Genomic DNA, 144,179 nt, shown 5'->3' with positions numbered 1-144,179 from the left:
GCATCTTAAAACTAGATAGGCCACATAAAACTGGTGGTGGGGTTGCAATTATTTATAAAGATCCAGTAATAGCGACATTATTAGACCAATATTGTAGTGACAACATAGAGATTCTTATATTCAGAATCGATCTTCACTCACAATTAAGCTGGAAGGGAGCTCTTGTTTATCGACCCCTGGCCCTCTTGCTAATTCTATCTCACTTCTTCAGGACCTCATTGCCCCCTATGTGATATCAACAAATAAGTTCTTATTTTTAGGCGATTTTAATGTTCATAGTGAAAACCCTGATGATTCGTATGCCACCACGTTCCAGAGGGAAATGTCTGCTCTTGGACTCACATAAAGGAACAATACCCCGACACATATTGCTGGCCATGTTTTAGACCAAATCCTCTCCAATTCATCCAATATCTCGTATAAAGCCACTACTCCTCAAACATGGTCGGATCACTCGTGCATATCTTTTGATCTGACTGGCACCTGTGAACATGTATATAAAAAGGCTCCAATAACGCGCACATACAGACAGTGGCACAAACTATCTCCTAGTAAATTTCGTGCTGCACACCCCTGAATATTTACCCATTTCGAACACAGTCGACAATCATTTTTCGTCCTTTTATAATACAATTAAGCTCACTCTAGATATCTTAATTCCTGAGAAAAAATCCTGCGTGGCCTCCACTCGTACACAGACACCTTGATACACAGCGAATCTGCGCCTAGAGAAAAGCAAATGTAAAAGGTTAGAACGACAATGGCGCAGAAATAAAAATTATACAAGTAAGGAACAGTATAAAGTGGCTCTAGACTTCTACCACAAAAATGTAAAACTCGCACCGAAAAATCATATAGCCAGCCAGCTGGAGCAAGCAGGCAACACCCCCAAAACCCACTTCCACATCCTCAACTCTCTCATTAATCCTAAAACTTGAAATTCAGAAGAGGAAGCAACTCAACCACTGTGCGATAATATAGCTAATCATTTCTCACAAAATATAGAGAACATCTACAATAAGATATTACCTTCCCCTCCTAACACCAACTATGTTTCTCCAACTGGCCACGACCCGGCTCTTAAAAATCAGCTTACCTTAAAAAGAATTTCCCTTGCTCACTATTCAGGATACGGAATCATTACTAAAATCCGCCAAATCGGGCTCTCCCAGAGATTTATTGCCCACCAAAGAAGCACAAAAACTTGCAGCCGAATTAGCTGAGCCTATCTGCTCCATCCTCAATTGCTCCATTAAACAGGGCCGTCTCCCTAAAGAATGGAAGGATGCGCAGATCATGCCCATTAGGAAAAATCTTAAACTATCTCCTAGTGAGGTGTCCAACTACCGCCCTATCTCTTTACTTCCCCTGTATAGCAAACTATTGGAAAAGCATATTAACGTCCATCTCTCCACTTTTATAGAAGCTTCCTACTGCCTTGATCATTCCCAGTCAGGTTTCCGTCCCATGCATAGCACTGAACTTGCATTGGTGAATGTAACTGGCGATATTCGTATGCTGGCGGACGATGGTCAAGCAGTGATTCTTATACTGCTTGACCTGTCCGCCGCTTTTGATACCATTTCTCATCAAATCCTGCTGGACAGATTCAGCTCTAAAGGCGTCCAGAATTCTGCTTTGGCCTGGCTTCAGGACGCAAACAGTCAAACTTGGACCTTTTTTTTCTAAGACCACCCAAGTCACCAAAGGGGTACCGCAGGGGTCCTGCCTGAGCCCATCCGTGTTTAATGTATATATTGCTCCGCTCTCAGTCCTGCTTAGGAAGATTGGGTTTATCCCAATCTCCTACGCGGATGACACTCAACTCATCCTATCTTACAAGAAAGATATTCCTGACATCCAAAACATGTTCAGAGAAAGGATGAGAGCCACAACTTCTTGGATGAGCAGTAACTTCCTGCAGCTTAATGCAGGAAAGACGGAAGTCATACTCTTCAAAGACGCGATCACCAGTAGGTCCCCTAGTTGGTGGCCTGATGACTTGGGACCATCGCCTCTGCCAAAGAAAGTTGTCAAAAACTTAGGGGTGTTAATGGACAAAGATCTTAACATGGATGAAAACATAGCTGCAATAAAAAAAGCTTGTTTCTATGCACTTAGCCTCCTCCGTAAGGTTTTTTATTTTTTACCCGTATCCACAAGTAAAACCCTTGTTCATGCTCTGGTACTCAGCCGTCTGGACTTCAGCAATGCTTTGCCTATTGCCGCTAAGGAATCAGCATTGCAAGGTCTTCAGGTGGTCCAGAATACTGCTGCTCGCCTGGTAACTGGCGCCCCCAACCGTGCCCCTTCACTTCCCCTGTTGCGTAAGCTTCACTGGCTGCCGGTTCGCAAAAGAATACATTTTAAAATCTGTTGCATCGTTTTTAAAGGCATAAACCAGATGGGCCCTGCCTATCTTGCACATAAGCTAGTGGAATATTTACCGCCCCGCTCCCTTCGTTCTGAAGGGAAGGACCTGCTCACGGTCCCGCGCATAAGGCTAACCAGGTTGGGAGGAAAATCTTTCTTCTACCTCGCTCCTAAACTCTGGAATCAACTACCTCTTGAGATTCGTCTCACCACCAATTACTTACACTTCAGAAAGAAGCTCAAAACGATACTCTTCTAATTTTGTTACCCAGCGCATCAGCTGTCCTTAGCGCTGAGATACCCCATTCGGGGTGATTCAGGCGCTTTATAAATGACGTAAATAAAAATAAATAAAAGTAGAGGTGCAGGAGGGTTTTTTGATGAAAAAACCGCATCTCGGTATAAGAAAACTGATTACCTAACCAACGGTAAACTTGGTGGAAGTTACAGCCAACTCGGGCCGGGCTAGGACTGGGCAGCGGCTGTACAGATGGTGAGAGCAAAAGCACCATAGTAGCTTAATCATTGGACCCTGGGGAAAAAAAACCCCAGTAAATTCACTGCTCCCATGACAACAAATACCAGAATGCCCTTTTATTCTGGTTGCCAGACCTAGCCAGATCCATTTGCGAGGTCTGCAAGACGGATGACTGCCAGTCATTGAAAGAGGGAGGAAAGGGATCCTTCCATTTCTTGCAGATCTCCCTTCTGGCCAAAAGCACAGCGTAGAACACCAGATTTTTCACTGAACTCTGAACGCCATCTAGGATCCCAAAGATCGCAAGAGGGAGCTCCATGGTTACCTGAAAACCCAGCGATGCTGTGAGAGTGTTGCTGATTGCTTCCCAAAATGTATCCAAACGGGGGCATTCGAAGAACATATGGGCATCCGAGGCTGCCACTAGCCCGCACTTGGCACACGCTACCGAGTTGCCCTCTGTGAATTTAGAAAGTCTAAGGGGGGAATAATACGCCCTATGGAGGGTGTAGAGATGATTTCTACGTAGCCATGAAGGCTTCACAATGTTCCATAAAAGCCCAAATGAAGCAGTCCAGAGCTCTTGCAGGTTGTGGCCAGTAAGTGAAGATCCCCACAACAAGTCCGGTAAGCTAAAGTTACCGTTCATTTCTTCAAGTATAAGTTTATACCACTGGGAGATCTCTTTTTTTGCCGGTGCGCTGTCCACTAGGTCAGCAATTAGTAGGCTGTAGCCTCCAAGTGGAAACCTATTCCCCCAAGGGGAAAAAAGCTGTAGGAGTGGGCCCAGCTGGCCATTTGCAAATATTTAAACCTTGAGAAGTTGGGGCCAATTTTGTTTTGGAGATGTTCCCATGAAAGCAGTTCCCCTTCGAAAAAAAGGTTGCCCCAGACTTCAAGACCGGCTTCTCTTAGTGGGACCGCTAAGCTATCACCTAGCCAGGCGGGATTTTCAGGTAAACCCCATAGCGGTGTTCTGTTACAGAAATACCCCAGCTTTATAGATTTTGTTACTTCAGACCACTTTTTTGCCAATCCTTGTCGGACCTTCAATTACAATTTTTTTTTTTATTTCGGGTTGCCAAATTTGAATAAAAAGCCCGACTGACTAACACCTTCCCCATCCAGCATAGCTGAAAACATAGAGCCGACCCCGTAAGCCGTGGGCATTTTCAGCAACATTCGGGTGTGTGATAGCTGTAAAGCCCATGCATATAACTTTAGGTCAGGGGCGACCAAACCCCCCTTATCCCTACTCCGTCTAAGCTTCTTCCAAGCAATTCTTGGCAGATGCTTGTTCCAAATAAAAGATGTGATTTCTGATTGTAATTTAGCTAACATTGATTGGTCAAAATGTAGGGGGATGGTATTAAATAAAAAAGAAATTTTGGGTAAAATTGACATTTTTATCAAATTAACCCTCCCAATTGATGAGAGCGGAAGATGGGACCATACTTGCAGAAGCTTACGACACTCTTTTGCTACTTTTGAAAAATTGACTGCAGCAAGTCTATTGATATCTTTTCCGATCCAGATACCGCATTGAGGAGCTAGCCTGTGGTGCTCCCATTGTCCCATTGTCCTTCCAGACAAGCATCTCAGTCTTTGCATCGTTAATCTCGTAACCAGATACTTGGCCAAATTCGTGGGCAATTTTTAAAATTGCAGGGAGTGCAGTGCTGACCTCTGATGTAAGAATGAGCGCATCATCGGCATATAGGGCTACCTTCCTCTCCCATCCTCCGGAAGAAAAAGGTTTGATATTAACCTCAGTTGTTGCGCAAGGGTTCGATATAAAAATCGAATAGGAGAGCGGAGAGAGAGGGCAGCCCTGCCGCGTCCCCCTTGAGATGGTAAAGGGGTCCGACAGGTCTCCATTCACCAGCAGGCATGCAGTTGGGTTGCGATATAGGAGACCAACAGCCCGGCAGAAACCCGCACCCACGCCAAACTTGGCCAAAGCCCCCAACAGATATAACCAATTGACCCTGTCGAAGGCCTTGGTTGCGTCCAACGTAAGGGCGGCCAATGGAAGGGTCTCGGCCGATGCCATGTCAATGGCACCTATCAGATCATAAGTTAGCTCATATAGTTGGCGCCCCTTCACAAATCCCTTTTGATCTTGATGGAGGACCAAGGGCGCAACCGAGGCCATCCTAGATGCAACAACTGTGGTAAAGATCTTATAGTCCACATTCAAGATTGATATTGGCCTATATGATCCGCACGCATCCATTGGTTTAACAGGTTAATAAGGGTAATAGAAGCATTATCCCAAGATGCTGGGGGCAGCTGACCTTCGAGTAAGATTTGATTAAACAAACTAGTAAGATAGGGGACTATTTCTATTTCCAGAGCTCTATAGATTTCAGCTGGCAGCCTATCAGGTCCGGCAGCCTTCCCTTTCTTGCTCTTTTTAATGGCTGACCTTACCTCTTCCTCGGTAATAGTGCTGTCCAAAAATTTAAATTGCTCAGTGGAAAGTGAAGGTAGAACAATACCCCTCAGCCAGCCGTTAATAAACTCTAAGTCAATCTTGTTTTCCTCCTTATAGATAGTTTGAAAAAACTCTCTAAAGGCCCTCCTTATATCGTCATCCGTTGAAAAAGTGTTATTGTCCACTGTGATAACAGCTATGTTATTGCGGACCAGGTCTAGTTCGGTCTTCCACGCCAATAGTTTCCCCGCCCCTTCACCATATTCAAAATGGGCTAATTTACTGGCCTCCCATTTCTGTTGGATTCTAAGATTTAAAACGGAGCCCAGGTTGCCTTTCAGGACCAACAATTGGTTTCGAAGCTGGTTTAGAACAGACTCGGGAGATGTATAATTAGTGTCTATGTCATGTTGTATTTTGACTATATTAGCTTCAATAGAAGTAATTTCCTCCCTATGTTGCTTCCTACGGTAGGAAACTTTACCAGTAATAAGTCCTCTCAAGAAGGCCTTAAACAAGTCCCAGATAATCCTACTGGCCGCCGAGCCACTGTTGGATATCATAAAATTATGGGCCTCAGTTTTAAAATCAGCCGTGTCCTCTGGATGAGAGAGAAGAGAACGATCAAAAGACCACATATTAAAAGATTTCTTAATGGGCCAAACCAGTTCCATTGCTACCGCAGAATGATCCGATAGATGCAGAGGGAGGTAATTAATACTCCTGACAGAATCTACCAGTCTCTGGCTATTTAAAATAAAATCTATCCTAGACTGGTGATGATATTTGTAGTCCCGAAAGGAAACTCCTTGTTGTTGTCCTGACCTCGCTCTCCAGATGTCAACAAACCCATATTGCTTCATTGAGCTATGTAACAAAGACCTAGACTTAGAAAGAACCAGGGGGCGACTATTAGCAGATTTATCCAGCAGGGGATCCAATACAACATTAAAGTCACCTGCAAAGATAATAGGTTCGGGAATAGACAGCAAGTGCGAAAAAATCGACTCTAAAGTAACCCTGGGCGTAGTTGCTTGCTAGACCCGTTCGCGCACCGTTTTTCATCTTCGGGAGCGCGGTGCGCGTGTTCGGGGCGCTGCCTGCATGCTCGGGATGGCTAGCGCGCTAAGTTACCCAAGAGGTTTGTCCCGCCCGCTTGCGTTCCCTTATTTCCTGTCCCGGGTCACAAGTCACGTGTTCGGGTTGTGCAAGACATGTTCGGGAACTCATCTACTCGTTCGCACTACAAAAGTGCGTGATCGCGCTAAATATCGTGCGAACCTACCCACGCGGTCGCGACAGGCGCAGCCATCTTGGATTGCACACTCTGGCTATGGTTTTGGGCCTACTTTAGCATCTAGCTCATATCTCTTAAATCCTGGTCTTTTTACCCACTTTTTCAAACTTTCTTTAGTTATTACCTATCTCTCTCTGTGCCTAGGTTTATATTTTTCATTTTATTTCTACTTTTACAACTTTTTTTCAACTTTTCTATTGTTTTATTTTACTTCCTTCTTTTACCTTGCTTCTTCTTTCCCCTACCTTTTTGTCTTGAACTTTTCTTCTCCCCTCCACCCAGAACCATGGTGAAGGGCGCCAGCAGCATCGGCGGCTCAAAGGGCAAGGCGCCTGTGCCCAAAAAAAACCGGCTGCCTTGCGGCAGAATGCGCCCCTCAGGGGTGACGGCCCGCCAACTTTTTGGGGAGGAGGAGGTGGCTGCCCTGGTCTTTTTTCTCCAGCGCCACCTCCCCTTGACCTTGGCAGCAGGCGGCAGGCCCGGCTCCGGCTACCAGATTGAAGAGCATCTCCGGCGGTGGGCGAAGGTGCGCCGGGCAGTCTTCCGCTGCTCCGGTATCCAGCGTACCCACCATCAGCTGTCCCACCGCTGGGCAGACATTTTGGACCGGGAGCAGGACCTGTTGGACCTGCTTGGTGTCGAGGTCGTGGGTCTTGGTGAGTGGCTACCCAAAAAAAATAAGTGTATATATATATATATATATATATATATATATATATATATATATATATATATATATATATATATATATATATATATATATATATATATAGTAGTATAAGTATTGTTATTGTATCTTTCTAAATCTTGGCTGAATAAGTAACGCGATGACTGGTGCTCCTAGTTTACATTTCCGATGTATTCCGTTATATCTACTGTAATTGTATGATACTGGTCTGTGCTGCTCTTCTTCACTGACTCTTGCGTGTTGCTTTTCCTGTTTATTGATGTGAGATTTTCTTTATTGTAGAGAACTGAAGTTAGTTAATGCTATTAATAGAGTCTTGTCCTTCCTTTGTCCGTCAGTGAAATAGCGGTGGATGGATAATTGTACGTAGTTTGCATATTGTATCATTTTTTTCACGGCCTTCTCTTCTGCATGAATCCTCCTCTGGCAATGAATGCTAAAGTTACTTTGTTCTTCTTACCTCAGCCAGGGCCGGCTTTCGCATGTGCAAGCCATCACACCAATATATATCCTTAATTTAATAATCCTCTGAGGATGGATACATATTTGCGTGGAGGCCCCTGGCAGGGATTTGGTGCATCCGGCTCTGTTCCACTTCCAAACACCCTGACTCCCCCCACTTCACTGGCCTCCGTGCTCCGCCCCGACCTCCTCTTCCGGGGCCCCCTACCTACGCTCCCTGCCCAGGACCACCATGAGCCTAGAGCCGTCCCTGCCTCAGCCCTCCATAGAACTGATGTAGTTTGTTTAGTGAGTGGGTAGGCTTAGCAGCAGTAGCATTCAGTCAGTAGCAGAACAAAATATGATGCAACGAACGTACAATTTCGTGTATGCACAAAGTTAAGCATGTCTCCTCCTTGTGATCTATGCATTTTGCTGGCAAAAATAAAAAAGAAATGCCTACTTACAGATAATTGCTTATCCCATTCTTGAATCGGTGGTGTTGTTCAGGTGTTACTGCCTCTGTGTTACTTAGTAATCTGCAATCAGAATGTTTATGGAACATTTGATTTGTTTTCTCCAAGTATACAGTCAGTGAATCCTGCAAGGCAGTAGTCATTTGGTAGATCAATGTTTGTTTTTTAATGTTCTAGCAGTGGTTTTTGAAATGATGTCTATGTTTCACAGCACTCAATGTTTTTCTCTTTCTTTATTATTTCTTACATGAACCACAGAACCCAGGGGCAAGCAGAAGGCTGGGACCGAGTCTGCGGGTGAACCACGGACACAGAGCTCCTCTACTGAGGATCCTGCTGCTGTCCCCAGTAAGTCCAACAGTGCTTTCTTTTGGAACAATGATATTTCCCTAACTTTCTAACGGAGCTTTTTTTTCCAACCGATTAATGACATTTCCTTCCTAAATAAATTTTGACAAATGCTTTTTTGATTTTCATTATGTTTTCAAAATTTTGGGTATCTGATTCTGTCCCTGCCTTTCTGTTCCTTCAAAGAGCCTCTGCTATGACTCTCTGTGCTACTACTAGTATTAGACTGTCTGTAGGTAAGCTTGCCCTGTTGCCCACTCTTTAGTTAAGATATTAATCTTTTCAAAAAATCTGTGATAGAATAGCTGTAGGCACAGGGTCCACTCCTGTCTTATGCTTTTTCCTCTGTAATGTCTCTGCTTTGCCAATTGACACCAACCAAGTATGCATCCAGATGTTAGTCTAGTATTTTGTAAACGTTAGTATACCACTACTACTCTTGTGGGTATTCTTCTATGCAGTCACATACATAACTATGTATGCACCAGAAAATTGGATGTTGGTGATAGGCAGGTTGGACCTTACTTACACCTCAGTCACAGAACTCTGAGGAACCCACAATTCACTGAACGACAACCTATATGGGCTCAGTCATTGGTCAATTATTCAATTATCCCACTCCTGAACCCCAATACCAAGATGCCCAATGCTTTTATTACACAATCCATAACCTAAGTAACCCCCTTTTGCTCACTCACTCGTGTAAGTCTACAAGACAACAGACACTGAAAATATACTTCAGAGTCAATGTGGTACTTCAAAAGCTTTATTTTGTTAGAAGTAAGTAAGTAACATCAATGTTTTAAGTTGTTCCGTGAAATACGTCAAGGGGCCCACCAGAAAAAATCCAGAGTTAAAAAAGGCTGAATAAAGTAATCTACATTTGTACAGCTACTAGTGCACGATAGGGAAATGTGGGAAATGTCAGAGACCCCTCACCATTGAACGTATACTGGTTACATATGCCTCTTTCACAATCGTGGAGATAAAGGCACAACTTACACGCCGAGGACTTCAAGGGCAGATTCGGCTACACATCTCGCCGCTCCCGCTCCGCGGGAGCCGCGTCGCACAGGAGTGCGTTACCCTGCAAACCAACGGCACCTGGTCACTTTAGGCGGAGGTAAGGGCGTGAGGCTAGGCGTGGGCTGCGACTGTGCAGGGACTCCAACAACCAGGAGTCCCTGCGAGACCACGGACATACCATCCGGTCCGCTCTCCCCGCCGGCCCGCCCCCCGCCCGCCTGAGGCAGAAAAAGGCGTCTTTCCTCACTACCTTTGAGACTCACAATCGTGGAGATAAAGGCACAACTTACACGCCGAGGACTTCAAGGGCAGATTCGGCTACACATCTCGCCGCTCCCGCTCCGCGGGAGCCGCGTCGCACAGGAGTGCGTTACCCTGCAAACCAACGGCACCTGGTCACTTTAGGCGGAGGTAAGGGCGTGAGGCTAGGCGTGGGCTGCGACTGTGCAGGGACTCCAACAACCAGGAGTCCCTGCGAGACCACGGACATACCATCCGGTCCGCTCTCCCCGCCGGCCCGCCCCCCGCCCGCCTGAGGCAGAAAAAGGCGTCTTTCCTCACTACCTTTGAGACTCACAATCGTGGAGATAAAGGCACAACTTACACGCCGAGGACTTCAAGGGCAGATTCGGCTACACATCTCGCCGCTCCCGCTCCGCGGGAGCCGCGTCGCACAGGAGTGCGTTACCCTGCAAACCAACGGCACCTGGTCACTTTAGGCGGAGGTAAGGGCGTGAGGCTAGGCGTGGGCTGCGAGTGTGCAGGGACTCCAACAACCAGGAGTCCCTGCGAGACCACGGACATACCATCCGGTCCGCTCTCCCCGCCGGCCCGCCCCCCGCCCATCACGCCCACTATATCATCGCACCACACTCCCGCAGCGCGGGACGCAGCACGGGGCGAAGACCGGGCTAAGAGCGGGCCGTTTGAGGCCGTTCGAGGACTAAGAGGACTGGCCTGGCCCACCTCCCTTGGTTCTTGCTACTGTCATCGTGCCTGGACTTTCAGATTAGTGAGTACACTATAGAAATCATAACTGTCACACATTATGTGCACGCGGGGGAGTCGCAGTAAAACTGCACTGGGCTTAACTAAGTCAAATGGTACCTTGGACGATTTCCTTGTAAAAACCAACTTGGCATTAGATGCCGAAATCACAAAAATGCAGAAGAGGGTTTCAATCGAGTTAGACGCTGCGCGCAGACTCTCCCAAACATTTGCTAATTCTAAAAAATCTTCCCTGGGAAACATTGCGTCTGCTGTATCCCCCCAACAGGCTTTATGCCCCCCCCCTTGTTGATTGTCGCTGACGTTCATCACTCCCCCCCTTCCTCCTCTCCACTACCATTAGACTCTTCCTTTATCTTCTCACCCATGACCTCCAAACCTAGTGAGGGCCAATCGCTTACTGAACAGGGAAACCCTACCACTTTGCGGGATATTCCCGCCCCTTTCTTTTCTGTAGCAAAAAGTAAAAACCGAGATCGCCAAGGTTTGAAATTGAAAAAGAAAAACCATGCTAAACTTGCTTTTGCTCGCAAGAAAGCAAAAGTTGCAAGGCAACAGTTTTTCAATCATAGAAGAACTCTGCCTAACACAGGGGAGCTTAAACAAACATCACCTCCAGCTACTCAGTTAACAGGGGGTGATAGCAATCTTACCTATTTCAACTCTATTACTGCCCCTGTTTTAGAGAATCCTGCCGTCCTTGGCGATAATTTAACAAGGGGAGGGCAAAATGAGCTAGGGAGGGACATTGATAAAGCGGGTGATGATGAAGACTTCCTCAAATCAGTCTGGGCTACTTTAAAACAACTATTGACACCTTTTGAACTCAGACTGTCACGTATTGAGAACCACCTTCTTGAAATGGATAAAACCTTAGTATCCCTGGCCACGCTTAGCCTAAAACAGCTAGAAGCAACATATCCTCATATTACTGAGGGTGTCCCCCAGGTTAATAATGAGGGCATCAAACCTGTACCAGCCTCTAACACTGGCATCCAAATGGCTCCAGTCTCTAAGGAGGCCCCCCTTGTTCCTCCAATTTTGCCCTCACCTTTACCCCCCCCATTACCCAAAGCTATTCCAATTCCTAAACCCCGGACAATTGCAAAAACCGTTGACCCTACATCATCCAATCTACCAAAACCAGAGAAAGAACCTTCCAAAAAACAGGTGCAGCCCAAATCTTTTTCTAGAGCTGACCAGAAGGTGAGCAACCGTATCACTCCTCTTTTAGAGTGTATACCTAACCCACACCATAATCGTCAGAATTTTCGCGGAGGCTATATTGATCTCCCCCCTGAGGCCGGGCCTTATGTTGTTATCCTGGCTGGGGTACCTCCGCTTGACCCTGACACTGTGGAAACCCAGTGGTCCTTAAAGAACAAAGTGATCTACTGGCTAAATGCCAACAGGCAGCTCCCTCACACCAACATGATTAGGGTCTTAATGGCCAGGAGAGTCCCATGGGTGGGTCGCACTTACAAATCGATACCAGGAGACTGCATCGTGGTGTCATTTGCAGACCCCCATACAGCCCAACTCATCACCACATGGGATCCATATGCGACTAAACAAGCCATTGTCACTAAACCCCTTACCTTTTTTTACCCTCCAAAACAGGTAGTAGAGTGTCCTGGGGCCTGGACCATAGCCCACAATCAGAGAGGGAAGGGGCATGGGCGGGGATGGCAACCCACTAACAACTGGTGGGAAGGAGCACCCACTATGAACAGGTTTGATTGCCTAGATCAGGTGGATTGACTGGGAATCGTCGATCTCCCACCCCGGACGAGTGACCAAAATCACTCAATGAATGCCAGTAGTAGTGATAAATCACCACTCATTGTTAACAATCCGCCTCATGTGGTGGTGGAACAACCCTGCCCTGTCCAGCGCCCCCCCTCAGTGCGGGCCACACAACATCTAGATAGGGTACATTCCCAAGTCCAGGTAGACGTAACGGGGAACGTGGGCCAAACACATCAAGAAGTTAGCGAATTAAAGCACTCGCTGTTATCCTGGAATGTAGCAGGTCTGGGCAATAAAATCATGCACACACCGTGGTTGGAGACCGTGCAGAAGCATGGCATACTTTGCCTGCAAGAAACTTGGCTTGCAGAGGAAAGGCACATTATGGGGTATCGAACATTCCATTCACCCGCTGCGCCCTCTCCACAGGGTCGCAATAAAGGGGGTCTGTGCATATACACCTCGAATGTAGGGGATATAAAGGTATATAACTTCCACTCTGACCAATATTTCCAAATCCTTTCATTTAAATGGGGCACCACACAAAAGGTCATACTGGTGAATTTTTATAACAACATGCCAGTAAATGAAATGGAATTGATTTTGAATAAAATGTCAAACCACATCCATAAAGTGAGAGATCAAAACATGGGAGACCATACAGTTCTTTGGGTGGGAGACTTTAATTGTGCCATCTGCCCATTTTCCGAGTTAGGTTTGTGCGGCCTTACGGATCATGAGGAGGATGGCCTTTTCCACTTCTCACACACCAACCTGGGGTCTCTCCTTAACAGTATTATATTCACGTTTGATCTTACCTTCATTAATCAGGCATGCTCCCCCCCAGTTCCCTTTGCCCCAACATATAATGGAAGAGGCTGTGAAACTACAATCGATTTTGCACTGATATCCCCCACTAAACCCAATTTTATAACTTTTTGGGAGATAGGGGACGACCCAATGAGCGATCATTACCCTATTACCTTTGGGGTTAGGCTCTCAGAGGAGAAAGCAAAGGAACCTAGCGGTCCACTTTATCCACTTGAGGTCACCTTAACAAAGATAAATGGCTATGTGATAAAGTGGGAGAAATTGAACCCCACAATCTTTTTTCACAACCTCATATCATCTTGCTTTGCAGACATATTTGTCTGTTTAGAAGAAGATATTGATCCTAAGGCGATTATGGCAGCTTTCGCTAATATCCAGCTGTACATAAAAAATATTTTAACCAAGAGCCACAAAAAGAATGGGAAACACGCATGCGGGTGGTTTGACTCTAGGTGTACAGCTGCCCTAAAGAATTTGAAGAAAGCTTTAAACACCATTCCGAAAAACAGGGTTCAAATCTCCCAGGCCAGACGAGAGTACAAGAGGGAAATTAATCATCGGAAAGCAACTATGAAAAGGGAGGCCTGGGAAGCCTTGGGGGAAGCTGCCAGGAATAAGGACACTAACCTCTTCTGGAAAGTTATAAGATCAGTATACAACACAAAAGATACTGACAATTGCATAGATGTAGCAATCACGGCAGAGCTCTGGGTAGAACACTATGGCAAACTTTACACCAACAGCCAGGGGGACACCCAGAACCAACATAAGGTAATCTCATCCTTGAATAAATCAACTCAGGATTATCAGTTAAGTGATCCCCCAGTATCCCCTTACCCAATTGATCTGGTCTTTACCACCTTAGAAGTTGAAAATGCAATCAGGGAAAGCCCCCCAGGGAAAGCCCCTGGCCCCGACCATACACCAGTGGATCTTTATAAAACAAATCTGGAATTCTGGGCTCCCCTGTTAACTAACGTTTTAAATATGGGAAACAAATGCGGCTTAATTAACACCTGGTCAGACGCAATTGTAGTGCCCATTTTTAAAAAGGGAAACCGGGACGATCCTGCATGCTACCGTCCTATATCGTTACTGGACGGCCTCATGAAAATTGCAGGAAGGATCGTCCTTAAGAGAATTCAGCACTGGGAGACAGAAAAAAAGGTCATTTCGGAATTCCAATATGGCTTCCGAAAGGGATTGGGTACCCAGGAACAATGTTTAAACCTGTCCTTATTGATTTCCAAATATACGGAGGCCAAAAAAGGGGACCTGTTTGTCACATTTGTTGACCTTAGCTCAGCATTTGATTGTGTGGATCATCTGCAGCTCTGGTCAACATTGGAACTTATTGGGGTGGATCCTACCATCGTCGTATTCATAAAAGAACTGTATAGAGATGCCGGTGCCAGAGTGAGGTTCGGGACCAAGGGGCAATGCACTCAGAAATTTGCCATAAATAGAGGGGTTAGGCAAGGCTGCATACTTGCGCCCCTTCTATTTAGTTTTTATATTAACTCCATTGTAGAACATTTAATAAATCTGCCAAGTGACTACCCAGCCGTCAATGGTAGGCCTGTACCCATCCTATTATATGCCGACGATGCGGCAATTATGTCTAGGACTAAGGTAGGGTTGCAGGGAGCGGTTAGCGAATTCTCATCCTACATGGGGAAAAGAAATCTGAAAGTGAACATCTCTAAAACTTTCTCCATGTCATGCACCCAAAAAAACAAAAAGCCACCTTGTTCGATTTATCTTGACGAGCAAAGAATTGAGAGTACAGATACTTTTTGCTATTTGGGTGTTGTTTTTGAGAGGAAAGGAGCTTGGAAACATGCAGTATCTGCTAGGAGGCTTGCCTTTACCCGTGCCATTGGGGCCCTGAGAACTTTTGCAGCTAAAATTGGGGGCAAACCAACTGCCGAGATGTTACAGATCTACCAAGCCAAGTGTGTAGCGACAGTCACTTATGGAGCAGGCCTATGGGGCTTTGAAAATGTGTCCTCACTCCAAATCTGTGAGAATCTTTTTATTCGTTATTTACTAGGTGTGAGTAAATCTACTTCAACTTTTATTACTCACATTGAGACTGGCCTCAAATACCTTAGCGACACTATAAAGCTATCACCGCGTCTGCTTTGGCATAAAATCTGGACCACTATGGAATGCCAATTTAATAGAGAACTCATCACGGATTGTATGTACCTGGATGCTGCATCCAAAATCAAATGGCTACGACACGTCCGGCTGATGTTCTCTAAAATTGGACATCCTGAATATTATGATGACCCAGAGTCCCTAGAACATTTGTCCAGGCCAGCTCTCAAAAAACTCTTAATCACACACCTAGAAAGCGTTAGATGGGACACTGAGAAACTCAAAATTACCACCCTGAGTTACCAAAAAATTACCCCCAACGAAGGCGTACAATTGTATCTCAGGGCTGAAACTGCACCGTATCCTCGTATGCTTCTTACCAGGCTGCGTTTAGGCACTTTCTTCCGTATGGTCACTTTTCCAAAACAAAACGATTGGACTTCGCCGAATCTAATTTGCCCATGCGATGATCATTCATCACAAAGTAATATTCATATTATGTTTTTCTGTAATCTGTATTCTGCCCCAAGGAAAGTGTTCCTTTTACCTCTGCTTAAACGCTGGGGCATAAGAACATGTAAAAATGCTTATTTGAAGTTACTCTTGCTAGATGAGGTGTATGTCATCTTTGTTGTCTCTCGCTTTTTAATGTCAGTGATGAAATACAGAAATTCTATGATGTAAGTTTTACATGTTTAAATATTACTAGACGCTTTAATATGAGGCCCTGGCCCTATCCTCATCATTGACTTTTTATATATGGAAAACTTTTATAGATTTTTTATAAATTTCTCGATGGGGAAAACTTTTTAAATTTATTGTATAAAATGTATTCGTATGCTTTTATGATTTCTGCAGATAAATCGAATAAAGCTAAATTTGAAATTTGAAATTTGATATGCCTCTTTTTGGTAAGCTCTGGAAATCTCTGCTTCGTAGAAGGAAATCTTCTCATCTGCTGAAAAATAATGACAAAAGTGGTGCACGTTAGACAGTATGAAATACATTTATGCAAGTTTGTTGCAGTCATGCTAAAAAAAGGTGTAACCTGTAAGCAAACTCGATTCCACAATCCACATACAAAAAGTAAATACGGGCCTTTTTATTTTCCAACCTCTTCAGGTGTATGCATTGAACAATCATGTGGCCTCAAAGGCGTCTTCTCGTACTGCGCAACAAGCTGCGAGGTAGCATGTGCAAAACTGTATACATTGATGTACAAAGGTTACATGGTTCAGTTCAAATTTCCAAGGACTAGAGTAGCAGTAGAGATGAGATGAGCTTGGGTACCATACCATAACAAATGAATGCTAATATGTGTAGTGACTCTGCTGTACTATGCAATGTGGACTACTACTGATTACGTTGTACTTAACTGTTTTGCAGAACTCCATTCTTGGTGAACAAGTACAATGGGGGCTGTGCATCCATCTAAAAAGGTGTACTTATTTTTATAGGTGCAGAACCCGTACCATCCACCAGTGCCGACGGGGACAGCGGCGCAGCGTCAGTAGAGGTGATCCCGGAGGGGACAGTACCAGAGGCACCTACACCAGCACCAGCAGCAGTGGGGGGGGAGCCAACAGCGGTGGGCGATGGTAAGTTACATTCAATAGTGATCTGCATTACTTGGTGGGAGGGGAAAACTTCCTCACTGTACTCTGAGATTTATAATGAACTTGAAGTTCTACTGGACAATATATGGCGCCACCTTTATTTGTCATTACCATGCTTAGCATTACCACCGGCGAGAATTGATAAAATAACAGGCCTCTTCTATCTGACTACAACTCAGCTGTGAAAGGTTGGTGGCAGACTAAAAGTCTTATCCACAACATGACTGCGATGGATTAACACTAAGGAGATCGATTTTAAGTATGATGAAAGGAGCAAGGAAAAAGCACCAATCATCTAATATAGAAGGATACTTTGGAATCAGCAATGCAGGTGGCTGATAGCAGTCGGATGCATGGGTTGTTGTGGAAGCATGGAAAGGGGAAAACACAGCTGCCTGCGTGGTTGGGAGACACACCCAATATTGGTGGGTAGTGGATAGTCTCAGCAGCGGTGTTTTGGTCAAACCCAAAGGCAAGGGAAGGAGGGGACGACTGGATGCATGGGTCGTTGCTGGTGAAACACAAACCACCTAAGGTTTGGTGCGCGATATAAAGAATGATAGTCTCTACTAGACATTTACTACTAGCTGGCCCCTGTTAATTAATGTTAGTTTGAGACTGTTCCCGGAAGCAGAGTATATGATATAAAACGAGATATGAAAAAGACAGGTGTTCGTATGTGTGTGACCGTTGAAGTACACCCATGCTACTAGGGCAGGCATAATGCCGTGCCAAAAAGTCCAACAAATTAATTATATAGGCCGTAGAATGTTCAAGATAGATGCCACACAATTTTTTGTACTCAGCTTGCTTGCTAGTGCTACTGTGCCACTATGTGTTGAATACATTTTGTGTTCTTGATTTGCTGGGATTTTGGATTACAACAATTCTGTCTCTTTCTTTATAGTTACTCCTTCAAAACCAACAAGAAAGGAGTTGGCAGTCGGGGCCCGGCAGCGGAAACTGCAGGCCATCGTTGAGGCCTACCGCCGGCTGGTGGCTCAGGCCGAGGAGGAGGAGGAGGATGCGGCGGCAGCAGCTGCTGCCTCTTCCAATGCCCCGGCCCCCAAGCCTGCAGGAGTACGTCGCCGTGGTCAGGCAGCCGCCCGCCGCCGGATTTTTTCATCATCGGCCGCCCCCCCACAACATGCATGCCAATGTAGGTGCCGTCAATTTCAAAAAAAGATTCTCCTCCGGGTAGCGAGGCTCGAGGATGAAATAGAGGAGCGGGTGAAGCTCATTGTGGACAAACACTTGAAAGCCCGCCGGCTTTCGGCTGCACCAGTGCTGCTTCGGCTGCACTGGTGCAGCTTCTCAGACTTGAGGCGTTGCACCAGTGCAGCATAGAAAAGAAACTTTTTAATAAAAGGATTTAAAACTAATTCAAGATATACATTATCTAAGGAATGTTATAAAAACTCAGATATGGAGAATATTTTTCATTTTCGTCCATTTTTGACCGTTTTGGAGCACTTTGAAGCACTGATGCAGCTTTGGGATTTTTATGGTTATTTTGATCAGAGATGCTCCTAATGTGTTTAAAATTCATGTGGGATGTATCCAAGACACTGCCATCACACCTATATAGTTTTTAAATGATTTTGATGTATTAAAATTTTGACCTCCATAAGGGGGGAAAGGTTGAACTTTTACCCCGCTCGGAGTTCCATGACTTTCGTGACCTTGTCCCCCTGAAATTTAAAATTGCATTTTCAAAGTAATGTGTACAACTATTCATTCTGTGTCATTCATTGTGTGTTTAGCATGCTATTGGGCCACTGTAGCACTTGTTTTTTTTCGTTTTTATGCATTTTTGACCGTTTTTGAACACTTTGATGCTCCAAATGTTCTTTGGACTTAGTCACTTTTTGCTTCATGGAGACTTCAAAAGTGTTAGAAAGTCACTTTGGAGGCACACAGGACAGTGTAAATGCACCTATATAGCAATCAGGACACTCCAATCACACCTATATAGTTTTTAAATGATTTTGATGAATTAAAAATTTTGACCTCCATGAGGGGTGGAAAGTTTGAACTTTTACCACGCTCGGAGTTCCATGACTTCTGTGACCTCGTCCCCCTGAAATTTAAAATAGCATTTTCCAAGTAATTTGTAAATATATTCATTCTGGGTCATTCATTGTGTGTTTAGCTTGCTATTGGGCCAGTGTAGCACTTTGTTTTTTTCATTTTTATGCATTTGTGATCGTTTTTAAACACTTTCATGCACCAATGATGTCTTTGTACTTCGTCATTTTTCACTTCATGGGGACTTCAAAAGTGTTAGAAATTCATTTTGGAGGCACACAGAACAGTGCAAATGCAGTTACATAGCATTCAGGACACTGCAATTACACCTATATAGTTTTTAAAAGATTTTGATGTAATAAAATTTTTGACCTCCATGGGGAGGGCCCTTAAGCTGAACTTTTACCCAGCTCGGAGTTCCATGACTTCCATGACCTTGTCCCCCTGAAATTGAAAATCGAATTTTCAAAGTGTTTACTAAAACTGTTCATTCTGTGTCATTCATTATGTCTTTAGCCTGCTATTGGACCACTGCAGCACTATGTTTTGTTAATTTTAACCCAATGTTGACCTTTTTTGACCACTTTGATGCACCAGTGAAGTTTTTGGACTTAGTCATTTTTCACTTCATGGAGACTTCAAAAGTGTTAGAAATTCATTTTGTAAATACCTAGAACGGTGCAAATGCAGCCATATAGCATTCAGGGCACTACAATTACACCTATATAGTTTTTAAATGATTTTGATGCAATAACATTTTTGACCTCCATGGGGAGGGCACTCAAGCTAAACTTTTACCCAGCTCCGAGTTCCACGACCTCGGGTGGAAAAAGTGACTTTGCCCCCTTAAACCCAAAAACTTCAAAAAGTCACCCCTGGAGGCCAGAAATGGGTCTTAGACACTCTTGGTATGTCATCTGAGGTATACTATGGTGTTCTTGGGTCCAGAACTAGAAATGTGATGTGACTCTGAGCTCAATGTGATGTGACTCTGAGCTCTATGGCCTATATTGGGAAAAATGAGTTTGATCCCAAACACCTCGAAATGTCACAAATAGGAGTCAGACATGTACCTGGAGGCTGGAAATGAGCCCTAGCCACTCTTGTTATATCATCTGAGATATATTATGGGGTCCTGGTGGCTACAGGGACCTGAAAACAGTCATACAAAGCAATTTGAATCCATACGAGGGAATTTTTAATTTGCGGCCATCTGGTCACCCTTTGAAATGGATAGGATATACTACAGAGGATGTAGTGCACTATATTTCTTGAAGCATATGATGTACTGACTTAATTTCAATTGCAGTATGTAGCTAAGACATTTACAATTCATAGTGGTAACTCTCATGGTTGTGGCGTATAGGGACAAGGTACAAATCAAGTGTAACCTTCAGGTAAGTTTTTATTTTTCACTTTCATGTGTGTTGTAGAACACTTTATACTTTTGGCTATAATTCATAGTCTGTACATTATAGAGACATAATTTAAACAGCACTTTGTTCCTAGTGATGTGCATCTTACCCATGTGAATTATTATGTGTGTGGCGTATTGTAAAGTTGTCAAAATTTGAGGTTGAATGTATGACGTTTTTCAATACCGTCGCATGTACGAAAAAGTATGCCTTACATTTTGTCCCATACTTCTAAAACCATACAATCTGGATCCATAATTGGAAGTGCAGCATTAAGCTAACATGATGCCACTGTCCTGTGTTCATTTTCATGCATATGGAAAGCTTCAAAGTAGTGTGAATCTTTCAGCGATTAAACACATATTTTTAAAAAAATTCCTCCAGCTTTTGCAAAATGTGTCACGTATGTTATGTCATCAGTCAAGATCCATATTAGATAGAGCTTGATTTCCAACTGCAACACATTCTATAACATAGCCTACTACAGTGTGCCATTTTATATGCATGTGGCTCACACACAAGGTGCATACAAAGCAATTTGAATCCATATGAGGCGATTTTTAATTTGCGGCCATCTGGTCACCCATTGAAATGGATAGGATATATTACATAGTATGTGGTGCACTATAAATCTTGAACCATATGAGGTACTGACCTAATTTCAATCACAGTATGTAGCTAAGACATCTACACTTTATAGTGGTAACTCTCATATTTGTGGCTTATAGGGACAAGGTACAAATCAAGTGTAATCTTCAGGAAAAGTTTTTATTTTTCACTTTCATGTGTGTTGAAGAACACTTTATGCTTTTGGCTACAAAATGTGAAGTTGAATGTATGATGTTTTTCAATAACGTCACATGTGTGAAAAAATATGCCTTACGTTGTGGTCCATAATTCTAAAACCATACAATCTGGATCCATAATTCTGAGTGCAGCATACAGTTACCATCATGCCACTGCCCTGTGGTCATTGTCATGCCTGTGCCATGCTTAGAAGTGGTAAGAATCATTCAGTGATTAAACGCATGTTTTATCAAATTTGCCTCCATTTTTTGCAAAATGAGTCACGTATATTGTGTCATCAGTCATGATCCATACTAGATAGAGCTTGATTTCCAACTGCAACACATTCTATAGCATACCCTACTACATTGTGTCATTTTAAATGCATGTGGCTTACACGTAAGGTACATACAACGCAATATGAATCCATACGACGCGATTTTCAATTTGCGGCCATCTGGTCGTCCCATTGAAATGGATAGGATATTATACATAGCAGAATGTGCCGTATAATTCTTGAAGCATATAAGTTAAAGACTTAATTTCAATTGCAGATTCTAGCTAAGATTCGTATGCATTATTGTACCAATTCTTATGCATGTGGCCCACATAGAAAGTGCACGAAATGGAAGTTGAATCCATACGAGGCGATTTTCGATTTCCGGCCATCTGGTCACCCAAATCTCGAAGATTATTGTTAATAATTCAGTGTGTTTTTATGCTATTTAGCTAATAATGCATGAACCTGTTTATTAACATGTGCATTATGAGATACCAAAGAGAAAATAATGAAAATGTATTGGTAAACCGTATTTTGGTAGACTTTAAAAAACCCCATTGAAAAACACATGCATCACCAATGCTGCTTTTTGCTTGTGCCTAAAACGAAAATGTGTTATTAAAAAGTGAATATAACACATAGAGATGTTTTTTCTTTTGTTTATGAAGCCTAATGTGAAGGCAGGTCACACCTATGTTTTACTTTGAAAAAATCTCTTTTCTAAAATTTACGGCGTTACCTTGTTTTTTAATATAGCTAAAAAAACAATTGTTAAAGTCGCTTATAAAAAGTGATCGTAAATGCTATTTTGTTTTTTTTTTTCAGCTTGAGGTTCAGTTTAATATGAGTCTTAATTTGATGTATCACTTGCCCTAGTAAACAATCCCCAAAGTCTATTTTTTTTCATTTTTCCAAAGCTCAATGTTAAACACATGCATCACCAATGATGCAAAAAGTCAAGTCAGAAATTTCAAACAGCAATAAAAAAGTGAGAAAAACAGATATTAGAAAAATTCCTTTTGTTTATGCGGCCTTATGTCCAAAGCCATCCAACAAGAGCATTTTTTTTTTAATTCGGTCGATTTAAAAAAAATCTGCGAACTATTTTATTTCTCTCAAAAAAGTGCCAAAAAGTGACTTTTTGTGCAAAAAAGTGCCCGTACAATATTTTTTCATCTAATAAACTTTTTATGACTCAGAATACACTTAGGCTTCAGGTCAATGTGTTTTCGTTTAGGGGAGGGGCCCAGGGAAAAAAACACATTTTTTTTCTCGGATTGGTCACCAGTGCTGCTTCGGCTGCACCAGTGCTGCTTCGGCTGCACTGGTGCAGCTTCTCAGACTTGAGGCGTTGCACCAGTGCAGCATAGAAAAGAAACTTTTTAATAAAAGGATTTAAAACTAATTCAAGATATACATTATCTAAGGAATGTTATAAAAACTCAGATATGGAGAATATTTTTCATTTTCGTCCATTTTTGACCGTTTTGGAGCACTTTGAAGCACTGATGCAGCTTTGGGATTTTTATGGTTATTTTGATCAGAGATGCTCCTAATGTGTTTAAAATTCATGTGGGATGTATCCAAGACACTGCCATCACACCTATATAGTTTTTAAATGATTTTGATGTATTACAATTTTGACCTCCATAAGGGGGGAAAGGTTGAACTTTTACCCCGCCCAAAAACAGTAAGGTGGGTTGATACTGAAAATTAGCAAAAATCGTCCAAAAATGTTTTTTGACAAGATTTGCTAATTTTCCAAATAGCTCAGAATGGATATCAGAGACACTGTTTGAGTGTGCAAGATATGAATACACTTGTTAGAAAGGTCAGCTCAGAGTCGAGGGTGCCTCGGGTGCTGCGCAGTCAGCGTCTCGGGGGTCTTTCAAGATGTCCGCTCCCACGTCTCTCGGTGCCTCCAAGGGTCCCTTCTTTGCAGGGACTGTGGATCGGGCTGGGAGAAGTCTGGGAAGCTGGGTCTTGTCAGGCTCTGCACTCGGGCTCCGGCGGGAGGCGGCGGCAAAGCAGACGTCGAGGTGCTGGGTGGTGCCTGTGTTCACAGGGTGGCCCCTCCTAGGCCACAAGGGAGAAGCTCTTCAGTCTTCTGTTCATCAGAATGTCGAAGTCCAGTCGTCTTCTTAGTTTAAAGGTGATTTCAGGATGATCTAAAGTGCATTGGCACTGCTCCCACTCTTATTCGAATCTTGGGGGCTGGATTACCTGCTAGGTCCCCTCCTATGGGTGGGACCCAGGAAGTGGGTGGATACACCCCCTTCCTTTGATCCAGGCCGCCCTGGCACGAGGGCTGGAGTGCCCCAGAACCGGTTTGGCCGGATTATGCAAGGGGCAGCCTTGTGCGCCCCAGGCAGTGTCTGGTTTCTTTCAGACCTCCCCGCTACAATCCACTATCTCCTGTCTGGAGGGTGGTGACACCCTCCTGTGACAGGAAACCCTTTGTCCAGGCCCTATTTGGCTGAGTTTCGGTCAGCTGCAGGGGTCCAGACTCTTGTCTGTGGCAGAGGCATCCATTTTGTGGATCTAAGGCCCTTTTAGAAATTAACCGCATTTAAGTAAAGTAACATGTCTTACCCCTCTAGAGGGGTGGAATGCTATCCCCGTCGCCAGAACTGGCGAGGGGATAGTATTCCAAATCGTATGACACCTTACACGACATGTTTTGATAAAGCCAAACCAGAGTTGCTATATAACCGCGAGGATTATAAGGCACTTAAGAGTATATGGTATGGCATTATCCTGAAACAGCTTAGGGAGTTGTTCCCGACAGCTGCAGACAGGCTCAGCTCATGCTAGAGCTCCATCTCACATGAAACCACGCACTCTGCCTCCAGGATTGATGAGTGTGAGAAGTTGGCCTGATAGGTGATGTTTCCAATTCTGGAACCACCTGTTATCAGACCAAACAATCCCTTATGGTGTCTGGTTGTAAGTCAACCTTATTAGACAAGCTATCCTAGGGGTAGCATGGACTAAGCAGCCTAAAGGCTTAACTTAAGAGGTCGTGTTAAGCGAGCTGTTTTACCACATACAATCCTGTAGTACCAAATGAAAGGACACCACACAAGTATATATTATAAAAATATATGTATTTATTACTAAAAACAATCCCCAGTATTCTTTATGAATAAAGGGGCACAAGCGTTAAATCAAAAGCACTGTTTAAACATACAAAGTTGCACAATTATGGATGAGGGCAGGGGGCCACTCAAACCATATACTAAACAAGTGGTATAAGAGATGCCACTCGAGCAGTGGTTAGGCCTAGGGCCTAGGGAATCGCTGGGAGCAGTCAGGACAAGCAATGCTGAAGTCGGGAATGGCCCTCGGGATTCGGGAGCAGTGCGGAAAGCGCACGCATGCACCAATGTTAACCAATGGTGCGTAAAAGTTGTAAAGTTAAAGTTTAAGGACACTTCCGCTGAACCTAGAGGAACAAACCTTAACACACAGACCCTAGAGATGTGCACCAGTGTGGGAACACCGGCGGAGCAAAGTTACCTCACCCACAGGAAGTGGGTGCACAGGGTCGAAGAGGCGTCGGGTTTTGACACGCAGGCTCTTGGTGCTTGAAGCTGAAAGGGCTGCAGGCGGGTTAAAGATGAAGTGTCCGGTGGAGTCCAAGGGTGGACTCAAGTCGAAGGGTACCTGAAAGCAGAGGGGACAGAGTCTGGGTCACTCAGCAGTGACCAGGGTGGAACCAGGACGGAACCAGGCAAAGTCGGGCGCAATCAGGTGGTCTTTGAGGAGCTTCTCTCCGCTGTCACGTGGGCTCTGGGGCATCTGTGACGTCCTGGAGCAGGTCACGATCTGTCCCAAGCAGGCTCTCACCGTCGGCGCTGTCGGCTTCCAGTTTGGAGCAAACAACACTTGGCAAGAGCAATCCACGCGGAACCGGGAGATTGCTTCTCACTCGAACCAGGAAGGTCAGAGTGGGGGCTCCTTTTCAGGGGAGCTGGGGTGGATCTGGAGCAACCAGATTCACGAGTCTTCTTTGTAGTTTCGTTGGCACAGGGACCACTAGCCGGCTGGCAAGTGACCGGGCCAATGCGTTGAGCCAAATGGAGCAGAAGGGCCCCACGCAGCACTCGTCGAGTGTGGAGGGCTGAACTTCGGCTCAAGAGTAGCTCAGGGTGAGGGCTTCTCAAACCCCAGTGCACAGCTTCGAGGGTCACTCGTGGGCTGCACGGTCAGCGTCTCTTGGTCAATTCAAGATGGCATGCCCCACGCTTCCGGTCGCCTCCACGGGTCTCAGCTCTGCAGGGACTGTGGATCGGGCTGTTGGAAGGCAGGCAAGCTTGATCTCGTCGATCTCAGTCGCTCGAGTTCCGGCGGGAACTGCAACTAAGTAGACGTCGAGGGCTGGATGCTGCTGCAGGGTGGTCACTCCTTGACCACAAGGGAGATTCTTCGGGCTTCCACGTTGAGATGGAGGTCCAAGGGTCCAGAGTTTCGTTTCTAGTGTTTCTTCCAGGAAATCTGATGTGCATTGGCACTGCTCCCACTCTTATTCCAATCTGGGGGGCGTGATTACCTGCTAGGTCCCCCCCTATGGGTGGGACCCAGGAAGTGGGTGGATACACCCCCTTCCTTTGATCCAGGCCACCCTGGCACGAGGGCTGGAGTGCCCCAGAACCGGTTTGGCCGGATTATGCAAGGGGCAGCCTTGTGCGCCCCAAGCAGTGTCTGGTTTCTTTCAAACCTCCCTGCTACAATCCACTATCTCCTGTCTGGAGGGAGGTGACACCCTCCTGTGACAGGAAACCCTTTGTCCAGGACCCATTTGGCCGAGTTTCGGTCAGCTGCAGGGGTCCAGACATTTGTCTGTGGCAGAGGCATCCATTTTGTGGATCTAAGGTCTTTGGAGAAATTAACCGCATTTAAGTAAAGCAACATGTCCTACCCCTCTAGAGGGGTGGAATGCTATCCCCGTCGCCAGAACTGGCGAGGGGATAGTATTCCAAATCGTATGACACCTTACACAACATGTTTTGATAAAGCCAAACCAAAGTTGCTATTTAACCGCGAGGATTATAAGGCACTTAAGAGTATATGGTATGGCATTATCCTGAAACAGCTTAGGGAGTTGTTCCCGACAGCTGCAGACAGGCTCAGCTCATGCTAGAGCTCCATCTCACATAAAACCACGCACTCTGCCTCCAGGATTGATGAGGCCTTCCATAGGAGTGGCTCACAGGTTTACATGTGTCCAGATATAGGTTTAGATATAGGTATACTATATCTAAGCAAGGGGTGATTACACCACCTTACCCCAGCTGAGTGATCAGCCAGTTGTGTCAATTTAAGAACCAGCCAGGGGTGGCAAAAGATATGCTGCAGCCCCTGGTAGGCCTTGGTGGCCCCTATGCCCTGGGCACCTATAGTGCATTATACAGGGGCTGACAAGGAGTCCATTTCCAATTGTGGTATGTGCCTATAGCACATGGAATCCATTTTACAGAGAGAGCAGATGGCCTGGGGCCCTGATTAGCAGGGAACCAGGTCAACTAAGTCAAAAAAACCAGCTAAACACAGGCAAAAAATCCGGGGTAACCATAGTCAGGTAGCCACCTTCCTACAATGAGGCCTTCCATAGGAGTGGCTCACAGGTTTACATGTGTCCAGATATAGGTTTAGATATAGGTATACTATATCTAAGCAAGGGGTGATTACACCACCTTACCCCAGCTGAGTGATCAGCCAGTTGTGTCAATTTAAGAACCAGCCAGGGGTGGCAAAAGATATGCTGCAGCCCCTGGTAGGCCTTGGTGGCCCCTATGCCCTGGGCACCTATAGTGCATTATACAGGGGCTGACAAGGAGTCCATTTCCAATTGTGGTATGTACCTAGGGTACATGGAATCCATTTTACAGAGAGAGCAGATGGCCTGGGGCCCTGATTAGCAGGGAACCAGGTCAACTAAGTCAAAAAACCAGCTAAACACTGGCAAAAAATCTGGGGTAACCATAGTCAGGTAGCCACCTTCCTACAGTGAGTAGTCGTGCTTTAACAAACCCCTGATTGATTGATTGATCTCAGCAGGGCCTGAGGTGTCTCGCACAGCCAAGTCGCTCCCGCAAGATGGCAGACCTTGATAAACCCACCAGCTTCCAGGATCCGCGATCACCCTTGGGGGATCCCCTCTCGTCTGGCCCACAGAGCTGCCCCGCCTATGGGGGTGTCCAGGAAGATGGGGAGCTGCACAAACAAGCAGGTCCCGGTGCTTCAACACTGCATGAAAGGCCCACGGGGATCCAGAGCAGAGACAAAACATGTCACACTCCATTTCCGTCTTCGCCACGGCCCCTGGGAGGCTTCTTTTAGTGGTTGTCTCAGGACTCGGTGTGAATTGTTACCACCACCAATGCCACTATCATTTGTACTACAACCACAACCATTACTTCTCCTGTTACCATCTCCACCAACATCACCATTACCAACCACGATTACAATCATCAAAATATTAACCACTTGAAAGCCAGGCCTATTCTCTTTGCATTGATTGTTGGGTTTCTATTCAAAATATTTGGTAACTGTATTGATTGTTCTTCTTTATTGTTGCCTTTTTTCAACATGTTCTCTCTTGTTTGACTCCAGTCTACCCCTATGCATCTTTTCAGTCTTTGTGCTTTTGTCTTCGCCCCCAGGAAGATCCCCATTTTTTGTTGATTTCTACAGTTTTTCTCTGAGTTCCTTCATGTAAGTTTCCATTCTATACTCCTGCAAATCTTCTTATTAGCAGGATTATTGCCCTCTGTGAGAACCTATCATGGGCATATGGATTTTCTTCAAAAAATCCTTAGGGTTTCAACAAATAGAGGAGCAGGGATTCAGATTACACCCTACTGCACAGGGTAATTGGGGTGTTTGACGACTCTGTACCTCTTTCCAAAGTTGTGCCTCAGGGGGGCAAACTGATTGTACCTCACCTAATGTGTGTTGTCCTATCACTGCACCTACCAATGGCTTATCTGTCCTTGCTCCCACCTTTGTAATATCCCTGGGAGTACATGCAATAGGTTCCTTCAATTTCATGGGTCACATGCAGTTCAAATGAGGGGATACCTGCTAGTGACGGCACCAGCAGAAGACACGCACCAGCACAATTCATATTAAAGGGGCTACACAAGAGTCTCTGGCTCCTTCTGTAATACCATATTTCGCTCCGCACAAAGGCGTGCAGCATCATAAAGCACTATCTAAAACAAGACCACTGGATGAATAAAAAATGCTAGGAAAGGACTAGTCATTCTACAGAGACAGATTTCTCTTTTATCATTGTAAATGTAAATGTAGTTGAGCTTATATAGCGCACAGCTACCCGCAGTGGGTTTCCCGGCGCTTGCTTAGGGAACCCGTCCTGGTATTTCCCTGTGAGATAGCAGGGTATCCACAAGGTGAAAGTCAGGCATCCCGCCGCGAGGGGCCGTTGTGGAGATTAAGCAAGCTGTTGCCCAGAGTCGCAGAGTGTGAACCCGTGAGTCGAGGAGGCACCGGGGCGAGAATTGTCGAGTCCGTGGAATTTTTAGCCCAAGACCCGCCGAGGCGGGGAATTGAACCCTGGTCCAGGACCGATCTCAGCTTCCGGGTCTGCCGCCTCTAACCCCTGAGCCACACTTCTCCACGTTCACATTACTTTGCCAGTTATACCCCTTCTCTAGAAATGACATTTCCATTTTGATAAATGCCAATTCTCCAAACCTAAAGCCTGAACCAACTTACTTGCACTTTGGAAAAAATCTGATAATTGTGGGAAATGTTGCAATTTTTCTCAAGTGAAGAGCGCTCTGCGATGGTTGCTGTGATGAATAAGAGAATTGGGTCTGCCCGAAGATTACTCTAAGTTGCGCCTCCATCATGTGTTGGTTTTCTGGTCCAGCCTTCTACAACTCTAATTTCTACTCTGATAATTAGCAAACTTTCATTTCCTTTACATTCTTTTCTCAAATACTTCAGTCTGAAACAACAGTTCTTAACCTGTCGTCTACAACCCCTACTCATGGGAATTGTGACTATTTTGAAAATTAAATTAAAATACCAGATTAATAAAGTGCGTTAACATAAAAAAGAAACATGTAAAATCGTTTTCTTTAAATGGTATATACATGTGAAGAAATTTGAAAAAGAGGGCTAATATTTGAGATGGTACCCACAGTCCCTATATCATTCTGTCCCCCAAGTAGCATCCCATTCTCCCTTGCCCCTCCTATGGATCAGTTAATGGTCCTGGATCTGTCCATCCTCTTCTTGGGTGGAGCAGTTGACTGGGAGAACATTGTGATTGTGTGCTGGTTCATTGACTGGCTAATGCTATAATGTGCACGAACACTCATGTGACAGCCGTGCTCTCGCACCATGTCGCTGATCTCATAATGACCAGTGCTGTGCCGATACCGCATCAGAAATTTCATAACTTCAATCGATGATACTGTAGTGTTTAAACATTCTATGATGCAGAATATTGCACTGCTAGGCACTTTCCTCTCAGCACGGGAGAATTATAGCTGATGTCCACCTTTCTGCCCAAACAGAGCTGTTTTCCATGGACAAGTTCCATAAAGTTTTACCTGACCAAATGTGTCCATGAGAAACCCACAAAGTGCAGTACTGTTACTCTTTTTGCAACACCCCTTAGATCAGAAACTCCAGTTTCTGCGCAAAATCGAATTTACAAACTTGTAATGAAGGTGTTTTTGGTGTCACAATGAAGGCATGATGTAATGTCAAGGCTTTCTGCTCAAATAACATTTGAGTTCTAAGATTGACAGTTCTATTTTGTAAAGGATGTTCTAAGTTTGGAATGAGAGTTCTAATTTGGAATTGAAAGAATTCCTTTAGAATGTAGATTGGAACAACGCTTCTAATTTGGAACGTTCGAACTATGTATGGAATGCAAATTCTACATTTGGAATGCTTCTTGCACAAAACATTCATTTTTTTTAAGGTTGAAGCAGCCAGCAGCTTTGTGTGGTATCTTGATTTTGGGAGTAGAAAACAGTACATCCCAAGACTACATATTCCTTGTGCACCTTGACCCCCCAGGGTATCCAGAACTACCTTCTATTGAATGCATGTGTGTGTGCAATGCTCTTGAAGCCGTGCATAGTTACACAAGAAGGAGTCTATGGGAGGCCAGGCCAGCAGAAAGGCTAACACAGACGAAGACTCAGAGCCCGGCCATAAGACCGCTGCCAGGCTCTGCTAGTCAGTGCAGAAGACTGATGTAAGGTGTCTTCTAACCCTTAGATGCCACCCTGCCATTTGAATACCTGAATCACACCTGTGAAATGGGCAGAGCAGATAGGAAGAAACAGAATGACAAGCTGTGCATTCCTGTGCAGTACACTAGGCCCATCTCACCATCGCCTTTACAGATTCTGTTAACATGTATGCAATAAAGAGAAAACAGGAAACCTTAATAATAAGATTATTGTAACTGACTTCCTTCGCTCAATCTTCTGCTTCCGTGATGTTATGCGAAAGATGGACCTATATCTACCAACATAATGTATCACTGGTCCCCAAAGGCAGCCTTGAGTGTTATCAGCATTTCCCATCAATCGGTTGTGATGTCATCTCCTACACCACACCCCTGACCCTGGCAGGTTTGTGACATCATGTACTACATCACACCCCTGGGTCTGGCAGGCTTTATGACATCATTCACCTCTTTGCTATATATAGAGTTAATGAAGGTGTTTTTGGTGTCACAATGAAGGCATGATGTAATGTCAAGGCTTTTTGCTCAAATAACATTTGAGTTCTAAGATTGACAGTTCTATTTTGTAAAGGATGTTCTAAGTTTGGAATGAGAGTTCTAATTTGGAATTGGTAAGAATTCCTTTAGAATGTAGATTGGAACAACGCTTCTAATTTGGAACGTTCGAACTATGTATGGAATGCAAATTCTACATTTGGAATGCCTCTTGCACAAAACATTCATTTTTTTAAGGTTGAAGCAGCCAGCAGCTTTGTGTGGTATCTTGATTTTGGGAGTAGAAAACAGTACATCCCAAGACTACATATTCCTTGTGCACCTTGACCCCCCAGGGTATCCAGAACTACCTTCTATTGAATGCATGTGTGCAATGCTCTTGAAGCCGTGCATAGTTACACAAGAAGGAGTCTATGGGAGCCCAGGCCAGCAGACAGGCTAACACAGACGAAGACTCAGAGCCCAGCCATAAGACCGCTGCCAGGCTCTGCTAGTCAGTGCAGAAGACTGATGTAAGGTGTCTTCTAACCCTTAGATCCCACCCTGCCATTTGAATACCTGAATCACACCTGTGAAATGGGCAGAGCAGATAGGAAGAAACAGAATGACAAGCTGTGCATTCCTGTGCAGTACACTAGGCCCATCTCACCATCGCCTTTACAGATTCTGTTAACATGTATGCAATAAAGAGAAAACAGGAAACCGTAATAATAAGATTATTGTAACTGACTTCCTTCGCTCAATCTTCTGCTTCCGTGATGTTATGCGAAAGATGGACCTATATCTACCAACATAATGTATCACTGGTCCCCAAAGGCAGCCTTGAGTGTTATCAGCATTTCCCATCAATCGGTTGTGATGTCATCTCCTACATCATACCACTGACCCTGGCAGGTTTGTGACATCATGTACTACATCACACCCCTGGGTCTCGCAGGCTTTATGACATCATTCACTTCTTTGCTATATATAGAGGCATAGTCGGGGATGCCTGCAGTGTGTGTGCAGTCTGTGGACTGGGCTATGAATGGTGTGAAAGAGGGGTGAATGGGGGACTTGGGGGCACCGAGCTAACATCAGACTCACAGGATGGCCGCGGCAGTTCTGCTTCTCGTGGCCTCTGCCATGTGTTGTTTGGTCGTTCAGTGGGAGAAAACAGGCAGCACCTCGCAGACCGCCAGAGAGATGCACTTTGAGGTGGGGGCGGAGCCTTCCATAAGGTGTGGTAAGGGCTTATGAGGTTCCTTGTCGTTGCAGTAAACAGCTTTTATTAGCAATTCCTGGGGTTCTCTTTGCAGGTGAATTGAATTTTGCCTTGAGCGCCAGGAACTTTGGCACCGCCCCTATCTGGAGCTGGGTGCGGAATGTCTGTGGGTCTAATGGGAAGCACGGTAGTATGAATGAAGGTGTGAATGGGGGACTTGGGGGCACTGAGCTAACATCAGACTCACAGGATGGCCGCGGCAGTTCTGCCTCTCAAGGCCTCTGCCATGTGTTGTTTGGTTGTTCAGTGGGAGAAAACAGGCAGCACCTCGCAGACCACCAGAGAGATGCACTTTGAGGTGGGGGGGACGGAGCTTTCCATAAGGTGTGGGAAGGCCTTATGAGGTTCCGTGTAGTTGCAGTAAACAACTTTTAATAGCAATTCCTGGGGTTCTCTTTGCAGGCAAATTGAATTTTGCCTTTCGCTCCAAGAACTCTGGCACCGCCCCTATCTGGAGCGGGGTGCGGAATGTCTGTGAGTCTAATGGGAAGCACGGTAGTATGAATGAAGGTGTGAATGGGGGACTTGACCAGATCAGATGCAATTTGTTTCCCTGACATAATTTTAGATTGAGTACAAAGAAATCAAATATTTCCCAAAAAACAATCATCCATGTTGTGTTTCATTATTTCATGATCACCAGGACCTCCCAGGGGCAAGGCGACGGCGACAGAGACTCCGGTGGCAGAAGGTGAACAGGAGCAGTCCCTTGCAGGCTCTTCTGCTGGCCCCAGTAAGTTGTTCTATTGTTATATTAATACTTATACTTCCCTAACTTTTACAGCTCCTATTCATTACAAACTGGTTCCTAATAATTCTATGTTTTACAAAATAGTCTTTGATCTTCTTCTAATGTGGACTACTTTCTACATTCTTATCCTGCCTCTACCATCACTCTCTGTGCTACTACTATTTACAATTATGAGTCGGTCTGTGTAGGTAGCTAAGCTTGTCCATTCGGCAAACGGTGTGAAACAAAACTCTGATACAGCAATAGCTCTCGGCACTGAGTGCAGTCCTCTGGGTTGCCCTTGCTGTCTATTCCAGTCTTCTTAATGTAAGTGCTTTGACAATTTCCAACAACAAAATGTCATTGTTTACACCAAGTAAAAGGTAGCAGTTGCCTTTTTGATTTGAGAGGAGCACATCCCATACCGCTACTGTTTCAGGGACTATTCTTCACACAAAGAAGTATGAACAAGATAAATAGGACATTGTTGATGATAGGTGCAGTTCGACTTTCGACATACCTCAGTCCGAACAGAAGTTGAACCCCCATTCCCCTGACCGACTATCTAGAATGTCTGACCAATGATTTTACGACCCAGAAGAACAGAAGAAGAGAGACTACCTCCGAGTCCTGGCCTATCTGAGTTACGGAAACATGACTGCCAAGTGCAGTAGTTCAAACCATTCCGCTCACTCACTCGTGAACAAAAACCACACAGCGTTTGTTAGTTTTTAATTTTTATTTTCAATTGAGAAATGAAAACATTATTTCTTTATTTTTAATAGCGTAGTATTCTTATGGATGAAGATGACGTTAAAGTTTACTTTAAACAACATTCCCATGAATGAAATTAGTATGACTCAAACTTAAAAATAGTTAACACTAACAGACACAAGAAATTAGTAGAATAACTGTGTGTGAGCCCCCACCTTCTTTAAAGTACTTAAGTACTGCTGGTGGTGACTCAGTAGTAGTTGGTGAATCGTCTGGCTGAAGGGCAATGGAATCTTCTTTCTGTAATGAGAAAAATGGTGCACGTTAAGCAAGCATTAATCAGTTGTCAAAAGAAGAAGTGTAGCATTTAATGGAATAAGCATCTAAAAGGTTAACACCCTCCCCAAAACCGTAACATTTTTTCAATCCCAGTAATACAAAATGTGTTATGTAACATTTCCTTCCATTACGAGACAAAATAGGGGGTTGTGTATGGCATCTGAAAATATGACATGTTTTTCCTAGACGTCACAACATCTGATGCGGCACAGATGACCATCCGTGCTGGGGCCAGCAGTGCGGAGGGGTCCACTCTGGATGCGGCGGTGCCAACAGGAGGAGCTGGGGGGGAAGGCTCAGCGGCGGCGGATGGTGGTAAGTTATTATACTACTTACTTATTATATTTTTTTTGAGTAGGCTCGTAAAGGAGTGTATGATGTACTGTACAGTAGTACACAGTACACTAGTATAAGTACACTGTACTGTCAAGAACATTTACTAATTTATAACTACTTTTTGGGCTATCACGGAGAAGACAGTCAACCTTGACTTGTAATAGCATTAGTGGCTGTACTTCTCTGGTAACCAATGGTCCCCTCTATTTCACTTGAACTCAGCTGGCCAATTTTTATTTTAAAGCCAAGTCATATCAGATCAGATGTAGTTTAGGGATGTGAAGAACGAAAAGCTAAAGAAGAGTGAAACGAAGGACGAGCGAGTCTTAATATTTATTTATGACTGTAAAAAATGGTTTTGTTGAATGCAATTCAACATAAGAAAGAAGACAGCGGTTTCCAAAATATAATGAAAAGGGTGTAAGTTGGTTGTTAACAAAAAGAAATTTTGGTACATTTGAGACATTAAGAAGAATCATAGACGTACTTTGTAAGCCTGGATGTTATCTTCTTTATCCTCCTCGTCGATAGCAGAGGTGTATGATGTAGTAGCGCAGACGCTGAGTGGATGAAGTATGGCCAGTGGCAGTGCCACCCCTATAGAAAAGTAAGACATTCCTATTCCCACCTGCATGTACTGCTTAAAGTACTGCGAGTCTGCATCATCATGGCCTGTGTCTGTATTTCTTGGGTTAAAGCTGAGTGAGCTGCCATTATGGCGGCTACCACAAGTTCACGTACCAGTAATTTCTTTTGCAAAACAAGAGAAAAAAGTAAAAAGGCATTTTTTAGTACTATCTGACTATGTATGTACTAGTAGTGAGTCCACCTATAGTGCTGCTAGTGGAATTCCTGAAACTCACAGTGTCACAGGCTTACAAAGACGGCGGAAAGATACAGGCCAAAATGTTTTACTGTGTTTGCTACTTGCTGGTGTTACTGAGTGTCACAGGCTCTGTAGAAATGACTGTCCCCTTTTTGGAGCCTCGCTGGGCTCTGAATAAACAAATGGCCCCTGAGAATCACTGGGCTCTCAAAGATAGTTGTGGCGCCTGAGCCCCTCGTGGGCTCTCAGTAAATCAAAATGCCCCCTTGAGCCTTTCAGGCTCATACACAAAATACGGCCGTTGGAGTCCCTCCGGGACTCAAGAGAACAAATGGCTCTGGGCGTTGGAGTCCCTCTTCGGGGGACTCGAAAGGAAATGATGCCACCCAGAGCCTCTCGCGGCCCTGAAGAAATGCCCCAGTAACGTAGGAGCCCGCCCGGGCTCAAATCTGCAGGGAGGCCCCCCCGGGGCCTCTCAGGCTCTTTGACAACAAAGCCCTGGTACTGGAGGGGAGGGCGGGCGCCGGCAATGTGCCCCGATGCCCTCCTCCCTAGACGGGAACACCGAGCCCCACTTACCCGGTTTCTGGTGGGCGCTCCCAGGGTCTCAAGGCTCCTTCTCTTCCTCGGCAGCTGCGGGGCTCTCCCCACACCACGGTTGCCCCGCTGCTGGACAGAAGGCTTCTCTCTCTCCTGGGTGAGTGCACCGGATCCCAGGGTCGGCTCCCGGTAGCTTCCGGCTCCCTCCTTCCTGTCCCGGGCTGGCAGCCAATCAGAGCGCGGCCTGGGGAATGAGGTCACGGCCTGCCTGACTTCCTGTACGGCCGGGCGGCGACGGGGAAAACTTCACAGGGCAATGCCGGGTGGGCACCGGCCTTAAGCTCAATAAAGCGCTCCCAAAGCGCTCGTGACAGGGTAAAGCACAAGGTCCTTGGCAGGGTGGGCACCTGCCAGGGGACTGTCAAATCGGCAAAAAGCGGCGTGGGCAGCCACGAAAAGGGAAAGTAAAGCGCTCCCAGCGCTCAAAGACGATTCGCAGCGCTCTCAGCGCTAGGGGTGCAGGCACAGCGCTCCCAAGCGCTAGGGGCACAGCAAAGTTCCTTAAAGCAGGCAGGGGGCAAGGCTGGGCCCAGAGCCAGCTCACTGGGTCTCCAGGCAGGGAGATAATCCAAGTGGCGGTCTTCCTGGCCCCAGCAACAGCAGCAGCCCCCTCAGGCAGGATCCTGGCAGAGAACAGTTTGTGTGGCGACACAGCCCCATTTTTATGCACCACATTCCTTTGTCTGTAGGTGCAGGGTGGGGGAGAAAACAGTCACAGCTGGTTTTGGAGCACCCTTGATGTGCTCATCACCTCACTCTATTCACTGGCAGGGCTAGGGTCGTTAGACGCACCACAGGGGGCGGGGCCAGCATTGTGTGGGGAAAGCCCAGCCCCATCAGGAACCAGGTGCAGCCCTCCCCTCACATCAGCATGCTGATCTGAGCACTCACCACTGGGCAGACCCATCCAGACATCCTGGATCCTGGTATCCCAGCCAACTCCAGCCAATCACACACCAGCACCCTCACAACCATCTACCACTTCGCCGCGCTGGCGCTGCTACTAGCGCTGCTACTAGCGCCGAGTACTTTCTAAAACTTCCTGTTTTGCATTTGGGTTCGTTTTTCTGTTTCATTCTTCCCTGATTTTAGCCTGCCTGCTTGCTGCCAGCGCCCCCTTCTCCCCTTACCTGCACCTTAAAAACGGCATTTTCTGCCTGCCAAGCACCACCACTTTGGTGGGTCCGGGTCCTGGGGGTCATTTTGGGCGCCATCTTTGTTTGGGCTACTTCAGCCAGCGGCGGCCGCCATCTTGGAGCGGACTCGCACGCTCAGGCTTGATTGGAGCGCCTACTGAAGGCGGGCTCTAGCGTGGTGCTGGTTAGACCATCTACCACTTCGCCGCGCTCGCGCTGCTACTAGCGCCGAGTACTTTTTAAAACTTCCTGTTTTGCATTTGGGTTCGTTTTTCTGTTTCATTCTTCCCTGATTTTAGCCTGCCCTGCTTGCTGCCAGCGCCCCCTTCTCCCCTTACCTGCACCTTAAAAACGGCATTTTCTGCCTGCCAAGCACCACCACTTTGGTGGGTCCGGGTCCTGGGGGTCATTTTGGGCGCCATATTTGTTTGGGCTACTTCAGCCAGCGGCGGCCGCCATCTTGGAGCGGACTCGCACGCTCAGGCTTGATTGGAGCGCCTACTTAAGGCGGGCTCTAGCGTGGTGCTGGTTAGACCATCTACCACTTCGCCGCGCTCGCGCTGCTACTAGCGCCGAGTACTTTTTAAAACTTCCTGTTTTGCATTTGGGTTCGTTTTTCTGTTTCATTCTTCCCTGATTTTAGCCTGCCTGCTTGCTGCCAGCGCCCCCTTCTCCCCTTACCTGCACCTTAAAAACGGCATTTTCTGCCTGCCAAGCACCACCACTTTGGTGGGTCCGGGTCCTGGGGGTCATTTTGGGCGCCATCTTTGTTTGGGCTACTTCAGCCAGCGGCGGCTGCCATCTTGGAGCGGACTCGCACGCTCAGGCTTGATTGGAGCGCCTACTTAAGGCAGGCTCTAGCATGGTGCTGGTTAGACCATCTACCACTTCGCCGCGCTCGCGCTGCTACTAGCGCCGAGTACTTTTTAAAACATCCTGTTTTGCATTTGGGTTCGTTTTTCTGTTTCATTCTTCCCTGATTTTAGCCTGCCTGCTTGCTGCCAGCGCCCCCTTCTCCCCTTACCTGCACCTTAAAAACGGCATTTTCTGCCTGCCAAGCACCACCACTTTGGTGGGTCCGGGTCCTGGGGGTCATTTTGGGCGCCATCTTTGTTTGGGCTACTTCAGCCAGCGGCGGCCGCCATCTTGGAGCGGACTCGCACGCTCAGGCTTGATTGGAGCGCCTACTTAAAGTCGCTCCCTCACGCGCAGCGTGACGCGCAGGTGGACGCCCTCGCTTAGCCTGAGTCGTGCCGGAGTCCTGCCCGTCTGCGCCCGTCAGCGTCCCGGAGGCGTCGGGGCGGCGGGGGACCCCGGTCCGGCAATACTCTGGCTGAGATGATTTGCTATTCCTCTGCGTCATTGCGGGACATGCGGGGCCATTCTAGCTCTTGCCGCTCCGTTTTCCCGGGGCGGTTTAGGGGCAAACGACGCTGTCCGGGCTGTGGTTGGACGCCTTCCTGGATTTGTGCTACGGTTCCTCACCCGGCAACAGCTGGCGTGAAGCATCTTTGCCTGCTGCTGAACACGAGGTCGGTAGGGCGCCACGCCCTGCACATTTACGATCTTCTGGTCAGGGAAAATCCCCTGTGCTTGCTACTGACCGAAACTTGGCTGGGAGAGGCTTCCAATCCGGACGTCTTCTCAGCCATTCCTCCTGCGTACAATATCTTCCGGCAGGACAGAGTTAAGGGCAGGGGAGGGGGAGTGGCGGTTGTGGTGAAAAAGAGCGTCTCCTGCTCGGTGCTTCCCCTGAACTCCATTGGGAATGCCGAGTCGCTCGCCTTCACGCTCAGACTGTCCCCAGGTCAGGCCTTGAAGGGGTTGTTGGTTTATAGACCACCAGGCCCGGTGGGTTCCTTTTTGGAGGATCTGAAGACAGCCGTCTCTGAGCTGGCGCTGACCACACAGCATTGTGTTGTGGCCGGTGATTTCAACTTCCACCTTGACACGGCGGACGACCCTGTTGCGGCCAAATTGCTGGATGTAGCCGTACGCTATATAAAAGCTACTTAACATAACAACATAACATAACATAACAGCACACGTACAGCCATGTCTAGAAGTGGTACTTCCCCACTAGACACTGTAGGAAGGTGGCTACCTGACTATGGTTACCCCAGATTTGTTGCCTGTGTTTAGCTGGTTTTTTGACTTAGTTGACCTGGTTCCCTGCTAATCAGGGCCCCAGGCCATCTGCTCTCTCTGTAAAAGGGATTCCATGTACCCTAGGTACATACCACAATTGAAAATGGACTCCTTGTCAGCCCCTGTATAATGCACTATAGGTGCCCAGGGCATAGGAGCCACCAAGGCCTACCAGGGGCTGCAGCATATCTTTTGCCACCCCTGGCTGGTTCTTAAATTTACACAACTGGCTGATCACTCAGCTGGGGTAAGGTGGTGTAATCACCCCTTACTTAGATATAGTATACCTATATCTAAACCTATATCTGGACACATATAAACCTGTGAGCCACTCCTATGGAAGGCCTCATCAATCCTGGAGGCAGAGTGCGTGGTTTAATGTGAGATGGAGCTCTAGCATGAGCTGAGCCTGTCTGCAGCTGTCGGGAACAACTCCCTAAGCTGTTTCAGGATAATGCCATACCATATACTCTTAAGTGCCTTATAATCCTCGCGGTTATATAGCAACTCTGGTTTGGCTTTATCAAAACATGTCGTGTAAGGTGTTCTGGCGACGGGGATAGCATTCCACCCCTCTAGAGGGGTAAGACATGTTACTTTACTTAAATGCGGTTAATTTCTAAAAGGACCTTAGATCCACAAAATGGATGCCTCTGCCACAGACAAGAGTCTGACCCCCTGCAGCTGACCGAAACTCAGCCAAATGGGGCCTGGACAAAGGGTTTCCTGTCGCAGGGGGGTGTTACCACCCTCCAGACAGGAGATAGTGGATTGTAGCAGGGAGGTTTGAAAGAAACCAGACACTGCTTGGGGCGCACAAGGCTGCCCCTTGCATAATCCGGTCAAACCAGTTCTGGGGCACTCCAGCCCTCGTGCCAGGGCGGCCTGGATCAAAGGAAGGGGGTGTATCCACCCACTTCCTGGGTCCCACCCATAGGAGGGGACCTAGCAGGTAATCCAGCCCCCCAAATTAGTATAAGACGGGAGCAGTGCCAATGCACTTTAGATTTCCTGAGGAAACATAAGAAACGAAACTCTGGACCCTTCGACATCCTACTCAACGTAGAAGACTGAAGAATCTCCCTTGTGGTCAAGGAGTGACCACCCTGTGCAAACAGGCACCATCCAGCCATCGACATCTGCTTTGTCGCAGTTCCCGCCGGAACCCGAGCGACAGAGATCGACGAGATCAAGCTTGCCTGCCTTCCTACAGCCCGATCCACAGTCCCTGCAGAGCAGAGACCCGTGGAGGCGACCGGAAGCGTGGGGCACGCCATCTTGAATTGACCACGAGACGCTGACCGTGCAGCCCACGAGTGACCCTCGAAGCTGTACACCGGGGTTTAAGAAGCCCCAACCCTGAGCCACTCTTGCACTGAAGTTCAGCCCTCCACACTCGACGAGTGCTGCGTGGGGCCCTTCTGCTCCATTTGGCTCAATGCGTTGGCCCGGTCACTTGCCAGCCGGCTAGTGGCCCCTGTACCGACGAACTTTGAAATTCGACCTGCAAATCTGGTTGCTCCAGATCTGCACCAGCTCCCCTGAAAAGGAGCCCCCACTCTGACCCTCCTGGTTCGAGTGAGAAGCAATCTCCCGGTTCCGCATGGATTGCTCTTGCCAAGTGTTGTTTGCTCCAAACTTGAAGCCGACTGCGCCGACAGTGAGAGCCCTTGTGGGACAGATCGTGACCCGCTCCTGGACATCGCAGATGCCCCAGAGCCCACGTGACAGCGGAGAGAAGCTCCTCGACGACCACCTGATTGCGCCCGACATTGCCTGGTTCCGTCCTGGTTCCACCCTGGTCACTGCTGAGTGACCCAGACTCTGTCCCCTCTGCTTTCAGGTACTTTTCGACTCGAGTCCACCCTTGGACTCCACCGGACACTTCTCTTTCACCCCGCCTGCAGCCCTTTCAGCTCCAAGCACCAAGAGCCTGCGTGACGAAACCCGACTCAACTTCGACCCTGTGCACCCGCTTCCTGTGGGTGAGGTAACTTTGCTCCGCCGGTGTTCCCACACTGGTACACATCTCTAGGGTCTGTGTCTTAAGTTTTGTTCCTCTAGGTTCAGCGGAAGTGTCCTTAAACTTTAACTTTACAACTTTTACGCACCATTGGTTAACATTGGTGCACGCGTGCGCTTTCCGCACTGCTCCCGAATACCGTGGGCCTCTCCCGACTTCAGCATTGCTTGTCTCGACTGCTCCCAGCGATTCCCTAGGCCCTAGGCCTAACCACTGTTCGATTGGTATCTCTTATACCACTTGTTTAGTATATGGTTAGAGTGGCCCCCCGCCCTCATCCATAATTGTGCAACTTTGTATGTTTAAACTGTGCTTTTGATTTAACGCTTGTGCCCCTTTATTCATAAAGAATACTGGGGATTGTTTTTAGTAATAAATACATATATTTTTATAATATATACTTGTGTGGTGTCCTTTCATTTGATATTACAGGATTGTATGTGGTAAAACAGCTCGCTTAACACGACCTCTTAAGTTAAGCCTTTAGGCTGCTTAGTCCATGCTACCCCCAGGATAGCTTGTCTAACAAGGTTGACTTACAACCAGACACCATAAGGGATTGTTTGGTCTGATAACCGGTGGTTCCAGAATTGGAAACATCACCTATCAGGCCAACTTCTCACATTGGTGGCAGCGGTGGGATTTGAGCTTGCTGTTGTTTTACCATTGCAATCTTTTATCAAATTGAAAGATCACATCAAGTACCTCAAGGTACATATAAATCAAAAGCTTAGCATATTTAAGTTCTACTGAACTTAGTAGTTGTAGATTAAAGGGATTAGCACACCCTGACTACAACTCACTAGCAAGGTACAGTAGGGAAACACCTAGTGTAGGTAGGTGCATCACTTACACCACACTAGAGTCATGTCTGACACAGGAAAAGCCTAAGGGTCTGCTCCTGTGACAGTTGACCTTACCAAGGCAACTTCCAGCTATGACAAATTAACCCGAAAGGACTTGATTGCCTTGTGCATATCAAGAGGGTTAAAAAGGGGCAGAAGTCCCACATGTCCTATCCTGATAGCCATTCTAGAACAGGATGACTTAGAGAAGGCGAATGAAGTTCCCTTATGTGAGAAGTTGGCCTGGTAGGGGATGTTTCCAATTCTGGAACCACCTACTACCTGACCAAACAATCCCTTATGGTGTCTGGTTGTAAGTCAACCTTATTAGACAAGCTATCCTAGGGGTAGCATGGACTAAGCAGCCTAAAGGCTTAACTTAAGAGGTCGTGTTAAGCGAGCTGTTTTACCACATACAATCCTGTAATACCAAATGAAAGGACACCACACAAGTATATATTATAAAAATATATGTGTTTATTACTAAAAACAATCCCCAGTATTCTTTATGAATAAATGGGCACAAGCGTTAAATCAAAAGCACTGTTTAAACATACAAGTTGCACAATTATGGATGAGGGCGGGTGGCCACTCAAACCATATACTAAACAAGTGGTATAAGAGAGGCCACTCGAACAGTGGTTAGGCCTAGGGCCTAGGGAATCGCTGGGAGCAGTCAGGACAAGCAATGCTGAAGTCGGGAATGGCCCTCGGGATTCGGGAGATGTGCGGAAAGCGCACGCATGCACCAATGTTAACCAATGGTGCGTAAAAGTCATAGAGTTAAAGTTAAAGGACACTTCCGCTGAACCTAGAGGAACAAAACTTAACACACAGACCCTAGAGGTGTGCACCAGTGTGGGAACACCGGCGGAGCAAAGTTACCTCACCCACAGGAAGTGGGTGCACAGGGTCGAAGTGGCGTCGGGTTTTGACACGCAGGCTCTTGGTGCTTGAAGCTGAAAGGGCTGCAGGCGGGTTAAAGATGAAGTGTCCGGTGGAGTCCAAGGGTGGACTCAAGTTGTAGAGTACCTGAAAGCAGAGGGGACAGAGTCTGGGTCACTCAGCAGTGACCAGGGTGGAACCAGGATGGAACCAGGCAATGTCGGGCGCAATCAGGTGGTCGTCGAGGAGCTTCTCTCCGCTGTCACGTGGGCTCTGGGGCATCTGCGACGTCCAGGAGCAGGTCACGATCTGTCCCACGCAGGCTCTCACCGTCGGTGCAGTCGGCTTCAAGTTTGGAGCAAACAAGCCTTGGTAAGAGCAATCCACGCAGGATCGGAAGATTGCTTCTCACTCGGACCAGGAGGGTCAGAGTCGGGGGGCTCCTTTTCAGGGGAGCTGGTGTGGATCTGGAGCAACCAGATTCACGAGTCTTCTTAGGTAGTTCGTCGGCACAGGGACCACTAGCCAGCTGGCAAGTGACCGGGCCAACGCGTTGAGCCAAATAGTGCCAAAGGGCCCCACGCGGCACTCGTCGAGCGTGGAGGGCTGAACTTCGGCTCAGGAGTAGCTCAGGGTGGGGGCTTCTCAAACACCGGTGCACAACTTCGAGGATCACTCGTGGGCTGCACGGTCAGCGTCTCGTGGTCAATTCAAGATGGCGTGCCCCACGCTTCCGGTCGCCTCCACGGGTCTCAGCTCTGCAGGGACTGTGGATCGGGCTGTTGGAAGGCAGGCAAGCTTGATCTCGTCGATCTCAGTCACTCGAGTTCCGGCGGGAACTGCAACTAAGTAGACGTCGAGGGCTGGATGGTGCCTGCTGCTGCAGGGTGGTCACTCCTTGACCACAAGGGAGATTCTTCGGGCTTCCACGTTGAGATGGAGGTCCAAGGGTCCAGAGTTTTGTTTCTAATGTTTCTTCCAGGAAATCTGATGTGCATTGGCACTGCTCCCACTCTTATTCCAATCTGGGGGGCGTGATTACCTGCTAGGTCCCCTCCTATGGGTGGGACCCAGGAAGTGGGTGGATACACCCCCTTCCTTTGATCCAGGCCGCCCTGGCATGGGGGCTGGAGTGCCCCAGAACCGGTTTGGCCGGATTATGCAAGGGGCAGCCTTGTGCGCCCCAGGCAGTGTCTGGTTTCTTTCAAACCTCCCTGCTACAATCCACTATCTCCTGTCTGGAGGGTGGTGACACCCTCCTGTGACAGGAAACCCTTTGTCCAGGCCCCATCTGCTGAGTTTCGGTCAACTGCAGGGGTCCAGACATTTGTCTGTGGCAGAGGCATCCATTTTGTGGATCTTAAGGTCTTTGGAGAAATTAACCGCATTTAGTAAAGGAACATGTCTTACCCCTCTAGAGGGGTGGAATGCCATCCCCATCAACAGAACTGGCGAGGGGATGGTATTCCAAAGCGTATGACACCTTACACGACATGTTTTGATAAAGCCAAACCAAAGTTGCTAAATAACCGTGAGGCAGGTGCATTCTTCAAACCAAAGGGCATTACCACAAACTGATAATGTCCACTAGGGGTAGAGAATGCTGTTTTGGCTTTTGACTCCTCAGCTAGTCTGATTTGCCAGTAGCCAGCTGTCAGATCAAATGTGCTCAGAAACTTGGCAGAAGCCAATCTGTCAATGAGCTCATCTGCTCTTGGAATGGGGTGAGCATCTGTCCTAGTGACAGCATTGAGACCCCTGTAATCCACGCAAAACCTCATTTCTCTCTTTCCATCTTGGGTATGAGGTTTTGGCACCAGGACTACTGGGCTGGCCCATGGGCTCTCTGATGGCTCAATCACTCCAAGCTCCAACATCTTTTGCACCTCAGCCTTGATGCAATCCCTGACATGATCAGGTTGCCTGTAGATCTTATTCTTGACAGGCAGACTGTCACCAGTGTCCACAACATGGGTACACCAGTCAGTCTGGCTGGGTGTGAGTGAAAACATTTGCCTGTGAGCCTGCAAAACTTGTCTGCAGTCCATCTGTTGCTGGTCAGTGAGGCTGCCTGCCAAGGCTACTCCATCAACTGAACCATCATCAGGGTTCTGAGAAAGCAGGTCTGGGAGAGGGTCACTCTCTTCCTCCTGTTCCCCATCTGTGGCCATGAGCAAGCTCATGTCCTCCCTGTCCACAAATGCTTTCAAGCGATTCACATGGATTACCCTGTGAGGGCTCCTGGGTGTTCCAAAGTCTACCAAGTAGGTGACTTCCCCCTTCTTCTCAATAATAGGATAGGGTCCACTCCATTTGTCTTGGAGTGCTGCTGGAGCCACTGGCTCCAGTACCCATACCTTCTGTCCTGGTTGGAACTCTACCAGCACAGCCTTTTGGTCATGCCAAGCTTTCTGTAATTCTTGGCTGGCCTCCAGGTTTTTGGATGCTCTTTCCATTTACTCAGCCATCCTGGAGCGGAGACCAAGTACATAGTCCACTATGTCTAGTTTGGGCTTTTTGAGAGGTAACTCCCATCCTTCCTTCACCAAACACAATGGACCTCTCACAGGGTGGCCAAACAAAAGTTCAAAAGGGCTGTAGCCAACCCCCTTCTGTGGGACCTCTCTGTAAGCAAAGAGCAGGCAGGGTAAAAGAATGTCCCATTTCCGCCTGAGCTTCTCTGGTAATCCTTTTATCATGCCTTTAAGGGTCTTGTTAAATCTCTCCACAAGCCCATTGCATTGTGGATGATATGGGGTGGTAAACTTATAGTTTACTCCACATTCCTTCCACATTGCTTTCAGATAGCTGGACATAAAATTCGTCCCTCTATCTGATAGTACCTCCTTAGGAAAGCCCACTCTTGAGAAAACTGCAATGAGGGCTTTTGCCACCACAGGTGCTGTGGTGGTCCTTAGGGGAATAGCCTCTGGATACCTGGTGGCATGATCCACTACCACCAGTATGAATCTGTTCCCAGATGCTGTTTGGGGGTCCATTGGACCCACAATATCAATTCCAACTCTCTCAAAGGGGACCCCCACCACAGGTAGTGGTATTAGGGGGGCCTTTGTTGTGCCACCTGACTTACCACTGGCTTGGCAAGTGACACAGGAGCGACAAAACTCCTTGACATCCTCTGACATGTGAGGCCAGTGAAAGTGTGGAACAAGCCTGTCCCACGTCTTGTTCTGGCCTAAGTGTCCTGCAAGGGGAATATCATGGGCCAAGGTAAGAAGGAACCCCCTAAACTGCAGAGGTATGACCAACCTCCTGGTCATGCCAGGCTTGGGGTCTCTAGCCTCTGAGTAAAGGAGTCCCTCATCCCAATACACAGTATGGGTACCTTTGGCATCCCCAGCAGCCTCAGCAGCAGCCTGCTGTCTGAGGGGTTCAAGGGAAGGGCAATCTAATTGAGCCTGCCTCAGGTCTGCCCTTGAGGGTCCCCCTGTCCCCAGAAACTCAACCTGGTCAGGTTCAAGCTCCTCTGAGACAGTCTCCTCTTGGACTGCAGAATCAGTTTCCTCTGAAACTTGATCCTCAACCTGGGGCAAGGTGGAAGGCTGGGCCTTTCCTCTCTTGCTCCTTCTCTTGGGTTGTGGCTGGTCTATTGTCTCAAGATCCACCACTGGTTCAGGAAGGCACTTCTTAGCCTGAGCCCTTGTCATGGCAAGGACATGCTCTGAAATCCCTAGCATTTCTGCATGAGTCCTGTACTCCACTTCTGACCATGCTGAGCTTTCAAGGTCATTGCCTAACAGACAGTCTACTGGTAGGTCTGCACTCACCACAACTTTCTTTAGGCCATCAACCCCTCCCCAGGAGAAGTTCACAACTGCCACACTATGGGAGGTAGTGGAGTTGCTGGCGTTGGTTACTAGGTAGCTCTCTCCTAGTACAATCTGTCCAGGGTCCACAAAGTCAGGTGTCACCATGGTGACACTGGCACATGTGTCCCTGTATGCTTGAGCCAGTTTCTCATTAATTAAGGGAGTCTGCCTGTATTTGCCCAGGTTAGTGGGGCTTACTGCAGTGGGCAACTCAATGTCCACATCATACAGGAGAACTGCCTGTGTAGGGACTCTGACTAGGCCAGATCCTACTTCAATACCCAGGGTCAACCCAGCTACACCCTTGGACTGTGTTCCACCACTGCTTACTGTACTTGGGGTTGCAGTTGCTTTAGGAGCTGTAGTGGTGGGAACTGGATTTGCCTTGGTGCACTCACTGCCCCAGTGTGAAACTGATTTGCAGGTATTACACCAAGGTGTCTTTGGACCTTTGTTCTTCTTCTTCTTGTTACCATTTTGGGAACCACCCTCCTTACTATTAGTTTGGGGGCCTGAAGACTTCTGGTCTTTTTCTTTATCTTTCTGATTCTGGTTACCACCCTTCTGGTCTGTTTTCTTCTGGTCACCACCTTGGTTCTGGGGTTTCTGCTTAATCCTTGTTCTGACCCATTTGTCTGCCTTCTTTCCCAATTCTTGGGGAGAGGTCAGATCAGAGTCAATAAGGTATTGATGCAACAGCTGGTTTGTACAGTTATTAAGGATCTGTTCTCTCATCATAAGATTGTACAATCCTGTATAGTCTGAAACTTTACTTCCCTGCAACCAACCCTCCAAAGCCTTAGTGGCACACTCCACAAAATCAGTCCATTCTTGAGTCTGTGCTTTTTGGGTGTCTCTGAACAACAACCTGTATTGCTCAGTGGTTAGGCCATACCCTTCAATAAGAGCACTCTTCAAAACAGAGTAGTTTTTGGCATCCTCAGGTCTAACTGTGAGGAGCCTGTCTCTCCCTTTCTCAGAAAAGGAGTACCACAAAATTGCAGCCCACTGATTCTCAGGAACCTGCTGTACCATGCAGGCTCTCTCAAGAGCAGTCATCCATTTGTGGATGTCATCCCCTTCTTTAAAGGGGGGCACAATTTTGGTCAGGTTTCTATTATCATAGGCCCTGTCTTTTTCTCTTGGAAAATTGCTGCCACCAGTGACATCTAAGCCACTTAATTTCTGCTCTCTTGCCAAGGCAAGTCTAGCTTGAGCCAAGGCTACCTCCTCCCTCTATATCTGGAGTTTGACAGCCCTCATTCTGGCCCTATGTTCTAGCTTTTGAGAAGCATTCATGCCTCTCTGTGATTCTCTGGAGGCACTAGAAACATGAGAGTCCCCTGAGGGAGATCTCACTCTTCTGTTGCCTGGGAGAATAACATGTTGGGTTCTGGGGAGGTGCTGGCCCTCTCCATTCCCCAGTAGGTCCAAGTTGGCCTGGCTAAGCCTGGCAACTGGAACCTGGCTACCCTGATCCTGTACTTCTAAGTCCTCAACATCTGAGTCCTCATCCAAGTCATCATCATCCTCCTCTTCAGGGGGATCAACTACAGGGGGGTTCCCTCCATTTCCTGTGTCTAGGGAAGCTGCTTTAGCCTTCTCTAAGTCATCCTGTTCTAGGATTTCTACCAGGATTAGGCAGGTGGGGCTTCTGCCCCTTTTTAACCCTCTTGCTTTGCACAAGGCAATCAAGTCTCTGCGGGTTAGTTTGTCATATCCAAAAGTTGCCTGGGTAGGGTCAACTGTCACAGGAGCAGACCCTGAGGCTTTTCCTGTGTCAGACATGGTTACTAGTGAGGTGTAAGTGGTGCACTTACCTACACTAAGTGTTTTCCTACTGTACCTTGCTAGTTAGTTGTAGTCAGGGTGTGCTAATCCCTTCAACCTACAACTACTAAGTTCAGTAGAACTTAATATGCTAAGCTTTTGATTTTATATGTACCTAGAGGTACTTGATGTGATCTTTCAATTTGATATAAAGATTGCAATGGTAAAACAACAGCAAGCTCAAATCCGCACCGCTGCTCACCAATGTGAGAAGTTGGCCTGGTAGGGGATGTTTCCAATTCTGGAACCACCTACTACCTGACCAAACAATCCCTTACGGTGTCTGGTTGTAAGTCAACCTTATTGGACAAGCTATCCTAGGGGTAGCATGGACTAAGCAGCCTAAAGGCTTAACTTAAGAGGTCGTGTTAAGCGAGCTGTTTTACCACATACAATCCTGTAATACCAAATGAAAGGACACCACACAAGTATATATTATAAAAATATATGTGTTTAGAGTCAAGCCTCCCTGACCTGACCTTTGACCAATCCGAGAAAAAAAAAGGTGTTTTTTTCCCTGGGCCCCTCCCCCAAACGAAAACACATTGACCTGAAGCCTAAGTGTATTCTGAGTCATAAAAAGTTTATTAGATGAAAAAATATTGTACGGGCACTTTTTTGCACAAAAAGTCACTTTTTGGCACTTTTTTGAGAGAAATAAAATAGTTCGCAGATTTTTTTTAAATCGACCGAATAAAAAAAAAAATGCTCTTGTTGGATGGCTTTGGACATAAGGCCGCATAAACAAAAGGAATTTTTCAAATATCTGTTTTTCTCACTTTTTTATTGCTGTTTGAAATTTCTGACTTGACTTTTTGCATCATTGGTGATGCATGTGTTTAACATTGAGCTTGGGAAAATTGAAAAAAATAGACTTTGGGGATTGTTTACTAGGGCAAGTGATACATCAAATTAAGACTCATATTAAACTGAACCTCAAGCTGAAAAAAAAACCAAAATAGCATTTACGATCACTTTTTATAAGCGACTTTAACAATTGTTTTTTTAGCTATATTAAAAAACAAGGTAACGCCGTAAATTTTAGAAAAGAGATTTTTTCAAAGTAAAACATAGGTGTGACCTGCCTTCACATTAGGCTTCATAAACAAAAGAAAAAACATCTCTATGTGTTATATTCACTTTTTAATAACACATTTTCGTTTTAGGCACAAGCAAAAAGCAGCATTGGTGATGCATGTGTTTTTCAATGGGGTTTTTTAAAGTCTACCAAAATACGGTTTACCAATACATTTTCATTATTTTCTCTTTGGTATCTCATTATGCACATGTTAATAAACAGGTTCATGCATTATTAGCTAAATAGCATAAAAACACACTGAATTATTAACAATAATCTTTGAGATTTGGGTGACCAGATGGCCGGAAATCAAAAATCGCCTTGTATGGATTCAACTTCCATTTCGTGCACTTTCTATGTGGGCCACATGCATAGGAATTGGTACAATAATGCATACGAATCTTAGCTAGAATCTGCAATTGAAATTAAGTCTTTAACTTATATGCTTCAAGAATTATAGGGCACATTCTGCTATGTATAATATCCTATCCATTTCAATGGGACGACCAGATGGCCGCAAATTGAAAATCGCGTCGTATGGATTCATATTGCGTTGTATGTACCTTACGTGTAAGCCACATGCATTTAAAATGACACAATGTAGTAGGGTATGCTATAGAATGTGTTGCAGTTGGAAATCAAGCTCTATCTAGTATGGATCATGACTGATGACACAATATACGTGACTCATTTTGCAAAAAATGGAGGCAAATTTTATAAAACATGCGTTTAATCACTGAATGATTCTCACCACTTCTAAGCATGGCACAGGCATGACAATGACCACAGGGCAGTGGCATGATGGTAACTGTATGCTGCACTCAGAATTATGGATCCAGATTGTATGGTTTTAGAATTATGGGCCACAACATAAGGCATATTTTTTCACACATGTGACGTTATTGAAAAACATCATACATTCAACTTCACATTTTGTAGCCAAAAGCATAAAGTGTTCTTCAACACACATGAAAGTGAAAAATAAAAACTTTTCCTGAAGATTACACTTGATTTGTACCTTGTCCCTATAAGCCACAAATATGAGAGTTACCACTATAAAGTGTAGATGTCTTAGCTACATACTGTGATTGAAATTAGGTCAGTACCTCATATGGTTCAAGATTTATAGTGCACCACATACTATGTAATATATCCTATCCATTTCAATGGGTGACCAGATGGCCGCAAATTAAAAATCGCCTCGTATGGATTCAAATTGCTTTGTATGCACCTTGTGTGTGAGCCACATGCATATAAAATGGCACACTGTAGTAGGCTATGTTATAGAATGTGTTGCAGTTGGAAATCAAGCTCTATCTAATATGGATCTTGACTGATGACATAACATACGTGACACATTTTGCAAAAGCTGGAGGATTTTTTTTTAAAATATGTGTTTAATCGCTGAAAGATTCACACCACTTTGAAGCTTTCCACATGCATGAAAATGAACACAGGACAGTGGCATCATGTTAGCTTAATGCTGCACTTCCAATTATGGATCCAGATTGTATGGTTTTAGAAGTATGGGACAAAATGTAAGGCATACTTTTTCGTACATGCGACGGTATTGAAAAACGTCATACATTCAACCTCAAATTTTGACAACTTTACAATACGCCACACACATAATAATTCACATGGGTAAGATGCACATCACTAGGAACAAAGTGCTGTTTAAATTATGTCTCTATAATGTACAGACTATGAATTATAGCCAAAATTATAAAGTGTTCTACAACACACATGAAAGTGAAAAAAAACAACTTACCTGAAGGTTACACTTGATTTGTACCTTGTCCCTATAAGCCACAACCATGAGAGTTACCACTATAAAGTGTAGATGTCTTAGCTACATACTGTGATTGAAATTAGGTCAGTACCTCATATGGTTCAAGATTTATAGTGCACCACATACTATGTAATATATCCTATCCATTTCAATGGGTGACCAGATGGCCGCAAATTAAAAATCGCCTCGTATGGATTCAAATTGCTTTGTATGCACCTTGTGTGTGAGCCACATGCATATAAAATGGCACACTGTAGTAGGCTATGTTATAGAATGTGTTGCAGTTGGAAATCAAGCTCTATCTAATATGGATCTTGACTGATGACATAACATACGTGACACATTTTGCAAAAGCTGGAGGAATTTTTTTTAAAATATGTGTTTAATCGCTGAAAGATTCACACCACTTTGAAGCTTTCCACATGCATGAAAATGAACACAGGACAGTGGCATCATGTTAGCTTAATGCTGCACTTCCAATTATGGATCCAGATTGTATGGTTTTAGAAGTATGGGACAAAATGTAAGGCATACTTTTTCGTACATGCGACGGTATTGAAAAACGTCATACATTCAACCTCAAATTTTGACAACTTTACAATACGCCACACACATAATAATTCACATGGGTAAGATGCACATCACTAGGAACAAAGTGCTGTTTAAATTATGTCTCTATAATGTACAGACTATGAATTATAGCCAAAATTATAAAGTGTTCTACAACACACATGAAAGTGAAAAAAAACAACTTACCTGAAGGTTACACTTGATTTGTACCTTGTCCCTATAAGCCACAACCATGAGAGTTACCACTATGAATTGTAAATGTCTTAGCTACATACTGCAATTGAAATTAAGTCAGTACATCATATGCTTCAAGAAATAGAGTGCACTACATCCTCTGTAGTATATCCTATCCATTTCAAAGGGTGACCAGATGGCCGCAAATTAAAAATTGCCTCGTATGGATTCAAATTGCTTTGTATGACTGTTTTCAGGTCCCTGTAGCCACCAGGACCCCATAATATATCTCAGATGATATATCAAGAGTGGCTAGGGCTCATTTCCAGCCTCCAGGTACATGTCTGACTCCTATTTGTGACATTTCGAGGTGTTTGGGATCAAACTCATTTTTCCCAATATAGGCCATAGAGCTCAGAGTCACATCACATTGAGCTCAGAGTCACATCAAATTTCTAGTTCTGGACCTAAGGACCCCTTAGTATACCTCAGATGACATACCAGGAGTGTCTAAGACCCATTTCTGGCCTCCAGGGATGACTTTTTGAAGTTTTGGGGTTTAAGGGGGCATAGTCACTTCTTCCATCCAGGCTACGTTGCTCAAAATCGGGTACGATGTCAGGTTCTTCCCTTGGCTGGAAGCTGAAAAAAAAACTTCAGATAATAGCAAAGGTAGATAGATCAAATGAAAGCATCAGATCTGAGCTTTCTAACAAGTATATTTAGGTCATGGGTACTCACAAAGTGACTGTGATATCCATTCTGAGCTATTTGGAAAATTAGCAAATCTTGTCAAAAAAACTTTTTTTGACGATTTTTGCTAATTTTCGGTATCAACCCTCATGACTGTTTTCGGGTCCCTGTAGCCACCAGGACCCCATAATATATCTCAGATGATATAACAAGAGTGCCTAGGGCTCATTTCCAGCCTCCAGGTACATGTCTGACTCCTATTTGTGACATTTCGAGGTGTTTGGGGTCAAACTCATTTTTTCCATTATAGGCCATATAGCTCAGAGTCACGTCACATCAAATTTCTAGTTCTGGACCTAAGGACCCCTTAGTATACCTCAGATGACATACCAGGAGTGTCTAAGACCCATTTCTGGCCTCCAGGGATGACTTTTTGAAGTTTTGGGGTTTAAGGGGGCAAAGTCACTTCTTCCATCCAGCCACAGGTGCTCAAAATCGGGTACAATGTCAGGTTTTTCCCATGGCTGGAAGCTGAAAAAAAAACTTCAGATAATAGCAAAGGTAGATAGATCAAATGAAAGCATCAGATCTGAGCTTACTAACAAGGATATTTAGGTCCTGGGTACTCACAAAGTGACTGTGATATCCATTCTGAGCTATTTGGAAAATTAGCAAATCTTGTCCAAAAAACTTTTTTTGACGATTTTTGCTAATTTTCGGTATCAACCCTCATGACTGTTTTCAGGTCCCTGTAGCCACCAGGACCCCATAATATATCTCAGATTATATAACAAGAGTGGCTAGGGCTCATTTCCAGCCTCCAGGTACATGTCTGACTCCTATTTGTGACATTTTGAGGTGTTTGGTGTCAAATTCATTTTTTTCCATTATAGCTCCTAGATATCAGAGTCACATCAGATTTCTAGTTCTGGACCCAAGAAGACCATAGTATACCTCAGATGACATACCAAGAGTGTCTAAGACCCATTTCTGGCCTCCAGGGGTGACTTTTTGAAGTTTTTGGGTTTAAGGGGGCAAAGTGACTTTTTCCACCCAGCCCAATGTTCTCAAAATCGGGTACGATATCAGGTGTTTCCCTTGGCTGGTAGCGGAAAGAAAACTTTATATAATATCAAAGTTATATATATCACATGAAAGCATCAGAGCTGACCTTTCTTTTTTTTTTTTTTTTTTTTTTTTTTATTGAACATGATCTGTAGTATTCAAAAAAGCATTTTCTTTACAGAAAGAAATGCATTCTTAATACAGCAATAATACATCCCAAAAATTATTAAGAACAAGATACATACATAAGAAAAATAGAAGGAAAAAAAAAAACAAAAAAACAAAACAAAAAAAAAAAAAAAAAGGGAGAAGGACAATTATAATTTACACAGTTTGCCTCGTCTTTACCATGTCAGCCCATGTCGGCCCTTCTCATATCAGGGGGGGGGGATCTTACATTGGAATACCAATTCGAAATTGGGGCCCAAATCTGGGTGCCCCGGGCTCTAGTTTTCCTACCCCTTGTGCGATATATAGCTATCTCCTGCTTATAAGTGGCAAGAAATCGACAAAGCCACATCTGAAAGGTGGGTACATTGGGATCTTTCCAGCATGCAGCAAGAATAATACGAAAGACGGCAGTACCCAAAAAGACAATCCTCTGTTCCTCTAAGCTGTATCCTAAGGATTCGTCATGACCTAGAAGATATAGAGTAGCGGAGGATCTGAGATTCCGCCCGAAAACTTGAGTCCAAAATCCTCCAATCATTGTTTGTAGGTTATCTAGTTTCGGACATTCGGCAAACATGTGAATTAAATTTGCTTGTCCATGTCTACATCTGGGGCAGCAGTCATCTACTCGCATACCCCAGGTGAAGAGTTTAGCCGGAGTAAAATAAAGGTTGTAAATAGTTTTAAAGTATTGCGCTTTAAGGTTAGGTGCTAAAAATAATGTTGTGTAAAGAGTTATAGAATGATTAATATCTACATCTGGGTTGCCAAGTTTTTGTGCCCAAGATCTCTCAACATTATCTAAATCATCATTAAAAGATTGGAAAAATAAATCGTATAGAGTACCTATTCTAGTAGCTCGTTTCCCTATAATAGAAAAAAAATAAAAACTATCTAAATTAATAGTAAATTTAGAATTACAAATGTTGGTATATACTTGAAAATATTTTAAATAATCTGTAGTTGGTATATCAGATCTCTGTTGTAATCCCTCAAAAGATGGGGCGACATTCTGCCCGAAAAAGTGACCAAGTGTATATATGCCTGAATTCTCCCATCTCCTGGAGATAGTGTCTATTAGAGATGATGATATGATCTTGCTGTGCCAGAGAGAGGTATACCTTGTTATTTTCGGTATGCCTAGTTGTTTGGAGGCAAGTTTCCAGACTTTCCATGCATCTTCGATTACCTTGAACTTCGTCTTTTTATAATATGATGCTTCGAGCTGTTTCAAAAATAGCCCTCGGCATTTATCTCCTAGTCCAAGTTCGAAGATAGAGGGGATATAAGAATCTATGATGGGTGAGTTGGAAGGTTTCACTTTGAAGAGCAGGCCCATTTGTTGTAGTAATGTCGCCCAGAGATAGAATGTCAAATTCGGGATACCTAAACCACCTCTATGTAGGGGAAGAGTTAAAGCTGGTAATGCTCTCCTTATTTTACCGTAATTCCAAATAAATTTAGAGATGGTTGAGTCCAAAATTTTAACAGTGGTACCTTCAGCCATCAATGGAATAGCCCGGAATAGATAAAGTATTCTAGGAAATATACTCATTTTAATATAATTTGCTCTCCCTATTATAGAAAGGTGCAAGTTATCCACCCTCTTCAAATCTGTTTTTATTGAATTTATTAGAGGATCATAATTAAGCCGGTTAATTTCTTTTATCTCAGGAGAGATGTTTACACCCAGATATATTGCGTTTTTAACTTTATAGGGGCTGTCGTATATGATGTTGCTTGTACATAAAACCATGGTTTTATCTCTGTTGAGTGAATAGCCAGAGTGGAGTCCGAAATTTTGAGTTATTTGCTCTATTTCAGCTACTGCGTCTGCTGGTTTGGTTGTGAGCACAGCAATATCGTCGGCGTATGCCAATATTTTAGTAGAATACGGACCCACCTTAACTGGTCGAATTTGAGGGGAGTTAAGAAGCTTTAAAATTAAAGGATTAATTACTAGGGCAAATAATATCGGGGAACAGGGACATCCCTGCCTAGTACCTCTTTGTACCTCTACAAACTCTGACTCAAAACCCTCAATGGATAATTTAGCCCTAGGGTTGATATATAGAGCTTTCATGGCTTTAATAAAGCCAGGGCCGAAGTTGTTAAATTTCAAAATTTCCCATAAAAATCGCCAAGACACTCGATCAAATGCCTTTTCGGCATCGAGTAGGACCATCGACATCTCTCCCCCCGTGGCACCCATGATGTCAAATAAGGCAATGACTCTGCGAGTATGATCAGTCGTTCCCCTCCCTGGGATAAAGCCGTGTTGCCATGGGGATACGAGATGTTCGATGACCCCCCTTAGACGGTTTGCAAGTATCTTCGAGTAAAGCTTTGAGTCAGAGTTTATGAGCGATATAGGTCTATATGAAGAGGGAAGCTGGGGTGGTTTTCCTTTTTTAGGAAATATCGCTATATTGGTGTGCTTCCATGACTCTGGTGTAGCTGAGTGATGTTGTACCCCTAGAAATAGATCCAATAAGTAGGGTAGTATCTGTTTACCCAACACTTTATATAGTTCTAATGGGATCTTGTCGGGCCCAGCCGCCTTTCCATTAGCTAGATCTGATAGCGCATTTTCTAGTTCTTCCATTGTGATTTCTTTCTCCAGTTCTTCTCTATCAACTCGATCGAGTATTCTAGACATCCCTGGTTCCGGTAACCACTCTCTGAGAAAGATTTTCATATCTCTTGTAGATAGGTGTTCATTCTCATTTTGATATAGTTTTTGATAGTATTTTCGAAACACTTCTACAATATCTTGAGGAGAGGTATGTTGTTGACCCTCATATTCGATGTTCTTTATCCTATTATATGTTTGCTTTCTTCGATAATAACCAATACAGTGCACCCAGATTCAGTGTATGGGACTGTTTTAAGGCAGTAATCAGGGGAGAGACGATAGCGTTTGTAGCAAACCAAAAGAAAACTCAAGATAGTATTAATAAACAACTAAACGTAGAACTTACCAATTTGGAAATAGTGCATGCCAAACAAATCCAGCAAGGAATATCAACCGCCGATACACTACAAAAATTACTGATCCTGAAAACAGAAATAAATAGCTCGCTAACCCAAAAAGCAGCGGAAATATATCAAGCGAACAGATCTAGAATCTATGAAGCAGGGGAAAAAGTAGGGAAGCAATTAGCTCTCAAAACTAGAGCTGACCTTTCTAACAAGTGTATTCATATCTTGCGTACTCAAACAGTGTCTCTGATATCCATTCTGAGCTATTTGGAAAATTAGCAAATCTTGTCAAAAAAAATGTTTGGACGATTTTTGCTAATTTTCAGTATCAACCCACCTGACTGTTTTTGGGTCCCTGTGGCCACCAGGACCCTATATTATTTCTCAGGTGATATAGCAAGAGTGTCTAGGGCTCATTTCCAGCCTCCAGGTACATGTCTGAGTACTATTTCAGACATTTTGAGGTGTTTGGTGTCAAATTCATTTTTTCCATTATAGGCCCTAGATATCAGAGTCACATCACATTTCTAGTTCTGGACCCAAGAACACCATAGTATACCTCAGATGACATACCAAGAGTGTCTAAGACCCATTTCTGGCCTCCAGGGGTGACTTTTTGAAGTTTTTGGGTTTAAGGGGGCAAAGTCACTTTTTCCACCCGAGGTCGTGGAACTCGGAATGGGGTAAAAGTTTGGCTTGAGTGCCCTCCCCATGGAGGTCAAAAATGTTATTGCATCAAAATCATTTAAAAACTATATAGGTGTAATTGTAGTGCCCTGAATGCTATATGGCTGCATTTGCACCGTTCTAGGTATTTACAAAATGAATTTCTAACACTTTTGAAGTCTCCATGAAGTGAAAAATGACTAAGTCCAAAAACTTCACTGGTGCATCAAAGTGGTCAAAAAAGGTCAACATTGGGTTAAAATTAACAAAACATAGTGCTGCAGTGGTCCAATAGCAGGCTAAAGACATAATGAATGACACAGAATGAACAGTTTTACTAAACACTTTGAAAATTCGATTTTCAATTTCAGGGGGACAAGGTCATGGAAGTCATGGAACTCCGAGCTGGGTAAAAGTTCAGCTTAAGGGCCCTCCCCATGGAGGTCAAACATTGTATTACATCAAAATCTTTTAAAAACTATATAGGTGTAATTGCAGTGTCCTGAATGCTATGTAACTGCATTTGCACTGTTCTGTGTGCCTCCAAAATGAATTTCTAACACTTTTGAAGTCTCCATGAAGTGAAAAATGACGAAGTACAAAGACATCATTGGTGCATGAAAGTGTTTAAAAACGGTCACAAATGCATAAAAATGAAAAAAACTAAGTGCTACACTGGCCCAATAGCAAGCTAAACACACAATGAATGACCCAGAATGAATATATTTACAAATTACTTGGAAAATGCTATTTTAAATTTCAGGGGGACGAGGTCACAGAAGTCATGGAACTCCGAGCGGGGTAAAAGTTCAAACTTTCCACCCCTCATCGAGGTCAAAATTTTTAATTCATCAAAATCATTTTAAAACTATATAGGTGTGATTGGAGTGTCCTGGTTGCTATATAGGTGCATTTGCACTGTCCTGTGTGCCTCCAAAGTGACTTTCTAACACTTTTGAAGTCTCCATGAAGCAAAAAGTGACTAAGTCCAAAGACCATTTGGAGCATCAAAGTGTTCAAAAACGGTCAAAAATGCATAAAAACGAAAAAAAACAAGTGCTACAGTGGCTCAATAGCATGCTAAACACACAATGAATGACACAGAATGAATAGTTGTACACATTACTTTGAAAATGCAATTTTAAATTTCAGGGGGACAAGGTCACGAAAGTCATGGAACTCCGAGCGGGGTAAAAGTTCAACCTTTCCCCCCTTATGGAGGTCAAAATTTTAATACATCAAAATCATTTAAAACCTATATAGGTGTGATGGCAGTGTCTTGGATACATCCCACATGAATTTTAAACACATTAGGAGCATCTCTGATCAAAATAACCATAAAAATCCCAAAGCTGCATCAGTGCTTCAAAGTGCTCCAAAACGGTCAAAAATGGACGAAAATGAAAAATATTCTCCATATCTGAGTTTTTATAACATTCCTTAGATAATGTATATCTTGAATTAGTTTTAAATCCTTTTATTAAAAAGTTTCTTTTCTATGCTGCACTGGTGCAACGCCTCAAGTCTGAGAAGCTGCACCAGTGCAGCCGAAGCAGCACTGGTGCAGCCGAAGCAGCACTGGTGCAACAAGAGTCAAGCTGGTAGCCTGACCTTTGACCAATCCGAGAAAAAAAAGGTGTTTGTATTGGGGCACACTAACCTTTGGGTGATGAGCAGTGTGCTCTTCTCCCTGCTAGGAACCAGGCAGACCTTTGAACCTTTACAGAGTATTGGGGCACACTAAACTTTGGGTGATGAGCAGTGTGCTCTTCTCCCTGCTAGCAACCAGGCTGACCTTTGAACATTTACAGAGTATTAGGGCACACTAACCTTTGGGTGATGAGCAGTGTGCTCTTCTCCCTGCTGGGAACCAGACAGACCTTTGAACCTTTACAGAGTATTGGGGCACACTAACCTTTGGGTGATGAGCAGTTGTCTCTTCTCCCTGCTAGGAACCAGGCAGACCTTTGAACCTTTACAGAGTATTGGGGCACACTAACCTTTAGGTGATGAGCAGTGTGCTCTTCTCCCTGCTAGGAACCAGGCAGACCTTTGAACGTTTACAGAGTATTGGGGCACACTAACCTGTAGGTGATGGGCAGTGTGCTCTTCTCCCTGCTAGGAACCAGGCAGACCTTTTGAACGTTTACAGAGTATTGGGGCACACTAACCTTTGGGTGATGGGCAGTGTGCTCTTCTCCCTGCTAGGAACCAGGCAGACCTTTGAACGTTTACTGAGTATTGGGGCACACTAACCTTTAAGTGATGAGCAGTGTGCTCTTCTCCATGCTAGGAACCAGGCAGACCTTTGAACGTTTACTGAGTATTGAGGCACACTAACCTTTAGCTGATGAGCAGTGTGCTCTTCTCCCTGCTAGGAACCAGGTAGACCTTTTGAACGTTTACAGAGTATTGGGGCACACTAACCTTTGGGTGATGAGCAGTGTGCTCTTCTCCCTGCTAGGAACCAGGCAGACCTTTGAACCTTTACAGAGTATTGGGGCACACTAACCTTTAGCTGATGAGCAGTGTGCTCTTCTCCCTGCTAGCAACCAGGCTGACCTTTGAACATTTACAGAGTATTGGGGCACACTAACCTTTGGGTGATGAGCAGTGTGCTCTTCTCCCTGCTGGGAACCAGACAGACCGTTGAACCTTTACAGAGTATTGGGGCACACTAACCTTTGGGTGATGAGCAGTGTGTTCTTCTCCATGCTAGGAACCAGGCAGACCTTTGAACGTTTACTGAGTATTGGGGCACACTAACCTTTGGGTGATGAGCAGTGTGCTCTTCTCCCTGCTAGGAACCAGGCAGACCTTTGAACCTTTACAGAGTATTGGGGCACACTAACCTTTAGCTGATGAGCAGTGTACTCTTCTCCCTGCTAGCAACCAGGCTGACCTTTGAACATTTACAGAGTATTGGGGCACACTAACCTTTGGGTGATGAGCAGTGTGCTCTTCTCCCTGCTGGGAACCAGACAGACCGTTGAACCTTTACAGAGTATTGGGGCACACTAACCTTTGGGTGATGAGCAGTGTGTTCTTCTCCATGCTAGGAACCAGGCAGACCTTTGAACGTTTACTGAGTATTGGGGCACACTAACCTTTAGCTGATGAGCAGTGTGCTCTTCTCCCTGCTAGGAACCAGGCAGACCTTTGAACCTTTACAGAGTATTGGGGCACACTAACCTTTAGGTGATGGGCAGTGTGCTCTTCTCCCTGCTAGGAACCAGGCAGACCTTTGAACCTTTACAGAGTATTGGGGCACATTAACCTTTAGGTGATGAGCAGTGTGCTCTTCTCCATGCTAGGAACCAGGCAGACCTTTGAACGTTTACTGAGTATTGGGGCACACTAACCTTTAGGTGATGAGCAGTGTGCTCTTCTCCCTGCTAGGAACCAGGCAGACCTTTGAACGTTTACTGAGTATTGGGGTACACTAACCTTTAGCTGATGAGCAGTGTGCTCTTCTCCCTGCTAGGAACCAGGCAGACCTTTGAACGTTTACTGAGTATTGGGGCACACTAACCTTTGGGTAATGAGCAGTGTGCTCTTCTCCCTGCTAGGAACCAGGCAGACCTTTGAACCTTCACAGAGTATTGGGGCACACTAACCTTTAGGTGATGGGCGGTGTGCTCTTCTCCCTGCTAGGAACCAGGCAGACCTTTGAACCTTCACAGAGTATTGGGGCACACTAACCTTTGGGTGATGAGCAGTGTGCTCTTCTCCATGCTAGGAAACAGGCAGACCTTTGAACGTTTACTGAGTATTGGGGCACACTAACCTTTAGCTGATGAGCAGTGTGCTCTTCTCCATGCTAGGAACCAGGCAGACCTTTGAACGTTTACTGAGTATTGGGGCACACTCACCTTTAGCTGATGAGCAGTGTGCTCTTCTCCCTGCTAGGAACCAGGCAGACCTTTGAACCTTTACAGAGTATTGGGGCACACTAACCTTTAGGTGATGGGCAGTGTGCTCTTCTCCCTGCTAGGAACCAGGCAGACCTTTGAACCTTTTCAGAGTATTGGGGCACACTAACCTTTAGGTGATGAGCAGTGTGCTCTTCTCCATGCTAGGAACCAGGCAGACCTTTGAACGTTTAATGAGTATTGGGGCACACTAACCTTTAGCTGATGAGCAGTGTGCTCTTCTCCCTGCTAGGAACCAGGCAGACCTTTGAACGTTTACTGAGTATTGGGACACACTAACCTTTAGGTGATGAGCAGTGTGCTCTTCTCCCTGCTAGGAACCAGGCAGACCTTTGAACGTTTACTGAGTATTGGGGCACACTAACCTTTGGGTGATGAGCAGTGTGCTCTTCTCCCTGCTAGGAACCAGGCAGACCTTTGAACCTTTACAGCGTATTGGGGCACACTAACCTTTAGGTGATGAGCAGTGTGCTCTCCTCCCTGCTAGGAACCAGGCAGACCTTTGAACCTTTACAGAGTATTGGGGCACACTAACCTTTGGGTGATGAGCAGTGTGCTCTTCTCCCTGCTAGGAACCAGGCAGACCTTTTGAACCTTTACAGAGTATTGGGGCACACTAACCTTTAGGTGATGAGCAGTGTGCTCTTCTCCATGCTAGGAACCAGGCAGACCTTTGAACGTTTACTGAGTATTGGGGCACACTAACCTTTAGCTGATGAGCAGTGTGCTCTTCTCCCTGCTAGGAACCAGGCAGACCTTTGAACGTTTACAGAGTATTGGGGCACACTAACCTTTAGGTGATGGGCAGTGTGCTCTTCTCCCTGCTAGGAACCAGGCAGACCTTTTGAACGTTTACAGAGTATTGGGGCACACTAACCTTTGGGTGATGGGCAGTGTGCTCTTCTCCCTGCTAGGAACCAGGCAGACCTTTTGAACCTTTACAGAGTATTGGGGCACACTAACCTTTAGGTGATGAGCAGTGTGCTCTTCTCCCTGCTAGGAACCAGGCAGACCTTTGAACGTTTACAGAGTATTGGGGCACACTAACCTTTAAGTGATGAGCAGTGTGCTCTTCTCCATGCTAGGAACCAGGCAGACCTTTGAACGTTTACTGAGTATTGGGGCACACTAACCTTTAAGTGATGAGCAGTGTGCTCTTCTCCATGCTAGGAACCAGGCAGACTTTGAACGTTTACTGAGTATTGGGGCACACTAACCTTTAGCTGATGAGCAGTGTGCTCTTCTCCATGCTAGGAACCAGGCAGACCTTTGAATGTTTACTGAGTATTGGGGCACACTAACCTTTAGCTGATGAGCAGTGTGCTCTTCTCCCTGCTAGGAACCAGGCAAACCTTTTGAACCTTTACAGAGTATTGGGGCACACTAACCTTTAGGTGATGAGCAGTGTGCTCTTCTCCCTGCTAGGAACCAGGCAGACCTTTGAACCTTTACAGAGTATTGGGGCACACTAACCTTTAGGTGATGAGCAGTGTGCTCTTCTCCCTGCTAGGAACCAGGCAGACCTTTGAACCTTTACAGAGTATTGGGGCACACTAACCTTTGGGTGATGAGCAGTGTGCTCTTCTCCCTGCTAGGAACCAGGCAGACCTTTGAACCTTTACAGAGTATTGGGGCACACTAACCTTTGGGTGATGAGCAGTGTGCTCTTCTCCCTGCTAGGAACCAGGCAGACCTTTGAACCTTTACAGAGTATTGGGGCACACTAACCTTTGGGTGATGAGCAGTGTGCACTTCTCCCTGCTAGGAACCAGGCAGACCTTTGAACCTTTACAGAGTATTGGGGCACACTAACCTTTAGGTGATGAGCAGTGTGCTCTTCTCCCTGCTAGGAACCAGGCAGACCTTTGAACCTTTACAGAGTATTGGGGCACACTAACCTTTAGGTGATGAGCAGTGTACTCTTCTCCCTGCTAGGAACCAGGCAGACCTTTGAACCTTTACAGAGTATTGGGGCACACTAACCTTTGGGTGATGAGCAGTGTGCTCTTCTCCCTGCTAGGAACCAGGCAGACCTTTTGAACGTTTACAGAGTATTGGGGCACACTAACCTTTAGGTGATGGGCAGTGTGCTCTTCTCCCTGCTAGGAACCAGGCAGACCTTTGAACGTTTACAGAGTATTGGGGCACACTAACCTTTAGGTGATGGGCAGTGTGCTCTTCTCCCTGCTAGGAACCAGGCAGACCTTTGAACGTTTACTGAGTATTGGGGCACACTAACCTTTGGGTGATGAGCAGTGTGCTCTTCTCCCTGCTAGGAACCAGGCAGACCTTTGAACCTTTACAGAGTATTGGGGCACACTAACCTTTAGGTGATGAGCAGTGTGCTCTTCTCCCTGCTGGGAACCAGACAGACCTTTGAACCTTTACAGAGTATTGGGGCACACTAACCTTTGGGTGATGAGCAGTGTGCTCTTCTCCATGCTAGGAACCAGGCAGACCTTTGAACGTTTACTGAGTATTGGGGCACACTAACCTTTAGCTGATGAGCAGTGTGCTCTTCTCCATGCTAGGAACCAGGCAGACCTTTGAACGTTTACTGAGTATTGGGGCACACTCACCTTTAGCTGATGAGCAGTGTGCTCTTCTCCGTGCTAGGAACCAGGCAGACCTCTGAACCTTTACAGAGTATTGGGGCACACTAACCTTTAGGTGATGGGCAGTGTGTTCTTCTCCCTGCTAGGAACCAGGCAGACCTTTGAACCTTTTCAGAGTATTGGGGCACACTAACCTTTAGGTGATGAGCAGTGTGCTCTTCTCCATGCTAGGAACCAGGCAGACCTTTGAACGTTTACTGAGTATTGGGGCACACTAACCTTTAGCTGAGGAGCAGTGTGCTCTTCTCCCTGCTAGGAACCAGGCAGACCTTTGAACGTTTACTGAGTATTGGGGCACACTAACCTTTAGGTGATGAGCAGTGTGCTCTTCTCCCTGCTAGGAACCAGGCAGACCTTTGAACGTTTACTGAGTATTGGGGCACACTAACCTTTGGGTGATGAGCAGTGTGCTCTTCTCCCTGCTAGGAACCAGGCAGACCTTTGAACCTTTACAGCGTATTGGGGCACACTAACCTTTAGGTGATGAGCAGTGTGCTCTCCTCCCTGCTAGGAACCAGGCAGACCTTTGAACCTTTACAGAGTATTGGGGCACACTAACCTTTGGGTGATGAGCAGTGTGCTCTTCTCCCTGCTAGGAACCAGGCAGACCTTTTGAACCTTTACAGAGTATTGGGGCACACTAACCTTTAGGTGATGAGCAGTGTGCTCTTCTCCATGCTAGGAACCAGGCAGACCTTTGAACGTTTACTGAGTATTGGGGCACACTAACCTTTAGCTGATGAGCAGTGTGCTCTTCTCCCTGCTAGGAACCAGGCAGACCTTTGAACGTTTACAGAGTATTGGGGCACACTAACCTTTAGGTGATGGGCAGTGTGCTCTTCTCCCTGCTAGGAACCAGGCAGACCTTTTGAACGTTTACAGAGTATTGGGGCACACTAACCTTTGGGTGATGGGCAGTGTGCTCTTCTCCCTGCTAGGAACCAGGCAGACCTTTTGAACCTTCACAGAGTATTGGGGCACACTAACCTTTAGGTGATGAGCAGTGTGCTCTTCTCCCTGCTAGGAACCAGGCAGACCTTTGAACGTTTACAGAGTATTGGGGCACACTAACCTTTAAGTGATGAGCAGTGTGCTCTTCTCCATGCTAGGAACCAGGCAGACCTTTGAACGTTTACTGAGTATTGGGGCATACTAACCTTTAAGTGATGAGCAGTGTGCTCTTCTCCATGCTAGGAACCAGGCAGACTTTGAACGTTTACTGAGTATTGGGGCACACTAACCTTTAGCTGATGAGCAGTGTGCTCTTCTCCATGCTAGGAACCAGGCAGACCTTTGAATGTTTACTGAGTATTGGGGCACACTAACCTTTAGCTGATGAGCAGTGTGCTCTTCTCCCTGCTAATAACCAGGCAGACCTTTGAACCTTTACAGAGTATTGGGGCACACTAACCTTTAGGTGATGGGCAGTGTGCTCTTCTCCCTGCTAGGATCCAGGCAGACCTTTGAACCTTCACAGAGTATTGGGGCACACTAACCTTTGGGTGATGAGCAGTGCGCTCTTCTCCCTGCTAGGAACCAGGCAAACCTTTTGAACCTTTACAGAGTATTGGGGCACACTAACCTTTAGGTGATGAGCAGTGTGCTCTTCTCCCTGCTAGGAACCAGGCAGACCTTTGAACCTTTACAGAGTATTGGGGCACACTAACCTTTGGGTGATGAGCAGTGTGCACTTCTCCCTGCTAGGAACCAGGCAGACCTTTGAACCTTTACAGAGTATTGGGGCACACTAACCTTTAGGTGATGAGCAGTGTGCTCTTCTCCCTGCTAGGAACCAGGCAGACCTTTGAACCTTTACAGAGTATTGGGGCACACTAACCTTTAGGTGATGAGCAGTGTACTCTTCTCCCTGCTAGGAACCAGGCAGACCTTTGAACCTTTACAGAGTATTGGGGCACACTAACCTTTGGGTGATGAGCAGTGTGCTCTTCTCCCTGCTAGGAACCAGGCAGACCTTTTGAACGTTTACAGAGTATTGGGGCACACTAACCTTTGGGTGATGAGCAGTGTGCTCTTCTCCCTGCTGGGAACCAGACAGACCGTTGAACCTTTACAGAGTATTGGGGCACACTAACCTTTGGGTGATGAGCAGTGTGTTCTTCTCCATGCTAGGAACCAGGCAGACCTTTGAACGTTTACTGAGTATTGGGGCACACTAACCTTTGGGTGATGAGCAGTGTGCTCTTCTCCCTGCTAGGAACCAGGCAGACCTTTGAACCTTTACAGAGTATTGGGGCACACTAACCTTTAGGTGATGAGCAGTGTGCTCTTCTCCCTGCTGGGAACCAGACAGACCTTTGAACCTTTACAGAGTATTGGGACACACTAACCTTTGGGTGATGAGCAGTGTGCTCTTCTCCATGCTAGGAACCAGGCAGACCTTTGAACGTTTACTGAGTATTGGGGCACACTAACCTTTATCTGATGAGCAGTGTGCTCTTCTCCATGCTAGGAACCAGGCAGACCTTTGAACGTTTACTGAGAATTGGGGCACACTCACCTTTAGCTGATGAGCAGTGTGCTCTTCTCCCTGCTAGGAACCAGGCAGACCTTTGAACCTTTACAGAGTATTGGGGCACACTAACCTTTAGGTGATGGGCAGTGTGCTCTTCTCCCTGCTAGGAACCAGGCAGACCTTTGAACCTTTTCAGAGTATTGGGGCACACTAACCTTTAGGTGATGAGCAGTGTGCTCTTCTCCATGCTAGGAACCAGGCAGACCTTTGAACGTTTACTGAGTATTGGGGCACACTAACCTTTAGCTGATGAGCAGTGTGCTCTTCTCCCTGCTAGGAACCAGGCAGACCTTTGAACGTTTACTGAGTATTGGGGCACACTAACCTTTAGGTGATGAGCAGTGTGCTCTTCTCCCTGCTAGGAAGCAGGCAGACCTTTGAACGTTTACTGAGTATTGGGGCACACTAACCTTTGGGTGATGAGCAGTGTGCTCTTCTCCCTGCTAGGAACCAGGCAGACCTTTGAACCTTTACAGAGTATTGGGGCACACTAACCTTTGGGTGATGAGCAGTGTGCTCTTCTCCCTGCTAGGAACCAGGCAGACCTTTTGAACCTTTACAGAGTATTGGGGCACACTAACCTTTAGGTGATGAGCAGTGTGCTCTTCTCCATGCTAGGAACCAGGCAGACCTTTGAACGTTTACTGAGTATTGGGGCACACTAACCTTTAGCTGAGGAGCAGTGTGCTCTTCTCCCTGCTAGGAACCAGGCAGACCTTTGAACGTTTACTGAGTATTGGGGCACACTAACCTTTAGGTGATGAGCAGTGTGCTCTTCTCCCTGCTAGGAACCAGGCAGACCTTTGAACGTTTACTGAGTATTGGGGCACACTAACCTTTGGGTGATGAGCAGTGTGCTCTTCTCCCTGCTAGGAACCAGGCAGACCTTTGAACCTTTACAGCGTATTGGGGCACACTAACCTTTAGGTGATGAGCAGTGTGCTCTCCTCCCTGCTAGGAACCAGGCAGACCTTTGAACCTTTACAGAGTATTGGGGCACACTAACCTTTGGGTGATGAGCAGTGTGCTCTTCTCCCTGCTAGGAACCAGGCAGACCTTTTGAACCTTTACAGAGTATTGGGGCACACTAACCTTTAGGTGATGAGCAGTGTGCTCTTCTCCATGCTAGGAACCAGGCAGACCTTTGAACGTTTACTGAGTATTGGGGCACACTAACCTTTAGCTGATGAGCAGTGTGCTCTTCTCCCTGCTAGGAACCAGGCAGACCTTTGAACGTTTACAGAGTATTGGGGCACACTAACCTTTAGGTGATGGGCAGTGTGCTCTTCTCCCTGCTAGGAACCAGGCAGACCTTTTGAACGTTTACAGAGTATTGGGGCACACTAACCTTTGGGTGATGGGCAGTGTGCTCTTCTCCCTGCTAGGAACCAGGCAGACCTTTTGAACCTTTACAGAGTATTGGGGCACACTAACCTTTAGGTGATGAGCAGTGTGCTCTTCTCCCTGCTAGGAACCAGGCAGACCTTTGAACGTTTACAGAGTATTGGGGCACACTAACCTTTAAGTGATGAGCAGTGTGCTCTTCTCCATGCTAGGAACCAGGCAGACCTTTGAACGTTTACTGAGTATTGGGGCACACTAACCTTTAAGTGATGAGCAGTGTGCTCTTCTCCATGCTAGGAACCAGGCAGACCTTTGAACGTTTACAGAGTATTGGGGCACACTAACCTTTAGGTGATGGGCAGTGTGCTCTTCTCCCTGCTAGGAACCAGGCAGACCTTTTGAACGTTTACAGAGTATTGGGGCACACTAACCTTTAGGTGATGGGCAGTGTGCTCTTCTCCCTGCTAGGAACCAGGCAGACCTTTGAACGTTTACAGAGTATTGGGGCACACTAACCTTTAGGTGATGGGCAGTGTGCTCTTCTCCCTGCTAGGAACCAGGCAGACCTTTGAACGTTTACAGAGTATTGGGGCACACTAACCTTTGGGAGATGAGCAGTGTGCTCTTCTCCCTGCTAGGAACCAGGCAGACCTTTTGAACTTTTACTGAGTATTGGGGCACACTAACCTTTGGGTGATGAGCAGTTGTCTCTTCTCCCTGCTAGGAACCAGGCAGATCTTTGAACGTTTACAGAGTATTGGGGCACACTAACCTTTAGGTGATGAGCAGTGTGCTCTTCTCCCTGCTAGGAACCAGGCAGACCTTTTGAACCTTTACAGAGTATTGGGGCACACTAACCTTTGGGTAATGAGCAGTATGCTTTTCTCCCTGCTAGGAACCAGGCAGACCTTTTGAACGTTTACAGAGTATTGGGGCACACTAATCTTTAGGTGATGAGCAGTGTGCTCTTCTCCCTGCTAGGAACCAGGCAGACCTTTGAACGTTTACTGAGTATTGGGGCTGACTAACCTTTGGGTAATGAGCAGTGTGCTCTTCTCCCTGCTAGGAACCAGGCAGATCTTTGAACGTTTACAGAGTATTGGGGCACACTAACCTTTAGTTGATGAGCAGCGTGCTCTTCTCCCTGCTAGGAACCAGGCAGACCTTTTGAACTTTTACAGAGTATTGGGGTACACTAACATTTAGGTGAAGAGCAGTGTGCTCTTCTCCCTGCTAGGAACCAGGCAGACCTTTGAACGTTTACTGAGTATTGGGGCACACCAACCTTTAGCTGATGTGCAGTGTGCTCTTCTCCCTGCTAGGAACCAGGCAGACCTTTGAACGTTTACAGAGTATTGGGGCACACTAACCTGTAGGTGATGGGCAGTGTGCTCTTCTCCCTGCTAGGAACCAGGCAGACCTTTAAACGTTTACAGAGTATTGGGGCACACTAACCTTTGGGTGATGAGCAGTGTGCTCTTCTCCCTGCTAGGAACCAGGCAGACCTTTTGAACGTTTACTGAGTATTGGGGCACACTAACCTTTGGGTGATGAGCAGTTGTCTCTTCTCCCTGCTAGGAACCAGGCAGATCTTTGAACATTTACAGAGTATTGGGGCACACTAACCTTTAGGTGATGAGCAGTGTGTCTTTTCCCTGCTAGGAACCAGGCAGACCTTGTGAACCTTTACAGAGTATTGGGGCACACTAACCTTTGGTGATGAGCAGTGTGCTCTACTCCCTGCTAGGAACCAGGCAGACCTTTGAACGTTTACAGAGTATTGGGGCACACTAACCTTTAAGTGATGAGCAGTGTGCTCTTCTCCCTGCTAGGAACCAGGCAGACCTTGTGAACCTTTACAGAGTATTGGGGCACACTAACCTTTGGGTAATGAGCAGTGTGCTCTTCTCCCTGCTAGGAACCAGGCAGACCTTTTTAACGTTTACAGAGTATTGGGGCACACTAACCTTTAGGTGATGGGCAGTGTGCTCTTCTCCCTGCTAGGAACCAGGAAGACCTTTTGAACCTTTACAGAGTATTGGGGCACACTAACCTTTAGGTGATGAGCAGTGTGCTCTTCTCCCTGCTAGGAACCAGGCAGACCTTTGAACGTTTACAGAGTATTGGGGCACACTAACCTTTAAGTGATGAGCAGTGTGCTCTTCTCCCTGCTAGGAACCAGGCAGACCTTTGAACGTTTACAGAGTATTGGGGCACTCTAACCTTTAGGTGATGAGCAGTGTGCTCTTCTCCCTGCTAGGAACCAGGCAGACCTTTGAACGTTTACAGAGTATTGGGGCACACTAACCTTTAGGTGATGAGCAGTGTGCTCTTCTCCCTGCTAGGAACCAGGCAGACCTTTTGAACATTTACTGAGTATTGGGGCACACTAACCTTTAGGTGATGAGCAGTGTGCTCTTCTCCCTGCTAGGAACCAGGCAGATCTTTGAACGTTTACAGAGTATTGGGTCACACTAACCTTTAGGTGATGAGCAGTGTGCTCTTCTCCCTGCTAGGAACCAGGCAGACCTTTTGAACCTTTACAGAGTATTGGGGCACACTAACCTTTGGGTGATGAGCAGTGTGCTCTTCTCACCTGATAGGAACCAGGCAGACCTTTGAACGTTTACTGAGTATTGGGGCTGACTAACCTTTGGGTAATGAGCAGTGTGCTCTTCTCCCTGCTAGGAACCAGGCAGATCTTTGAACGTTTACAGAGTATTGGGGCACACTAACCTTTAGTTGATGAGCAGTGTGCTCTTCTCCCTGCTAGGAACCAGGCAGACCTTTTGAACCTTTACAGAGTATTGGGGTACACTAACATTTAGGTGAAGAGCAGTGTGCTCTTCTCCCTGCTAGGAACCAGGCAGACCTTTGAACGTTTACAGAGTATTGGTGCACACTAACCTTTAGGTGATGGGCAGTGTGCTCTTCTCCCTGCTAGGAACCAGGCAGACCTTTTGAACGTTTACAGAGTATTGGGCCACACTAACCTTTGGGTGATGAGCAGTGTGCTCTTCTCCCTGCTAGGAACCAGGCAGACCTTTGAACGTTTACTGAGTATTGGGGCACACTAACCTTTAGCTGATGAGCAATGTGCTCTTCTCCCTGCTAGGAACCAGGCAGACCTTGTGAACCTTTACAGAGTATTGGGGCACACTAACCTTTGGGTGATGAGCAGTGTGCTCTTCTCACCTGCTAGGAACCAGGCAGACCTTTGAACGTTTACTGAGTATTGGGGCTGACTAACCTTTGGGTAATGAGCAGTGTGCTCTTCTCCCTGCTAGGAACCATGCAGATCTTTGAACGTTTACAGAGTATTGGGGCACACTAACCTTTAGTTGATGAGCAGTGTGCTCTTCTCCCTGCTAGGAACCAGGCAGACCTTTTGAACCTTTACAGAGTATTGGGGTACACTAACATTTAGGTGAAGAGCAGTGTGCTCTTCTCCCTGCTAGGAACCAGGCAGACCTTTGAACGTTTACAGAGTATTGGTGCACACTAACCTTTAGGTGATGGGCAGTGTGCTCTTCTCCCTGCTAGGAACCAGGCAGACCTTTTGAACCTTTACAGAGTATTGGGCCACACTAACCTTTGGGTGATGAGCAGTGTGCTCTTCTCCCTGCTAGGAACCAGGCAGACCTTTGAACGTTTACAGAGTATTGGGGCACACTAACCTTTAGGTGATGAGCAGTGTGCTCTTCTCCATGCTAGGAACCAGGCAGACCTTTGAACGTTTACAGAGTATTGGGGCACACTAACCTTTAGGTGATGGGCAGTGTGCTCTTCTCCCTGCTAGGAACCAGGCAGACCTTTTGAACGTTTACAGAGTATTGGGGCACACTAACCTTTGGGTGATGGGCAGTGTGCTCTTCTCCCTGCTAGGAACCAGGCAGACCTTTTGAACCTTTACAGAGTATTGGGGCACACTAACCTTTAGGTGATGAGCAGTGTGCTCTTCTCCCTGCTAGGAACCAGGCAGACCTTTGAACGTTTACAGAGTATTGGGGCACACTAACCTTTAAGTGATGAGCAGTGTGCTCTTCTCCATGCTAGGAACCAGGCAGACCTTTGAACGTTTACTGAGTATTGGGGCACACTAACCTTTAAGTGATGAGCAGTGTGCTCTTCTCCATGCTAGGAACCAGGCAGACCTTTGAACGTTTACAGAGTATTGGGGCACACTAACCTTTAGGTGATGGGCAGTGTGCTCTTCTCCCTGCTAGGAACCAGGCAGACCTTTTGAACGTTTACAGAGTATTGGGGCACACTAACCTTTGGGTGATGGGCAGTGTGCTCTTCTCCCTGCTAGGAACCAGGCAGACCTTTTGAACCTTTACAGAGTATTGGGGCACACTAACCTTTAGGTGATGAGCAGTGTGCTCTTCTCCCTGCTAGGAACCAGGCAGACCTTTGAACGTTTACAGAGTATTGGGGCACACTAACCTTTAAGTGATGAGCAGTGTGCTCTTCTCCATGCTAGGAACCAGGCAGACCTTTGAACGTTTACTGAGTATTGGGGCACACTAACCTTTAAGTGATGAGCAGTGTGCTCTTCTCCATGCTAGGAACCAGGCAGACCTTTGAACGTTTACAGAGTATTGGGGCACACTAACCTTTAGGTGATGGGCAGTGTGCTCTTCTCCCTGCTAGGAACCAGGCAGACCTTTTGAACGTTTACAGAGTATTGGGGCACACTAACCTTTAGGTGATGGGCAGTGTGCTCTTCTCCCTGCTAGGAACCAGGCAGACCTTTGAACGTTTACAGAGTATTGGGGCACACTAACCTTTAGGTGATGGGCAGTGTGCTCTTCTCCCTGCTAGGAACCAGGCAGACCTTTGAACGTTTACAGAGTATTGGGGCACACTAACCTTTGGGAGATGAGCAGTGTGCTCTTCTCCCTGCTAGGAACCAGGCAGACCTTTTGAACTTTTACTGAGTATTGGGGCACACTAACCTTTGGGTGATGAGCAGTTGTCTCTTCTCCCTGCTAGGAACCAGGCAGATCTTTGAACGTTTACAGAGTATTGGGGCACACTAACATTTAGGTGATGAGCAGTGTGCTCTTCTCCCTGCTAGGAACCAGGCAGACCTTTTGAACCTTTACAGAGTATTGGGGCACACTAACCTTTGGGTAATGAGCAGTATGCTTTTCTCCCTGCTAGGAACCAGGCAGACCTTTTGAACGTTTACAGTGTATTGGGGCACACTAATCTTTAGGTGATGAGCAGTGTGCTCTTCTCCGTTTACAGAGTATTGGGGCACACTAACCTTTAGTTGATGAGCAGCGTGCTCTTCTCCCTGCTAGGAACCAGGCAGACCTTTTGAACCTTTACAGAGTATTGGGGTACACTAACATTTAGGTGAAGAGCAGTGTGCTCTTCTCCCTGCTAGGAACCAGGCAGACCTTTGAACGTTTACTGAGTATTGGGGCACACTAACCTTTAGGTGATGAGCAGTGTGCTCTTCTCCCTGCTAGGAACCAGGCAGACCTTTGAACCTTTACAGAGTATTGGGGCACACTAACCTGTAGGTGATGGGCAGTGTGCTCTTCTCCCTGCTAGGAACCAGGCAGACCTTTGAACGTTTACAGAGTATTGGGGCACACTAACCTTTGGGTGATGAGCAGTGTGCTCTTCTCCCTGCTAGGAACCAGGCAGACCTTTTGAACGTTTACTGAGTATTGGGGCACACTAACCTTTGGGTGATGAGCAGTTGTCTCTTCTCCCTGCTAGGAACCAGGCAGATCTTTGAACATTTACAGAGTATTGGGGCACACTAACCTTTAGGTGATGAGCAGTGTGTCTTTTCCCTGCTAGGAACCAGGCAGACCTTGTGAACCTTTACAGAGTATTGGGGCACACTAACCTTTGGTGATGAGCAGTGTGCTCTACTCCCTGCTAGGAACCAGGCAGACCTTTGAACGTTTACAGAGTATTGGGGCACACTAACCTTTAAGTGATGAGCAGTGTGCTCTTCTCCCTGCTAGGAACCAGGCAGACCTTGTGAACCTTTACAGAGTATTGGGGCACACTAACCTTTGGGTAATGAGCAGTGTGCTCTTCTCCCTGCTAGGAACCAGGCAGACCTTTTTAACGTTTACAGAGTATTGGGGCACACTAACCTTTAGGTGATGGGCAGTGTGCTCTTCTCCCTGCTAGGAACCAGGAAGACCTTTTGAACCTTTACAGAGTATTGGGGCACACTAACCTTTAGGTGATGAGCAGTGTGCTCTTCTCCCTGCTAGGAACCAGGCAGACCTTTGAACGTTTACAGAGTATTGGGGCACACTAACCTTTAAGTGATGAGCAGTGTGCTCTTCTCCCTGCTAGGAACCAGGCAGACCTTTGAACGTTTACAGAGTATTGGGGCACTCTAACCTTTAGGTGATGAGCAGTGTGCTCTTCTCCCTGCTAGGAACCAGGCAGACCTTTGAACGTTTACAGAGTATTGGGGCACACTAACCTTTAGGTGATGAGCAGTGTGCTCTTCTCCCTGCTAGGAACCAGGCAGACCTTTTGAACATTTACTGAGTATTGGGGCACACTAACCTTTAGGTGATGAGCAGTGTGCTCTTCTCCCTGCTAGGAACCAGGCAGATCTTTGAACGTTTACAGAGTATTGGGTCACACTAACCTTTAGGTGATGAGCAGTGTGCTCTTCTCCCTGCTAGGAACCAGGCAGACCTTTTGAACCTTTACAGAGTATTGGGGCACACTAACCTTTGGGTGATGAGCAGTGTGCTCTTCTCACCTGATAGGAACCAGGCAGACCTTTGAACGTTTACTGAGTATTGGGGCTGACTAACCTTTGGGTAATGAGCAGTGTGCTCTTCTCCCTGCTAGGAACCAGGCAGATCTTTGAACGTTTACAGAGTATTGGGGCACACTAACCTTTAGTTGATGAGCAGTGTGCTCTTCTCCCTGCTAGGAACCAGGCAGACCTTTTGAACCTTTACAGAGTATTGGGGTACACTAACATTTAGGTGAAGAGCAGTGTGCTCTTCTCCCTGCTAGGAACCAGGCAGACCTTTGAACGTTTACAGAGTATTGGTGCACACTAACCTTTAGGTGATGGGCAGTGTGCTCTTCTCCCTGCTAGGAACCAGGCAGACCTTTTGAACGTTTACAGAGTATTGGGCCACACTAACCTTTGGGTGATGAGCAGTGTGCTCTTCTCCCTGCTAGGAACCAGGCAGACCTTTGAACGTTTACTGAGTATTGGGGCACACTAACCTTTAGCTGATGAGCAATGTGCTCTTCTCCCTGCTAGGAACCAGGCAGACCTTGTGAACCTTTACAGAGTATTGGGGCACACTAACCTTTGGGTGATGAGCAGTGTGCTCTTCTCACCTGCTAGGAACCAGGCAGACCTTTGAACGTTTACTGAGTATTGGGGCTGACTAACCTTTGGGTAATGAGCAGTGTGCTCTTCTCCCTGCTAGGAACCATGCAGATCTTTGAACGTTTACAGAGTATTGGGGCACACTAACCTTTAGTTGATGAGCAGTGTGCTCTTCTCCCTGCTAGGAACCAGGCAGACCTTTTGAACCTTTACAGAGTATTGGGGTACACTAACATTTAGGTGAAGAGCAGTGTGCTCTTCTCCCTGCTAGGAACCAGGCAGACCTTTGAACGTTTACAGAGTATTGGTGCACACTAACCTTTAGGTGATGGGCAGTGTGCTCTTCTCCCTGCTAGGAACCAGGCAGACCTTTTGAACCTTTACAGAGTATTGGGCCACACTAACCTTTGGGTGATGAGCAGTGTGCTCTTCTCCCTGCTAGGAACCAGGCAGACCTTTGAACGTTTACTGAGTATTGGGTCACACTAACCTTTAGCTGATGAGCAGTGTGCTCTTTTCCCTGCTAGGAACCAGGCAGACCTTGTGAACCTTTACAGAGTATTGGGGCACACTAACCTTTGGGTAATGAGCAGTGTGCTCTTCTCCCTGCTAGGAACCAGGCAGACCTTTTGAACGTTTACAGAGTATTGGGGCACACTAACCTTTAGGTGATGGGCAGTGTGCTCTTCTCCCTGCTAGGAACCAGGCAGACCTTTTGAACCTTTACAGAGTATTGGGGCACACTAACCTTTAGGTGATGAGCAGTGTGCTCTTCTCCCTGCTAGGAACCAGGCAGACCTTTGAACGTTTACAGAGTATTGGGGCACTGTTAGACGGGACCTGGAGGGTCGGCCGAGGACAAGGGGAGAGGCCTCCTGGGAGAGCGGTCTCCTAGCGATCGTACAGACAAGTAACTTCCCCCCCACAGATGGACACCACACAAAGATAGGGTTTAACGCTTTTTATATGTAGTTCTTGAAGTAAGGTAAGACGGTACAGGGAGATCAGGATACGAGGATCCTCTCAATTCTAGTCTCTGGCAGGGAAAGGGGGTAGCGGGACAGTCTTGTTATCAATCTGGCATGGAGGTGGAATGATGATAGCTCACAATCCTCGAGCTCGGCGTTCTGGAAGGTCGGGCCGCGGCAGCGCCAGCAGGTCCCGAGGAGGTCGTAGATAGCAACGGGCCGCGGCAGCGCCAGCAGGTCCCGACGAAGATGGTGGTTGCAAGGGGGCCGCGGCAGCGCCAGCAGGTCCCGACGAGGACGTAGGTTGCAAAGGGCCGCGGCAGCGCCAGCAGGTCCCTACGAGGATGAAGGTTGCAAAGGGCTGCGGCAGCGCCAGCAGGTCCCTACGAGGATGAAGGTTGCAGAAGGCCGCGGCAGCGCCAGCAGGCAGGACGACAGTTCACAAGGCAGGGCTGCGGCAGCGCCGGCAGTCCGTCAAGGATGAGTTCTTCACGGTGTCTCTCGACTCCAGGATACAACTGCCTTCCTGCTCTGGAGCTGCCTCAGTTATAGGTCTGGCGCCCTTTGATGTCCGGACCCTCGCGCTTGGAGGTCGGGAGGTCCGGGATGAGGGAGTCCAGACACCCAGCAGGGGGGTGGAGCCAGCGCCCGGGGAGGCTGGGGGCGATCGGCACCTGGCGGGGGAGAGCCATCGACACTCCTCTCTCCCATTGACCTGCCAAGTGGCCCGTTCACCTCCTGGGTGGATGGTGGTGCCGGGATGTCGGGGCCTGGCCAGGCCCAGGGTTGGGGTCGAGCTGAGGCCACGCGGCCTCGTGGTGCAGTGTCCAAGATGGCGGCTGGGCCCGGGCAATGGTGCTGACGGTGGCCCGGGCCAGTGACACAGAGATGTTCGACGGCAGGCGTCCCGTAGGGGACAGGTTGCGGGTTGCTTCTGTGGGTAGCACATGGAGAGCCGGTGTCCGGGCTCCGTCATGCGGGGAGGGAGCGAGCCCTTCCTGGGGCCTGTCCAACATGCGTCCCCCCCAGCTGAAGGCGGGGAAAGTCACCCATCCTCTTGGGGACTCTCCTCGTCGAGGCGGAAAAAGCGTGACAGGCCATCCGCGTTGGCGTGGTCTTGGCCCGGGCGATGTTCCACAGTGAAGTCCATCCCCTGCAGGGAGATGGACCATCGCAACAGTTTGGGATTCTCCCCCCGCATCTGCATTAACCATTGCAGGGGGCGATGATCTGTTTGTACCCGAAAGTGGGTACCGAAGAGGTAGGGACGGAGCTTCTTGAGGGCCCACACTACTGCAAAGGCCTCCCGCTCGATGGTACTCCAGCGCTGTTCTCGGGCCAGCAGGCGTCGGCTGATGAAGGCCACTGGTTGGTCGACTCCCTCGGGGTTCAGTTGGGAGAGGACGGCCCCAATGCCATGGTCTGAGGCCTCAGTCTGGACGATGAACTCACGGCTGTAGTCGGGGGCCTGGAGCACAGGGGCGGTGCACATGGCGGCCTTCAGCTTCTCGAAGGCCGCTTGACAGTCCGGGGTCCAGTTGACTATTTTTGGGTGTTTCTTGGATGTGAGTTCCGTGAGGGGCCTCACAAGGCTGCCATAGTCCTTCACAAACCGCCGGTAATATCCGGTGAGCCCCAAGAAGGCTCGTACCTCGGTTTGGGTGACGGGGGGCTGCCAGGACTGGATGGCAGCGATCTTGAGCTGGAGAGGGGCCACCAGACCGCTCCCCACTTGGTGCCCGAGGTAGGTCACGGACCCCTGGCCAATTTGGCACTTGCTGGCCTTGATTGTGAGGCCGGCTCGTTGAAGGGCCTGCAGGACTTCTCGGAGGTGGCGGAGGTGGTCTGCCCAGTGGCGGCTGTATACCGCGATATCGTCCAGGTAGGCGGCGCTGAATTCTTCGAGGCCCGCCAATACCTGGTTCCCAAGTCGTTGAAAAGTGGCTGGAGCGTTTTTCATGCCGAATGGCATCACGGTGAACTGGTAGTGTCTATCCGGGGTGGAGAAGGCATATCGTTCTTGGGCCCTAGGGGTGAGGCCGATCTGCCAGTAGCCCGCTGTCAGGTCGAAGATGCTCAGGTAGCGGGCAGCCCCCATGCGGTCAACCAGTTCATCTGCTCGGGGGATGGGATGAGCGTCGGTTCGGGTGACAGCGTTCAGACCCCGATAGTCGACGCAGAATCGGAGCTCCGGGGTGGTGCCCGGGGCAGCCGCTTTGGGGACCAGTACGACTGGGCTGGCCCAGGGGCTGTCTGAGGGCTCGATGACTCCGAGTGTGAGCATTTTGGCGACTTCTTCTTGGATGCAGGCGCGCACCCGATCTGGTACTCGGTACGCCCGGTGTCGGATAGGGGGACTGTCCCCGGTGTCCACGTCGTGAAGGCACCAGGGGGTGACCCCGGGGGTGAGGGAAAACAGGTTTGCAAACTGCAGCAGGAGGGTCCGACAGTCTTGGCGCTGCTCCGGGGTCAGGGCATCGGAGAGTCGGACCCCGTCCACTGAACCATCTTTTTCACGGGTCCTCAGCTGGTCAGGGAGGGGCTCGGAGTCTTCTTCCGCCCCACTGTCTGTAGCCATCAGTAGGCTGAGCTCCGAGCACACGAAGTGAAAGAAGAAGTGTGGTTTGAGTCTGTTGGCGTGGAGGACCCGGAGGGGGTTCCGGGGGGATTCCATGTCGATGAGATAGGTGACAGGGCCCTTGCGTTCGATCACCTTGAAGGGTCCTGTCCATTTATCTTGCAAGGCACAAGGCTCGGTGGGGGACATCACCCACACCTGCTGACCAGGTTCGAACTCGATGGAGGAGGCATGTTGATCGTACCATTTCTTCATGTCCTCCTGACTGGCCTCAAGGTTGGCTTTAGCGATCTCCCTGAATCGCCTGGTCTGATTGCGGAGGGTCAGGAGGTACTTATAGACGTCTGGAGGGGTTTTCAGGGGGGCCATTTCCCATTCTTCTTTCACTAGGCTGAGGGGCCCTCGGACAGGGTGTCCGTACAGGAGCTCGAAGGGGCTGAAGCCGAGGGACTTCTGGGGGACTTCTCGGTAGGCGAAGAGGAGGCACGGGAGTAGCACGTCCCACTGGCGGGGTAGGGGTTCCTCTAGCCCCACGATCATCCCCTTGAGAGTGCGGTTGAACCGCTCGACCAGTCCGTTTCCTTGCGGGTGATAGGGGGTTTTGAATCGGTAGGTGACTCCGCACTGCTGCCAGAGGGATTTCATATATTTGGAAATAAAGTTCGTGCCCCTGTCGCTGACGACCTCCCGGGGGAAGCCCACTCGAGAGAAGATCCCCATCAAGGCTCGGCCTACCACTGGTGCTGTCACAGTTCGAAGGGGAACGGCCTCGGGATAGCGGGTGGCGTGGTCCACCAGGACCAGGATGAATCACTGCCCTTGTGCTGTTCGGGGGTCCAGGGGCCCCACAATGTCTATTCCCACCCTTTCGAACGGTGTGGTGACGACGGGGAATGGTTGCAGGGGTGCCTTGAGTTTTCGGCCGCTCTTTCCGCTGGCCAGGCAGGTGGGGCAGGCCCGGCAGTGGTTGGAGACGTCACTTCGCATCTTTGGCCAGTAAAAGTGGGTTACCAGGCGGTTGTAGGTTTTGTCTTGCCCCAGGTGCCCAGCCAGGGAGACATCATGTGCCAAGTTCAAAAGGAAGTCTCTGAAGCGGAGGGGCACCACCAGCACCCGACTGGCCCCCAATTCCGCTATTCTTTGCTCGCTGTACAATAGGTCATTGTCCCAATAGATCCAGTGGGCCCCTGCGGTGTCTCCCGCGCTCTGGGCGAGTGCTTGCTGCCGGAGTCCCTCGAGGGAGGGACAGGTCTTTTGCTCCTGCCGGAATTGTTCCTGGGTGGGCCCCCCCTCTTGACGCCACTGAGCCAGGTCTGGAAGGTCTTGGGGCTGAGCGGGCCCTTCTTGGGTTTGTTCTGGGGGGTCAGTCTGGACGGTGTCTTCCTCTGGGGCGATCGGGGGAGGAGGTGCTGGCCATTCGGGTTCTTCGGGTCTGGGGATGGTGCGGGCGGCCATGGACAGGGTTGTTACGCACGCCCAGTCGGGGAGGCCCAACATCCCCAGGTGCTCTCTTCTTTCAACGGCCGCCCACGGGGAACTCTCGAGATCGTTCCCCAGGAGGCAGTCCACGGGGGCATCATCGCGGACAGTCACTTTTAGCATGCCGGACACTCCTCCCCATTCGAAGGGGACGCAGGCCATCCGACACAGGCTCTCAGAATTGTCGGCCGATCGGACGGGGCAAAGAACGTTTGGCAGGATTTGTTCTGGGGTCACCAGGTGACAGCGGACAGCCGTCACACTGGCCCCCGTGTCACGCATGGCTTCGGCCTTGCGCCCATTTATGTTCACCCACTGGCTGTATTTTCTGGTGTTGGTGGGTAGGGGGACCCGCGGGATCATGTCTCTTCCCCCTAGGCAAGCTAGGACCATGGCGGCAGGTTCCCACTCGGGCTGCTCCTGCTCGTACTCTTCATGTTCTTCGGAGATTTGCTCTTCTCCTAGGGCGGCGGCAGCGACCTGGCGGGGCCCGGGAGTCTGGTTCTTTGGGCAGTTCGGGTCGCTGGCATAGTGGCCGATTCGCTGGCACCGGTGGCAAGTAACGTTGGCTCAGAACCCTGGGCGCATCGGGGGGTTTCCCCGACCGGCCGGGGGCAGGGTGGTGTTGGCGGGAGCGGCCGGGACGGCCTCTCTGCCCCGGCCCTGGCCTCCTCCTCCTCCTCGGGGACGATGGTGACCTTAGTTGGTTCTGTTCTGCTCGTTTGGCTCACTCCGGGCCACTCGGGTGCTTTCCCATCGGTCAGCCTCAGCGGCGAGCTGCCGAGGTTCAGTCAACTTACTGTCGAGGAGGTGCTGCCTGAGCTCGACAAAGCAGTTGTTGGAGAGGTGCTCCCACACAATGAGGTTGAAGAGTTGCTCGTAAGTGGTTACGTGGCTCCCCTTTATCCATCCCTCGAAGGCTCGGCTGAAATAGTTCACATATTCTACCCAAGTCGTACCCGGGATCCGTGTGCAGTCGCGGAACCTCTGGCGGTACATCTCGGGCGTGAGCCCATATCGAGTGAGGAGAGCGGCCTTCATGTGGTCATAGGACGTCATCTGATGGTCCGGGAGCTGTAGCAGGGCATCGCGGCCTTCATTGACGAACCTCCCCCATAGACCGGCTCCCCAGTCACTTCGATCGATCCGGTGGGAGGTCATGGCGATCTCGTAGGCCTTGAACCACTGTTGTATGTCGTCGTTCCGATAATATTCTCGGACGACATCTTTAGGGATGTGGACCTTTGGTTCGGTAGCGCCTGGGGTGCGCGGTTGCTCGGGCACCCCTAGTTCTTGGTTCTGTTTCCGCATTTCTATCTCTGCGAGCTTGTGCTCGTGTTCGTATGCCAGTCTTTTCTCTTCGAGTTCTCTTTGTCTTTGCTTTTCTTCTCGCTCTTCTCAGAGCCGTAAGTGTTCTAAGTTTATCTTTTGTTCTGCCAGTTTCAGTTCTCCGTCCAACTTGAGCCGTGCCAATTCTAATTCGTGGAGTCTGCTTTTTTCTCGTTCTTGGATCTCTTCCCGGGAGAGACCCGCTCTTCTTTCTTCGGTCGGAGTGGTGTTTGTCTCTGGTGCTTCGGCGTTTTGGTCCCGGGGTCTGGCGGTACCTGTTTCTGCCCAAGATTCTAGGGCGTGTTTGAAGTCCTCTTTCGTGCTCAGACCGGTGGTAGCAATGCCTAGTTCTATGCAAAATTGTTTTAGCTCTCGATGGCTGTACTCTTCTAGTTTTTCCATCTGGAATTTCTCTGTGGATCCGTTCTCTTTGGTTGACATTGTGGTTTAGTCGTGGGGTGAGTTACTCTCTGTACGATTACGCGTTGGTTCGGATCGCGCCGCTGGCCACCAATGTTAGACGGGACCTGGAGGGTCGGCCGAGGACAAGGGGAGAGGCCTCCGGGGAGAGCCGTCTCCTAGCGATCGTACAGACAAGTAACTTCCCCCCCACAGATGGACACCACACAAAGATAGGGTTTAACGCTTTTCATATGTAGTTCTTGAAGTAAGGTAAGACGGTACAGGGAGATCAGGATACGAGGATCCTCTCAATTCTAGTCTCTGGCAGGGAAAGGGGGTAGCGGGACAGTCTTGTTACCAATCTGGCATGGAGGTGGAATGATGATAGCTCACAATCCTCGATCTCCTATTTCTCTCAAAAAAGTGCCAAAAAGTGACTTTTTGTGCAAAAAAGTGCCCGTACAATATTTTTTCATCTAATAAACTTTTTATGACTCAGAATACACTTAGGCTTCAGGTCAATGTGTTTTCGTTTGGGGGAGGGGCCCAGGGAAAAAAACACTTTTTTTTTCTCGGATTGGTCAAAGGTCAGGCTACCAGCTTGACTCTTGTTGCACCAGTGCTGCTTCGGCTGCACCAGTGCTGCTTCGGCTGCACTGGTGCAGCTTCTCAGACTTGAGGCGTTGCACCAGTGCAGCATAGAAAAGAAACTTTTTAATAAAAGGATTTAAAACTAATTCAAGATATACATTATCTAAGGAATGTTATAAAAACTCAGATATGGAGAATATTTTTCATTTTCGTCCATTTTTGACCGTTTTGGAGCACTTTGAAGCACTGATGCAGCTTTGGGATTTTTATGGTTATTTTGATCAGAGATGCTCCTAATGTGTTTAAAATTCATGTGGGATGTATCCAAGACACTGCCATCACACCTATATAGTTTTTAAATGATTTTGATGTATTAAAATTTTGACCTCCATAAGGGGGGAAAGGTTGAACTTTTACCCCGCTCGGAGTTCCATGACTTTCGTGACCTTGTCCCCCTGAAATTTAAAATTGCATTTTCAAAGTAATGTGTACAACTATTCATTCTGTGTCATTCATTGTGTGTTTAGCATGCTATTGGGCCACTGTAGCACTTGTTTTTTTTCGTTTTTATGCATTTTTGACCGTTTTTGAACACTTTGATGCTCCAAATGGTCTTTGGACTTAGTCACTTTTTGCTTCATGGAGACTTCAAAAGTGTTAGAAAGTCACTTTGGAGGCACACAGGACAGTGCAAATGCACCTATATAGCAACCAGGACACTCCAATCACACCTATATAGTTTTTAAATGATTTTGATGAATTAAAAATTTTGACCTCGATGAGGGGTGGAAAGTTTGAACTTTTACCCCGCTCGGAGTTCCATGACTTCTGTGACCTCGTCCCCCTGAAATTTAAAATAGCATTTTCCAAGTAATTTGTAAATATATTCATTCTGGGTCATTCATTGTGTGTTTAGCTTGCTATTGGGCCAGTGTAGCACTTAGTTTTTTTCATTTTTATGCATTTGTGACCGTTTTTAAACACTTTCATGCACCAATGATGTCTTTGTACTTCGTCATTTTTCACTTCATGGAGACTTCAAAAGTGTTAGAAATTCATTTTGGAGGCACACAGAACAGTGCAAATGCAGTTACATAGCATTCAGGACACTGCAATTACACCTATATAGTTTTTAAAAGATTTTGATGTAATAACATTTTTGACCTCCATGGGGAGGGCCCTTAAGCTGAACTTTTACCCAGCTCGGAGTTCCATGACTTCCATGACCTTGTCCCCCTGAAATTGAAAATCGAATTTTCAAAGTGTTTAGTAAAACTGTTCATTCTGTGTCATTCATTATCAGCCTGATTCATGTACGGGCCGTTTTGCGTGTCCCTAATAGCGATCAATAGCGACTCGCTATTGAGGAAACGCAAAACGGCATTCATGTACTTATCTGAGAAAAAATAGCGACTCGCATGCGGGCGCTAAAGCCGTTAGCGACCAACCAAAAACGCAGAATAATCGCTATTTCCGGCTACCTGCGAACGGGAATTGCGACTCGCAATCCCGATCGCACGAGATTGCGCTCGCAATCCCGATTGCACGGGATTGCGAGTCGCATTCTCGCGGGATCAGGAAAACGGGAAGACGCATTCCGAGCACCGTGATGACATCACAACCAGGAAGCAGCCTAATCCCACCCCCAAACACCACAGTGACGCCAACAGTCGACTGTCCACGACGGAAAGCTGCCACCAACCCGCCGTTTGCGCATCCCGACCCCGCCGAAATAGCGACCGCTATGGCAGAGGACCCGCAGGCAGGACCCAGCAACAGCGCTGGCCGAAAGCGCAAATTGAAATTTTCGGAACAGGAGCTGGAGAACCTCATAGAGGGTGTGGTGGCCAACCACGACCAGCTGTTTGGTGCAAACTCCCGGAGGGTCCCGGAGCAGGAGAAGAGGAGGATCTGGGTGGGGATTGCGGCAAGTGTGAACTCTGTGGGAGTTGCGGACAGGTCCCTTGAGGAATTAAAGAAGCGGTGGTACGACCTCCGAGGGCGTGCCAAGGAGAGGGTTGCGGAGCGCCTTGGTGAGGCATCAGGCACCGGAGGAGGTGGCCCGACTGTCCCACCCAACACCCCCCTGGAGGACCGGGTAGAGGACACGTTGGAGAGGGAGGCGTGTGTTGGCGTCACCCCTCTGGACTCCTCCCGCCCCACCCAAGACACCCAAGGTAAGTGGCATGCGACTGCGACCCTGTCCCTATGACCGCCCATGACCAAATAGGCTCACTCATTGGCCCTTAGTCATGCCGTGCATCAGGAAATGCCCTGAAGCATTGTGGGAGACGTAGTATGTCCACAATGTAGTACTACCACAATGCGGCCCGAAAGGTTCCAAAGTGCGCAAATACACAGCCACCCAGGGAATGACACCCAGCATGCATGTAACATCTGCACGTCTGTCAGTCACATGCACCTAATGAGTATCCACTTACCCTCACAGGTGCAGGAGATAGCAGCGACAGTGAGAGGCTGCTGATCGACGAGGAGGCCCAGGAGGAGGAATCCCTACCTGCCACCCAGCCACCAGCCCCTGCGCCAGCGCCATCACCAGCAGCCAGGCCACCCACCACACCTGCCGCATCCGCCTCAGGCCCACCGGCTGCCAAGGCCAGGCCACCCACCTTGCCTGCAGCATCCGCCTCAGGCCCACCGGCTGCCAAGGCCAGGCCACCCACCACACCTGCCGCATCCGCCTCAGGCCCACCGGCTGCCAAGGCCAGGCCACCCACCTTGCCTGCAGCATCCGCCTCAGGCCCACCGGCTGCCAAGGCCAGGCCACCCACCACACCTGCCGCATCCGCCTCAGGCCCACCGGCTGCCAAGGCCAGGCCACCCACCTTGCCTGCAGCATCCGCCTCAGGCCCACCGGCTGCCAAGGCCAGGCCACCCACCACACCTGCCGCATCCACCTCAGGCCCACCGGCTGCCAAGGCCAGGCCACCCACCACACCTGCCGCATCCGCCTCAGGCCCACCGGCTGCCAAGGCCAGGCCACCCACCTTGCCTGCAGCATCCGCCTCAGGCCCACCGGCTGCCAAGGCCAGGCCACCCACCACACCTGCCGCACCTGCAACACCAGCTGCTGCAAGACCTGCAGCTCGTCCACCACCATCTGGGCCAGCCACATCGGCTACACAGCGGCCGACCACCAGGAGGGGCAATGGCCACTTCCACGCATGCATGAGTGTGGAGCGGCGCATGCTGCGTTTACACCAGCGCCAGTCGCAGCAGCAGGGAGCCATCCAGCTCCAGCTGCAGAAGATCGGCCGCAATGTTGCGGGAGTGGGCGACAGGGTGGACCGCATGACGGCGGCCATTGACCGCATGACGACGGCAATGGAAGACAACACCGCTGCGCTGGTGAAGCACCGAAGTGTTGCTGGCAGGCGCCACCACCAGTTGCTGAGCCGGCTGACCACCAACAGCCGCTCCAATTATTCCTCGGCAAATGCCACCGCCCTGCTTGCGCGCCGCTCCTTAACCCAGCAGCACCAACTCGTCCAGTGCTGCGAAGATATCACCCGGGTGCTGGAGCACTTGACAACCGCGGTCACCGCACTGCACACACCTGTGATTCCGGCAATTGTGGGGGGTGATGATGCTAGTGAGGGTACCTCTAGTGTCAGCAGCCACTCTGCCACGCAGGCCCCCCCACCTAGGCGCAGCGCAAGGGCTGCCCCACCTCCAGCTGCCCAGGAAGAGGAAGAGGCTCCCAGGCGCCAGCAACTTGTGCGCCGGAGACGGCAATGACATTGTGACAGGGACACAGACGCAGGCTGAACTTAAGCCTGCAATGGAGCGTCCCATGCAGTATGCATGAATACTGCTTTTTGTATATAGTTATTACGAACACCCATTTATATTTTTTGTGATTCAAACAAATACATTTATTTTGGTGCACACATACGCCTTGTGTAATCATTACAGTTTGCATGCAATTGTGATATGTGGGGTGGGGGAAGGGGGTGGGCTAGAAATTGTTAGCTGTGATGTGGTTGCGACGTCTGTGGCCTTCAGCTGGGTTCTCCCCGCGTGCATGGTGCGCATGTGCTGGTGGCCGGTCGTCCCCCTCAGATTCACTGCCTGAGATGTCAACAGGTATCCGGCGCTTGGTTGCAATGTTATGAAGCATTGCACAGACAGCCACAATGCGGCAGCACGCTGCAGGACTGTAATACATGGCCCCACCTGTCTTGTGCAGTATACGGAACCTGCTCTTGAGCAGGCCAAATGTCCTTTCAATACAGTTCCTTGTCCGGATGTGCGCAACATTGTAGCGGCGTTGCTGAGGTGTGGCAGGGTTGAGGTAAGGGGTCAGGAGGTATTCCCGTAGGGCGTAGCCACTGTCACCTGAATGAGAGGAGCAGATGTTGATTGCCTGTGCAGCGCAGTTACTTCATAGCAATGTGACATTGTCGACAAAGTGTACTTACCAAGTAGGTGTCCTTCCCCAAACTCTCCCCTGAGCAGTCGTGTGTGGAGTCCGCTGTGCCTGAAGATAAAGGAGTCATGGGTACTCCCTGGGTACTGGGCCACAATGTCAGTGATGATGGTCTTGGCATTGCAGACCATCTGTATGTTGAGGGAGTGGTAGGACTTCCTGTTGCGGTACATATACTCCGTGCCAGCTGGTGGGCAGATGGCGACGTGGGTACAGTCTATGCAGCCAAGGACATGGGGAAAATGGGCAACATTATAAAATTGTAGTTTTGTGAGGTCCAAATCCTGTTGGCTGGTGGGAAATGTGATGTGGCGGTGGAGCTGGGTGAGCATGGCGTCAACAAAAGTGTGGAGGCAGCGTGACATGGTGGGCTGGGAAATCCCCCCAGCAGCGGCTACTATGCCCTGGAAACTGCCGGATGCCAGGAGGTGCAGGCTGCACAATACCTGCACATGTGTGGGCACAGAATTGTTTCGCCTTGTTGGGTGCTGCATGATGGGGTCGAGTTCTTGTATCAGCCAGGTGATCATTTCCCCATTCAGCCTGTATTTGGCATAAATCTGTTCTCTGGTTTGCCCCAGCAAGGTGACCCGCTGCCGGTAAATCCGTGCCTGCCTCATGCGTCTCCTCCGTGCTGCTCGCTGTAGCCTTCGCCGCCTCACCACCATGTACATCCCAGGCATTGTGGAACGCCTATTGCTGCTGCTGAATGTCCTTATGTGTGATTGGTCAGGCCTGGACCTGTTGGTGATTGGCTAACAGTTTTTCAAAATTTGGTTAATCATGGCTTTTATGGTTACCACCTGCTTTGAGTTTTCCTTAAATTGCGCCGCGCTAATGTGCGATTTAGCGATTTTTCGCTAATGTATTTCTTTCATGAATGCCGATTGAGACAGTATTGCGTTTCGCTATTCAAATCGCAGATTCCGTGGTTGGTCGCTATTTCATTTTCGCTAATGCTCGACTTCCCGGAGTCTGCGACTTTTACAGCGTAATCGCTATTCCGCTCGCTATTATTTTTTAGCGATTTCGCTATTTCGTACATGAATGCCGATTCCATGTTTTGCACCCGCAATTGCGTTTTCGCTGCCATTGCGGGCGCTATTTCGCTTCATGAATCAGGCTGTATGTCTTTAGCCTGCTATTGGACCACTGCAGCACTATGTTTTGTTAATTTTAACCCAATGTTGACCTTTTTTGACCACTTTGATGCACCAGTGAAGTTTTTGGACTTAGTCATTTTTCACTTCATGGAGACTTCAAAAGTGTTAGAAATTCATTTTGTAAATACCTAGAACGGTGCAAATGCAGCCATATAGCATTCAGGGCACTACAATTACACCTATATAGTTTTTAAATGATTTTGATGCAATAACATTTTTGACCTCGTTGGGGAGGGCACTCAAGCTAAACTTTTACCCAGCTCAGAGTTCCACGACCTCGGGTGGAAAAAGTGACTTTGCCCCCTTAAACCCAAAAACTTCAAAAAGTCACCCCTGGAGGCCAGAAATGGGTCTTAGACACTCTTGGTATGTCATCTGAGGTATACTATGGTGTTCTTGGGTCCAGAACTAGAAATGTGATGTGACTCTGATATCTAGGGCCTATAATGGAAAAAATGAATTTGACACCAAACACCTCAAAATGTCTGAAATAGTACTCAGACATGTACCTGGAGGCTGGAAATGAGCCCTAGACACTCTTGCTATATCACCTGAGAAATAATATAGGGTCCTGGTGGCCACAGGGACCCAAAAACAGTCAGGTGGGTTGATACTGAAAATTAGCAAAAATCGTCCAAACATTTTTTTTGACAAGATTTGCTAATTTTCCAAATAGCTCAGAATGGATATCAGAGACACTGTTTGAGTGCGCAAGATATGAATACACTTGTTAGAAAGGTCAGCTCTGATGCTTTCATGTGATATATATAACTTTGATATTATATAAAGTTTTTTTTCCGCTACCAGCCAAGGGAAACACCTGATATCGTACCCGATTTTGAGAACATTGGGCTGGGTGGAAAAAGTCACTTTGCCCCCTTAAACCCAAAAACTTCAAAAAGTCACCCCTGGAGGCCAGAAATGGGTCTTAGACACTCTTGGTATGTCATCTGAGGTATACTATGGTCTTCTTGGGTCCAGAACTAGAAATCTGATGTGACTCTGATATCTAGGAGCTATAATGGAAAAAAATGAATTTGACACCAAACACCTCAAAATGTCACAAATAGGAGTCAGACATGTACCTGGAGGCTGGAAATGAGCCCTAGCCACTCTTGTTATATAATCTGAGATATATTATGGGGTCCTGGTGGCTACAGGGACCTGAATACAGTCATGAGGGTTGATACCGAAAATTAGCAAAAATCGTCCCAAAAAGTTTTTTTGACAAGATTTGCTAATTTTCCAAATAGATCCGAATGGATATCACAGTCACTTTGTGAGTACCCAGGACCTAAATATACTTGTTAGAAAGCTCAGATCTGATGCTTTCATTTGATCTATCTACCTTTGCTATTATCTGAAGTTTTTTTTTCAGCTTCCAGCCATGGGAAAAACCTGACATTGTACCCGATTTTGAGCACCTGCGGCTGGATGGAAGAAGTGACTTTGCCCCCTTAAACCCCAAAACTTCAAAAAGTCATCCCTGGAGGCCAGAAATGGGTCTTAGACACTCCTGGTATGTCATCTGAGGTATACTAAGGGGTCCTTAGGTCCAGAACTAGAAATTTGATGTGACTCTGAGCTCAATGTGATGTGACTCTGAGCTATATGGCCTATAATGGAAAAAATGAGTTTGACCCCAAACACCTCGAAATGTCACAAATAGGAGTCAGACATGTACCTGGAGGCTGGAAATGAGCGCTAGCCACTCTTGTTATATCATCTGAGATATATTATGGGGTCCTGGTGGCTACAGGGACCCGAAAACAGTCATGAGGGTTGATACCGAAAATTAGCAAAAATCGTCAAAAAAAGTTTTTTTGACATGATTTGCTAATTTTCCAAATAGCTCAGAATGGATATCACAGTCACTTTGTGAGTACCCATGACCTAAATATACTTGTTAGAAAGCTCAGATCTGATGCTTTCATTTGATCTATCTACCTTTGCTATTATCTGAAGTTTTTTTTTCAGCTTCCAGCCAAGGGAAGAACCTGACATCGTACCCGATTTTGAGCAACGTAGCCTGGATGGAAGAAGTGACTATGCCCCCTTAAACCCCAAAACTTCAAAAATTCATCCCTGGAGGCCAGAAATGGGTCTTAGACACTCCTGGTATGTCATCTGAGGTATACTAAGGGGTCCTTAGGTCCAGAACTAGAAATTTGATGTGACTCTGAGCTCAATGTGATGTGACTCTGAGCTCTATGGCCTATATTGGGAAAAATGAGTTTGATCCCAAACACCTCGAAATGTCACAAATAGGAGTCAGACATGTACCTGGAGGCTGGAAATGAGCCCTAGCCACTCTTGTTATATCATCTGAGATATATTATGGGGTCCTGGTGGCTACAGGGACCTGAAAACAGTCATACAAAGCAATTTGAATCCATACGAGGCAATTTTTAATTTGCGGCCATCTGTTCACCCTTTGAAATGGATAGGATATACTACAGAGGATGTAGTGCACTCTATTTCTTGAAGCATATGATGTACTGACTTAATTTCAATTGCAGTATGTAGCTAAGACATTTACAATTCATAGTGATAACTCTCATGGTTGTGGCTTATAGGGACAAGGTACAAATCAAGTGTAACCTTCAGGTAAGTTTTTATTTTTCACTTTCATGTGTGTTGTAGAACACTTTATAATTTTGGCTATAATTCATAGTCTGTACATTATAGAGACATAATTTAAACAGCACTTTGTTCCTAGTGATGTGCATCTTACCCATGTGAATTATTATGTGTGTGGCGTATTGTAAAGTTGTCAAAATTTGAGGTTGAATGTATGACGTTTTTCAATACCGTCGCATGTACGAAAAAGTATGCCTTACATTTTGTCCCATACTTCTAAAACCATACAATCTGGATCCATAATTGGAATTCCTCCAGCTTTTGCAAAATGTGTCACGTATGTTATGTCATCAGTCAAGATCCATATTAGATAGAGCTTGATTTCCAACTGCAACACATTCTATAACATAGCCTACTACAGTGTGCCATTTTATATGCATGTGGCTCACACACAAGGTGCATACAAAGCAATTTGAATCCATACGAGGCGATTTTTAATTTGCGGCCATCTGGTCACCCATTGAAATGGATAGGATATATTACATAGTATGTTGTGCACTATAAATCTTGAACCATATGAGGTACTGACCTAATTTCAATCACAGTATGTAGCTAAGACATCTACACTTTATAGTGGTAACTCTCATATTTGTGGCTTATAGGGACAAGGTACAAATCAAGTGTAATCTTCAGGAAAAGTTTTTATTTTTCACTTTCATGTGTGTTGAAGAACACTTTATGCTTTTGGCTACAAAATGTGAAGTTGAATGTATGATGTTTTTCAATAACGTCACATGTGTGAAAAAATATGCCTTACGTTGTGGCCCATAATTCTAAAACCATACAATCTGGATCCATAATTCTGAGTGCAGCATACAGTTACCATCATGCCACTGCCCTGTGGTCATTGTCATGCCTGTGCCATGCTTAGAAGTGGTGAGAATCATTCAGTGATTAAACGCATGTTTTATAAAATTTGCCTCCATTTTTTGCAAAATGAGTCACGTATATTGTGTCATCAGTCATGATCCATACTAGATAGAGCTTGATTTCCAACTGCAACACATTCTATAGCATACCCTACTACATTGTGTCATTTTAAATGCATGTGGCTTACAGGTAAGGTACATACAACGCAATATGAATCCATACGACGCGATTTTCAATTTGCGGCCATCTGGTCGTCCCATTGAAATGGATAGGATATTATACATAGCAGAATGTGCCCTATAATTCTTGAAGCATATAAGTTAAAGACTTAATTTCAATTGCAGATTCTAGCTAAGATTCGTATGCATTATTGTACCAATTCTTATGCATGTGGCCCACATAGAAAGTGCACGAAATGGAAGTTGAATCCATACGAGGCGATTTTCGATTTCCGGCCATCTGGTCACCCAAATCTCAAAGATTATTGTTAATAATTCAGTGTGTTTTTATGCTATTTAGCTAATAATGCATGAACCTGTTTATTAACATGTGCATAATGAGATACCAAAGAGAAAATAATGAAAATGTATTGGTAAACCGTATTTTGGTAGACTTTAAAAAACCCCATTGAAAAACACATGCATCACCAATGCTGCTTTTTGCTTGTGCCTAAAACGAAAATGTGTTATTAAAAAGTGAATATAACACATAGAGATGTTTTTTCTTTTGTTTATGAAGCCTAATGTGAAGGCAGGTCACACCTATGTTTTACTTTGAAAAAATCTCTTTTCTAAAATTTACGGCGTTACCTTGTTTTTTAATATAGCTAAAAAAACAATTGTTAAAGTCGCTTATAAAAAGTGATCGTAAATGCTATTTTGGTTTTTTTTTCAGCTTGAGGTTCAGTTTAATATGAGTCTTAATTTGATGTATCACTTGCCCTAGTAAACAATCCCCAAAGTCTATTTTTTTTCAATTTTCCCAAGCTCAATGTTAAACACATGCATCACCAATGATGCAAAAAGTCAAGTCAGAAATTTCAAACAGCAATAAAAAAGTGAGAAAAACAGATATTTGAAAAATTCCTTTTGTTTATGCGGCCTTATGTCCAAAGCCATCCAACAAGAGCATTTTTTTTTTATTTTCGGTCGATTTAAAAAAAATCTGCGAACTATTTTATTTCTCTCAAAAAAGTGCCAAAAAGTGACTTTTTGTGCAAAAAAGTGCCCGTACAATATTTTTTCATCTAATAAACTTTTTATGACTCAGAATACGCTTAGACTTCAGGTCAATGTGTTTTCGTTTGGGGGAGGGGCCCAGGGAAAAAAACACCTTTTTTTTCTTGGATTGGTCAAAGGTCAGGCTACCTAGACTTGAGGCGTTGCACCAGTGGAGACAGATTATATTTAGCTTCTGCCACTCCACGCATGCTCAGTTGAGCATGCAGCTGTCCCTAGCATGTAACTGTCAGAATGTGTTTTTATTTCAACTAGCTAACTGTTAGCTGTGCAACCGTGCATTTTCTGTATGACCTTGTATGTGCCTAAGAACAGCAGCTTGCACTTGTACCGCCTGCTTTTGAGACCCTGTGTGGGTATAAAAGGACCCAGCTCCTTCCAGTCAGTCTGCTACCTCATACTATACTGAAGGGTGTTGTGTGAATGTAGTTCCACCTCATGAGGTTTAATAAACTCTGTCTTTTCTATTCCAGTTTCTGTGCCAACTTCTTACTATTGGTCTAAGGACTCTGAGCAGAAAAGGGCGAATCCCTTGCACTAGTAGGCCTGGCTGGGGCTTGCTACTACAAATTGGCGCGTCCAACGTGGGGCTCATCGGCGACTCGGATGCCTGAAAGACTGGTCGATACGAAGGGTTGGAATCTCGCTTTGGACGTGATCACTGCCGGAGGAGACCTGAGTCTTGGCATCCACTGCGTTTTCCCTTTCTTTCTGATCTAACCATCCAGGTGGCGTCGGTCCTCGACTGAGATCTCTTCTGTTGATTCGCCGTGCAGTGACCGTTTGGTCGATTTGTGAACTTGGCAGTATGAACCTGGACACCATTTGATTGGTAAGAGCAGTTTTGCGGCACTTGTTCTAAGATTGATGCCTTGGATTGGTAAGGTAGTTTTAGAAAACACTTACTGTGGCATTTTTGATATGTATTGGCCAAATATTGAGTTAGTCCTATGATTATGAAAATTATATATGTGTTGCAACACATATAGGCAGGTAATGAGGAGATTTTTCTCTGCTCCTAAGAATATTTGAACGGCGCAACGTACGAAGAGTACTTTAAGTGCTACTTTTTTATAATACTGCATATTTTGCACTATTTTCAGCATGCCTGTTTCCAGCACACTTCGTAAGATGTGATGCTTTTGTAGTGGTACCAATTTGAGAATTGATGAAGCACAACCTGCCCTCCCGGAGGGGACGCCTAATAGGGATATGTATATTAAATATGGTATTTCGTCCATAATGTACAGCACATTGCAAGGGCCGAAAAGGGTTGCCTACCTGTGAACGCCGTGATTTTGTTGGAGGGTGTTGGAGTTTCCCTCTTCCTCAGTGCCTTGCTACACCCGCTTCGTGGGTGCCGCTTCGCGGCATTTGGATTCCCGTAAGGACCCCCGGTTGTGGCATGGAGAAGAACAGCTGCTGCAGGGGTTGAGCGCTGCAGGGACTCACTGACCCAGGAGTCCCTGCGTGGCCTGAGTGACCCGGCCTGCGCCCCCTGCTAGCCCCGCCTCCATCACATGCTCTTATAACTCACTCGTTTCTACCGCGGAGCGGGACGCGCGGGGGAGCGCCCGGGGCTAAGCCCGGGCAAAGGGCGGGCCCTCTGAGGCCCTCAGAGGTCAAGGAGTCCGGTCAAGGAGACCCCCCTAACATTGACTTTGTTAACTGTCATAAGGAACGTCATCATAGCTACAAACTGACTGAGCAGTGTATTTGGGTTCTTTGTTGGGCAGTTATACCCTCTAATTCATCATTTGAGGGAATTTTTGGGCCTTATGAGGACCTATGAACATCGCTCCCTCCCAAGTGAACTTTACTGCATGGCTCTTTGCATCTCCTCATATAAAACTGAATGCTACTAATGCGTGAGCTATACTTACTGTATTGCACTTGTAGAGCCTGATTTTGCACCGGGTTGTTCTTTTATTTTTTGCATTTGTTAACCGCAGTTGTATTACGAGGCATTTATCTGTTTAACTGTTACTACCTCTATTCAGCAGGGGGAGGGATTAAGACTATTATAACGCCTCTGCTGGGAATTGAACTGTATAGTAGAAGTGTGTCGGGTGTTGATCGATCCAATCCCACCCCTTAGCACCTTATTTGCTGCTTCCCTGCATCCTCACCCCGTAGATTTTGTGCACAAGCTAGGCTGTGACAAAATATATACTTCTTATCTAATATTATGACTACCAGAGGTAGTAGAAGTAAAACGGCAGCACGTGGGGCTCCACTGATAGGCCCAATAGATAACTTCATAACTAGGGCCAATGATGCTATAAACCAGGAAATTACACTCTTGGAGCGCAGGGTTTCACAAGACCTAGCCCTAGCAAAACGCTCATCCCTTGGACTTATTGCATCAGATAGAACTCCAGTTCAGGCTAGAAACATCAATACTGGTCCTATAATTGATGTCCACGCCGAAATTCACAGCATACCGAATGAGGTCAACTTATCAGCATCTAATCCCTTGATAGATTCGGATCTAGAGTCTAGCATGGAACTAGAAAGGACCCCAGAACTGCTCATCAAGCACACACCAGATGAGGTAGTCAAAGCTAGCACAAGGCAATTAAGGGGTAGGCGGGAGGGTGCTATACGGAAACATAAAACACACACAAGACAGTTGAGCAAGCCTAAGGTAATAAAGCATAGCATGCCTAAGCGAAAGCATAGGAAGGATACCAATCCAAACCCAAATGTAGATGAGACAAATGCACCTATAGACATAGAAAGTGAGGAGTCACATTGGATCCCGACGGCTAAAGGGGATAATCTTGCAGCTTATGACCAACTTCTGGAAAGAATGGGCGAACTACTTAGCATCTATTTGTCCCCGATAGAATCTAGACTTACCCGAATTGAAAAACTAGCTGAATTGAGTTCTCCCATTACAAATATCGCCAGTTAGGGTTCTGCTGTAACGCTGGGACTCAAACCGAGCTATTCTAAATCTACATGCACTAAAGCTAAGAATCCCACTGTCACAATCTTAACTACAAAGCCCAAAACCCCACAAGTGCCTGGCAAAGGAATAGCTGCCAATCAACCATTAACAAAAACCACTGCAATTCATAACACGATTAAGGACGCCACACAGGAAGGCAAGGTGCAAAATGTTGATAAAAGCAAGGAGACCCAAATTAGACCAACTAATAATAATAACGCTCAGAACGCGTTAGGGGCCCAGCCCGATCGAAATATGGCAATTAATGGGAGACAGATACCTCCCCGCATCAGCTTACCACCTGAATGCGGGGCGTATGTGCTGGTCCTAGTTAATGTAACAAAACTAAGGAAGGATCAAGAGGAACATTCTACATCTCTTAAGAACAGGACCTTCCACTGGTTAATTGCAAATTGCAACTTTCCAATGGCAGGAGCAAGGGAGATTATTCACACCCAAAGTCTCATATTTGTGGCTTATAGGGACAAGGTACAAATCAAGTGTAATCTTCAGGAAAAGTTTTTATTTTTCACTTTCATGTGTGTTGAAGAACACTTTATGCTTTTGGCTACAAAATGTGAAGTTGAATGTATGATGTTTTTCAATAACGTCACATGTGTGAAAAAATATGCCTTACGTTGTGGCCCAAAATTCTAAAACCATACAATCTGGATCCATAATTCTGAGTGCAGCATACAGTTACCATCATGCCACTGCCCTGTGGTCATTGTCATGCCTGTGCCATGCTTAGAAGTGGTGAGAATCATTCAGTGATTAAACGCATGTTTTATAAAATTTGCCTCCATTTTTTGCAAAATGAGTCACGTATATTGTGTCATCAGTCATGATCCATACTAGATAGAGCTTGATTTCCAACTGCAACACATTCTATAGCATACCCTACTACATTGTGTCATTTTAAATGCAAGTGGCTTACACGTAAGGTACATACAACGCAATATGAATCCATACGACGCGATTTTCAATTTGCGGCCATCTGGTCGTCCCATTGAAATGGATAGGATATTATACATAGCAGAATGTGCCCTATAATTCTTGAAGCATATAAGTTAAAGACTTAATTTCAATTGCAGATTCTAGCTAAGATTCGTATGCATTATTGTACCAATTCTTATGCATGTGGCCCACATAGAAGGTGCACGAAATGGAAGTTGAATCCATACGAGGCGATTTTCGATTTCCGGCCATCTGGTCACCCAAATCTCAAAGATTATTGTTAATAATTCAGTGTGTTTTTATGCTATTTAGCTAATAATGCATGAACCTGTTTATTAACATGTGCATAATGAGATACCAAAGAGAAAATAATGAAAATGTATTGGTAAACCGTATTTTGGTAGACTTTAAAAAACCCCATTGAAAAACACATGCATCACCAATGCTGCTTTTTGCTTGTGCCTAAAACGAAAATGTGTTATTAAAAAGTGAATATAACACATATGTGAGAAGTTGGCCTGGTAGGGGATGTTTCCAATTCTGGAACCACCTACTACCTGACCAAACAATCCCCTTATGGTGTCTGGTTGTAAGTCAACCTTATTAGACAAGCTATCCTAGGGGTAGCATGGACTAAGCAGCCTAAAGGCTTAACTTAAGAGGTCGTGTTAAGCGAGCTGTTTTACCACATACAATCCTGTAATACCAAATTAAAGGACACCACACAAGTATATATTATAAAAATATATGTGTTTATTACTAAAAACAATCCCCAGTATTCTTTATGAATAAAGGGGCACAAGCGTTAAATCAAAAAGCACTGTTTAAACATACAAGTTGCACAATTATGGATGAGGGCGGGTGGCCACTCAAACCATATACTAAACAAGTGGTATAAGAAAGGCCACTCGAGCAGTGGTTAGGCCTAGGGCCTAGGGAATCGCTGGGAGCAGTCAGGACAAGCAATGCTGAAGTCGGGAATGGCCCTCGGGATTCGGGAGATGTGCGGAAAGCGCACGCATGCACCAATGTTAACCAATGGTGCGTAAAAGTCAAAGAGTTAAAGTTTAAGGACACTTCCGCTGAACCTAGAGGAACAAAACTTAACACACAGACCCTAGAGGTGTGCACCAGTGTGGGAACACCGGCGGAGCAAAGTTACCTCACTCACAGGAAGTGGGTGCACAGGGTCGAAGTGGCGTCGGGTTTTGACACGCAGGCTCTTGGTGCTTGAAGCTGAAAGGGCTGCAGGCAGGGTGAAGACGAAGTGTCCGGTGGAGTCCAAGGGTGGACTCAAGTTGTAGGGTACCTGAAAGCAGAGGGGACAGAGTCTGGGTCACTCAGCAGTGACCAGGGTGGAACCAGGACGGAACCAGGCAATGTCGGGCGCAATCAGGTGGTCGTCGAGGAGCTTCTCTCCACTGTCACGTGGGCTCTGGGGCATCTGCGACGTCCAGGAGCAGGTCACGATCTGTCCCACGCAGGCTCTCACCGTCGGTGCAGTCGGCTTCAAGTTTGGAGCAAACAAGCCTTGGTAAGAGCAATCCACGCAGGATCGGAAGATTGCTTCTCACTCGGACCAGGAAGGTCAGAGTCGGGGCTCCTTTTCAGGGGAGCTGGTGTGGATCTGGAGCAACCAGAATCACAAGTCTTTTTAGGTAGTTCGTCGGCACAGGGACCACAAGCCAGCTGGCAAGTGACCGGGCCAACGCGTTGAGCCAAATCGGGCCAAAGGGCCCCACGCAGCACTCGTCGAGTGTGGAGGGCTGAACTTCGGCTCAGGAGTAGCTCAGGGTGGGGGCTTCTCAAACCCCGGTGTACAGCTTCGAGGGTCACTCGTGGGCTGCACGGTCAGCGTCTCGTGGTCACTTCAAGATGGCGTGCCCCACGCTTCCGGTCGCCTCCACGGGTCTCAGCTTTGCAGGGACTGTGGATCGGGCTGTTAGAAGCTGGGCAGGCTTGATCTCGTCGATCTCAGTCGCTCGAGTTCCGGCGGGAACTGCAACTAAGTAGACGTCGAGGGCTGGATGGTGCCTGCTGCTGCAGGGTGGTCACTCCTTGACCACAAGGGAGATTCTTCGGGCTTCCACGTTGAGATGGAGGGCGAAGGGTCCAGAATATCGTTTCAAATGTTTCTTCCAGGAAATCTGATGTGCATTGGCACTGCTCCCACTCTTATTCGAATCTGGTGGGCGTGATTACCTGCTAGGTCCCCTCCTATGGGTGGGACCCAGGAAGTGGGTGGATACACCCCCTTCCTTTGATCCAGGCCGCCCTGGCACGAGGGCTGGAGTGCCCCAGAACCGGTTTGGCCGGATTATGCAAGGGGCAGCCTTGTGCGCCCCAGGCAGTGTCTGGTTTCTTTCAAACCTCCCTGCTACAATACACTATCTCCTGTCTGGAGGGCGGTGACACCCTCCTGTGACAGGAAACCCTTTGTCCAGGACCCCCTTGACTGAGTTTCGGTCAGCTCCAGGGGTCCAGACATTTGTCTGTGGCAGAGGCATCCATTTTGTGGATCTTAAGGCCTTTGGAGAAATCAACCGCATTAAAGTGAAGTAACATGTCTTACCCCTCTAGAGGGGTGGAATGCCATCCCCGTCGCCAGAACTGGCGAGGGGATGGTATTCCAAAGCGTATGACACCTTACACGACATGTTTTGATAAAGCCAAACCAAAGTTGCTAAATAACCGCGAGGATTATAAGGCACTTAATAGTATATGGTATGGCATTATCCTGAAACAGCTTAGGGATTTGTTCCCGACGGCTGCAGACAGGCTCAGCTCATGCTAGAGCTCCATCTCACATAAAACCATGCACCCAGCCTCCAGGATTGGTGAGGCCTGACTATAGGAGTGGCTCACAGGTTTACATGTGTCCAGATATAGGTTTAGACATAGGTATACTATATCTAAGCAAGGGGTGTGTACACCACCTTACCCCAGCTGAGTGATCAGCCAGTTGTGTCAATTTAAGAACCAGCCAGGGGTGGCAAAAGATATGCTGCAGCCCCTGGTAGGCCTTAGTGGCCCCTATGCCCTGTGCACCTATAGTGCATTCTACAGGGGCTGACAAGGAGTCCATTTCCAATTGGTATGTACCTAGGGTACATGGAATCCATTTTACAGAGAGAGCAGATGGCCTGGGGCCCTGATTAGCAGGGAACCAGGTCAACTAAGTCAAAAAACCAGCTAAACACAGGCAAAAAATCTGGGGTAACCATAGTCAGGTAGCCACCTTCCTACATAACCCCCCCCCCAAACGAAAGGAGATAAGGCTATCCTTGGCCAGGTAAGCCTATATTGCCTGAGTGGCCATATAAGGAAGTACCTGCACTAGCATGGGTACCCCCTGTCTCATGGTCCACTAAGCAGTCCCTCACCCTTGGGGTATCAGAGGGTCTCCACCATAGGGAATCACTACCTTGGGTGTGTTTATGCAAAGTTAAAGGCTGGTTTGGATATGGAGTATTGAAGCGAGGCTCTACTAATTTAGGGCTTAGCTTCCTCCAATTATCTTCCACCATGTGTGCCTTTCTTTCTTTAACTGAGTTGCACTGTGCTCTCAGGGTCAACCTCTGGCTACCTAAAGCTGGAGGTTGGGTCCCTCTGTTTGGCTTGCTGGAGGGACAGTTCAGGTTTGGGCCCTTTGGGTCCCAGGTTTGGCTGTGCCCAACAGAATCCATCTGTGGGAGGTCCCTAACTGTTTTTAAGGGGGCTCCCTTAGGAGTTTTTAAAGTTTTCACCTTACTAGGGCTACTAGTTTTGGTGCACCTAATCTTTTGATGGGGGTGCTTTATTTGACAGGGGGCCCTCTGGGTCTCACTGTCCTTCTTGTCCTCTGCAGCCCTGGGCTGGCTAAGGCAAGGTAGAGAGGGGCAGGTTACCTGCTCCAGACTGGGTCCCACCTGAGAAGGGTCCACCGCCATCAGAGGCTCTGTCAGGCCAGGCCTAACAACCTCTGGGGCAGTTCCTTCATCAGGGGTAAGATCAGTTCCCTGAGGAGGCTGATCCTGTCCTAAAGTCTGGTGAGGGGGAGATTTCTCTTCCTCCTCCATGCTCTCAGTTTGTGTGGAGTTATCCATCATTTCAGGTTTCACAACACACATGTCAGTTTGAGTTTGGGCTGTGGCCATCACAGCCCCACCAACCTTTTCAGGAGGAGACTCAGTTTGGGTTTCTGCTGTTATCATAACAGCTTTGCTATTCTGTTCAGGAAGAGCTTTTGCTAAAGATGGGGCAGAGAGTTTCTCAGCCCTACCAACCTTTTCAGGAAGGACATCTTGAATTGGGGCTGTAGCCATTACAGCCCCACTAACCTTTCCATTGGAATTTACCATTCTAGAATGGGTTTCCTGTTCAACCTCAGCCCAGGCTGAGATCTCCAAATCATTACCAAGTAGGCAGTCTACAGGCAAGTTTGGTGACACTGCCACTCTCTTTGGGCCAATGACACCTCCCCAGCTGAGACTTACTACTGCCATGGGATGATTTGTTTGGATTCCATCAATGTTTGTAACCTGGTATGTGGCACCAGGTAAAAGTTGCTTAGAGGGGACTATGCCATCAGCCACCATGGTGATGCTAGCCCCTGTGTCTCTAAAAGCTTCAACTTTCAAACCATTGATGATGGGTTCTTGTCTATACTTGCTCAAAGTATTTGGGCAAGCAGAGAAGTTGGCAAACCCCATGCCAGTCTCATAAACAAGATCATTGGGTGATGGGGACCTGGATAGGCCAGGGTCCACCTGAGCTCCAACAGTAAACCCACCCAGATTCCTGGGTGTGCTTCCACTTCCTGGGGGATTACTGCTGACAGTAACAGGAGGTGTTGAAGCTGGCTTTGGAGGTATATTTTCTTTATTGTTATTCTTGGGACAACAGTTGTCTGTTTTGTAATGCCCAACCTGTTTACAGGCATAACAATAAGGCTTTTTCTCAGTTGAAGAAGTGTCTTGGGTCCCACCCCCATTCTTGGAGTTTTGGGGCCCTGGGGAAGTCTTTTCTTTATTTTTATCCCCACCCTTATCTTGAGGCTTGGTAGACTCCTTCTTCTGGTTACTGTCCTGATTCTTAGGCCTAATCCTGGTTCTGACCCATTTGTCTGCCTTCTTTCCCAATTCTTGGGGAGAGGTCAGATCAGAGTCTACCAGGTGCTGGTGTAAGAGCTGGTTCTGACAATTACTTAGGATCTGCTCCCTCATAATCAAATTATACAATCCTGTAAAGTCATGTACTTTGCTGCCATGTAGCCAACCCTCCAGAGCCTTAGTAGCACAATCTACAAAATCAGTCCAGTCCTGAGTCTGTGTCTTCTGGGTATCTCTGAACTTCAACCTGTACTGTTCAGTGGTTAAGCCAAACCCATCTATCAGAACACTCTTCAGGACTTTGTAATTGTTTGCATCCTCATGTCTAACAGTGAGGAGCTTATCTCTCCCTTTCTCTGAAAAGGAGTACCATAAGATTGCTGCCCACTGTTCCTCAGGAACCTGCTGTACCATGCAGGCTCTCTCAAGAGCAGTCATCCATTTGTGGATGTCATCCCCTTCCTTGTAGGGGGGCACAATCTTTGTCAGGTTTCTACTATCATAGGACCTGGGTTTCTCTTTAGGAATATTGCTGCCACCAGTGGCACCTAAGCCACACAATTTTTGCTCTCTTGCCAAGGCAAGTCTAGCTTGAGCCAAGGCTACCTCCTCCCTCTCTATCTGGAGTTTGACAGCCCTCATTCTGGCCCTATGTTCTAGCTTTTGAGAAGCACCCATGCTTCTCTGTGATTCTCTGGAGGCACTAGAAAGATGAGAGTCCCCTGAGGGAGATCTCACTCTTCTGTTGCCTGGGAGAATAACATGTTGGGTTCTGGGGAGGTGCTGGCCCTCTCCATTCCCCAGTAGGTCCAAGTTGGCCTGGCTAAGCCTACCAACTGGAACCTGGCTACCCTGATCCTGTACTTCTAAGTCCTCAACCTCTGAGTCCTCATCCAAGTCATCATCATCCTCCTCTTCAGGGGGATCAACTGCAGGGGGGTTCCCTCCAGTTCCTGTATCTAGGGAAGCTGCTTTTGCCTTCTCTAAGTCATCCTGTTCTAGGATTTCTACCAGGATTAGGCAGGTGGGGCTTCTGCCCCTTTTTAACCCTCTTGCTTTGCACAAGGCAATCAAGTCTCTGCGGGTTAGTTTGTCATATCCAAAAGTTGCCTGGGTAGGGTCAACTGTCACAGGACTAGACCCTGAGGCCTTTCCTGTGTCAGACATGGTTACTAGTGAGGTGTAAGTGGTGCACTTACCTACACTAAGTGTTTTCCTACTGGACCTTGCTAGTGAGTTGTAGTCAGGGGTGTGCTACTCCCTTCAACCTACAACTACTAAGTTCAGTAGAACTTAATATGCTAAGCTTTTGATTTTATATGTACCTAGAGGTACTTGATGTGATCTTTCAATTTGATATAAAGATTGCAATGGTAAAACAACAGCAAGCTCAAATCCGCACCGCTGCTCACCAATGTGAGAAGTTGGCCTGGTAGGGGATGTTTCCAATTCTGGAACCACCTACTACCTGACCAAACAATCCCCTTATGGTGTCTGGTTGTAAGTCAACCTTATTAGACAAGCTATCCTAGGGGTAGCATGGACTAAGCAGCCTAAAGGCTTAACTTAAGAGGTCGTGTTAAGCGAGCTGTTTTACCACATACAATCCTGTAATACCAAATGAAAGGACACCACACAAGTATATATTATAAAAATATATGTGTTTATTACTAAAAACAATCCCCAGTATTCTTTATGAATAAAGGGGCACAAGCGTTAAATCAAAAAGCACTGTTTAAACATACAAGTTGCACAATTATGGATGAGGGCGGGTGGCCACTCAAACCATATACTAAACAAGTGGTATAAGAAAGGCCACTCGAGCAGTGGTTAGGCCTAGGGCCTAGGGAATCGCTGGGAGCAGTCAGGACAAGCAATGCTGAAGTCGGGAATGGCCCTCGGGATTCGGGAGATGTGCGGAAAGCGCACGCATGCACCAATGTTAACCAATGGTGCGTAAAAGTCAAAGAGTTAAAGTTTAAGGACACTTCCGCTGAACCTAGAGGAACAAAACTTAACACACAGACCCTAGAGGTGTGCACCAGTGTGGGAACACCGGCGGAGCAAAGTTACCTCACCCACAGGAAGTGGGTGCACAGGGTCGAAGTGGCGTCGGGTTTTGACACGCAGGCTCTTGGTGCTTGAAGCTGAAAGGGCTGCAGGCAGGGTGAAGACGAAGTGTCCGGTGGAGTCCAAGGGTGGACTCAAGTTGTAGGGTACCTGAAAGCAGAGGGGACAGAGTCTGGGTCACTCAGCAGTGACCAGGGTGGAACCAGGACGGAACCAGGCAATGTCGGGCGCAATCAGGTGGTCGTCGAGGAGCTTCTCTCCGCTGTCACGTGGGCTCTGGGGCATCTGCGACGTCCAGGAGCAGGTCACGATCTGTCCCACGCAGGCTCTCACCGTCGGTGCAGTCGGCTTCAAGTTTGGAGCAAACAAGCCTTGGTAAGAGCAATCCACGCAGGATCGGAAGATTGCTTCTCACTCGGACCAGGAAGGTCAGAGTCGGGGCTCCTTTTCAGGGGAGCTGGTGTAAATCTGGAGCAACCAGAATCACAAGTCTTTTTAGGTAGTTCGTCAGCACAGGGACCACAAGCCAGCTGGCAAGTGACCGGGCCAACGCGTTGAGCCAAATCGGGCCAAAGGGCCCCACGCAGCACTCGTCGAGTGTGGAGGGCTGAACTTCGGCTCAGGAGTAGCTCAGGGTGGGGGCTTCTCAAACCCCGGTGTACAGCTTCGAGGGTCACTCGTGGGCTGCACGGTCAGCGTCTCGTGGTCACTTCAAGATGGCGTGCCCCACGCTTCCGGTTGCCTCCACGGGTCTCAGCTTTGCAGGGACTGTGGATCGGGCTGTTAGAAGCTGGGCAGGCTTGATCTCGTCGATCTCAGTTGCTCGAGTTCCGGCGGGAACTGCAACTAAGTAGACGTCGAGGGCTGGATGGTGCCTGCTGCTGCAGGGTGGTCACTCCTTGACCACAAGGGAGATTCTTCGGGCTTCCACGTTGAGATGGAGGGCGAAGGGTCCAGAATATCATTTCAAATGTTTCTTCCAGGAAATCTGATGTGCATTGGCACTGCTCCCACTCTTATTCGAATCTGGTGGGCGTGATTACCTGCTAGGTCCCCTCCTATGGGTGGGACCCAGGAAGTGGGTGGATACACCCCCTTCCTTTGATCCAGGCCGCCCTGGCACGAGGGCTGGAGTGCCCCAGAACCGGTTTGGCCGGATTATGCAAGGGGCAGCCTTGTGCGCCCCAGGCAGTGTCTGGTTTCTTTCAAACCTCCCTGCTACAATACACTATCTCCTGTCTGGAGGGCGGTGACACCCTCCTGTGACAGGAAACCCTTTGTCCAGGACCCCCTTGACTGAGTTTCGGTCAGCTCCAGGGGTCCAGACATTTGTCTGTGGCAGAGGCATCCATTTTGTGGATCTTAAGGCCTTTGGAGAAATCAACCGCATTAAAGTGAAGTAACATGTCTTACCCCTCTAGAGGGGTGGAATGCCATCCCCGTCGCCAGAACTGGCGAGGGGATGGTATTCCAAAGCGTATGACACCTTACACGACATGTTTTGATAAAGCCAAACCAAAGTTGCTAAATAACCGCGAGGATTATAAGGCACTTAATAGTATATGGTATGGCATTATCCTGAAACAGCTTAGGGATTTGTTCCCGACGGCTGCAGACAGGCTCAGCTCATGCTAGAGCTCCATCTCACATAAAACCATGCACCCAGCCTCCAGGATTGGTGAGGCCTGACTATAGGAGTGGCTCACAGGTTTACATGTGTCCAGATATAGGTTTAGACATAGGTATACTATATCTAAGCAAGGGGTGTGTACACCACCTTACCCCAGCTGAGTGATCAGCCAGTTGTGTCAATTTAAGAACCAGCCAGGGGTGGCAAAAGATATGCTGCAGCCCCTGGTAGGCCTTAGTGGCCCCTATGCCCTGTGCACCTATAGTGCATTCTACAGGGGCTGACAAGGAGTCCATTTCCAATTGGTATGTACCTAGGGTACATGGAATCCATTTTACAGAGAGAGCAGATGGCCTGGGGCCCTGATTAGCAGGGAACCAGGTCAACTAAGTCAAAAAACCAGCTAAACACAGGCAAAAAATCTGGGGTAACCATAGTCAGGTAGCCACCTTCCTACAACATAGAGATGTTTTTTCTTTTGTTTATGAAGCCTAATGTGAAGGCAGGTCACACCTATGTTTTACTTTGAAAAAATCTCTTTTCTAAAATTTACGGCGTTACCTTGTTTTTTAATATAGCTAAAAAAACAATTGTTAAAGTCGCTTATAAAAAGTGATCGTAAATGCTATTTTGGTTTTTTTTTCAGCTTGAGGTTCAGTTTAATATGAGTCTTAATTTGATGTATCACTTGCCCTAGTAAACAATCCCCAAAGTCTATTTTTTTTCAATTTTCCCAAGCTCAATGTTAAACACATGCATCACCAATGATGCAAAAAGTCAAGTCAGAAATTTCAAACAGCAATAAAAAAGTGAGAAAAACAGATATTTGAAAAATTCCTTTTGTTTATGCGGCCTTATGTCCAAAGCCATCCAACAAGAGCATTTTTTTTTAATTCGGTCGATTTAAAAAAAATCTGCGAACTATTTTATTTCTCTCAAAAAAGTGCCAAAAAGTGACTTTTTGTGCAAAAAAGTGCCCGTACAATATTTTTTCATCTAATAAACTTTTTATGACTCAGAATACACTTAGGCTTCAGGTCAATGTGTTTTCGTTTGGGGGAGGGGCCCAGGGAAAAAAAACACCTTTTTTTTTCTCGGATTGGTCAAAGGTCAGGCTACCAGCTTGACTCTTGTTGCACCAGTGCTGCTTCGGCTGCACCAGTGCTGCTTCGGCTGCACTGGTGCAGCTTCTCAGACTTGAGGCGTTGCACCAGTGCAGCATAGAAAAGAAACTTTTTAATAAAAGGATTTAAAACTAATTCAAGATATACATTATCTAAGGAATGTTATAAAAACTCAGATATGGAGAATATTTTTCATTTTCATCCATTTTTGACCGTTTTGGAGCACTTTGAAGCACTGATGCAGCTTTGGGATTTTTATGGTTATTTTGATCAGAGATGCTCCTAATGTGTTTAAAATTCATGTGGGATGTATCCAAGACACTGCCATCACACCTATATAGTTTTTAAATGATTTTGATGTATTAAAATGTTGACCTCCATAAGGGGGGAAAGGTTGAACTTTTACCCCGCTCGGAGTTCCATGACTTTCGTGACCTTGTCCCCCTGAAATTTAAAATTGCATTTTCAAAGTAATGTGTACAACTATTCATTCTGTGTCATTCATTGTGTGTTTAGCATGCTATTGGGCCACTGTAGCACTTGTTTTTTTTCGTTTTTATGCATTTTTGACCGTTTTTGAACACTTTGATGCTCCAAATGGTCTTTGGACTTAGTCACTTTTTGCTTCATGGAGATTTCAAAAGTGTTAGAAAGTCACTTTGGAGGCACACAGGACAGTGCAAATGCACCTATATAGCAACCAGGACACTCCAATCACACCTATATAGTTTTTAAATGATTTTGATGAATTAAAAATTTTGACCTCGATGAGGGGTGGAAAGTTTGAACTTTTACCCCGCTCGGAGTTCCATGACTTCTGTGACCTCGTCCCCCTGAAATTTAAAATAGCATTTTCCAAGTAATTTGTAAATATATTCATTCTGGGTCATTCATTGTGTGTTTAGCTTGCTATTGGGCCAGTGTAGCACTTAGTTTTTTTCATTTTTATGCATTTGTGACCGTTTTTAAACACTTTCTTGCACCAATGATGTCTTTGTACTTCGTCATTTTTCACTTCATGGAGACTTCAAAAGTGTTAGAAATTCATTTTGGAGGCACACAGAACAGTGCAAATGCAGTTACATAGCATTCAGGACACTGCAATTACAGTTTGAAAATTGTAAGTTTTCTAAGTGTATTCTGAGTCATAAAAAGTTTATTAGATGACAAAATATTGTACGGGCACTTTTTTGCACAAAAAGTCACTGGTGCTGTGGTGGTCCTCAGGGGAATAGCCTCTGGATACCTGGTGGCATGATCCACTACCACCGGTATAAACCTGTTCCCAGATGCTGTTTGGGGGTCCATTGGACCCACAATATCAATTCCAACTCTTTCAAAGGGAACCCCCACCACAGGTAGTGGTATTAGGGGGGCCTTTGTTGTGCCACCTGACTTACCACTGGCTTGGCAAGTGACACAGGAGCGACAAAACTCCTTGACATCCTCTGACATGTGAGGCCAGTGAAAGTGTGGAACAAGCCTGTCCCACGTCTTGTTCTGGCCTAAGTGTCCTGCAAGGGGAATATCATGGGCCAAGGTAAGAAGAAACCCCCTAAACTGCAGAGGTATAACCAACCTCCTGGTCATGCCAGGCTTGGGGTTTCTAGCCTCTGAGTAAAGGAGTCCATCATCCCAATACACAGTATGGGTACCTTGGGCATCCCCAGCAGCCTCAGCAGCAGCCTGCTGTCTGAGGGGTTCAAGGGAAGGGCAATCTAATTGAGCCTGCCTCAGGTCTGCCCTGGAGGGTCCCCCTGTCCCCAGAAACTCAACCTGGTCAGGTTCAAGCTCCTCAGAGACAGTCTCCTCCTGGACTGCAGAATCAGTTTCCTCTGAAACTTGATCCTCAACCTGGGGCAAGGTGGAAGGCTCAGCCTTTCCTCTCTTGCTCCTTCTCTTGGGTTGTGGTTGGTCTATTGTTCCAAGATCCACCACTGGTTCAGGAAGGCACTTCTTAGCCTGAGCCCTTGTCATGGCAAGGACATGCTCTGAAATCCCTAGCATTTCTGCATGAGTCCTGTACTCCACTTCTGACCATGCTGAGCTTTCAAGGTCATTGCCTAACAGACAGTCTACTGGTAGGTCTGCACTCACCACAACCTTCTTTAGGCCATCAACCCCTCCCCAGGAGAAGTTCACAACTGCCACACTATGGGAAGTAGTGGAGTTGCTTGCATTGGTTACTAGGTAGCTCTCTCCTAGTACAATCTGTCCAGGGTCCACAAAGCCAGGGGTCACCATGGTGACACTAGCACATGTGTCCCTGTAAGCTTGAGCCAGTTTCTCATTTATTAAGGGAGTCTGCCTGTATTTGCCCAGGTTAGTGGGGCTTACTGCAGTGGGCAACTCAATGTCCACATCATACAGGAGAACTGCCTGTGTAGGGACTCTGACTAGGCCAGATCCTACTTCAATACCCAGGGTCAACCCAGCTACACCCTTGGACTGTGTTCCCCCACTGCTTACTGTACTTGGGGTTGCAGTTGCTTTAGGAGCTGTAGTGGTGGGAACTGGATTTGCCTTGGTGCACTCACTGCCCCAGTGTGAAACTGATTTGCAGGTATTACACCAAGGTGTCTTTGGACCTTTGTTCTTCTTCTTCTTGTTTCCATTTTGGGAACCACCCTCCTTACTATTAGTTTGGGGGCCTGAAGACTTCTGGTCTTTTTCTTTATCTTTCTGATTCTGATTACCACCCTTCCGGTCTGTTTTCTTCTGGTCACCACCTTGGTTCTGGGGTTTCTGCTTAATCCTTGTTCTGACCCATTTGTCTGCCTTCTTTCCCAATTCTTGGGGAGAGGTCAGATCAGAGTCAATAAGGTATTGATGCAACAGCTGGTTTGTACAGTTATTAAGGATCTGTTCTCTCATCATAAGATTGTACAATCCTGTATAGTCTGAAACTTTACTTCCCTGCAACCAACCCTCCAAAGCCTTAGTGGCACACTCAACGAAATCAGTCCAGTCTTGAGTCTGTGCTTTTTGGGTGTCTCTGAACAACAACCTGTATTGCTCAGTGGTTAGGCCAAACCCTTCAATAAGAGCACTCTTCAAGACAGTGTAATTTTTGGCATCCTCAGGTCTAACTGTGAGGAGCCTGTCCCTCCCTTTCTCAGAAAAGGAGTACCATAAAATTGCAGCCCACTGATCCTCAGGAACCTGCTGTACCATGCAGGCTCTCTCAAGAGCAGTCATCCATTTGTGGATGTCATCCCCTTCTTTAAAGGGGGGCACCATTTTTGTCAGGTTTCTATTGTCATAGCCCCTGTCTTTTTCTCTTGGAAATTTGCTGCCACCAGTGGCATCTAAGCCACTTAATTTCTGCTCTCTTGCCAAGGCAAGTCTAGCTTGAGCCAAGGCTACCTCCTCCCTCTCTATCTGGAGTTTGACAGCCCTCATTCTGGCCCTATGCTCTAGCTTTTGAGAAGCAGTCATGCCTCTCTGTGATTCTCTGGAGGCACTAGAAATATGAGAATCCCCTGAGGGAGATCTCACTCTTCTGTTGCCTGGGAGAATAACATTGTGGGATCTGGGGAGGTGCTGGCCCTCTCCATTCCCCAGTAGGTCTAAGTTGGCCTGGCTAAGCCTGGCAACTGGGACCTGGCTACCCCTCTGATCCTGATCTTCTAAGTCCTCAACTTCTGAGTCCTCCTCCTCCTCCTCTTCTTCTTCATCATCTTCCTCCTGCGGGGGGTCAGTTACAGGGGGGTTCCCTCCATTTCCTGTTTCTAGGGAAGCTACCTTTGCCCTTTCTAAGTCATCCTGCTCTAGGATTTCTACCAGGATTTGGCAGGTGGGGCTTCTGCCCCTTTTTAACCCTCTTGCTTTGCACAAGGCAATCAAGTCTCTTCGGGTTAGTTTGTCATATCCAAAAGTTGCCTGGGTAAGGTCAACTGTCACAGGAGTAGACCCTGAGGCTTTTCCTGTGTCAGACATGGCTGCTAGTGAGGTGTAAGTGGTGCACTTACCTACACTAAGTGTTTTCCTACTGTACCTTACTAGTGAGTTGTAGTCAGGGTGTGCTAATCCCTTTAATCTACAACTACTAAGTTCAGTAGAACTTAATATGCTAAGCTTTTGATTTATATGTACCTAGAGGTACTTGATGTGATCTTTCAATTTGATACAAAGATTGCAATGGTAAAACAACAGCAAGCTCAAATCCGCACCGCTGCTCACCAATGTGAGAAGTTGGCCTGATAGGTGATGTTTCCAATTCTGGAACCACCTATTATGAGACCAAACAATCCCTTATGGTGTAGCATGGACTAAGCAGCCCAAAGGCTTAACTTAAGAGGTCGTGTTAAGCGAGCTGTTTTACCACATACAATCCTGTAATATCAAATGAAAGGACACCACACAAGTATATATTATAAAAATATATGTGTTTATTACTAAAAACAATCCCCAGTATTCTTTATGAATAAAGGGGCACAAGCGTTAAATCAAAAGCACTGTTTAAACATACAAGTTGCACAATTATGGATGAGGGCGGGTGGCCACTCAAACCATATACTAAACAAGTGGTATAAGAGATGCCACTCGAGCAGTGGTTAGGCCTAGGGCCTAGGGAATCGCTGGGAGCAGTCAGGACAAGCAATGCTGAAGTCGGGAATGGCCCTCGGGATTCGGGAGATGTGCGGAAAGCGCACGCATGCACCAATGTTAAGCAATGGTGCGTAAAAGTCATAAAGTTAAAGTTTAAGGACACTTCCGCTGGACCTAGAGGAACAAAACTTAACACACAGACCCTAGAGATGTGCACCAGTGTGGGAACACCGGCGGAGCAAAGTTACCTCACCCACAGGAAGTGGGTGCACAGGGTCGAAGTGGCGTCGGGTTTTGACACGCAGGCTCTTGGTGCTTGAAGCTGAAGGGGCTGCAGGCGGGTTGAAGATGAAGTGTCCGGTGGAGTCCAAGGGTGGACTCAAGTCGAAGGGTACCTGAAAGCAGAGGGGACAGAGTCTGGGTCACTCAGCAGTGACCAGGGTGGAACCAGGACGGAACCAGGCAATGTCGGGCGCAATCAGGTGGTCGTCGAGGAGCTTCTCTCCGCTGTCACGTGGGCTCTGGGGCATCTGCGACGTCCAGGAGCAGGTCACGATCTGTCCCACGTAGGCTCTCACCGTCGGTGCAGTCGGCTTCAAGTTTGGAGCAAAAAACACTTGGCAAGAGCAATCCACGCGGGATCGGAAGATTGCTTCTCACTCGGACCAGGAAGGTCAGAGTCGGGGCTCCTTTTCAGGGGAGCTGGTGTGGATCTGGAGCAACCAGATTCACGAGTCTTCTTTGTAGGTTTGTCGGCACAGGGACCACTAGCCAGCGGGCAAGTGACCGGGCCAATGTGTTGAGCCAAATGGAGCAGAAGGGCCCCACGCAGCACTCGTCGAGTGTGGAGGGCTGAACTTCGGCTCAGGAGTAGCTCAGGGTGGGGGCTTCATAAACCCCGGTGCACAGCTTCGAGGGTGACTCGTGGGCTGCACGGTCAGCGTCTCGTGGTCAATTCAAGATGGCGTGCCCCACGCTTCCGGTCGCCTCCACGGGTCTCAGCTCTGCAGGGACTGTGGATCGGGCTGTTGGAAGGCAGGCAAGCTTGATCTCGTCGATCTCAGTCGCTCGAGTTCCGGCGGGAACTGCAACTAAGTAGACGACGAGGGCTGGATGGTGCCTGCTGCTGCAGGGTGGTCACTCCTTGACCACAAGGGAGATTCTTCGGGCTTCCACGTTGAGATGGAGGTCCAAGGGTCCAGAGTTTCGTTTCTAATGTTTCTTCCAGGAAATCTGATGTGCATTGGCACTGCTCCCACTCTTATTCGAATCTGGGGGGCGTGATTACCTGCTAGGTCCCCCCCTATGGGTGGGACCCAGGAAGGGGGTGGATACACCCCTTTCCTTTGATCCAGGCCGCCCTGGCACGAGGGCTGGAGTGCCCCAGAACCGGTTTGGCCGGATTATGCAAGGGGCAGCCTTGTGCGCCCCAGGCAGTGTCTGGTTTCTTTCAGACCTCCCTGCTACAATCCACTATCTCCTGTCTGGAGGGTGGTGACACCCTCCTGTGACAGGAAACCCTTTGTCCAGGACCCCTTTGGCTGAGTTTCGGTCAGCTGCAGGGGTCCAGACATTTGTCTGTGGCAGAGGCATCCATTTTGTGGATCTAAGGTCTTTGGAGAAATTAACCGCATTACAGTAAAGGAACATGTCTTACCCCTCTAGAGGGGTGGAATGCTATCCCCGTCGCCAGAACTGGCGAGGGGATAGTATTCCAAATCGTATGACACCTTACACGACATGTTTTGATAAAGCCAAACCAAAGTTGCTATTTAACCGCGAGGATTATAAGGCACTTAAGAGTATATGGTATGGCATTATCCTGAAACAGCTTAGGGAGTTGTTCCCGACAGCTGCAGACAGGCTCAGCTCATGCTAGAGCTCCATCTCACATAAAACCACGCACCCTGCCTCCAGGATTGATGAGGCCTTCCATAGGAGTGGCTCACAGGTTTACATGTGTCCAGATATAGGTTTAGATATAGGTATACTATATCTAAGCGAGGGGTGATTACACCACCTTACCCCAGCTGAGTGATCAGCCAGTTGTGTCAATTTAAGAACCAGCCAGGGGTGGCAAAAGATATGCTGCAGCCCCTGGTAGGCCTTGGTGGCCCCTATCCCCTGGGCACCTATAGTGCATTATACAGGGGCTGACAAGGAGTCCATTTCCAATTGGTATGTGCCTATAGCACATGTGTCAGTAATTTAGTGAGAGAACAGCAGGCTGGGGGTCTGATCAGCAGGCCCACAGCCTCAGTAGTCGAAAACCAGTGAAGCAAAAAGCAAAAATTTGGGGTGACCATAGGATAGCAGACCCTACTCTCCTACACCCAGGCTGTGCTTGGTACCCCTGGCTGTGCTTGGTACCCCTGGCTGTGCTTGGTCCCCCTTGTTGCTCTTTGTCCCCCAGGCTGTGCTTCGTCCCCCAGGCTGTGCTTGGTCCCCCAGGCTGTGCTTGGTCCCCCTGATTGCTCTTGGTCCCCCAGGCTGTGCTTGGTCCCCCAGGCTGTGCTTGGTCCCCCTGGTTGCTCTTGGTCCCCCAGGCTGTGCTTGGTCCCCCTGGTTGCTCTTGGTCCCCCAGGCTGTGCTTGGTCTCCCAGGCTGTGCTTGGTCCCCCTGGTTGCTCTTGGTCCCCCAGGCTGTGCTTGGTCCCCCAGGCTGTGCTTGGTCCCCCAGGCTGTGCTTGGTCCCCCTGGTTGCTCTTGGTCCTCCAGGCTGTGCTTGGTCCCCCAGGCTGTGCTTGGTCCCCCAGGCTGTGCTTGGTCCCCCTGGTTGCTCTTGGTCCCCCAGGCAGTGCTTGGTCCCCCAGGCTGTGCTTGGTCCCCCTTGTTGCTCTTGGTCCCCCAGGCTGTGCTTGGTCCCCCAGGCTGTGCTTGGTCCCCCTGGTTGCTCTTGGTCCCCCTTGGCTGTGCTGTGCTTGGTCCCCCAGGCTGTGCTTGGTCCCCCTGGTTGCTCTTGGTCCCCCAGGCTGTGCTTGGTCCCCCAGGCTGTGCTTGGTCCCCCAGGCTGTGCTTGGTCCCCCTGGTTGCTCTTGGTCCCCCAGGCTGTTCTTGGTCCCCCAGGCTTTGCTTGGTACCCCAGGCTGTGCTTGGTCCCCCTGGTTGCTCTTGGTCCCCCAGGCTGTGCTTGGTCCCCCAGGCTGTGCTTGGTCCCCCTGGTTGCTCTTGGTCCCCCAGGCTGTGCTTGGTCCCCCAGGCTGTGCTTAGTCCCCCAGGCTGTGCTTGGTCCCCCAGGCTGTGCTTGGTACTCCAGGCTGTGCTTAGTCCCCCTGCTTGCTCTTGGTCCCCCAGGCTGTGCTTGGTCCCCGAGGCTGTGCTTGGTCCCCCTGGTTGCTCTTGGTCCCCCAGGCTGTGCTTGGTCCCCCAGGCTGTGCTTGGTACCCCAGGCTGTGCTTGGTCCCCCTGGTTGCTCTTGGTCCCCCAGGGTGTGCTTGGTCCCCCTGATTGCTCTTGGTCCCCCAGGCTGCGCTTGGTCCCCCTGGTTGCTCTTGGTCCCCCTGGCTGTGCTTGGTCCCGCAGGCTGTGCTTGGTCCCCCGGTTGCTCTTGGTCCCCCAGGCTGCGCTTGGTCCCCCAGGCTGTGCTTGGTCCCCCAGTCTGTGCTTGGTCCCCCTGGTTGCTCTTGGTCCCCCAGGCTGTTCTTGGTCCCCCTGGCTGTGCTTGGTCCCCCTGGTTGCTCTTGGTTAAGGGTGGGCGTAAAATCCGTTTCGCGGGCGAATTTGCGGATTTTCCGCGATTTCGCGATCCACGAATCTCGCGAAATCGCGGTAAAATCCGCGAATCAGCGGGGACGAATTTTCAGCCAAGCAAGGGTTACAGCAGCAGGTGCAAAAGTTGAACCTAATTTCTTTGTAACCTTTTACAAAAGTGTAGGAAGGTGGCTACCTGACTATGGTTACCCCAGATTTTTTGCCTGTGTTTAGCTGGTTTTTTGACTTAGTTGACCTGGTTCCCTGCTAATCAGGGCCCCAGGCCATCTGCTCTCTCTGTAAAATGCATTCCATGTACCCTAGGTACATACCACAATTGGAAATGGACTCCTTGTCAGCCCCTGTATAATGCACTATAGGTGCCCAGGGCATAGGAGCCACCAAGGCCTACCAGGGGCTGCAGCATATCTTTTGCCACCCCTGGCTGGTTCTTAAATTGACACAACTGGCTGATCAATCAGCTGGGGTAAGGTGGTGTAATCACCCCTTACTTAGATATAGTATACCTATATCTAAACCTATATCTGGACACATATCAACCTGTGAGCCACTCCTATGGAAGGCCTCATCAATCCTGGAGGCAGAGTGCGTGGTTCAATGTGAGATGGAGCTCTAGCATGAGCTGAGCCTGTCTGCAGCTGTCGGGAACAACCCCCTAAGCTGTTTCAGGATAACGCCATACCATATACTCTTAAGTGCCTTATAATCCTCGCGGTTATATAGCAACTTTGGTTTGGCTTATCAAAACATGTCGTGTAAGGTGTCATACGATTTGGAATACTATCCCCTCGCCAGTTCTGGCGACGGGGATAGCATTCCACCCCTCTAGAGGGGTAAGACATGTTACTTTACTTAAATGCGGTTAATTTCTAAAAGGACCTTAGATCCACAAAATGGATGCCTCTGCCACAGACAAGAGTCTGACCCCCTGAAGCTGACCGAAACTCGGCCAAATGGGGCCTGGACAAAGGGTTTCCTGTCGCAGGGGGGTGTTACCACACTCCAGACAGTAGATAGTGGATTGTAGCAGGGAGGTTTGAAAGAAACCAGACACTGCTTGGGGCGCACAAGGCTGCCCCTTGCATAATCCGGCCAAACCGGTTCTGGGGCACTCCAGCCCTCGTGCCAGGGCGGCCTGGATCAAAGGAAGGGGGTGTATCCACCCACTTCCTGGGTCCCACCCATAGGAGGGGACCTAGCAGGTAATCCAGCCCCCCAGATTCGAATAAGAGTGGGAGCAGTGCCAAGACACTTCAGATTATCCTGATGAAACATAAGAAACGAAACTCTGGACCCTTCGACATCCTACTCGACGTAGAAGCCCGAAGAATCTCCCTTGTGGTCAAGGAGTGACCACCCTGTGCAAACAGGCACCATCCAGCCATCGACGTCTGATTTGTCGCAGTTCCCGCCGGAACTCAAGCGACAGAGATCGACGAGATCAAGCTTGCCTGCCTTCCAACAGCCCGATCCACAGTCCCTGCAGAGCTGAGACCCGTGGAGGTGACCGGAAGCGTGGGTGTAGGAAGGTGGCTACCTGACTATGGTTACCCCAGATTTTTTGCCTGTGTTTAGCTGTTTTTTTGACTTAGTTGACCTGGTTCCCTGCTAATCAGGGCCCCAGGCCATCTGCTCTCTCTGTAAAATGGATTCCATGTACCCTAGGTACATACCACAATTGGAAATGGACTCCTTGTCAGCCCCTGTATAATGCACCATAGGTGCCCAGGGCATAGGGGCCACCAAGGCCTACCAGGGGCTGCAGCATATCGTTTGCCACCCCTGGCTGGTTCTTAAATTGACACAACTGGCTGATCACTCAGCTGGGGTAAGGTGGTGTAAACACCCCTTGCTTAGATATAGTATACCTATATCTAAACCTATATCTGGACACATGTAAACCTGTGAGTCACTCCTATGGAAGGCCTCATCAATCCTGGAGGCAGAGTGCGTGGTTTTATGTGAGATGGAGCTCTAGCATGAGCTGAGCCTGTCTGCAGCTGTCGGGAACAACTCCCTAAGCTGTTTCAGGATAATGCCATACCATATACTCTTAAGTGCCTTATAATCCTCGCGGTTAAATAGCAACTTTGGTTTGGCTTTATCAAAACATGTCGTGTAAGGTGTCATACGATTTGGAATACCATCCCCTCGCCAGTTCTGGCGACGGGGATGGCATTCCAACCCTCTAGAGGGGTAAGACATGTTGCTTTAACTAAATGCGGTTAATTTCTCCAAAGACCTTAGATCCACAAAATGGATGCCTCTGCCACAGACAAATGTCTGGACCCCTGCAGTTGACCGAAACTCAACCAAATGGGTCCTGGACAAAGGGTTTCCTGTCACAGGAGGGTGTCACCGCACTCCAGACAGGAGATAGTGTATTGTAGCAGGGAGGTTTGAAAGAAACCAGACACTGCTGGGGGCGCACAAGGCTGCCCCTTACATAATCCGGCCAAACCGGTTCTGGGGCACTCCAGCCCTCGTGCCAGGGCGGCCTGGATCAAAGGAAGGGGGTGTATCCACCCACTTCCTGGGTACCACCCATAGGGGGGGACCTAGCAGGTAATCACGCCCCCCAGATTCGAATAAGAGTGGGAGCAGTGCCAATGCACATCAGATTTCCTGGAAGAAACATTTGAAACGAAATTCTGGACCCTTCGCCCTCCATCTCAACGTGGAAGCCCGAAGAATCTCCCTTGTGGTCAAGGAGTGACCACCCTGCAGCAGCAGGCACCATCCAGCCCTCGACGTCTACTTAGTTGCAGTTCCCGCCGGAACTCGAGCGACTGAGATCGACGAGATCAAGCCTGCCTGCCTTCTAACAGCCCGATTCACAGTCCCTGCAAAGCAGAGACCCGTGGAGGCGACCGGAAGCGTGGGGCACGCCATCTTGAATTGACCACGAGACGCTGACCGTGCAGCCCACGAGTGATCCTCGAAGCTGTGCACCGGGCTTTGAGAAGCCCCCACCCTGAGCTACTTCTGAGCCGAAGTTCAGCCCTCCACACTCGACGAGTGCTGCGTGGGACCCTTCTGCTCTATTTGGCTCAACGCGTTGGCCCGGTCACTTGCCAGCTGGCTAGTGGTCCCTGTGCCGACGAAACTACTAAGAAGACTCGTGAATCTGGTTGCTCCAGATCCACACCAGCTCCCCTGAAAAGGAGCCCCGACTCTGACCTTCCTGGTCCGAGTGAGAAGCAATCTTCCGATACCGCGTGGATTGCTCTTGCCAAGGCTTGTTTGCTCCAAACTTGAAGCCGACTGCACCGACGGTGAGAGCCTGCGTGGGACAGATCGTGACCTGCTCCTGGACGTCGCAGATGCCCCAGAGCCCATGTGACAGCGGAGAGAAGCTCCTCGACGACCACCTGATTGCGCCCGACATTGCCTGGTTCCGTCCTGGTTCCACCCTGGTCACTGCTGAGTGACCCAGACTCTATCGCCTCTGCTTTCAGGTACCTTTCGACTTGAGTCCACCCTTGGACTCCACCGGACACTTCATCTTCAACCCGCCTGCAGCCCTTTCAGCTTCAAGCACCAAGAGCCTGCGTGTCAAAACCCGACGCCACTTCGACCCTGTGCACCCACTTCCTGTGGGTGAGGTAACTTTGCTCCGCTGGTGTTCCCACACTGGTGCACATCTCTAGGGTCTGTGTGTTAAGTTTTGTTCCTCTAGGTTCAGCGGAAGTGTCCTTTAACTTTAACTTTACAACTTTTACGCACCATTGGTTAACATTGGTGCATGCGTGCGCTTTCCGCACATCTCCCGAATCCCGAGGGCCATTCCCGACTTCAGCATTGCTTGTCCAGACTGCTCCCAGCGATTCTCTAGGCCCTAGGCCTAACCACTGCTCGAGTGGCATTTCTTATACCACTTGTTTAGTATATGGTTTGAGTGGCCCCCTGCCCTCATCCATAATTGTGCAACTTTGTATGTTTAAACAGTGCTTTTGATTTAACGCTTGTGCCCCTTTATTCATAAAGAATACTGGGGATTGTTTTTAGTAATAAATACATATATTTTTATAATATATACTTGTGTGGTGTCCTTTCATTTGGTACTACAGGATTGTATGTGGTAAAACAGCTCGCTTAACACGACCTCTTAAGTTAAGCCTTTAGGCTGCTTAGTCCATGCTACCCCTAGGATAGCTTGTCTAATAAGGTTGACTTACAACCAGACACCATAAGGGATTGTTTGGTCTGATAATAGGTGGTTCCAGAATTGGAAACATCACCTATCAGGCCAACTTCTCACATTGGTGAGCAGCGGTGCGGATTTGAGCTTGCTGTTGTTTTACCATTGCAATCTTTGTATCAAATTGAAAGATCACATCAAGTACCTTTAGGTACATATAAATCAAAAGCTTAGCATATTAAGTTCTACTGAACTTAGTAGTTGTAGATTAAAGGGATTAGCACACCCTGACTACAACTCACTAGCAAGGTACAGTAGGAAAACACTTAGTGTAGGTAAGTGCACCACTTACACCTCACTAGCAGCCATGTCTGACACAGGAAAAGCCTCAGGGTCTACTCCTGTGACAGTTGACCTTACCCAGGCAACTTTTGGATATGACAAACTAACCCGCAGAGACTTGATTGCCTTGTGCAAAGCAAGAGGGTTAAAAAGGGGCAGAAGCCCCACCTGCCAAATCCTGGTAGAAATCCTAGAGCAGGATGACTTAGAAAGGGCAAAGCAAGCTTACCTAGAAACAGGAAATGGAGGGAACCCCCCTGTAACTGACCCCCCTCAGGAGGAAGATGAGGAAGAAGAAGAGGAGGAGGAGGACTCAGAAGTTGAGGACTTAGAAGATCAGGATCAGAGGGGTAGCCAGGTTCCAGTTGCCAGGCTTAGCCAGGCCAACTTGGACCTACTGGGGAATGGAGAGGGCCAGCACCTCCCCAGAACCCACCATGGGATTCTCCCAGGCAACAGAAGAGTGAGATCTCCCTCAGGGGACTCTCATATTTCTAGTGCCTCCAGAGAATCAGAGAGAGGCATGACTGCTTCTCAGAAAGCTGAGCATAGGGCTAGAATGAGGGCTGTCAAACTCCAAATAGAGAGAGAGGAGGTAGCCCTGAGTCAAGCTAGACTTACCTTAGCTCAAGCTAAACTTGCCTTGGCAAGAGAGAAAAAATTGTGTGGCTTAGATGCCACTGGTGGCAGCAATATTCCTAAAGAGAAACCCAGGTCCTATGATAGTAGAAACCTGACAAAGATTGTGCCCCCCTACAAGGAAGGGGATGACATCCACAAGTGGATAACTGCTCTTGAGAGAGCCTGCATGGTACAGCAGGTTCCTGAGGAACAGTGGGCAGCAATCTTATGGTACTCCTTTTCAGAGAAAGGGAGAGATAAGCTCCTCACTGTCAGACATGAGGATGCAAACAATTACAAAGTCCTGAAGAGTGTCCTAATAGATGGGTTTGGCTTAACCACTGAACAGTACAGGTTGAAGTTCAGAGACACCCAGAAGACACAGACACAGGACTGGACTGATTTTGTAGATTGTGCTACTAAGGCTCTGGAGGGTTGGCTACATGGCAGCAAAGTACACGACTTTACAGGATTGTATAATTTGATTATGAGGGAGCAGATCCTAAGTAATTGTCAGAACCAGCTCTTACACCAGCACCTGGTGGACTCTGATCTGACCTCTCCCCAAGAATTGGGAAAGAAGGCAGACAAGTGGGTCAGAACCAGGATTAGGCCTAAGAATCAGGACAGTAACCAGAAGAAGGAGTCTACCAAGCCTCAAGATAAGGGTGGGGATAAAAGTAAAGAAAAGACTTCCCCAGGGCCCCAAAACTCCAAGGATGGGGGTGGGTCCCAAGACACTTCTTCAACTGAGAAAAAGCCTTATTGTTATCCCTGTAAACAGGTGGGGCATTACAAAACAGACAACTGTTGTCCCAAGAATAACAATAAAGAAAATGTACCTCCAAAGCCAGCTTCAACACCTCCTGTTACTGTCAGCAGTAATCCCCCAGGAAGTGGAAGCACACCCAGGAATCTGGGTGGGTTTACTGTTGGAGCTCAGGTGGACCCTGGCCTATCCAGGTCCCCATCACCCAATGATCTTGTTTATGAGACTGGCATGGGGTTTGCCAACTTCTCTGCTTGCCCAAATACTTTGAGCAAGTATAGACAAGAACCCATCATCAATGGTTTGAAAGTTGAAGCTTTTAGAGACACAGGGGCTAGCATCACCATGGTGGCTGATGGCATAGTCCCCTCTAAGCAACTTTTACCTGGTGCCACATACCAGGTTACAAACATTGATGGAATCCAAACAAATCATCCCATGGCAGTAGTAAGTCTCAGCTGGGGAGGTGTCATTGGCCCAAAGAGAGTGGCAGTGTCACCAAACTTGCCTGTAGACTGCCTACTTGGTAATGATTTGGAGATCTCAGCCTGGGCTGAGGTTGAACAGGAAACCCATTCTAGAATGGTGAATTCCAATGGAAAGGTTAGTGGGGCTGTAATGGCTACAGCCCCAATTCAAGATGTCCTTCCTGAAAAGGTTGGTAGGGCTGAGAAACTCCCTGCCCCATCTTTAGCAAAAGCTCTTCCTGAACAGAATAGCAAAGCTGTTATGATAACAGCAGAAACCCAAACTGAGTCTCCTCCTGAAAAGGTTGGTGGGGCTGTGATGGCCACAGCCCAAACTCAAACTGATATGTGTGTTGTGAAGCCTGAAATGATGGATAACTCCACACAAACTGAGAGCATGGAGGAGGAAGAGAAATCTCCCCCTCACCAGACTTTAGGACAGGATCAGCCTCCTCAGGGAACTGATCTTACCCCTGATGAAGGAACTGCCCCAGAGGTTGTTAGGCCTGGCCTGACAGAGCCTCTGATGGCGGTGGACCCTTCTCAGGTGGGACCCAGTCTGGAGCAGGTAACCTGCCCCTCTCTACCTTGCCTTAGCCAGCCCAGGGCTGCAGAGGACAAGAAGGACAGTGAGACCCAGAGGGCCCCCTGTCAAATAAAGCACCCCCATCAAAAGATTAGGTGCACCAAAACTAGTAGCCCTAGTAAGGTGAAAACTTTAAAAACTCCTGAGGGAGCCCCCTTAAAAACAGTCAGGGACCTCCCACAGATGGATTCTGTTGGGCACAGCCAAACCTGGGACCCAAGGGGCCCAAACCTGAACTGTCCCTCCAGCAAGCCAAACAGAGGGACCCAGCCTCCAGCTTTAGGTAGCCAGAGGTTGACCCTGAGAGCACAGTGCAACTCAGTTAAAGAGAGAAAGGCACACATGGTGGAAGATAATTGGAGGAAGCTAAGCCCTAAATTAGTAGAGCCTCGCTTCAATACTCCATATCCAAACCAGCCTTTAACTTTGCATAAACACACCCAAGGTAGTGATTCCCTATGGTGGAGACCCTCTGATACCCCAAGGGTGAGGGACTGCTTAGTGGACCATGAGACAGGGGGTACCCATGCTAGTGCAGGTACCTCCTTATATGGCCACTCAGGCAATATAGGCTTACCTGGCCAAGGATAGCCTTATCTCCTTTCGTTTGGGGGGGGTTATGTAGGAAGGTGGCTACCTGACTATGGTTACCCCGGATTTTTTGCCTGTGTTTAGCTGGTTTTTTGACTTAGTTGACCTGGTTCCCTGCTAATCAGGGCCCCAGGCCATCTGCTCTCTCTGTAAAATGGATTCCATGTACCCTAGGTACATACCACAATTGGAAATGGACTCCTTGTCAGCCCCTGTATAATGCACCATAGGTGCCCAGGGCATAGGGGCCACCAAGGCCTACCAGGGGCTGCAGCATATCTTTTGCCACCCCTGGCTGGTTCTTAAATTGACACAACTGGCTGATCACTCAGCTGGGGTAAGGTGGTGTAAACACCCCTTGCTTAGATATAGTATACCTATATCTAAACCTATATCTGGACACATGTAAACCTGTGAGTCACTCCTATGGAAGGCCTCATCAATCCTGGAGGAAGAGTGCGTGGTTTTATGTGAGATGGAGCTCTAGCATGAGCTGAGCCTGTCTGCAGCTGTCGGGAACAACTCCCTAAGCTGTTTCAGGATAATGCCATACCATATACTCTTAAGTGCCTTATAATCCTCGCGGTTAAATAACAACTTTGGTTTGGCTTTATCAAAACATGTCGTGTAAGGTGTCATACGATTTGGAATACCATCCCCTCGCCAGTTCTGGCGACGGGGATGGCATTCCACCCCTCTAGAGGGGTAAGACATGTTGCTTTAACTAAATGCGGTTAATTTCTCCAAAGACCTTAGATCCACAAAATGGATGCCTCTGCCACAGACAAATGTCTTGACCCCTGCAGTTGACCGAAACTCAACCAAATGGGTCCTGGACAAAGGGTTTCCTGTCACAGGAGGGTGTCACCGCCCTCCAGACAGGAGATAGTGGATTGTAGCAGGGAGGTTTGAAAGAAACCAGACACTGCTGGGGGCGCACAAGGCTGCCCCTTGCATAATCCGGCCAAACCGGTTCTGGGGCACTCCAGCCCTCGTGCCAGGGCGGCCTGGATCAAAGGAAGGGGGTGTATCCACCCACTTCCTGGGTCCCACCCATAGGGGGGGACCTAGCAGGTAATCACGCCCCCCAGATTCGAATAAGAGTGGGAGCAGTGCCAATGCACATCAGATTTCCTGGAAGAAACATTTGAAACGAAATTCTGGACCCTTCGCCCTCCATCTCAACGTGGAAGCCCGAAGAATCTCCCTTGTGGTCAAGGAGTGACCACCCTGCAGCAGCAGGCACCATCCAGCCCTCAACGTCTACTTAGTTGCAGTTCCCGCCGGAACTCGAGCGACTGAGATCGACGAGATTAAGCCTGCCTGCCTTCTAACAGCCCGATCCACAGTCCCTGCAAAGCTGAGACCCGTGGAGGCAACTGGAAGCGTGGGGCATGCCATCTTGAATTGACCACGAGACGCTGACCGTGCAGCCCACGAGTGACCCTCGAAGCTGTGCACCGGCGTTTGAGAAGCCCCCACCCTGAGCCACTTTTGCAACGAAGTTCAGCCCTCCACACTCGACGAGTGCTGCGTGGGGCCCTTCTGCTCTATTTGGCTCAACGCGTTGGCTCGGTCACTTGCCAGCTGGCTAGTGGTCCCTGTGCCGACGAAACTACTAAGAAGACTCGTGAATCTGGTTGCTCCAGATCCACACCAGCTCCCCTGAAAAGGAGCCCCGACTCTGACCTTCCTGGTCCGAGTGAGAAGCAATCTTCCGATCCCGCGTGGATTGCTCTTGCCAAGGCTTGTTTGCTCCAAACTTGAAGCCGACTGCACCGACGGTGAGAGCCTGCGTGGGACAGATCGTGACCTGCTCCTGGACGTCGCAGATGCCCCAGAGCCCATGTGACAGCGGAGAGAAGCTCCTCGACGACCACCTGATTGCGCCCGACATTGCCTGGTTCCGTCCTGGTTCCACCCTGGTCACTGCTGAGTGACCCAGACTCTGTCCCCTCTGCTTTCAGGTACCCTTCGACTTGAGTCCACCCTTGGACTCCACCGGACACTTCATCTTTAACCCGCCTGCAGCCCTTTCAGCTTCAAGCACCAAGAGCCTGCGTGTCAGAACCCGACGCCACTTCGACCCTGTGCACCCACTTCCTGTGGGTGAGGTAACTTTGCTCCGCCGGTGTTCCCACACTGGTGCACACCTCTAGGGTCTGTGTGTTAAGTTTTGTTCCTCTAGGTTCAGCGGAAGTGTCCTTTAACTTTAACTTTACAACTTTTACGCACCATTGGTTAACATTGGTGCATGCGTGCGCTTTCCGCACATCTCCCGAATCCCGAGGGCCATTCCCGACTTCAGCATTGCTTGTCCAGACTGCTCCCAGCGATTCTCTAGGCCCTAGGCCTAACCACTGCTCGAGTGGCATCTCTTATACCACTTGTTTAGTATATGGTTTGAGTGGCCCCCTGCCCTCATCCATAATTGTGCAACTTTGTATGTTTAAACAGTGCTTTTGATTTAACGCTTGTGCCCCTTTATTCATAAAGAATACTGGGGATTGTTGTTAGTAATAAATACATATATTTTTATAATATATACTTGTGTGGTGTCCTTTCATTTGGTACTACAGGATTGTATGTGGTAAAACAGCTCGCTTAACACGACCTCTTAAGTTAAGCCTTTAGGCTGCTTAGTCCATGCTACCCCTAGGATAGCTTGTCTAATAAGGTTGACTTACAACCAGACACCATAAGGGATTGTTTGGTCTGATAATAGGTGGTTCCAGAATTGGAAACATCACCTATCAGGCCAACTTCTCACAGTGGGGCACGCCATCTTGAAAAGACCACGAGACGCTGACCGTGCAGCCCACGAGTGACCCTGGAAGCTGTACACCGGGGTTTGAGAAGCCCCAACCCTGAGCCACTCTTGCACCGAAGTTCAGCCCTCCACACTCGACGAGTGCTGCGTGGGGCCCTTCTGCTCCATTTGGCTCAACGCGTTGGCCCAGTCACTTGCCAGCCGGCTAGTGGCCCCTGTGCCGACGAACTTTGAAATTCGACCTGCGAATCTGGTTGCTCCAGATCTGCATCAGCTCCCCTGAAAAGGAGCCCCCACTCTGACCCTCCTGGTTCGAGTGAGAAGCAATCTTCCGGTTCCGGGTGGATTGCTCTTGCCAAGTGTTGTTTGCTCCAAACTTGAAGCCGACTGCGCCGACGGTGAGAGCCCTCGTGGGACAGATCGTGACCCACTCCTGGACATCGCAGATGCCCCAGAGCCCACGTGACAGCGGAGAGAAGCTCCTCAACGACCACCTGATTGCGCCCGACATTGCCTGGTTCCGTCCTGGTTCCACCCTGGTCACTGCTGAGTGACCCAGACTCTGTCCCCTCTGCTTTCAGGTACTTTTCGACTTGAGTCCACCCTTGGACTCCACCGGACACTTCTCTTTCACCCCGCCTGCAGCCCTTTCAGCTTCAAGCACCAAGAGCCTGCGTGACGAAACCCGACTCAACTTCGACCCTGTGCACCCGCTTCCTGTGGATGAGGTAACTTTGCAAAGCCGGTGTTCCCACACTGGTACACACCTCTAGGGTCTGTGTCTTAAGTTTTGTTCCTCTAGGTTCAGCGGAAGTGTCCTTAAACTTTAACTTTACAACTTTTACGCACCATTGGTTAACATTGGTGCATGCGTGCGCTTTCCGCACTGCACCCGAATCCCGTGGGCCTCTCCCGACTTCAGCATTGCTTGTCCCGACTGCTCCCAGCGATTCCCTAGGCCCTAGGCCTAACCACTGTTCGATTGTATCTCTTATACCACTTGTTTAGTATATGGTTTGAGTGGCCACCCGCCCTCATCCATAATTGTGCAACTTTGTATGTTTAAACTGTACTTTTGATTTAACGCTTGTGCCCCTTTATTCATAAAGAATACTGGGGATTGTTTTAGTAATAAACACATATATTTTTATAATATATACTTGTGTGGTGTCCTTTCATTTGATATTACAGGATTGTATGTGGTAAAACAGCTTGCTTAACACGACCTCTTAAGTTAAGCCTTTAGGCTGCTTAGTCCATGCTACCCCTAGGATAGCTTGTCTAACAAGGTTGACTTACAACCAGACACCATAAGGGATTGTTTGGTCTGATATCAGGTGGTTCCAGAATTGGAAACATCCCCTATCAGGCCAACTTCTCACATTGGTGAGCAGCGGTGCGGATTTGAGCTTGCTGTTGTTTTACCATTGCAATCTTTTTATCAAATTGAAAGATCACATCAAGTACCTCTAGGTACATATAAATCAAAAGCTTAGCATATTTAAGTTCTACTGAACTTAGTAGTTGTAGGTTGAAGGGATTAGCACACCCTGACTACAACTCACTAGCAAGGTACAGTAGGGAAACACTTAGTGTAGGTAGGTGCATCACTTACACCACACTAGAGTCATGTCTGACACAGGAAAAGCCTCAGGGTCTGCTCCTGTGACAGTTGACCTTACCAAGGCAACTTCCAGCTATGACAAATTAACCCGAAAGGACTTGATTGCCTTGTGCATCTCAAGAGTGTTAAAAAGGGGCAGAAGTCCCACCTGTCCTATCCTGATAGCCATTCTAGAACAGGATGACTCAGAGAAGGCGAATGAAGTTCCCTTAGAGTCAGGAGATGGAGTGAACCCCCCTGTAACTGATACCACTCCAGAGGAGGAAGAAGAAGAGGAGGAAGAGGAGGAGGATGGTTCAGACATAGATGGACCTGAAGATCAGGAGCTAGGGGTTAACCAAGGTAAAGTTGCCAGGCTTAGCCAGGCCAACTTAGACCTACTGGGAAATGGAGAGGGCCAGCACCTCCCCAGATCCTACCATGACATTCTCCCAGGCAACAGAAGAGTGAGATCTCCCTCAGGGGACTCTCATCTTTCTAGTGCCTCAAGAGAATCTCAGAGAGGCATGACTGCTTCTCAAAAGCTAGAGCATAGGGCCAGAATGAGGGCTGTCAAACTCCAAATAGAGAGGGAGGAGGTAGCCTTGGCTCAAGCTAGACTTGCCTTGGCAAGAGAGCAGAAATTGTGTGGCTTAGATGCCACTGGTGGCAGCAATATTCCTAAAGAGAAACCCATGTCCTATGATAGTAGAAACCTGACAAAGATTGTGCCCCCCTACAAGGAAGGGGATGACATCCACAAGTGGATAACTGCTCTTGAGAGAGCCTGCATGGTACAGCAGGTTCCTGAGGAACAGTGGGCAGCAATCTTATGGTACTCCTTTTCAGAGAAAGGGAGAGATAAGCTCCTCACTGTCAGACATGAGGATGCAAACAATTACAAAGTCCTGAAGAGTGTCCTAATAGATGGGTTTGGCTTAACCACTGAACAGTACAGGTTGAAGTTCAGAGACACCCAGAAGACACAGACACAGGACTGGACTGATTTTGTTGATTGTGCAACTAAGGCTCTGGAGGGTTGGCTACATGGCAGCAAAGTACATGACTTTACAAGATTGTATAATTTGATTATGAGGGAGCAGATCCTAAGTAATTGTCAGAACCAGCTCTTACACCAGCACCTGGTGGACTCTGATCTGACCTCTCCCCAAGAATTGGGAAAGAAGGCAGACAAGTGGGTCAGAACCAGGATTAGGCCTAAGAATCAGGACAGTAACCAGAAGAAGGAGTCTACCAAGCCTCAAGATAAGGGTGGGGATAAAAATAAAGAAAAGACTTCCCCAGGGCCCCAAAACTCCAAGAATGGGGGTGGGTCCCAAGACACTTCTTCAACTGAGAAAAAGCCTTATTGTTATGCCTGTAAACAGGTTGGGCATTACAAAACAGACAACTGTTGTCCCAAGAATAACAATAAAGAGAATATACCTCCAAAGCCAGCTCCAACACCTCCTGTTACTGTCAGCAGTAATCCCCCAGGAAGTGGGAGCACACCCCGGAATCTGGGTGGGTTTACTTTTGGAGCTCAGGTGGACCCTGGCCTATCCAGGTCCCCATCACCAAATGATCTTGTTTATGAGACTGGCATGGGGTTTGCCAACTTCTCTGATTGCCCAAATACCTTGAGCAAGTATAGACAAGAGCCCATCATCAATGGTTTGAAAGTTGAAGCTTTTAGAGACACAGGGGCTAGCATCACCATGGTGGCTGACTGTATAGTCCCCTCTAAGCAACTTTTACCAGGTGCCACATACCAGGTAACAAACATTGATGGCGTCAAAAAAAATCATCCCATGGCAGTAGTAAGTCTCAGCTGGGGAGGTGTCATTGGCCCAAAGAGAGTGGCAGTGTCATCAAACTTGCCTGTAAACTGCCTACTTGGTAATGATTTGGAAATCTCAGCCTGGGCTGAGGTTGAACAGTAAACCCATTCTAGAATGGTAAATTCCAATGGAAAGGTTAGTGGGGCTGTAATGGCTACAGCCCCAATCCAAGATGTCCTTCCTGAAAAGGTTGGTAGGGCTGAGAAACTCTCTGCCCCATCTTTAGCAAAAGCTCTTCCTGAACAGAATAGCAAAGCTGTTATGATAACAGCAGAAACCCAAACTGAGTCTTCTCCTGAAAAGGTTGGTGGGGCTGTGATGGCCACAGCCCAAACTCAAACTGATATGTGTGTTGTGAAACCTGAAATGATGGATAACTCCACACAAACTGAGAGCATGGAGGAGGAAGAGAAATCTCCCCCTCACCAGACTTTAGGACAGGATCAGCCTCCTCAGGGAACTGATCTTACCCCTGATGAAGGAACTGCCCCAGAGGTTGTTAGGCCTGGCCTGACAGAGCCTCTGATGGCGGTGGACCCTTCTCAGGTGGGACCCAGTCTGGAGCAGGTAACCTGCCCCTCTCTCCCTTGCCTTAGCCAGCCCAGGGCTGCAGAGGACAAGAAGGACAGTGAGACCCAGAGGGCCCCCTGTCACATAAAGCACCCCCATCAACAGATTAGGGGCACCAAAACTAGTAGCCCTAGTGAGGTGAAAACTTTAAAAACTCCTGAGGGAGCCCCCTTAAATACAGTTAGGGACCTCCCACAGATGGATTCTGTTGGGCACAGCCAAACCTGGGACCCAAAGGGCCCAAACCTGAACTGTCCCTCCAGCAAGCCAAACAGAGGGACCCAGCCTCCAGCTTTAGGTAGCCAGAGATTGACCCTGAGAGCACAGTGCAACTCAGTTAAAGAAAGAAAGGCACACATGGTGGAAGATAATTGGAGGAAGCTAAGCCCTAAATTAGTAGAGCCTCACTTCAGTACTCCATATCCAAACCAGCCTTTAACTTTGCATAAACACACCCAAGGTAGTGATTCCCTATGGTGGAGACCCTCTAATACCCCAAGGGTGAGGGACTGCTTAGTGGACCATGAGACAGGGGGTACCCATGCTAGTGCAGGTACTTCCTTATATGGCCACTCAGGCAATATAGGCTTACCTGGCCAAGGATAGCCTTATCTCCTTTCGTTTGGGGGGGTTTGTGTAGGAAGGTGGCTACCTGACTATGGTTACCCCAGATTTTTTGCCTGTGTTTAGCTGGTTTTTTGACTTAGTTGACCTGGTTCCCTGCTAATCAGGGCCCCAGGCCATCTGCTCTCTCTGTAAAATGGATTCCATGTACCCTAGGTACATACCACAATTGGAAATGGACCCCTTGTCAGCCCCTGTATAATGCACTATAGGTGCCCAGGGCATAGGGGCCACCAAGGCCTACCGGGGGCTGCAGCATATCTTTTGCCACCCCTGGCTGGTTCTTAAATTGACACAACTGGCTGATCACTCAGCTGGGGTAAGGTGGTGCAATCACCCCTTACTTAGATATAGTATACCTATATCTAAACCTATATCTGGACACATATAAACCTGTGAGCCACTCCTATGGAAGGCCTCATCAATCCTGGAGGCAGAGTGCGTGGTTTAATGTGAGATGGAGCTCTAGCATGAGCTGAGCCTGTCTGCAGCTGTCGGGAACAACTCCCTAAGCTGTTTCAGGATAATGCCATACTATATACTCTTAAGTGCCTTATAATCCTCGCGGTTATATAGCAACTTTGGTTTGGCTTTATCAAAACATGTCGTGTAAGGTGTCATACGATTTGGAATACTATCCCCTCGCCAGTTCTGGCGACGGGGATAGCATTCCACCCCTCTAGAGGGATAAGACATGTTACTTTACTTAAATGCGGTTAATTTCTAAAAGGACCTTAGATCCACAAAATGGATGCCTCTGCCACAGACAAGAGTCTGACCCCCTGAAGCTGACCGAAACTCAGCCAAATGGGGCCTGGACAAAGGGTTTCCTGTCGCAGGGGGGTGTTACCACCCTCCAGACAGGAGATAGTAGATTGTAGCAGGGAGGTTTGAAAGAAACCAGACACTGCCTGGGGCGCACAAGGCTGCCCCTTGCATAATCCGGCCAAACCGGTTCTGGGGCACTCCAGCCCTCGTGCCAGGGCGGCCTGGATCAAAGGAAGGGGGTGTATCCACCCACTTCCTGGGTCCCACCCATAGGAGGGGACCTAGCAGGTAATCCAGCCCCCAAAATTAGTATAAGACTGGGAGCAGTGCCAATGCACTTCAGATTATCCTGAAGAAACATAAGAAATGAAATTCTGGACCCTTCGACATCCTACTCGACGTAGAAGCCTGAAGAATCTCCCTTGTGGTCAAGGAGTGACCACCCTGTGCAAACAGGCACCATCCAGCTATCGACGTCTACTTTGTTGCAGTTCCCGCCGGAACTCGAGCGACAGAGATCGACGAGATCAAGCTTGCCTGCTTTCCAACAGCCCGATCCACAGTCCCTGCAGAGCTGAGACCCGTGGAGGCGACTGGAAGCGTGGGGCACGCCATCTTGAATTGACCATGAGACGCTGACCGTGCAGCCCACGAGTGACCCTTGAAGCTGTACACCGGGGTTTGAGAAGCCCCAACCCTGAGCCACACTTGCACTGAAGTTCAGCCCTCCACACTCGACGAGTGCTGCGTGGGGCCCTTCTGCTTCTTTTGGCTCAACGCGTTGGCCCGGTCACTTGCCAGCCGGCTAGTGGCCCCTGTGCCAAGGAAAACTTGAAATCGACTTGTGAATCTGGTTGCTCCAGATCTGCACCAGCTCCCCTGAAAAGGAGCCCCCACTCTGACCCTCCTGGTTTGAGTGAGAAGCAATCTCCCGGTTCCACGTGGATTGCTTTTGCCAAGTGTTGTTTGCTCCAATCTTGAAGCCGACAGCGCCGACGGCGAGAGCCTGCGTGGGACAGATCGTGACCTGCTCCTGGACGTCGTAGATGCCCCAGAGCCCACGTGACAGCGGAGAGAAGCACCTCGACAGCGACCTGATTGCACCCGACATTGCTGGTTCCGTCCTGGTTCCACCCTGGTCACTGCTGAGTGACCCAGACTCTGTCCCCTCTGCTTTCAGGTACTTTTCGACCCGAGTCCACCCTTGGACTCCACCGGACACTTCTCTTTCACCCCGCCTGCAGCCCTTTCAGCTTCAAGCACCAAGAGCCTGCGTGACGAAACCCGACTCAACTTCGACCCTGTGCACCCGCTTCCTGTGGGTGAGGTAACTTTGCTCCGCCGGTGTTCCCACACTGGTACACATCTCTAGGGTCTGTGTAGGAAGGTGGCTACCTGACTATGGTTACCCCAGATTTTTTGCCTGTGTTTAGCTGGGTTTTTTACTTAGTTGACCTGGTTCCCTGCTAATCAGGGCCCCAGGCCAGATGCTCTCTCTGTAAAATGGATTCCATGTACCCTAGGTACATACCACAATTGGAAATGGACTCCTTGTCAGCCCCTGTATAATGCACTATAGGTGCCCAGGGCATAGGGGCCACCAAGGCCTACCAGGGGCTGCAGCATATCTTTTGCCACCCCTGGCTGGTTCTTAAATTGACACAACTGGCTGATCACTCAGCTGGGGTAAGGTGGTGTAAGCACCCCTTGCTTAGATATAGTATACCTATATCTAAACCTATATCTGGACACAGGTAAACCTGTGAGCCACTCCTATGGAAGGCCTCATCAATCCTGGAGGCAGAGTGCGTGGTTTTATGTGAGATGGAGCTCTAGCATGAGCTGAGCCTGTCTGCAGCTGTCGGGAACAACTCCCTAAGCTGTTTCAGGATAATGCCATACCATATACTCTTAAGTGCCTTATAATCCTCGCGGTTAAATAGCAACTTTGGTTTGGCTTTATCAAAACATGTCGTGTAAGGTGTCATACGATTTGGAATACTATCCCCTCGCCAGTTCTGGCGACGGGGATAGCATTCCACCCCTCTAGAGGGGTAAGACATGTTCCTTTACTGTAATGCGGTTAATTTCTCCAAAGACCTTAGATCCACAAAATGGATGCCTCTGCCACAGACAAATGTCTGGACCCCTGCAGCTGACCGAAACTCGGCCAAATGGGTCCTGGACAAAGGGTTTCCTGTCACAGGAGGGTGTCACCGCCCTCCAGACAGGAGATAGTGGATTGTAGCAGGGAGGTCTGAAAGAAACCAGACACTGCCTGGGGCGCACAAGGCTGCCCCTTGCATAATCCGGCCAAACCGGTTCTGGGGCACTCCAGCCCTCGTGCCAGGGCGGCCTGGATCAAAGGAAAGGGGTGTATCCACCCCCTTCCTGGGTCCCACCCATAGGGAGGGACCTAGCAGGTAATCACGCCCCCCAGATTGGAATAAGAGTGGGAGCAGTGCCAATGCACATCAGATTTCCTGGAAGAAACATTAGAAATGAAACTCTGGACCCTTGGACCTCCATCTCAACGTGGAAGCCCGAAGAATCTCCCTTGTGGTCAAGGAGTGACCACCCTGCAGCAGCAGGCACCATCCAGCCCTCGACGTCTACTTAGTTGCAGTTCCCGCCGGAACTCGAGCGACTGAGATCGACGAGATCAAGCTTGCCTGCCTTCCAACAGCCCGATCCACAGTCCCTGCAGAGCTGAGACCCGTGGAGGCGACCGGAAGCGTGGGGCACGCCATCTTGAATTGACCACGAGACGCTGACCGTGCAGCCCACGAGTGACCCTCGAAGCTGTGCACCGGGGTTTAAGAAGCCCCCACCCTGAGCTACTCCTGAGCCGAAGTTCAGCCCTCCACACTCGACGAGTGCTGCGTGGGGCCCTTCTGCTCCATTTGGCTCAATGCGTTGGCCCGGTCACTTGCCCGCTGGCTAGTGGTCCCTGTGCCGACGAAACTACAAAGAAGACTCGTGAATCTGGTTGCTCCAGATCCACACCAGCTCCCCTGAAAAGGAGCCCCGACTCTGACCTTCCTGGTCCGAGTGAGAAGCAATCTTCCGATCCCGCGTGGATTGCTCTTGCCAAGTGTTGTTTGCTCCAAACTTGAAGCCGACTGCACCGACGGTGAGAGCCTGCGTGGGACAGATCGTGACCTGCTCCTGGACATCGCAGATGCCCCAGAGCCCACGTGACAGCGGAGAGAAGCTCCTCGACGACCACCTGATTGCGCCCGACATTGCCTGGTTCCGTCCTGGTTCCACCCTGGTCACTGCTGAGTGACCCAGACTCTATCCCCTCTGCTTTCAGGTACCCTTCGACTTGAGTCCACCCTTGGACTCCACCGGACACTTCATCTTCAACCCGCCTGCAGCCCTTTCAGCTTCAAGCACCAAGAGCCTGCGTGTCAAAACCCGACGCCACTTCGACCCTGTGCACCCACTTCCTGTGGGTGAGGTAACTTTGCTCCGCCGGTGTTCCCACACTGGTGCACATCTCTAGGGTCTGTGTGTTAAGTTTTGTTCCTCTAGGTCCAGCGGAAGTGTCCTTAAACTTTAACTTTATGACTTTTACGCACCATTGGTAAACATTGGTGCATGCGTGTGCTTTCCGCACATCTCCCGAATCCCGAGGGCCATTCCCGACTTCAGCATTGCTTGTCCTGACTGCTCCCAGCGATTCCCTAGGCCCTAGGCCTAACCACTGCTCGAGTGGCATCTCTTATACCACTTGTTTAGTATATGGTTTGAGTGGCCACCCGCCCTCATCCATAATTGTGCAACTTGTATGTTTAAACAGTGCTTTTGATTTAACGCTTGTGCCCCTTTATTCATAAAGAATACTGGGGATTGTTTTTAGTAATAAACACATATATTTTTATAATATATACTTGTGTGGTGTCCTTTCATTTGATATTACAGGATTGTATGTGGTAAAACAGCTCGCTTAACACGACCTCTTAAGTTAAGCCTTTAGGCTGCTTAGTCCATGCTACCCCTAGGATAGCTTGTCTAATAAGGTTGACTTACAACCAGACACCATAAGGGATTGTTTGGTCTGATAATAGGTGGTTCCAGAATTGGAAACATCACCTATCAGGCCAACTTCTCACAGTCTGTGTCTTAAGTTTTGTTCCTCTAGGTTCAGCGGAAGTGTCCTTAAACTTTAACTTTGTAACTTTTACGCACCATTGGTTAACATTGGTGCATGTGTGCGCTTTCCGCACTGCTCCCGAATCCCGTGGGCCTCTCCCGACTTCAGCACTGCTTGTCCTGACTGCTCCCAGCGATTCCCTAGGCCCTAGGCCTAACCACTGTTCGATTGGTATCTCTTATACCACTTGTTTAGTATATGGTTTGAGTGGCCACCCGCCCTCATCCATAATTGTGCAACTTTGTATGTTTTAACTGTGCTTTTGATTTAACGCTTGTGCCCCTTTAGTCATAAAGAATACTGGGGATTGTTTTTAGTAATAAACACATATATTTGTATAATATATACTTGTGTGGTGTCCTTTCATTTGATATTACAGGATTGTATGTGGTAAAACAGCTCGCTTAACACGACCTCTTAAGTTAAGCCTTTAGGCTGCTTAGTCCATGCTACCCCTAGGATAGCTTGTCTAACAAGGTTGACTTACAACCTGACACCATAAGGGATTGTTTGGTCTGATAATAGGTGGTTCCAGAATTGGAAACATCACCTATCAGGCCAACTTCTCACAGAATAGGAATGTCTTACTTTTCTATAGGGGTGGCACTGCCACTGGCCATACTTCATCCACTCAGCGTCTGCTCTACTACATCATACACTTCTGCTATCGACGAGGAGGATAAAGAAGATAACATCCAGGCTTACAAAGTACGTCTATGATTCTTCTTAATGTCTCAAATGTACCAAAATTTCTTTTTGTTAACAACCAACTAAGACCCTTTTCATTATATTTTGGAAACCGCTGTCTTCTTTCTTATGTTGAATTGCATTCAACAAAACCATTTTTTACAGTCATAAATAAATATTAAGACTCGCTCGTCCTTCGTTTCACTCTTCTTTAGCTTTTCGTTCTTCACATCCCTAAACTACATCTGATCTGATATGACTTGGCTTTAAAATAAAAATTGGCCAGCTGAGTTCAAGTGAAATAGAGGGGACCATTGGTTACCAGAGAAGTACAGCCACTAATGCTATTACAAGTCAAGGTTGACTGTCTTCTCCGTGATAGCCCAAAAAGTAGTTATAAATTAGTAAATGTTCTTGACAGTACAGTGTACTTATACTAGTGTACTGTGTACTACTGTACAGTACATCATACACTCCTTTACGAGCCTACTCAAAAAAAATTCAATAAGTAAGGAGTATAATAACTTACCACCATCCGCCGCCGCTGAGCCTTCCCCCCCAGCTCCTCCTGTTGGCACCGCCGCATCCAGAGTGGACCCCTCCGCACTGCTGGCCCCAGCACTGATGGTCATCTGTGCCGCATCAGATGTTGTGACGTCTAGGAAAAACATGTCATATTTTCAGATGCCATACACAACCCCCTATTTTGTCTCGTAATGGAAGGAAAAGTTACATAACACATTTTGTATTACTGGGATTGAAAAAATTTTACGGTTTTGGGGAGGGTGTTAACCTTTTAGATGCTTATTCCATTAAATGCTACACTTCTTCTTTTGACAACTGATTAATGCTTGCTTAACGTGCACCATTTTTCTCATTACAGAAAGAAGATTCCATTGCCCTTCTGCCAGACGATTCACCAACTACTACTGAGTCACCACCAGCAGTACTTAAGTACTTTAAAGAAGGTGGGGGCTCACGCACAGTTATTCTACTAATTTCCTGTGTCTGTTAGTGTTAAATATTTTTACGTTTGAGTCATACTAATTTCATTCATGGGAATGTTGTTTAAAGTAAACTTTAACGTCATCTTCATCCATAAGAATACTACGCTATTAAAAATAAAGAAATAATGTTTTCATTTCTCAATTGAAAATAAAAATGTTAAACTAACAAACACTGTGTGGTTTTTGTTCACGAGTGAGTGAGCGGAAAGGTTTGAACTACTGCACTTGGCAGTCATGTTTCAGTGACTCAGATAGGCCGGGACTCGGAGGTAGTCTCTCTTCTTCTGTTCTTCTGGGTCGTAAAATCATTGGTCAGACATTCTAGATAGTCGGTCAGGGGAATGGGGGTTCAACTTCTGTTCGGACTGAGGTATGTCGAAAGTCGAACTGCACCTATCATCAACAATATACAGTGTCAAGCGCACACAACCTAAGTTTATTCGATAGTTTGTGATGTGTTCTTTGATGGAAGGACAAGACCAGACTTTTCTTTTTTTATTTGTTCCTTTCCTTATTTATTGTATCACAAAATGGTATTTGTATAAATGCAAACCAGCCGACACGTGTTTCGTCAAAAACGGGGTTGACCCGTGACTCTTCAGGGCTGTTGAAGTTAGGCTGAGATCAGTATCGTCGGACCGGTGATAATTCCAATACTTTCGAGAACTGACAGAAGTCCCTCACCGTAACCGGCTTACTGACAAGCCTCAACGATGGGTCAAGCGGATTTGCTTGCCCGTCAGTGACCGACCGTATACTGAACGGCGGCACAACTCACATTCCCTGTTCGAAGGAGCACCTCCTCTGCGCACACGGGAACATTACTCACCGATGCCTGATTAGGACCGGGTTGGAATTATCACCGATCCGACGATACTGATCTCAGCCTAACTTCAACAGCCCTGAAGAGTCACGGGTCAACCCCATTTTTGACGAATTACGTGTCGGCTGGTTTGCATTTATACAAATACCATTTTGTGATACAATAAATAAGGAAAGGAACAAATAAAAAAAGAAAAGTCTGGTCTTGTCCTTCCATCAAAGAACACATCACAAACTATCGAATAAACTTAGGTTGTGTGCGCTTGACACTGTATATAGACTTATAGAAGGCAGAGCTCCTCTCTCCCTTCTCTCGCAGAGAATAGGGTCATCTCTGATCAAGCTGCACCAACAATTTACAATCATAACAACTACCTCGAACCTACCAGCTGTTGAGTGCCGTGCTATTTCTGAACAAAAACCCTACGCCGAACTTTGAACCTATCATCAACAATGTCCTATTTATCTTGTTCATACTTCTTTGTGTGAAGAATAGTCCCTGAAACACTAGCGGTATGGGATGTGCTCCTCTCAAATCAAAAAGGCAACTGCTACCTTTTACTTGGTGTAAACAATGACATTTTGTTGTTGGAAAATGTCAAAGCACTTACATTAAGAAGACTGGAATAGACAGCAAGGGCAACCCAGAGGACTGCACTCAGTGCCTAGAGCTATTGCTGTATCAGAGTTTTGTTTCACACCGTTTGCCGAATGGACAAGCTTAGCTACCTACACAGACCGACTCATAATTGTAAATAGTAGTAGCACAGAGAGTGATGGTAGAGGCAGGATAAGAATGTAGAAAGTAGTCCACATTAGAAGAAGATCAAAGACTATTTTGTAGAACATAGAATTATTAGGAACCAGTTTGTAATGAATAGGAGCTGTAAAAGTTAGGGAAGTATAAGTATTAATATAACAATAGAACAACTTACTGGGGCCAGCAGAAGAGCCTGCAAGGGACTGCTCCTGTTCACCTTCTGCCACCGGAGTCTCTGTCGCCGTCGCCTTGCCCCTGGGAGGTCCTGGTGATCATGAAATAATGAAACACAACATGGATGATTGTTTTTTGGGAAATATTTGATTTCTTTGTACTCAATCTAAAATTATGTCAGGGAAACAAATTGCATCTGATCTGGTCAAGTCCCCCATTCACACCTTCATTCATACTACCGTGCTTCCCATTAGACTCACAGACATTCCGCACCCCGCTCCAGATAGGGGCGGTGCCAGAGTTCTTGGAGCGAAAGGCAAAATTCAATTTGCCTGCAAAGAGAACCCCAGGAATTGCTATTGAAAGTTGTTTACTGCAACTACACGGAACCTCATAAGCCCTTACCACACCTTATGGAAGGCTCCGCCCCCACCTCAAAGTGCATCTCTCTGGCGGTCTGCGAGGTGCTGCCTGTTTTCTCCCACTGAACGACCAAACAACACATGGCAGAGGCCACGAGAAGCAAAACTGCCGCGGCCATCCTGTGAGTCTGATGTTAGCTCGGTGCCCCCAAGTCCCCCATTCACACCTCTTTCACACCATTCATAGCCCAGTCCACAGACTGCACACACACTGCAGGCATCCCCAACTATGCCTCTATATATAGCAAAGAGGTGAATGATGTCATAAAGCCTGCGAGACCCAGGGGTGTGATGTAGTACATGATGTCACAAACCTGCCAGGGTCAGGGGTGTGGTGTAGGAGATGACATCACAACCGATTGATGGGAAATGCTGATAACACTCAAGGCTGCCTTTGGGGACCAGTGATACATTATGTTGGTAGATATAGGTCCATCTTTCGCATAACATCACGGAAGCAGAAGATTGAGCGAAGGAAGTCAGTTACAATAATCTTATTATTACGGTTTCCTGTTTTCTCTTTTTTGCATACATGTTAACAGAATCTGTAAAGGCGATGGTGAGATGGGCCTAGTGTACTGCACAGGAATGCACAGCTTGTCATTCTGTTTCTTCCTATCTGCTCTGCCCATTTCACAGGTGGGATTCAGGTATTCAAATGGCAGGGTGGGATCTAAGGGTTAGAAGACACCTTACATCAGTCTTCTGCACTGACTAGCAGAGCCTGGCAGCGGTCTTATGGCTGGGCTCTGAGTCTTCGTCTGTGTTAGCCTGTCTGCTGGCCTGGGCTCCCATAGACTCCTTCTTGTGTAACTATGCACGGCTTCAAGAGCATTGCACACACACATGCATTCAATAGAAGGTAGTTCTGGATACCCTGGGGGGTCAAGGTGCACAAGGAATATGTAGTCTTGGGATGTACTGTTTTCTACTCCCAAAATCAAGATACCACACAAAGCTGCTGGCTGCTTCAACCTTAAAAAAATGAATGTTTTGTGCAAGAGGCATTCCAAATGTAGAATTTGCATTCCATACATAGTTCGAACGTTCCAAATTAGAAGCGCTGTTCCAATCTACATTCTAAAGGAATTCTTTCAATTCCAAATTAGAACTCTCATTCCAAACTTAGAACATCCTTTACAAAATAGAACTGTCAATCTTAGAACTCAAATGTTATTTGAGCAAAAAGCCTTGACATTACATCATGCCTTCATTGTGACACCAAAAACACCTTCATTAACTCTATATATACCAAAGAGGTGAATGATGTCATAAAGCCTGCCAGACCCAGGGGTGTGATGTAGTACATGATGTCACAAACCTGCCAGGGTCAGGGGTGTGGTGTAGGAGATGACATCACAACCGATTGATGGGAAATGCTGATAACACTCAAGGCTGCCTTTGGGGACCAGTGATACATTATGTTTGTAGATATAGGTCCATCTTTCGCATAACATCACGGAAGCAGAAGATTGAGCGAAGGAAGTCAGTTACAATAATCTTATTATTAAGGTTTCCTGTTTTCTCTTTATTGCATACATGTTAACAGAATCTGTAAAGGCGATGGTGAGATGGGCCTAGTGTACTGCACAGGAATGCACAGCTTGTCATTCTGTTTCTTCCTATCTGCTCTGCCCATTTCACAGGTGTGATTCAGGTATTCAAATGGCAGGGTGGCATCTAAGGGTTAGAAGACACCTTACATCAGTCTTCTGCACTGACTAGCAGAGCCTGGCAGCGGTCTTATGGCCGGGCTCTGAGTCTTCGTCTGTGTTAGCCTTTCTGCTGGCCTGGCCTCCCATAGACTCCTTCTTGTGTAACTATGCACGGCTTCAAGAGCATTGCACACACACATGCATTCAATAGAAGGTAGTTCTGGGTACCCTGGGGGGTCAAGGTGCAAAAGGAATATGTAGTCTTGGGATGTACTGTTTCCTACTCCCAAAATTAAGATATCACACATAGCTGCTGGCTGCTTCAACCTTAAAAAAAATGAATGTTTTGTGCAAGAAGCATTCCAAATGTAGAATTTGCATTCCATACATAGTTCGAACGTTCCAAATTAGAAGCGTTGTTCCAATCTACATTCTAAAGGAATTCTTTCAATTCCAAATTAGAACTCTCATTCCAAACTTAGAACATCCTTTACAAAATAGAACTGTCAATCTTAGAACTCAAATGTTATTTGAGCAGAAAGGAACTGATCTTACCCCTGATGAAGGAACTGCCCCAGAGGTTGTTAGGCCTGGCCTGACAGAACCTCTGATGTCAGTGGACCCTTCTCAGGTGGGACCCAGTCTGGAGCAGGTAACCTGCCCCTCTCTCCCTTGCCTTAGCCAGCCCAGGGCTGCAGAGGACAAGAAGGACAGTGAGACCCAGAGGGCCCCCTGTCACATAAAGCACCCCCATCAACAGATTAGGGGCACCAAAACTAGTAGCCCTAGTGAGGTGAAAACTTTAAAAACTCCTGAGGGAGCCCCCTTAAATACAGTTAGGGACCTCCCACAGATGGATTCTGTTGGGCACAGCCAAACCTGGGACCCAAAGGGCCCAAACCTAAACTGTCCCTCCAGCAAGCCAAACAGAGGGACCCAGCCTCCAGCTTTAGGTAGCCAGAGATTGACCCTGAGAGCACAGTGCAACTCAGTTAAAGAAAGAAAGGCACACATGGTGGAAGATAATTGGAGGAAGCTAAGCCCTAAATTAGTAGAGCCTCACTTCAGTACTCCATATCCAAACCAGCCTTTAACTTTGCATAAACACACCCAAGGTAGTGATTCCCTATGGTGGAGACCATCTAATACCCCAAGGGTGAGGGACTGCTTAGTGGACCATGAGACAGGGGGTACCCATGCTAGTGCAGGTACTTCCTTATATGGCCACTCAGGCAATATAGGCTTACCTGGCCAAGGATAGCCTTATCTCCTTTCGTTTGGGGGGGGTTGTGTAGGAAGGTGGCTACCTGACTATGGTTACCCCAGATTTTTTGCCTGTGTTTAGCTGGTTTTTTGACTTAGTTGACCTGGTTCCCTGCTAATCAGGGCCCCAGGCCATCTGCTCTCTCTGTAAAATGGATTCCATGTACCCTAGGTACATACCACAATTGGAAATGTACTCCTTGTCAGCCCCTGTATAATGCACTATAGGTGCCCAGGGCATAGGGGCCACCAAGGCCTACCAGGGGCTGCAGCATATCTTTTGCCACCCCTGGCTGGTTCTTAAATTGACACAACTGGCTGATCACTCAGCTGGGGTAAGGTGGTGTAATCACCCCTTGCTTAGATATAGTATACCTATATCTAAACCTATATCTGGACACATATTAACCTGTGAGCCACTCCTATGGAAGGCCTCATCAATCCTGGAGGCAGAGTGCGTGGTTTCATGTGAGATGGAGCTCTAGCATGAGCTGAGCCTGTCTGCAGCTGTCGGGAACAACTCCCTAAGCTGTTTCAGGATAACGCCATACCATATACTCTTAAGTGCCTTATAATCCTCGCGGTTATATAGCATCTTTGGTTTGGCTTTATCAAAACATGTCGTGTAAGGTGTCATACGATTTGGAATACTATCCCATCGCCAGTTCTGGCGACGGGGATAGCATTCCACCCCTCTAGAGGGGTAAGACATGTTACTTTACTTAAATGCGGTTAATTTCTAAAAGGGCCTTAGATCCACAAAATGGATGCCTCTGCCACAGACACGGGTCTGGACCCCTGCAGCGGACCGAAACTCCGCCAAATGGGGCCTGGACAAAGGGTTTCCTGTCGCAGGGGGGTTTTACCACCCTCCAGACAGGAGATAGTGGATTGTAGCAGGGAGGTCTGAAAGAAACCAGACACTGCTTGGGGCGCACAAGGCTGCCCCTTGCATATTCCGGCCAAACCGGTTCTGGGGCACTCCAGCCCTCGTGCCAGGGCGGCCTGGATCAAAGGAAAGGGGTGTAACCACCCCCTTCCTGGGTCCCACCCATAGGAGGGGACCTAGCAGGTAATCACGCCCCCCAGATTCGAATAAGAGTGGGAGCAGTGCCAATGCACTTTAGATTTCCTGAAAGAAACATAAGAAACGAAACTCTGGACCCTTGGACCTCCTACTCAACGTGGAAGCCCGAAGAATCTCCCTTGTGGTCAAGGAGTGACCACCCTGTGTAAACAGGCACCATCCAGCCCTCGACGTCTACTTTGTCGCAGTTCCCGCCGGAACTCGAGCGACTGAGATTGACGAGATCAAGCTTGCCTGCCTTCCTACAGCCCGATCCACAGTCCCTGCAGAGCCACGCCATCTTGAATTGACCACGAGACGCTGACCGTGCAGCCCACGAGTGACCCTCGAAGCTGTGCACTGGGGTTTGAGAAGCCCCAACCCTGAGCCACTCTTGCACCGAAGATCAGCCCTCCACACTCGACGAGTGCTGCGTGGGGCCCTTCTGCTCCATTTGGCTCAACGCTTTGGCCCGGTCACTTGCCAGCCGGCTAGTGGTCCCTGTGCCGACGAAACTACAGAAACGACTTGTGAATCTGTTTGCTCCAGATTTGCACCAGCTCCCCTGAGAAGGAGCCCCCACTCTGACCTTCCTGGTTCGAGTGAGAAGCAATCTCCCGGTTCCGCGTGGATTGCTTTTGCCAAGTGTTGTTTGCTCCAATCTTGAAGCCGACAGCGCCGACGGTGAGAGTCTGCGTGGGACAGATCGTGACCTGCTCCTGGACGTCGCAGATGCCCCAGAGCCCACGTGACAGCGGAGAGAAGCGCCTCGACGACCACCTGATTGCGCCCGACATTGCCTGGTTCCGTCCTGGTTCCACCCTGGTCACTGCTGAGTGACCCAGACTCTGTCCCCTCTGCTTTCAGGTACTTTTCGACTTGAGTCCACCCTTGGACTCCACCAGACACTTCTCTTTCACCTGCCTGCAGCCCTTTCAGCTTCAAGCACCAAGAGCCTGCGTGACGAAACCCGACTCGACTTCGACCCTATGCACCCGCTTCCTGTGGGTGAGGTAACTTTGCTCCGCGGGTGTTCCCACACTGGTGCACATCTCTAGGGTCTGTGTCTTAAGTTTTGTTCCTCTAGGTTCAGCGGAAG

At 47.7% G+C, this 144,179-nt stretch overlaps 1 long non-coding RNA gene across 1 annotated transcript; it reads right to left on the bottom strand.

Moving 5' to 3' along the window:
• Window positions 1-34,033: 34,033 nt before the first annotated feature.
• On the bottom strand, window positions 34,034-138,768 carry LOC144805949 (uncharacterized). The gene is made up of 3 exons (XR_013605637.1): window positions 138,676-138,768; window positions 136,441-136,569; window positions 34,034-34,121 (listed from the first exon to the last, which is right to left on the bottom strand). It is a non-coding gene; the product is annotated as an uncharacterized LOC144805949 (long non-coding RNA).
• Window positions 138,769-144,179: the final 5,411 nt, after the last annotated feature.

Source organism: Lissotriton helveticus (assembly GCF_964261635.1).
Source record: "Lissotriton helveticus chromosome 1_1 unlocalized genomic scaffold, aLisHel1.1 SUPER_1_unloc_34, whole genome shotgun sequence".
NCBI classification, from domain to species: Eukaryota; Metazoa; Chordata; class Amphibia; order Caudata; family Salamandridae; genus Lissotriton; species Lissotriton helveticus.
Note: the sequence above shows the minus strand (reverse complement) of the source record. Positions and strands in the feature narration are given on the sequence as shown.